Source organism: Eutrigla gurnardus (assembly GCF_963514095.1).
Source record: "Eutrigla gurnardus genome assembly, chromosome: 5".
NCBI lineage: Eukaryota > Metazoa > Chordata > Actinopteri > Perciformes > Triglidae > Eutrigla > Eutrigla gurnardus.
In genome coordinates, this window is record NC_139919.1 from 12,373,246 (window position 1) to 12,517,424 (window position 144,179).

Consider the following 144,179-nt stretch of genomic DNA (forward strand, 5'->3'; position numbering starts at 1 on the left):
CTTAGTGGGCTTTGAAAGGTTGATGATGCAGAAACACAACTGATCCATTAATACAACAGTTGAGTCCAATCCATACTGAACAAGAGAATGAGCATTTGGCTTCATGCATTCAGACACACACACACACACACACACACACACACTGTAGGCAATCCAATCCAATCTATTTTTTCAAATCAGGTGGGCCAAATAAATGCTTGAATGATACATAACAGGTCAATGATAATAAGATGTCCTGTCGAAGTACGTTTATTGAAGTAATTGCACACTTGTTCCATCTCTTCACTAAGAGGATTGTCCCTCATCGACCCTCTCGATCCGTCCTGTATCTCTCTATCTCTCCTATATGGCTCAGCAGCAATCTCCCTCTGCCCCGTGTCACCATTACATCATATGCCGTAATAACGTAAAAGTTTGTTTACTTTTGGTGAATTTTCGGTATTTGGAAAGACATCGTCACAACATGAAGCATGAAACCAAAAGCAGAAATATCCCTTAGTGCAATGGAAGTAGGCCTATAAGTAACAAATCTTCGGGAAAGTCGGTGCTACCCTGAGCCAATTTGTGTCTAACCACGTTTTCCATTTATTTTAAAAACACACACACCACCTCTATAATTCACTTTGCAGTCTGTCTGAATACTCAGTTTGAACTGTCGCTGTATTATGGCTATCAGTTAACAAGTAGCTAGCATTAGCTTTTAGCTTGCATTTAGTTTTCTCTATATTAGCTAATAACTCAGCAAACTGGCTAATGCTATTTAATGCTATTTATATTTATTATTTGGTGAGGGTGCATCATGTTCTTGTAGTATTCTGATTCTGCAACAGCATTATATGAGAACTGACTGAGTATTTCTTTATTGGCTATTCTCGATGGAAAATATGTTTTTTCTCCTGCCTCACAGATGTCGATTCCTTAAGCATTTTTTTATTTTGATTTGAAGGAAGTATATGAATGGAAAATAAATAGTTTCTTCAATAAAAAGCAAATGATAAAAAATGATAAATCATTCAAATGTATCAGTTACTAAATCAGGTATTTGTAGGCTACAGTCTCAGAGTGCATAAGGATGAAATGTGTTAAATAAGCACATGATTTGTATTTCCAATGGAACATGTCACCATTTCATGTCATAGTGAAAATGTCTGTGGACATGTTTGCCCAATTTCCCCCCAGCATCACACAAGTGCTCTTAATGTCTGAAGTATGAGACCTGGACAGCTCGTCTCGCTTCTCCCCGAAAATAAAAATCTCAAGCGTAGGAGGTCTCTTCAACCTGGAGCAGAGAAAGTATATTCTGAGAGGCTTAGGCCCTCTTAAGACACCGCATGGTGGGAGGTCTATTTTCTCTCAATCTTCTGTCTCTCCACAGGGAGTGTGTGTGTGTGTGTGTGTGTGTGTGTGTGTGTGTGTGTGTGTGTGTGTGTGTGTGTGTGTGTGTGTGTGTGTGTGTGTGTGTGTGTGTGTGTGTGTGTGTGTGTGGTGTTGTGATGTCTGGGTCAGAGGCGGGTGGTAGAGCCACTTCACATTGTCAGATCCCTCCACAGATTAAAAGAGAGAAGTCAAGCGTTTTCATTTTTTCAATAGGTGACACTCATCAGAATGATAGGAATTAAAGGAACAGACCTCCTGCATGTGATCGTGGGTCAGTGCTCACAGCGATATTGTTTGGAAGCCCCAATGCTATTTATTCAATCAATTTAATCTTTAATTCAACATGTTAGACTCTCTTGCCAGTAGCTTTTTAATTAATCTATTTAATGAAACTAGTTGGAAGTGACAGAACAACATGTAGCAGCCGAAGCCAAATACAAATAATATCAAGTTAAATAATAAATATAATGTATATAAGACAATCATGGACACTGTATAGATGCACACATACACCCACATACAGGTAGGTACACGCCTGTTATACAAACGACGGTCTAAAAATAAGGCTGTGTCACTCCTGAAAAGATGACAATGATTTCCAAGCGACAGCAGTTAAATATGTGGACACAGCATCGTTACACAACCTTGAAGTGAACATTATGGACTGTGCTCTCTGCTCTGGGTGTGTGTGTGTGTGTGTGTGTGTGTGTGTGTGTGTGTGTGTGTGTGTGTGTGTGTGTGTGTGTGTGTGTGCATCTTGCAGTGCACCAAATATAGAAGTCCCTCAGTCTCTGGAGAGGCCATCAAGTGTCTCCTTTCTCCTTTGACTCTGCCCACTCCAGTTGATGAACCAGACGCAGAGGGGAGGGTTTTGTTCCTTCACTGCCGGAGAAGAAACATGCCGTGAATCTTAAAATGACTCTGCTGTAAACACGTTGTTGATGCTGTTATTAGACAAGCTGATGCAAAAAGAACACCATTTACCCAGCCGCCACATTTTCACAACTATAGGAGATTGTTGTGGTGCACCCGGGGGCCAATTCAGTTAAAAAGTATTTATTTTTGTTTTAGATAATTCACCTCCGTTAAGACTAAAATGTGACACAGTGGAACTCCTCATAGATTGCCTTTTTTCTGCTCATCACAAAATAATGAAATGTCATGATCATGTCACACTTTTTCCACCTCTGACTGAGTAAAAGAGCTTTGTATTATTTGCCCCTGTGAATTCTGGGTTTCTGCAGGATGAGTGACTTTATGAAGTCCTATGGAGATTGTCCTCAAATGATACCACGCGTTGGTTGTTTAAGTGCTTAAATGGCCTGTGTTTACAGTTACCAGACAGCTCCACTCAGCCTTATGGAGCGCTGTCTTTGAACTAATCGGGTTTGTTTTTCCGTCCCGCGACTCTATTGTTTTCTTTCACTCTCATCAGCATCGTCCAGGCACAGCAGGCAGCTGTTTTCAGTGGAGGAGCTTAGACAGACCCATCATATTCTACCTGCTCAGCACCAAATGGCAGATGGAGATGAAGATGAAGTTGGCAACTAGATAGTGATGACAGTGGAGCATTTAGCAGCGGCAGAGCCAGATAGTTCCCTCAGGAATTCGGGGGGGTTCTCAAAACAGAGATAAAAGTAAAAGTTGGTTTGTTTTTGCCTGGTGGTCAGAAACATGACTTCAGATGAATGATAATGTTGCCTCCCCTCTGTTCTAGTACACTATGACTAACAAAAGCAACAAAACAGCCAAGCGTGTTGCTCAAATGCTCGTTGATGTTCATATGTCGTTAAATAGAACTGGGACTTGGCTTTTCTTCAGAGACCAGCAGTAGCACATCATGCCTCAACTTGAAGCTTCATCTCACCGGTTTCCATTGAAAATGAACACAGCATTTGGCCATAATAATATGTCAATGTCCAAACACTTTGTTTCTGCTAAATGGCCACTAAATAATACATTTTCATCAAATAATTGGAACAAAAGTCCCACTTAATACCTTTGTAAACACAAACCATGACCTATTTCCTAATCTTGTTCCCTAACCATAACCACTTCCTTCTTGTGACCATAGTGGTGACGGATCAGAAAAATATTCATCCAGAATGAATTAATATTGTCCATCCATCCATCCATTGTCTACCGCTTATCCTGTATTCAGGGTCGCGGGGAATTAATATTGTTCAGGAACAATTAGAACATTTAGGAAGGCAGCTCCAATCATGTCATCCTGTCGACGGGGCGTTTGGTCCGAAAATGCTAATTTACAGTCTTTTCTGCAACTGACTGACAAACAAACAATGCATGATGTCGTTCAGCTTGTTGAACTTCATTCCTTTAACCAGAAGCATGTGGAAGTTACAGTAACAGGGTATTAACTCAGTTCTCCTCACTGTATGCATGCTGTTTAGCATGACATTAGATTAGGATGATAAACAAGGGGCATAATATCACATTCATGAAGATCTTAATCTGTATCTTGACGCAATTGCATCATCAAAATAAATAAAAACTATGAATCCAGCAGAACTGCACATACTGTCAAAGCTCTGCTTCATGGACTCATGCACGGTTTAATAGACCGCACATACAAAAGATGAGCAAAACATTCTCTGCATAACTTTGATGCTCACAGCCTCTGAAGAGGTTCCTTTCTCTGTTGTGAATGTATCCTGGTGAATGATTGGCCGTAAGTTCCCAGCAGTGCATGATGGGGTGTTTGGGCATGAAGGCTGACCCTTTGTGCAGAGGGCCCGAGGGCAGAGGAGCGTGGCTCTTTTAAAGTTTGATTTATAATTGAAAGCTGTGTTTACATCAGCTCTCCAGCCTCCGCAGCACAGAGAGCAGTTCAAAGCCTGATGAAGGAGGAACCCAGAAATTGAACCCATTAAAGTAGGAATTTTTAGGAAAATTGGAGGAAGGGGCGAAAGTTCGTCTGGTCATAGAGCGTGGTGTTTACACTTGATTGTACATCATTGTGTACACTGGTGGTACTCTGAAAGGAGGGCAAGGAAATGTTAAATCACCTCTGACAGCTGAGAAATTGACCACGTCCTGGCTCTGACACTTGTGTTGTAGGAAGTTCAGAGTCTCTCGGCTGAGATGGGGGTGGAAGCTAATGAGCAATCATTGCAGTCGCTCTACTTTGAGTGATTGCGTGCACACACTTTGTGAACATGCTGTATGCTGCGTACTGCTAACATTCGTGTGGTGATGCTTATTGCTTCACACTTTGGTGAAGGCAAACACAGCCAATTATCTAAACTACCTGAAGGACATCACGTTTTCTCTAGCATGGCATCCTAGAGGGGACATCATCATGTTTTCTCCGCTGGAAGGGGCACCCTGAGCATCTTATCACGTTTTCTCCACAGGAAGGTTCCCCTGACTCAGAAAATCTAAATATTGACAAAGACAGCAAGAATCCAAAGAATTGAATCTTTGTTCATCCAGTCCTCTCGTTTCCAAAACACAAACTGCAAAACTCCCTTTTTGAGGATTAAAATAATTCCTGACAGCTGATTACGCCCACCCTGGATGCTGCTGTTTTCTAAGTGAAACGCTCCAGATTGCTAATTAGCGACAATAATATTCCGTACTTGGACTTTCATGCATGCAGGCAATCGTTTCCTCGGAGTGGGCGTCACCGTTTCCCAAATGGTTTGCGTCCTAATTTGGAATAAAACGTATATCTTGATAGAGAGTTTGAAAATGACTTTGTATATGAATCAGTTGGTTGTTTACACTTCTGCATCTCCCAATAACAGCAGTGGTATTACCAGTTGGGGAGCAGACAATAACCCGTTCCTGTGTTATTCTCCATGTTCAGCAAATGCAGTCGACGCATCTCCCGCTGTGCAAATAATGATGCATGTGTGAGATTATAAAGTATTCATGCAGCACGTCAGATTTGCGGCGCTATGACCCGCTTGGTTCTGTGGAGACGTTCACAGTGAGCCGTTTAACTGCATGGCTCAGATCTCTCATCCCTGACCATGTGTTACCTAACCTCCATGTCTAATTTATTGTCACTGATAATATACACCACTACCTCTGACTCTCCCTTTAACTGCAGTGAGTTTGTATCGTTTTACGATCACTGCACTGCTGCACAACAACAATGACCTCGAGCCGAGAGCCACACCTTGGCTCTTGGAAATATTGCATTTAATTAAAGTGTGTTTTGCACCAATATTATTTAATTAAATGCTACACTAAATTGTCTCTAAACCATGAAATGGCTTTCCTGCTGCTTTGAAAGTCTCTGCAGTGCCATTACAGGCACATTCTGAAAACTCTGTCTGAGTTCTACAGCCATTCTCCTCATTTAAGATGCAATGCGTGCTGAGTCTTATACATTATGGACACTTAGTGAACGCTGATGTAAAAACCGAGATAGAAAAACAACTGCTGGAAGCATTTCCCCCAATAATGCTTTATTTTGATTTGTAAACAATGACAATGGGGTCTGAAATAAAGAACCTGCACAAGAGGGAGTGTGTGTCAACACAAGTCCTCGCAAATGAATCAGGACCCATTAGTGTATTTATACCACACATTTAAAGGTTACGTATCCTGTTTGCAGCAAAAGAAAGCAGGTTTGGAGTATTTATTGAGGCGTCCTGGAGTGCAGGGGTAACATGTGAGTTCTTAAGATGGGTGGCATCTCCCTTTTAAAGGCTTCCTTTGTTAAACCCAGTACAATGCCCGAGTTCCTATTCTTTTTAATAAGCAGAGAGCGCCATCAAGTGGTTTCTCTGAGCTCTACATTTGGTGTTTTCCTTCTTTGTTTCTTTGTTGTGTAAGCAGCTTTGGGATTTTGTCTCCTCTGTCTTATTGTACTGTTTAATTGCAGATACCAAAACTCACAATTCACTTATGTGCAATATGAATGTTTACTACACTGTGCAATATCAATGCTTCCTATGTGCAATAATGTGAATGCAATGGTCTGTTTACTCATATTTTTATTTATACTCTTGTTTTTTACTGATGCTTCTTGTTATTGCACTATACACTTTGCTGCTGTAACGCTGCAGATTCCCTGCTGTGGAACTAATAAAGGATTATCTTACCTTGTTTGTGGTTTGGAGGCCATTTAAGATAAGGCAACCGGAATAATCAAATATAAGTAATACTTCCCTTTTGTGCTGTAAATGAATCCCAGCAACACTGTCAGATATTTAAAATTATAAGTAATTTATAGCAGGAATACTGTTCTACATCTAATATTGTAACACACAATGTAACTGCAGTTATATTTAAAGGAAAAAAAGGAAAAGGAAAAAAATGAGTTTTTTATTTCAATACATATTTTTATCCTCAAATTGTTTTGCCCATGAGTAATACTGATAAGATAAGAGATGGTGAAGTATTCAACACTGCAGGTTGATAGAGTCCACACAAACGGAAAGAGCACACCCACATCTTCACACTTGGTTCTCATCTATCCACCCTTGTGCTTTGCTTCTGGTAGAAGATCTCCGTCATAAACTGAAGCTCTGACTTGACGCAGTAGCAGTCGGACCTCGCTCTGATGTGACCCAGGATGTCTCTGTGACCTCCGGCTCTGTTGTTCCTGTAGATGAGAAGGACGGAGCAGCCAGAGGCGCTGAGGAGCTCCTCTTTCTCCAGAGCCAGCAGGTCTACAAGGTACTGCTGGGGGTCGTGGTCCATCAGCACCAGATTCAGCCCCTCGCTTGTCCCTTTATTAAGCTCAAGAAATGAGTGCACAGTCGGGATGGCCTCAGCTGAGCTCGATGTCAACACCTGGAACTGCAGGGAATCAGAGGAGCATGTGAAGTTAGAATCCCTCAGTTACATTTGGCTTTGTATGAGATAGCAGGTTAAGAGTGTACAGGAACCTGAAGATTAAATTGAGATGCATCTCGACACTGTGTTTTAGTCATGAATAAAATATATGAAGTAATTCATTAAAATAAGCTGTGAAAATGTAAAACATTATAATAATAACTCATAAGTTGTTGAAGTAATGTTGGTGATGATACCATTTATTACACAGATTTGGTGCCACATTGAACATTTCTTACCGCTTTATAGAGATGTTTTAAAAAACAGACGATGTGAAATGACTACTAGGGGGACTAACATCACAAAAGAATTCGGCTAAATGTATCCACAATATCTCCAATATCCGGTAATACCCAATTTATGGCATTCCAAGGCTGTTTAGAGACCTCAGTATGCAGGAATATTCCAGTACACTACTTTAGAATAGTTCCCTGGGCATACCTGGGAGTGTTTGAAGCCAGCCACCAGTATGATTTCCTCCCCGAGCTCTGCTGTGAGTGGGTCCAGCTCCACTGTGATCAGTCTGCCAGCAGGGGGCAGCAGACGCAGCATGCGGACAGAACTGTAGCCACAGTGCATCCCCAGCTCCAACACCCGGGAAGGACGGACATGCCTCATCACTTCATCCACTGCTTCACCTACAGTAAAAACGGAAGTGGCGTATTATTAATATTATGTGAGGAACTTGTGGCTGAAAAAAAATGCAGTTAGATGTAAAATGAAAAAAAATGATGTAGTGCAGATGAGTGAAATACTCAATTCCCAGGGTTCATTTCAAGAGTACGAGAGATTTCAACAGTTGATCTGTGAGAAATCCTTTGATAGAAATCCTCTGCACTGATTTCATAAAGGCAATACCTTTGTAATTTAAAGCACTGAAGTGATTCTGCATACTGACCAATCTGTGGGCTGATGCAGAGGGAAGGGTGTGTGTCGGTGTAAAGGTCAAAGGTCTCCAGGACGCTGTCAGCTTTGCCATGGGTGCATTTGGTGAACACAAAGGCGTGGGTGCTCCTCACACACACTCTCCCTCGCACCAGCCTCAGCGCCCAGGCCAGAGCTCGATGGCACAGCGCGGCAACTTTGACTCGATACCGACCGGATATCATGATGATGGCAGGAAGCAGCGAAGCAGAAACGACCACGAGCCACATCGCAAAAGACGACGGAACAGCGGAAAACTGTGGATAAAAGACAGAGGATCTGAAATCCTTTTGTGGAACTGAACTGATTTGAGAAAAGTGTTCCTATCACTTAGATTTGAGTTATTTCTCATTCTGATTTCTGCTTCTCCGTTTTGATTTTTATTTTGTCACAAATAACGAGGTGTTTTCTGATTCTGTTTAGGCTAAAAGATATATAAATATAAAACTTCCTTATGTTGGCATGCAACAGTTGAATGTACTTGATTCTGCTTTAGTTCAGCATGTACTACATTATAAAACACGGTGACATTACTGTGTGCAGTATAAGTGTTTTTCCAGCTATAATGGCTAGTCAGTATTACCATTATTGGTGGTGACACAGCTCAAATTTGATTTTTAGTCAGACACATCACTCAATGACAGATAGCATTAAGGATTGCATTAAGCAATATATGATTTGGATAATTTATGATTCGTTTTTTTAACTGGCAAACCAAAAACATGAGAAATACATTGAGCTCTGGCCCCCCCTGCAGACGCATTATGGTATTTCTCTTGTCTTAACCTGTGAAAAAGGTTTCAGCTTCCAATCATTAGTTAAACCTTTTAAATGTAAACTGTAGGCGATGAAATCCGGAGAGCATATTTGAATTCTAATCAAACACCACAGGAAATGCTTTCACTTAAGTGGATCAATAAGTGGATCTGGTGAATTAGCATTATCAATATGATCATGAATATCCTCTGGAGTGAATTGAAAAGCTGTTTAGAGAACTATCATGATCGTTCACTAAATTAAAAAAATAGAGCCTGTTTTGTTTTTTTTAAAATACAGAAATTATCATGTAAGAGACTCACAGAATGTTGTTATTTGTATATGTATCCTTTGTTCATGCAGACCTTATGATATATGACTAACTTAAAAAAAAAAAAATGTGTGTCTATATTTGATGGAAGAAATACATATATTTATGATGGAACATTTTCATATCGTCTCATCCTTACAATCAACTCACAATATCGTAAATACACGACACAACACAAGGTTTCTGACTGATAATTCTCCTACAAAGAGGAAAAACTTAAAGTAACGTGGTATGATGGGGGTTTTGCTTCATTTATTATCAGTAAATCAACCCTGCATTTCTCTGTACACATTAACACATTGTATATTGCAAGCTCAATGCTTATCTTAAATATGCCTAATTTTTTACTGGCCAGTACCAAAATAATAGATCCTTTCTGCCAAAATTTGGGGACATATATAATAATAATATAATATATGTATATTTTTCGGAACCCCCCTCCAGGTTTTAAAGTTTTTCATCTTTATAACAGGCAATGTTCTTGATTTATAGGCTACTGCATCTTGGAATAAATAAAAAATGACTGAATATGCAACAGTGTTACAATATATTAATGCTGTTTTCGTTTAAAATTATAAGAATGTGGATTCTGGATATTCTAGTAATTCGTTAAAAGGGAGTTTATAAAAATATTAAACTTTAGATTTCCTGAGACAGAATTAATAACATTTGCAGGGGAGGTGCTATACTTGACACTGACACTATCATGATATTTTAATTGGAAGGCTTGAGAGGTGGGTTGGTCTGTCAGGGACAGCACTGGACTGTTTTTACCATACCTTAATGGACGTGATTTTAGCTTTAACTTTGACCTCATGTGGTGTTCCGCAGGGTTCAATATTAGACCCACTATTGTTTAATTTGTGGGCCAGCTCATCAAGACACACAATGTGTGTTACCATAACTATGCTGATATACTATATATTTCCCTATTCCTAGTCTGAGCCCTATTGATACACTATCAGAATGTATCAAGAATATTGATAACTGGTTGTCTAGCAATTGTTTACAACTTAACGGTGACAAGATGGAAAGCCTGGTTATCGGGGCGAAGGCTCACAGACAAGAAATCTCTTGTCACACAAGTCAGAAACCTTGGTTTCATCATGTACGATCTTGATTATTTACATTTTTATTCCTACTTATTTATGAGTTTTAATCCACGTGCAAAATGTAAGTTTCTGTTTAATTTGGAATGAAATGTGCGATATGAATGAAGTTTGCCTGCACTTACCAAACTGCCCTGCTGCCCGTCCAGGTTAAGAGTCCTGTCAGACACAGGTGGGACTGTCACTCCTGGAAGTCAAGACGGTGAGCAGCAGAAAGAAACAGCCGGCCTCCTCATTCACAGAACATGGTTGTCTCCTAGACACGGCTGTGATGGAACAAAGATCACGCCAAAGAAACCACTGAACTGTTGTTGGTATCCAGGAAATCGAAGGCTGAGGAACAGAAGAGAGGAGTGGCGAGTGAATCATTACAAATGAACACACACACACATTATGAATGCCTGAAGCTCCTCCTCCCACTGTGTGGTGCTGCTGCGTTATTCCACAAGAGGTCAGCAGAGATGTAGGAACTGGACTGTGGACGGACGGCGCTGCTGACTGAAGGACCTGGAAACGTCGAGATTGATGTCATTGAACCTTAGACACAGTTTCATAAATAAACTACTGGCTTTTGGCAACATTAGTGAAATAGTAACGCAGCTAATGTTGGTTTGTATAGTGCTTAAAAATGTTGAAATTCTATGTGTGTGTGTGTGTGCGTGTGTGTGTGTGTGTGTGTGTGTGTGTGTGTGTGTGTGTGTGTGTGTGTGTGTGTGTGTGTGTGTGTGTGTGTGTGTGTGTTTGTTTGTTTGTGCATGTGTGGCCTTGCCCTTAGAGATCCCTGTTTCTGCTGACTTCAGTTGTTCCTTTTTTTCATTGACCACAGAAGCAGTCTTTCATGTTTCTAAAAATGTCATTAAAAAGACTTAAAACACTTCATTTTAATCCATGTAAAACCTGCTTGATAAAGCTGGGTTTTGCACTTCAGCTCACACACCTGACCGTGTCTACAGGTTGAAAGCAGGGGAGATATGAACTTTAAATTACAGATTATAAAACAATGTTCCCTGGTTTAAATGCAAGTTTACTTGTGTTTTGTTGCCAGCTGGAGTAGACCAACCCCTTATGTCCTCTAATAACAGCATAACAAGAACAAAGATTTAACTGAATGGGGAAATTTGAGTTTACCATTCAGAGAATCTCCTAACTCAACATTAAAACAACATAACAAGGGCTAAATAAAAGCTTTCCCCACCTCTACAGATTTTTATATTATCACGTGTATTGGCCCAGATTAACTTAGTTTACACAACTTTTTACATGCACCATTTAGTAATGTCTTCCTTTTTTGTGATTAGCACAAATCATGACATGAGAAATGAATAACTAACTAGACTAAATACACTTTCTAAGTAGTATAATAATTAATCGTTTCATAGTATCAATGAATAGGAATGAGATTTGTTGTGGTGGCCTTCGCTCTAGATCAGTGAACGATCTGCTCTCTCTCACTTTGGCCCATATAGTTAAAGTAGGAGTGAGATCCCCAGTGTGCTGCTGCCCTCATTGGCTGGTGGCGGAGCGGAGCTGCTCTGTGTATTTTTGGCCATTGGAGCGGGTCGTACTGCGGTGTGCAAGTCCTGTCAATCCAACACCGTCAAGCTAGCCAGGAACAGCTAGATTAGTACCGGAAGCTCGGCAGCTTTACAACCACCATAATAAAAGCCTAAACAAATGGCTGGTGGAGTGAAAACCGAAGGGCAGCATTAACACTGACAGCGCCATTGCAAATTTTAAAGAATGTTTTCGTTTTCATGAGTTAAAAAAGAATAAATTGCACTTGCCACCATTTCAATTATATTTCAAAATCCAAATTTCAAATGTCCTCATAAACCCATCAAAAGACATCCAGCAGCCAGCCGCATTTTTTTTTTTTTTTTTTTTTACTGTCAAGTTCACTTATCTTCATTAATCGAAATGTCTAGTGTGTATTTTTTCCTAATGAGTTCGCAATGAGTTTTATGCATTTCCGGTTGCACGTTTTTGTTGTAATCACTTCCGGTTGGCATTGGCCTTCGACGTTTTTCATTTCAGGTGGATAAACGGGACTTTGAAGAACCTGGACAAGTCTTCAAACTAGCGGTAGGTTACGCGTTATCTTTGAGAAACGGACACTTACCTTTAGTGTGACTCTAATGTAAAGTTCATAAATAAGCTTATAAGTTTCATTGTAAAAACAGTTTGACAACGGGCTAACGTGGGTGAATTGCTAACGTTAGGTTAGCCTCACATATGTCTGTACATTGCCTTACAACACGCCTGCTTACTAGAGTTTCTCATTATGTTGAGTTATAAATGTGTCATTTAACAAATAATTGTTGGCGTATTATCATTAACGTAGTTAAACTACCATTGCCAAATGACGTTAGCTGTTTAAGCTAATCAAGAAGCTTACATTAACATTAAGCTCGCTTTGACCGCTAATACGTTAGAAATGCTGAAATTATCCAAATCATGGTGGCATTTAAAGGGCGCATTAATTATTTTTAATATTGTTGATTTTGAATTTCCCCAATTATGCAGTATATTCGTCGGCTTTTATTTTGAGCGCTTTCACCGGAAGTCAGGCGAGTGACTGTGGCTGGCTCGACGCTGATTGTCTCCCCACAGACAAACGGGAGCGATCCTGGAGAGCAGCAGCTGGTTCGTTCGCCTCGCCGGTGCTGCTGCTGCTGCTGTTGCAACACCGACAACAGACGGAGGAGAACGGGCTGACCGACACAATTCACGCCTGATTGTGGTGGAATAAGGCGCCACAGAGTTGCTTTTTTCACAGGCTTTAATACTTGGGAGAGCAAAGCTTCCTCGCCAATGGCAAGTCCGGTTGCAGACATAGGACAGTCTCATCAGCATCACCCTGTGACTGAGGCGGCCGCGGACTCCGCGTTTCAGGAGGCGCAGAAATGGATAGAGGTGAGTCACACTAACACACTCCAAATAGAGTTTTACTGCTCAGCACCTTGATTCCCTTTAGCGCAGGTGTTTTGTTGTCATTTGTGAGGCCTCTGTTAAGGGTTGCAGCCTGTGTCTGCAGCGCCTACTCCTTTAAACTGCAGTTTGGTTTTATTGCTTAGTCACCTGTTGAAAGGTAACTCAAACTGCAATCATTTGACTGATGGTTGTGAAACCTTCCCAACTGCATTCTTGTGAAGTCCCTGTGGTGGTTTAAAGTGTGCCTCTTGCTCAGAAAGCTCCCTCCGTAAATATGTTCAATTTAGTGGTATTTTAGTCTTTTGCAATATTACATTCCTATCATAATTTGGGTCTGAAACCAAGTAGTGTCTTAATAACTACCTCCTTATCCCCAAATCACAAGCTTCCTTTCTTGATTTCTAATGCAATAGCTGAACTATAATAGGATACTGCACATAGTAGTACTAGACCCTCCTGAATGTTGCAGCAGGCTTTCACTTGTATTTGTTGAGGGCCATTGTACAGTAGCCGTGGCTGCTGTGGGGCCTGGTGCGTGTTTGGCTGAAAACAATGAATGCATCATGTGGAATGGATTTTTGCCTCATTGCGAGCCTGGTGAACAATAATCACACAAATGAGTTTTTGTTCTGGGAGAATTTCAATCACGACACTTGCCTGCCTCCATTGCATTTGACTTTGTCATCCTGCAGTGAGCTGTCGCCTTGTCAGCCTCCAAAACACTGATGACCGGCTGATTATCTGTTGCATGTTGGGAGAATGCAGTCGACGCATTCCAGGTTTACACAAAGGCTTAGAAAACTCATTTGAAGCTCACTGGGTGTGATTAGTGTAGCAGGGGCGTTGGTAAGGATCATGGAAATGTGCACCCCCCCGCCTCACACACAGTCTTACATCATTTAATGGTTGACACGTGGAGTGTTACCCTAATATGATTAGCTGTGACAATCACATGTTTATCTGTCACCCCCAATTTAAAAAAATGTAAAGTTAACAGTAGAGCTGAGACAATCAGTCCATCGATCGACAAAGATAATTATGATATTAGTTCTTTAATAAAGCCGTCAAATCTCTGGTTCCAGCGTCTTACAGGAGAATATTTACTGGTTTTCTTAATGTTTTAAATAGGGATGGTTGTTTTTATTTGTTTTTCGGGATGATGGCAGACCCTTGGGAACCGTTCCTAATTCTTAACTGATAAGATAAGTGCCACTGCCTCGTATGTAGGGGTGCTACAGTTGAAATAATAATATCCGATTTGATTGTGTTAAAAACATGTTTTTTCAGCACTGACGGCTACACAATAATAGAGTCTTGATTTGTTAAGGTCATCAGATCATTCTCTTTAAAAAGAGAAGCTACCTGAATGGAAACATGATATATTTTTAAATCTTCCACAATATCATCACATTATTGAGTTATGTAAAATTAGAATTGATTCATTATGCAATAACAATTACTTATTTCACTGCTCAAACTGGTTGACCATCTAGATGGTAGGAGGGTACTTGAGTTTCTCAGGTACGCCTGAATGCACCTTGAAGTCACTCTATCTTTATATTGCAAATAGTTGTTTAGTGCCATATTTATTCCCTGAATATTGTTTAGAGAACCTTTAACAATCTAGAGTGAATGTTGCATGTGACTGATTTGTTAGCCTTCATGACATATTTTCTGAGAAGCATCAAATATGCTTGAATGTTATCAGTTAGCAGCAAAAAGCAGCATCGTACTGGTCCAGTGTTATTCTTATTGAGGACATCAGTAGACAGTTTGATAGATGCCTTGTGTGTGTGACCTAATTTAAATATCAGAATAATGGTAGAATAAAAAACAATTAACAACCTGAAGCCAGATCTGTCTAACAAGCTGACCCTGTAGCACCTGCACTAATGACCGTGTCCATATTGATCAGCATGAATAGGGGAAGTATTACATAGTGGTTTTGGCTAAGCTAAATTGTTGAATCCCTGCATATTTTAAAGTAATCTTTACTGCCATCACCTTCCACACTGTGTTTTTGTTGGCCGACCTGTCCCACCTATCATTTTTAGTTATATATTTAGTGCCTGTCTCATTGCTGCAACTAGACTCGCTGCCTCTGTATTACCAAGAAGACCGTAACATTTGAGATACTGTAAAGAGTATAACGTTTTGTTTTTTTAATACATATCTCTATTTTGATACTCATATTTTTTGGATGTTTTCAACTCTAGATACTTGGTTTTGTATTTGTGTAGTTATTACAATGCTGTGTTCAAACTAATCCAAGCGTATAACATCTCAAAGGAGTATTGAAAATGAGAGATCCTCTTTATGATTGTTAGGTTCCGTTTCAGACCTATTTAGTAGCACTTGAACTCCCTGGAGGCCCATATCAAGTCTTTAAAAAGCCACGACTGACCTAGAATCTCTGACGCAGTCCAGGGCTAAGAGCTAAAAAGGTGGAAGGAAACTGATACCACTCCTGCATTGTTGTTCTGCTATCAACCTTCCCCCGCAGGGACTGATTTCATTACCCATACTCACCTGGTGACAGTCACCTCAGGGAACCAGAGACAGGTTACTGGATCCTGAATATGTAGAACAACACAAAGCTGCAGTCAGCATCCCACTGCCAATGTTTGGCTACCGCTACTTATATTCAACTTCTGTGTAATATATGGTGTCAGGCCTTGAGGCAATACATTATGACAACAGGTCTCCCGTTTGCCATTTATTGTCACTCGCAAAATGTGCAAAGAAATTCCAGCCAGTGTCCTCACAACCAGCCATACATCCTTAGCTGTAAGCACTTTGACTGTGTTTGTCTGTCCTTGGCAGGGTCTTTCCTGCATAGAGAATTATGAAGCGGCTGCCTCAAAATGTCATCCCGCCTCTTGACAAAACTCTTGACGGATGTCTTCATGGAAAGCACCATTTCGAACAAGCGTAGCACTTGATGGATTTGTCTCATTTGTAACAATAGCGGCATTGCTCCAATATGGTGACTGTATTGTAAGCAGCACAGTGCACTGGGAAAGGTGTGGCTAAACTGCCAAAGAGAATGAAGTGCTGTCTTTTTGGCTGGTTTAGCTGGACTACAGCAAAGCAAAGCAGGCCAGACGGTGTGTCCACTGGTAACAACTTGCTACCACAGCAAAACAACCTCTTCTTTTCTCGTTGTTTCCCTGCCGCTTGAAGTTTTAATATAGTATTATATATCCAGTACTGGTGGGACAATATATCGAATTATCGATATATTGTGATACTCCCTGCTGTATATCAATATTTAAGAAAAAAATCAATACTTTTTTTAAAGACTTTTATCAAAATATGCAGGCGCTATTTACCTATTCCATGCATTAAGCCTGTTACCATTTTGCTTCACCAGAGTCATTACTTCATGACTCCTTTTGGTCTTTTGCCAGTTTATGGCTATATTGGAATAATGGCACATGTAGATGTTCAGTCAGTGTGTGTTAAAGATGGACTAAGCTAAGATTATGCACTTTGTTTCACAAATAAATGCAAATGGAAGTTGCATTCATGAAAGCCATTCTATGCTCCTCTACATGTGTGCCTGAAAAACAGCAGGGTGCCTCTCTTTACACTGGTGGAATGTAAGGAAATTAATCGTTTTTGTTTAGCAACTTTTTTCTCCACTTTATTTAATACAAAAGTTCAAACATATCTGCAAAATGTGATATTAGTTTACAGTAGCATACATTTGACAGCATGAGTGCCACATATACTACTGATAAAAGCAAATTATTTAAAAAAAAAATGTTTAAAATACTTCACAAACGGGAGATATCTTCTAATAATTGTAACTTTAAATTATGTCAAAGAAACACAAAATGCAATATCAAATCAATTACCATGACATATCTTAATTAGAAGTGTGATTCTCAATGCATTAACATTTTCTATAGTGCAGCACATGGCTACCGTACTTTTCCATCAATAAATGCAAGCAAATCTGAACTCCTTTTATTTAGAAAGTGCTTTAAAAAATTACAGACTGCAACAGTTTTTTCAATACCAGTGTCTATGTGAGCACCCCACCCCTTTTTTTTATTTAAACTTTATTTAACCAGGAAAAAGTCTAATTGAGATTAAAAATCTCTTTTTCAAGAGTGCCCTGGCCTCTATAAGATTACATTTGAATACATGATAATGTTGTAATTAACCTTCACCCAATACTACCTTTTTACTGAGAAGTGCTTGAACGCATCACAATCAAGTCAATAAAACCTCTGGTGGTTTGATTACTCTGTAGAATAACAAGTGACTGCTTAAGTTGGTTGTTCCAAATGTTGCTATGCTGTTAGCTCCATTATTTAGCTTAGTGCGACTGTGCTGCCGACAGTCTGCAAAGAGCTAACATTAACTACCTTTTCTCTTTTTCCAAGTATTTGTTCACGATGTGGCATATCGGGGATTGGCGATGAGAAAACATTAATGCCCATCACATTTTTACTGAATATTGGCACCTATTTTCTTTGCAATTGCACGGTCAGACAACTGGATGAAACTTGTCTGTAAAACACCTTGATGAAGCATTAACACCTGCACTCATTATTACATCGTCCGCCACTTCCTCTCACCATCTCGTCGGTAACACAGTCGCTAATCATCGCGTTTGGCTCCTCTGAACTTCAGAAGAGTCTGACTGCTCCTTTGAAGAGGTTGATTGATTTGTGTCGTATAGCCACAGGGCGTTTGCAATGAGATTATCTGCCTGGTTCTTTCCCCCAACATACATCTGAGTGGTATGATGAATTGTCTTTCTTCTGAGTTGTGGTTGAGGAGTTTGCTGTTGGCAAATTCAAACCAGAGCATAACTGTGAGACAATAATTCAGAGTTCATTTCATCACTCGCCTTGTTAGGATGGAAAAACATCACACCGGTAAATTAACCTGAAGGTCTTGCATTGAAATGAATAGAAAAGCTTAAGTCACGTAACCAAAAATGTGCAAAGAAAAGCAATTCCAGTTTGGCACGTGTAGTGCAATAAGATGTCAGTTGTCAGTTTTAAACAAATTGAAATATGAGAGATTAACTCACGTAAGTATTGGTGGTTTCTGTTTTTTCTTGCAGCCAGTCATATTCAGTAAAAGCAGTGAGTCTATATCGACAGGCATTTCAGCTCTGTTGCCAGGGAGGCTGTCTTGTACAGCTTAGAACAGACTACAGACGCTGCATTGCTGTCTGTCTTTTCTGTGCCTGTGTCTGGTAAAAATCTAGTATTAAATGTGTGATGCTTTGTGTGGTTCTAACAATGTGTCAGTGTTCTTTGCATACTTTTTGCAATGACTCCATAGTTATTTGTGTTTTCTTTTCCTTCTATGTGATGTTTGAAATGGCTGTTTACTTGCCTGACAATTATAATGCTTGATATTGTCATGTTTAAGGTTTTTTTTTATAAAAGAATTGTTCTTGGCAGGATGTTTTTTTTTCCAGAGCTTGTCTCAACCGGTTCATTCAGTGTCTCTTCTCTAGTATCTGTGTTGTCTGAATGTCTCTTTCTTTATAACCTTGAAGCTCCTCCTCCTTCTTTCCAAGTCATGGCATGTTTGTGAAGAATACAAAGTTCCATTGTAACATGCCTGACAGGGGAATTATATCTACATGTCAATGGCTGATAACATTCCAGTGATATCATAGTACTCAACAACCAAATCTCCAGACTGATCCATGTTATTTGATTGTTTGTTTATTTGACGTGGATATCACTATCACTGGAAGTTTGAGCGTGTGTGTGTGTGTGTGTGTGTGTGTGTGTGTGTGTGTGTGTGTGTGTGTGTGTGTGTGTGTGTGTGTGTGTGTGTGTGTGTGTGTGTGTGTGTGTGTGTGTGTGTGTGTGTGTGTACTATATTTTTATCATGACAATAGTTGCTGAGGATAAATGGCTGCTCTTCCTAGATCTTTGGCACCTACATTAGTACATTCACTTTTGACAGGTTAGTCTTATTCATTGTAGTCAATATCAGTTGATCACATCAAATTGAGTTTGTATTTCGTACATACAAACACCGTGGCAACATGTCCACAGAAAGAAGTGGGATGGTACTGTGTGTATGGCTGATTTAATAAGATGCAAATAAGACACGTGCAAATAAACCACTTTTTTTTTTTTTTTTTTTTTTTACTTACTTAAGGGCCATGATATATGCATGTCTATTTGTGCTGCGATCCACACTGTGTCAACATGCAATTTATTTTTTCAAAACTGTTTTCTTTGCTATATTAAATAGTTTTGGTGTTTTAGTAACCATAGCACCAGAAATGTGTGCACCAGGTAACTGACATCCTTGAACCCCTGCATTAAAGTTGAGATGTGCTGATACATACTGAAGGTCTAATTTTCATTAGCATAATGTGAATGGCCTTTCTAGCTGCATTTCCAAACATAATTAGGCAGGTACTTCATCGTTCTTTTTTTAAGTACACTTTGGTTTTTACTACACTCACACTGCTGGTGGATAATCATGGTCAATCTTTGTCTGCTATCTGATTTTCCACGAACGTTATGGAAACCTGACGTTCAGTAAAACGGGTTCTTGATGAAATAGGTGATCAGGTCAATCTTACAGAAACAAATGCAAATCCATCTACAACCATTTGTGTGTCAAAATGATGCTTTCAATGAGAGGATTAGCTTCATACCGGCAGTATAACAAATTCATGTTTTGAAAAAACCCTAATAAAGATCATTTTCCTTGTTGGATTCCCTGACGAGAACAGAATATGAGAAATGCAATGCAGCACACTTCTGTATATTTGGCCCCAGGTTGTTTTGGAAAGCTGCCGTCATGTACTGAGAATGATCTGTGTTCGCCTCTGTCTGAATGAATCCATTACTCATTCCTAGTTTAGGGGCATCTCCGTTCTTTCCTGTAGAATAGACTGACGTGTTAATTGTTGAGGTTTCTTGGCGGTTATTATCAAAGTGCATGAGATGCACTGGTGTGACTACAAGCCGAGGAAGGGTGTAATTTTAGAAGAAAGTGTCTGTCAGAGAAGGGTTTAGTCCAAATTGAGGATGTCTCCTTCATCACTCACCTTTTATGCTCTGATGAACTGGAAGTCCATGGTCTACCACAACTTCCTGTTCTCGCTGTGCATATAGACTAGTTTATTAAGCTGACGTGAATATTTGATCTCTTATGTTTCCCTCTGGGAGAGTGTGGGTACATACATTTAGGAGCCCAACATGCTGCTCATCATAATCTTGAATAGACTCAAGCAAGTACAACAGTCTCCAAAGATTGGCAGCAGTTGTAGGGATCATTTATTTATGTTGCCTAAATTAAAGCATCCAAAGCAGTAATGATTGAACAAGTCATAACGTAATCATCGACACGCTGCTCAGCTGAGCTGTAGCTGATACAAATACAATAGAAAGTTGGATGCTGTCATGTTAAAATTTGATTGGAGCTCCTTACATAGAATCAGCACTCACACAAATGAGAAATCCTTGAAAGTAAGATGCTAATCACTAATCCTGTGGTTGTGGTCTTCTTAATCTCAGCAGAAGCCGTCTGTCCTCTCCTGCTGAAGCCAGGAAAAGAGCTGGTGTGTTGACACATCGGCAATAGTGGAAAACCATTAGATGTTCCAGAGAAATAGGCCTCGTCATTTACCTATATGCCTATTATTTCAACCACCAAATAATGCAACTATCTTTTCAAATTCTAGCTATACCTTTTTAAATTACGAGTGCTATGAACGATTCAAAAATGCTTTCATGTATGATTTGGACAGTTTGTAAAGACCACCATTGCATACATGCAAAGACCCACGTCGTGAGACAATGACGCACTTGTCAACAAATGCCTGCCGGTCTGGGTCCAGATGGGTCTTTATGAACACACACGCACCTTCGGGTTGAGAGGTGATCATGTGGTGGATTGCCATAGAAGTTGGGAGATTAGCCCCCCTCTCTCGCCACTATGTTTGCGCGTCTGTAATTCTGTGTTCATGCAGTCAATTAGGCAACATGAATCCATTTAAGGTTGTTCACATCGTCTGGAAATCCAGTGTCATATTGGCAGTGACGTTTTGGTAAATACTTACCACAGTTGCTTTTTTCTGAATGTGAAGGCATCACTGAGCATCACTGATCATCATGGTGTGTCTTGCCTGTAGCTGACTTGTCTAACGCCCTTCATTTCAAGGATCTTTCAAATAAAGCAGTGGATTTGTTGGCTGCTGTTCACTGCCAAAGTGGATATTTGAAGGCTAAAACTAGACACGCATAAGAATCGTGCTCTTCAGAAGCAGGGAGGAAATGAAAAGCCAAATGGCTGAACTTATCTAGTAAAATCTGCAGGCACTTCATTTCGCAATCAAATGTATTCAAATTAGGAAAGTAGGCCACTCAACAATATGAAAGCAACTTTGTCTAGTTAGGTTGATGACAATTTATCACAAACAACAGTACTCCTACAAAAATCGTTCTTACTCACTGTACCCTTTCATAGTTGACAAAAGAGGGACACTTAAAGAGGGAAGAGAGCTTTTGGGGAGGAAAGGCAGCCTGGCACTCAAACTGCAGTGCGACACACACACACACACGCAATAAGCACCACAGTGAAGGAGGTGTAGCCGGCTGTGTGCCAGGTCTGTACAGCTATTCTCTGCAGGGAAGCTGTTAACTATTGTTGTGACTTGCCACTCCAGCCATTGCACCTAATGCTCACTCTGAAGAGAAACGGAACTGACAGATGTTGACAGCATGTTATTGTGAGGAATGGGAGGTTTGGCATGTTGGAGTCCATTTCAAGCATGTATAGATTGCCTTCATCCAAATGACTTCCCTTATACCGGTAGAGTAGGCTTAAGATTGCAACTGCTGTGACTATCGCTGTCAGCAACTTTCTGTCCTTTTCCATATGTATCTGCTTTTTTGCCTGAATTTCTTTTTTTTTTTTTTTAACAGTGGTTTTATGTGGGTGCATCCAACAGGGTGATGGCAACCATGAGGTCAGGCTCTCCGCACCTCAAGTCTGAGAATTAAATCTAGTCCGAGTATAATGATGAGACATTCAAGGGGAAAATTAAAGCTAATGAGCCGGAGAAACTTCCTTTCTGTTGTTTCTGTCTCCACACTTACAGCAGCGTCTTCAATTAAGACAATGCCATTAATTTTTTTTTCAAGAAAAACAAAGCCACTCCAAGGCACTCTTGAAGTAGAATTTATGATGTACTCATCTTGCGATTTGCAGTGCTACTTTAATCATTTAAAACCACAGCATGTTGAATAGCCCTGGAGTTGTTTTCAGCTACTAATGTTCCTTTGAACTAACCATACAATTAAAGCTTTTTAAGTTTTACTTGAAGGATCTGCTCTCTTCATTTGGCAACAGTCACAAACCAAAGATGACCTTGAAACAGATGCACAAAACTCGATGTGTTCTCGTCTGTCTTCTAACTCCACAAAATATTTCACTTCTCCCAAACAGAATTTTTCTTCTCAGCCAGTCAAACTGTTCAGTCTGTAATCTTATCTTTGCCAATAATTACAGGGTGCACATCCTCTGTCCTGTGATCTGCCATTACTCTATTGATTGCCCTTATTTGCAGGCAATGGGTCAGTTTGGATGCATACCATTCAACTCAGATTTATTGATTTGTTTAGTGGGCTTTTGACAGAAAGGTTACAGGTTAAATTTGCAAATGTGCAGGACTCTTCTGAAGTGCTTACCGCAAATAACTTTCAGTAATTAGTGTGGTGTCTTCATCCCACATCTGCTAAGCATATTACGTGCCAACAGTTGTAGATGTCTTGTGAAGGTGTGACACGTAATCCTGGCTAAAAAGAGCATAAGCAATCTTGAAAAAATATTGCATCATGTGTTACTCCTTCCTGTGTCTTGACTTGCAGCATTTGGAGCTTTTCTTAGGTGGTATATGGGACTGTTTGATGGATAGGACAGATACTGATGCTACTCTGCCGTTCAGGGGATATTTCTAATTGGGTCATGCAGCCTGAGCTGGTTTCCTAGTTTTTAGAGTTGGGCCACTCGGGAGCTGGACTCTTTCTGACTATCTTGGGAGCAAGTGCAACCTGCACTGGATGGCAAGCTGACTGACATCGACTGTCATAGACCCACAGACAATGTCATGATTACATCACAGTATTAGCTGGAATTAAATGCGAATCTCCTCAAATGAGTGGACCAAAGGTGCGTTCACACCAAAGGTATAGGGTACATATAAAGTCAATAAAAAGTCATTGCAACATTTTTTAGCGCCATCATCAGGTCAAAACTTGACATGACAGCCCATCAGCTGTACTTTGTTTACTTCTGATAAGCAAATTTTAGTATAGTAACATGTTAAAGTAAGACAGTAAACACAGCAAACCTGCTAAACGTCAGCATTGCCATTGTGACCCTGTTGCCATACCCGTGGTAGAACATAGCTTCGTCATATTGTTTGCATTATACATTCAAACATTTGAATGTACAACTTCTTACTTTTGCCTTTAAATCATATTTAACAGCTGCTCAGTGTTCAGCTTGGCTCGGGATTCTGTGTCAAAACATTTGAGATTGTTCAGTTTTTATTCAGTTGGTTTCAAAATATGTTTGAGGCTGAAAATTGACAGTATCTTGAATCAGAAATCAGCTCAAGCCTTTTTTCATTGTTGTTCTTCATGTGAGATAAAAGTCCCAGTTTTCTTGCACTAGAGAACCAGATGACTCAGGTCCACCATGAATCAAGGCTTTTAGAACTGAGTGGGATGCCTTTCATTGTCACTCACACTCACACACACACACACACACACACACACACACACACACACACACACACAGTCTGACTCCTGCAGCTCCCCAGCCAGTCGCCCCCCCCCCAACAACAATGCAAGCTGTCACCACACGCTGGAAAGTGACACAATTGTCTGTCAGCTGATTTGTCTGGAGAGGGCCACTAGTGTATTTTTCTCTTATCAGAGGGGGATTTCTGTGTATACGGGATTCCATTCCCATACTATACGTTTATTTTTAAAAAACTAGTTCTTGTACACAAATCATTTTTTTTGAAAATGTTACTTCTTGTTTACTGAAGACCTTCCATTTAAGTTAAGGAGAAAACAAGTCTAAAGTATTTGGCTCTTTGGTCAGCTGCACTATTAAGACATAAGAACATAGATTAACATTTTGTGCCAGCTATTGGAAATTGTTACATTTATTTTATTCCAAAACTGTGAATTTCGATAAAATCCTTTATCATCTCATCCCTAAAGGATTGATGACATTATTTAACGTGACACTGAGAAGTAAGCTGAGCAACTTCTATTTCCTTGGAAGAATGAAAATGGCACATGAACATGTTAACCTATCAAAACCTAAATATAGATCCTCAACACTAAGTTGGTGCTTTGGCACACTATGTATACAATGTTTATAATTTATTGCTTTGTTTAAAACTTGTGGTCATCTCACCAGTTACATGTTTTGTTGATTTCAAATTATCCATCTGCCCTTGTCAAGACGTCTGATGTGAGGTAGTCTTGATGCACAGAATAAGCTTGTTTTATGATACTACAGGCAGCAATAATAAGAACATACAAAGAATTGGTTAGTCCAAAACACCATGACTGAATCCATAAATGGCTCCACCTGCTGTCGAAAAACCAAAATCTTATTGAATGAAAATCTGAAGAGATGGACACAACCATATTGACTGTACTGTCTGATTAACAATCATTCTCTTAACTATCTTCTATGCATGAGAGAGAACCAAATAAGATCAAGAGACCACTTTTAGACGTCAACAGAAGAGGATCTTTTTATGTAACTGAGCATCACTACACAGAGGTGACACATTTCTCTCCTTCATTGTAGCTTGTTTTGCTTTGCTTGGCCAATAGCTGAAACTGTCTGTGCTGCTTAACAGTACTTTTTTCTCCCCTTTTGTGTAGAGTCTCTTTCTTCTGGGCAGCTATTACAATTTACTTCATTAGTTAAAGTGAAGTAATAACCTCTTAGTCTGTTGCCACAAAAGTGGCAGAAGAACCAAAACGATGCAAGCAGAAAACTTAAAATTTGATGACTGCAGATATGAGGACACAGTAATTTGTAGCATTTTACCCACTAAGGCATTATCTAATTAAAGTAAGGAATGTCTGTCTGTCTGTCTGTCTGTCCTTCATGTATCTCAAAAACCGCTTATTCAATCTACTAAATAATTTGCGGTTGTATTGCTGTAGACCTCATGTAGTGCTTTGTCCATGTGAAAACACTACTTCAATGCTAATAAACTTAGTATTAATAATACTAATAGTGAACAGTGCTCTGTTTCACAGCTTTAGGGCCCTGCACACATGAGCATGTCATCCACAGCAGGGCTTTATAGGCTGCTGTTCATTGACTGCAGTTCACTTTTGCTGTTGGATGCTGTAATGTTACAACCAAACTCTTCTTAACATCCATGCAACACGTCCAGGAGCAGGAGCCAAGCAATCACCCTGCAATCCGAACTGCCACACGTAACAAATGGTCATGAATGGCCACGTCCCGACAACACTGTAAGCAACAATACCAGAAGCCAAGCAGTAGGGCCATTCTGAGAGGGCACACGCTCCAAATGGGAAGCTGCCAGTGGGCACTGCACCAGTTGTAATCTGAATTTTGTATGCCAATGTTTTTGTTGTATTTTTAGCTGTATGTGTGTGACAGAGATGTAGAGGGAGAGTCTGGCAACCAGTTTTAAATGTTAAGTTATCAGTTGTTTGTTGCTCAGCGGCTACAGCTTTGCCCTGCCACTGCCAGGGCGAAGGGTTCAGCTTTCCACTGGGCCCAACCATGCTGAACATACAAGCACTCACTGTAGTAAAGGGAATAAAAGCATCCGCTGAATGGCATGTGTTTTGACTTGTACAGTAGGAGTCCTGTTCTCCTGGACTGCAGCAGGTCAGCCTCTGTGTAACGCAGCAGCAGGCAGAGGTCTCCACAGGCTCCATCAAGCCTGGAGCACCGCAATACCTGCAATTCAGGGAGGCTATTTGGTAAATGTTGGAAACAATTTAATTGTGACAGGGCATTTAGCAATTCTAATTGAAGTACAAACCTAATATACACAAACTCAGAATGCATTTTATGTCATTGATGAGGAGCCTACTGGTCAGTTCTGTCTACAAAGTGGTATTTCTTTTCCCTATTTTGGGTTGTTATGTTGAATACCACCTAGCCCACTAGAGGCCTACTGCTTAACCACAGATTCATTTGGCTGTTATTCAGTATGCCTAGAGCGGTGTTTCTCTAGTTAAGAGTGTCAACTAAATACCTACAATGGAATGGCTTAGTTTACAGTACTGGTCTCTTGAGTGCTGTTATCCTCATCAGCCTGCTGGTAGCAGAGGATGAACTCTAATCCCGAATAATCTAGCCAGGTGCACCTCCCTCTTTTGAGGGGTAAGCATAACTGCCTCTCTCTTGGGTGGCCAGAGTCCAACTTTGACACCATCAGTAAAGGGATACAGGAAGCTTATCGAAGATGCTTGTTTGTCAATCAACACCAGGAGATTTACACAAGGTAATTTTACACAGGAAGTTGAAATTGATCTTCACATATCCCTCATAGACACTGATACACACACCACACACATGCCTTTTAAGAGGGGTCATAGCACGGGGTCAACCGTAGCATGGTACCCTTGTAGCAGTTTAGGGGTTGGCTGCTTTGCTCAATGCAACTCAGCAGTGCCCAGGAGGCTGGCACCTCTCCAGCTACCAGTTCACACAACATATTTGTCTGTATGGGGATATGAACTGGTGATCTTCCTGTTTCCAAGCAAAGTATCTGCATGTATTTCTATAGTCGGAACAAACACCGAACAAAAACTTTATACTCTCATCATTGTACATAAAGTGACCTTTTCTCCAGAACAGCTGCAAGGTATTCTGTTTGCAGAACTTGGCCCCAACTTTTTCACTTTTTTCCATATTTTACCTTTATGATGGTGTTGGTATCGCTTTCCCAATCTTTACATGTCATCCAGAGCCGAAAGCAAAATGTTCATGACCCCTCTTTTGAGGGTTGTTGAAGGGCTTTCTAGTAATTCAATAACCTTGAGTTGAAATTAATACGATAGGTTGAGGGATCCAAAAACAACAAAAAACACATAGAAAGCAACAGACATCAAAGATAGCAAATGTGGATGTTGCTGTGATTAAGGTTACCAGCTAAAGCAACGTTGTACCAGAACGGTAAAATCAAAGTTTTACTCTAGCTTTGTTTTTGTCTGGTTTGTCTAATCTAACTCACAGTAAGGAGCTCAGGCATTATACTTCTACTGATTTAACATTTCCTTGTTTTACGAAAATTAACAAATAAGATCATATGTGTCAACTTGATGTTCATTTTCACATTGTAAACTCACTCAGCAATAGGCCGATAATGTCAGCGATATGATCAGTTATTCAGAATGCTACTAAGCAACTTATGCAATGTGAGCAAAGCCTAAGCTTCAGGAATGAACCACATTTTTAGGTATAATTGCTGTTGTGAAAGTATTTAGACTTTGAAAGGGGAACTTTTTTTAGTTATTTTCTGAAGCTTTATTCCAACACTAATGTTTATCCTTAGAACCTGATCAGTCATCAGTCCATCTTGGATTATTCACAGCATTTGAAAGTGTAAAGTAAGTGCTACTAGGTTTACTTGAATTTATCATGAAAATGAAATTCCTTTATTCCTACACATTATGAAAACCATTATTAATAAATGAAAAAAATGTTTATAATATGAAATATCGTTATCGATAAGAGACTATAAATATCTTACTAATGTTATCAGAATGTAATTGACAAACAGTTTATTGTTTCACAGTAACATTTTATATATTATTTTAGTATACCAAAATAATTTGTAAATCTTTCTAAGAAATAATTTGTATAACATGGACCACAAACAAGTTTTTAACAATTGACAAAGTATCAAAAAACAAACATATAATATCTGTTCCATCTATCTATGTAATGTATACAAACTATTTCTTAAAGTATTACAAATAATTTGGTCATCATTAACAACTTCTTAATATAGTGTGTAGTGTGTGCGCCAATAAACTGTTAAATTAGCATCAATTTTGGCATGACTAATAATTATTAAACATTAACATGAAATCATTGTTTAAGAGTAAAATAACTAGCTTCATTTGAATTAACTATCAATTTTTCCATTTATTAATGATAGTAATTAGTGTTACCAGAAGTGCTATATTTTAATGCATTTTCCTCTGTACCAGAATGATAATATGTGGTGCCAGCCTTTTCTTTAGCGTTGACACAGCACTGTGGAAATCAGTCTGGCTATGTGAAACAACCTGTTAAGGGACACGTGGGCTTTGGTTGACATCCACCAGCTCTTTTATGGTTTAAATCAGTGATCCTGAAATTACAGTTTCACTAATTTTGCATCTACCTTTCTGCTAGTGCATTGCTTCACTGCACCTCAACAGTTTCCTAGCAGAGCAGTCTTTCTACCCTATATTCAGTTAATCCTTCTGAGATTTAGTCTATCAATCAGCCTGACAGACACTGACAGATATTTTGGGGGATTGAGAGAATGTTAGTGACATTGTGATAAACACTACCCCACTCCCTGGTCCTGGAATTCTTTCTTTCTTAAAATCCCTGAACCCCTGGAGAGAAGCACAATGGCAGGATTTCTGTGCATTTGGGTAAGGAAAGCATGGCTCCATGCTTCCTTTTCCTTATGGGAGCTCAGTGCTAACTACGACTGACAGACACCCATGTTCCCAGGGGTGACGGAGGCGCTTATCCTTGGGAAAATGTCAAGCAACAGGGATCCCTTTATCTTCTACTTATGCTTATATTTAAAAGCCATTTATGAGCTTGAAAGTCATTAAAACTTCTGTCTGACATGCTCACCTATCCTTTAGTGTCCTCTAGTGATGGCATCAATCTGAGCGAACACCTTTAGGTGGCTAAATCATCTTTATGCGTTATGGTATTAGTTCAGTAGTCCAAACACAGTACATGCATGTAGAGATACAGTTAATGAATTTGGACTGGGTTCACCTGCACAATAACGATATTAAAGTGTCATCGATCCACTAAAAGGCAGTTTGACTAATGTGATTTGATACATATAAGCTGATTCAACATGTATGATCCATTGTGGCATTTCAAGTATGTTCTTGAAAGCTTTGCACATTTGAACCTTAATTGTCTGTGGATTGACAAAAATGTTTTATTTTGTATTCATCATAAATATATCTAATTATTGAACCATAGATCACTTTCCACTGTTTGTATTTTGGGAATGCCAGTAGGCTGTTGTCTTGAAGGTGTAATGGAAACCAGTTTGTAATGGAATAGCTGTTGAGTTGTGTCTCAAGTGGGTGTTTCAGCATGATTACACCACTGGCTTGAGAGTGTCTAACACTTGTGAGAGCAGAATACATTGTAAACACGCTGATTAACTAGCATTGTGCTGTCGTGTTCACACAGTATGCCAGTGAAGCTCCTGATTAGCTCAGCCGTGCTGAGGGGTGAGAAGTGAGGAGGGCATGTCTGAACATGTAGAAGACTATGAACAGAATCTTCTCACAATGTTTAGAAGAGTTTTTGTTTGTTTTGGCTGGTATACAGGCCTCCCCCTCTTATGACAGAATGATACTTCTTATCATCCTTCTTGTATTTACTCAAATTTAACCTTTGTTGCCTGTATACTGTACCGAGCATGGCACAGTTCACAAGCATGCTGTGCCAAATCTTAAATTGCTCAGTTGTCCAGAAAATAATACTTGGGTTACACTTCTCTAATGTCAATGAGCTTGAAGCTAAAGCTCTGTTTCCATGGGATTCATATTAGCTGGGGACAGTGATTTAAATTGATTGCAGCAATTGTCATTGATGCTATTCCAGTACCTGCAGTAATTGGGTGAAGACAGTGGCCTCGTGATAATACTCATGATTGGATGGTACTTTTCCCGCAAACCTCCAGTAACAGAAGTTGTACTTTGACCTTGGTGGGATTTCATTATTCCGTAATAAAACAGGAATGTAAAGGGCAGTCAGTTGATACGCTTTTATATCCATTTCTCATAGGTTTACTTCTAGAATTGAGAAAGTTACAAATTGTTTAGCATTGATCCCAAGTGTGCATTGCCATTGATGATTTAAGCAATTTTGTCCACAACCCACCTGACCTGTCTTGAAACAGTCATGTTTATCATGGATTTTCCCCCCCATGTCTTCACCATTCACATTAATACAACCACACGAGAACCATTAATTTGCAAATAAGAACACTTCAACACTGAAAAAAATTCAAAAGAATAAGCTCAAAAATTGTCTTCAGGTATTGTAGATATGTAGTCAAAAAATAAAATCCTCTTATAAAACCTGACTGATCCAACGCTGGTGTCGAGATGTCCATCCATGCAGTTCAAGACCAGGGCGTCTGTCTGTCTGTATATCTGACTGTGGCTCCCAGTGTGACTGCTGGCTGGATGCTAGCCTCGGCCTCATGGAAACTGTAGTAGGCAGGATATTGGAGACTAGTGGAGGCCCCTGGAAAAGCCCCGCTTCTTAGGAAGCTTAGCTCACAGAGCTGGTATCAACACGGGAGCTCTTTGTTTCTGATCTTGCAGAGCTGTGGGGGGTTGTCACTAAAATCCTGATAGGTATGGGATATATGGCATTGTAAGGTATTTCTGTGGGCTACATGGGTTTGTTATTGTGTAAGATGGGAAACCAGTACAGTCTGGATCTTTTTTTTATCTAAGTAGGCATACCCAGGTCCTTAGTTGTTGAAAGGACCATCTTATAACCACAAGGCTACATGATTCATGTATGACATTAGATAACCATCAACAACCACTTGTCTTTGCATGTTTGATCAACAGCCTTACCTCTTCACGTGGCGTTTTCAATGAGCCAATCGCAATTGATCGAAAATAAAAATTCCCTTTTATATTTTTATATATATTCTTATTTCTTTTTAAACTCTTCGCAGTTCTCTTTTGTGTATTCATTCTCATTTCCACTTCCTCTGTCTAATTTGACTAAAATGAAATTATGTATTAGATAAGCTGGGTTAGTAGGGTGGGGATTTGTAATCCCACACCCAGGGTAAAGGCTAAAATTGAAAAGGTGGCATTTGTGCCACTGATGGAAGTTCAGTAGACCCTGGAGTGTGCACTGAGAGGAAGGGTTTTAAGGTTCATTCCCCCTCACACATGTCTTCAGGCCAGTGAGGAGCGAGACAATGAAAGCCTGTGTGTCCCTGTCCCACCCAACTGGTCACCTTGGTCCTCTAAAGGGACATTGTTGCCAACTGTTTTCCTTCCCCACAGTCCTTCCTACATCTATAACTCACACTCTTTAGTTATGAATAGGCATATCTGTAATGCCGGACATTAATGATTAGGCCTTGAAGGCAAAAAGGTAATATTACATAATGGTGTATATATGATTTTTTTTTTTTTTTTTTATTATTATTATTGTAAGCGCAATTTCGTAAATCGGTCACATTGAATGGCAGCAAGTGAATGTATGATATGTTTTTCCCCAGCATCTGTACAGTAGGGCTTTGACTCCGAACTTCGTTATTCGAATATAATTCGAATATCAAAAAATATATATATATTCGAACGAATATTAGGCAGCCCTTAATATTCGAACCTGTTATGGGCATTTTTCTTTGTAAATGTCTTTGCTTGAAAGTTGTTTTCAATTCGGATTCCGAGGCTTTTTCACGCCTGGTGAAGTTGTGTGAATCGCGAGCTCATTAGCAAGGCTATCATTGGTCATCTGGGCTCCTATAGGTGACGTTAGCGTCCTGGTTGGCGCCAAACAGTCGGCACTGACGGCCCCGATAATGTCTGAAAGCATCCTGGAGCCCACACCGACACCGGGCAGCGGGCGGGCCCCGCGAGCCCGCACTCGCGCTCCGTCCCGAGAACCGTAAACTCTAAGACGCGCCGCCCGGAATACTGCCCGTAAATAGGCAAACAAACACCGCCGAACAGTCGCCACTGACGGCCCAAATAATGTCCGAAAGCAGCCTGGAGCTCTCACCGACACCGGGCAGCAGACGGCTCCGCGAGCCCACAATTACGCTCCGTGAGCCCGGTTTTGTTTTTAGGCCTACCTTTATTTTGTCTTTTCAGTTTAGCCTGACTGGCTTATTTATCTTTATTTTGATGAAACCGAATGCATACACAGTTTATGTCTGACCTAAATAAATAAAGGTTCTGAAAACATCGTTGCCTGCCTATTGACGTTGACTGATACACTGCCCTCTGGTGGACAAAACATATACAACTTAAGTACCATACCATATAGGTCTTACTGAAGGCATTTAATGGTCAAAATATTATTAATAAATATTCGAATATATTTGAATATTAATAAACAAACGAACTTCGAATATGATTTTTGGGCAAAAGTCAAAGCCCTACTGTACAGTAGGAACTATTTTTTTTTAACTGCAACTGGCACACTAAAAGCTGGGGAGAACAGTCAACGTTATTTGCGTGATTGATTACAGTATAACGTCAATTTGCATAACAAGTGTCAGAGCATCGCAAGAAGTGGCTGCACCTGGTCAAAGCATGCATTACTCTGGAGAACAACTGTGGCTAGAAAACCTCATAATTGACCTCTAAATGGGGGGACAGAGACCCAATAATGTGGTGCTCTGTAATCTCTGTAAATTGGAAATGGTTGATCACAGCATTACAACTGCTATGCACTAACACTCCGAAAGTAAAAGCATCCCTGAGCACTTTGTCAAGATGGCAGCGGCAGCAAGACAATGCTGTGTCCTGTTTACTTTGCATCCCCATCAAAGCACGATGTATTAGGATTATCACACACGTAATGTGTTAGTCGTAGTCACTTAAAGTTAATTTTCTAAATGTTTCATCATTACCCCTATGTTGGCCGGTCGGTTAGCTTACATAAACCTCTACCATGTTTACCAGAATTGCTTAATTTTTTACATTGTTTGTTTATATTTTGTCCATATCCAATAAACATTACAGAATGTACCTGAACATGTTTGTCAATGTTAGTTAAAACTCACCTAGTCGTTAAAATCCTCCTTCTAGCTCAAATTCCAACTTTAAATTTTGTTCTTGGAACTATTTTTCAAGGCGTAATCACATTCAGCTCAACGGCTCTCTGGTTCTGTTGTGATTGACAGCTCAGAGGGCGGAACCAAAGTATAAAGAAGGTCAACGATTGGCTGAAAGTTACACCTCAGGCTACTGACACAGCGCAAGAGTCACCATAAATGAATGATTTTCAACTTCTCCCAGTACATCTTCCTCATATTCATACTGGGCCATGTCTTCTCTAAACTGAATTGCGGATCGTAAACCAACGTTAAACAGCATCTCATTCAAGCTTCTCGCCGCTTCCTGGTTACATAGTCCAATCAGAGGCAGCTAGAGAACTTTTGGCCAATGGGATGCAGCAAAGGGAACATGTGTTCCTTGTGCAGAGAGTGTGCTTGGTATTGAGGTCGGCATACGCCGAAATGAGACTCTCTTTAACTCGATATTACCGGCTAGCTCCACCCGGGCCACTTACGTAAACTGGAAGCAGCAGGATATTAATACCAAGTGCCCCCAGAACCTGCTTCTAGCTTCGGACGCAGAGGTGATTTGATATCAATGTGCAAATTTGCAGATTTAAAAGGCATTTTCTTTTCACCTCGACTTTTAACTCAACCCCAAAATTAACTATTGTGTTGCAGTTAAGATGTGACAATTCTCTGTTGCAGCAACAGTTGGTCATTTAGACTAACAGAAAGAATAATATGAATGGCATGTTGACAATTCTTGGTATTGTGTTGTCTTACAAATAAAATAGACTACAGCTGTTCCAACGGGCTCTCCTACTCATACACACACTCACATGCCAAGGTGGTGATGACTTGGCAGATAAGTCACAACTGTCAGCATCACCTTGCAGCTAAAAGAGGATGAAGTAATCAGCTTCAACCTGCCTCTCACCCCATTTCACATGTGACACTAGTCAGAGTTTCCTTCATCCTTTTTAGCACAGGTCCCCTTCCCTTTCCTTTATCCCAGACAACAGCCAAGCCATCCCAATGCCAAATACTCCTTCCTTTCCACTCATGTAGGCTCAAGGCCCCCGCCAAGCCTCGAAGAGAATGGGGGGAAGAAAAACATGGGAGGGAATAGGAGTGGAAGTGAGTAGTGCCAGTGGGGGCCAGGAGTGGGGTTAATCCACAACCCAAACATTGTTCCATCATCTCATCACGGTGGAAATGGGACAGACTGGCTGGAATACTAACATTTAGCTTAGGGCTAGGCCATTTTAGTCGCAGGAAATGTGGCTTGTTTAATCAGAGGGGCTTATCAAGAGTTGAGGGGAACAGGAGGCATAAAGAAGGGAACCAGGCGTCGGAATTCAGACTGTTTAAGCTCTTAGGAAAACAAGTTTGGAAGCAAGCAGTCTCTTCTGATTGAATGCCATGTGTATGGTTTGAATGCAAAGAGCACACTGTATGTTATGTGGTAAAAAATCTAGTCTGGTGTATGTTAGTGAAGTTAGAAACGACATTTTATTTTAATCTATGAGATTTTGTGCACTACCCTGATCCGATTCACAGCTCAATGTACAACAACCCTGGGTAAGCCTGAGGAGAAATGTCTCTGTCTGGCACGTGAATAGCTGCAGTGTGGGAGTGTATGGCACACTTGCTAAGCTGATTCAGCCTCTTTAAGGAATAATCACTGCCACAAAATGATCGACACAGTTGGTGAGGAAATGTATAATGCTGTAGATTAAGTTTGAATTCATTGGAATCATTTTGGTGGGATCTTATGATTATAAACCATTAATTTATATTCCTTCCTGTAGAGTTTGCCTCACTGGTAGGAAGAAACATGTAATTGCAACACACCATGATAATGAACCACCTCTAGTAAAATTATATTATTGGCAATAGAAGAAATCTGTCTGTGAACACATGGGCTGGACCAGAACAGCCCAGAGGATCAAATTTGTATTAATTGTTCAATCCTACCTTGTCAGCATTACAATATATTGATCACTTCCCTGTTGTCCTTATTATTACATGATATGTGTTCATACTTCTTACTTTTCCACCTTTTAGAGAATTGTTCTCCTTAAAATCCCAGCTCTTGCTTTTGCACTGAATACTGATCTGTATTTACTTCTAAGTGAGGATGTTCAACGGGATTGTGTAGACAGAATATACAGTTTGACATGAAACGGCTATACTTCATTCTTGAGACATTTGAAAGTTGACCTCTTTGTTTAGTTTGGAGCTTCCTCAAATGATGACTTTATGTGAACATTGGCGTGAGGCCATTCAGCTTTTCATCTTTCATGTGAAAGGAAGCAGAGAACAAGGACCAAACCTAGAAATCTAACGAGAGGTCAGAAGGATGTTCTGACTGAAACACAACAAAGAACAAAAGTTTTGCCCTTGCTGCAGTCTCAGAGGAACTCTGGTGCAGAAAATATATTATTCTGCATGTATGTTGTACATGTCACTTTACATGGTTTCTGAAATTCAGTCAGTAATAAATTACCTTAAATCTATAAAAATCATAGCTTTTTTTAACGAACTTCTTACTTGGCATTGTTTCCAGAATTATTAAATGAATCAACTAATAGATATTCTTCTGTGTTCACAATTGAATTGTAGTCAAGAGTAGAATGTAAGCTCAACATTTTGCACAATGGCCTTAAACAATAAAATTAATTAAACAATTAAAGGTATGGCGACCACAGTAGAATGTAGTAGTATAGGAAATTTTTTTCTGTTAGAAAATCTCCATCATCTTAAGGTATATCTCCCCACCCACCATCATATCATATGCAAAGGCAACACTGAAAGCTCCTCATTCCTTTTCAACCAGACGAACAGCATTTTGCCTGTTTAGCACTGATTTCCAAAGGAAACAGGCTGCCAATGTGTTTTATTACCTGTCTCAATTTGGCTTTTAAGGTGGTAGTGTTACTTACTGTACACACTAAAGAATGTAGTTGGCTGGAAATGTAAGGGGGGAAATGGATGTTAAACTCAGTCTTTCCATGGACTGTGACATTGAACAAAACTTGAATGGTTCCTCCTCATTGACATCATGTGTTTTATCTGTCCTTGACATCCACTGACACTATGTATTTAACATTAGATTGATGCTGGAGAGTAAAAATGTACCTTCATACGGTCCTTTTTAAAGGTGTTTTAGAACATGCATGACGTGTCACTAGCAAATTAGTAGTAGCTTGTTCTTTCGGGTACACTCTACCTTACTGAGAGACAAAAAATAGACAAAGGAATGAGGGATCAACATTTTCGCACTCAAAGTTCCTCACTTGTCTTTGGGAATTACTGTCATGGAGGGTTGAGTTGAATATGACAGGTTCTATGTGTGTGTAACTTTGTGCATGGTGTGTACGTTTCCTTGTAATTATGAGAAGGTGACAGACTGTTGCAAGCATGTTTGTCTGCAAGGCTTGAGAAGAAGCGCAGACACCACAGACACACGCAGCACTCGTGTTAGGGCTGCACAATTCGTGTTGGGGCGGAAAATCGGATTCCAACAATTAAATGAACATGATCGACTGTGAGATTTATGTTTTAAAATGCATGCTCTGCTCAGAGAACAGGCTGTATATCAAATCAAGTGCTTAGAGCAGGCTTATTTTGATGTATTCATTTGTACATTAGCAGGAATGTAGCACAACGTGAAAGTGAAAGCAGTGCTCTGCTGATGAAATGTAGAAGCTGTCTATTGTTATATTTGCTCTCTCTTTATGCTTAGATAGTGACTAGTTTTTCATCTATGAAGTAAAGGTCCATGATGAAATATTGAAGTTAAAGAATTCAGCCACATATGGACCAAACTTCCAGGTGGTCTCCAGATTTAGTGTGAAGACAAACAGCAGACAGACATTCATTCAGAGCTCATCAGTTGACAGACATTAGGCTCGTCTCTAGAGACAAAGGTGTGACATTGAAAACAGCCCCACTCCAATTTGTTCCTGTAGGCCGGTGCAGCTGACAGATCAGCAGTCACTGGGGTGCTGTAATTTTACAGTTGCTAATTAAGCATATAACCACACTATTACCATGTTTATGTATCATTTATATAATTTCAAAATGTTTGGGTCATTACGGTGAGTTTGCTGGTGAGTTATTTTGTAATTGTTGTACTTCTGTTGTGTGGAAGTAAATAATCGTATTGGTTAAACTAACGGTGGAGTATCCATGTAAATTTAAAGGAAAACTTTATCAATAATGATCTTTAATCAAATTCTTAATATTATATAGCTTGAATATAAATATCAGTGTTTCCCGCAGGATTTTTTTCAGCAGCGGTGGTGTGGTCCCCGAACCCTCTAGGGGGGTCTGGGGGCAATTTTCTTGTACCCTTTACATTGGAATGCATGAATCTGGTGCACTTTGAGAGGAGAATATGCACTTAAATCCTATTCAAACAGTCCTGTGTATTACTGTAGATGGGATTATTGGTGTTGTAACTTTGCCTTTTGTGTCTTCATTTACAGATTTTTATATTTTTGTATAGTAATATTTAACAAAAAATGCCACAACGCAAATATAATTTGCACAATTTATTTACAGATTTTTGCCTAATGCTTAAACACTAAACATGGTTGCTATGCCCAATATCACCTTGCATTATGCATTCAAATCGAAAATACAATTCTCATTAGCTTGAAAATTTGCTTCCCTGATTTGCTTTACTAACCTCAGCTCCTCCATTGTCCCCGTCTGCCTTTCTTTTTCTAATCACCCAGCTTTTTAGACTCATCTGCAAATGTAATATATATTATTTAACTATGTTACATATATACATTGTGCACAGTGCATCCCTTAAGAGCTTGTACCAGCCTTTTAACCTCTGAGCCCTAAGCCATTTTTGAGATGTTTTGGTTCGCCTGGATTTATTCTCTTATTAAGATTGCATTCATCACCCTTATAATGCATAGCTGTCAAGCTATCATTTATTTGGGTCACAACCTGGACTATCAGAATATGTGTGCTGCAGTGATGTCGTTTGAATGTAGGAAATTATCAATTAGACAGTAAAAAAAAAAAAAAAGCAAATAATATCTCACAATTATTTATTGATATGACAAAAAGGCAAATTGATTAAGCTTGTTATTGCTTAAAACACTTCTTCTTAGTCTTGGGAGTCAAAAAGTGATGAGAAAATTATAAAATAAATATAAGTTATACATAACAGAAACTATTCATGATCTTTTAAGAAGTCCTTAGGTTTTTTCCCTGCATTTATGCTAATGACCACATGCTTACAGGCGATTGGCATAAATCCCTAACTAAAATACGCGATGAAAACGGATTTTATATGGCAATAAAGAACAACATCGGATCTAACAGTATGGATTCATTTTTCAAAGTTCCCGAAAATACCTGGCTATAAATTCCTGACTGGATATAAGCTCCTGTAAAGGCTATGAGTGATCCCAAAAAGAGCGACAACACACACACATAGGCCTACACACACACACACAATACTAGAGGAAAAACGGCACGGAGGTTGCGGTTTATAGATACAATAAAATGATTGGGCTCAGAGGGTTTTTAACACTGGTGGTCATGTAGCGACACATTTTAGCAACTTACTTTCTCTCTCTCTCTCTCTGTCTGTCTCTCTCTCTGTCTGTCTCACTCTTTCCTTCTTTCTTCGATCTTCCGCTTCACTCGCTACTGCTAGAATCAATGTAACTTTGCAACCGTGTAGGGTAGCCTACTGCCAACAACTGCCACACTCGCTGTGTATTTTTCTTCTTTGATGTTGGTTACGTGACGATGTGCCGCGTGCTGCGCAATTGACGTTACGCGCTGTACATTTTCTAAAAGGAGCTACGTAAAAAAAAAATTATTTTTTTTTTAAAGTATTTTTATTGCAGCGGCGGAGAAACTTCAGCAGCGGCGGCGCGCCGCTGCTGTGTGAACGTGGGGGAAACACTGAATATATGATATGATATATGGTTTTTGGTATAAAGAATTGAGTTTATTTTCTGATGTCTCTTGTTTAGCCTATAGGACAGGATCCTAGTTGTTGGTGAAACTGTCCTGTAACAAGAGGGTCATGGGTTTAATCTGTCTCTGCCAACTTGGTGTTATATTGATGTACCCTTTTAGTAAAATAAACATAACTACCTGCCTTTTATGACAATTGAATGCAGTACAAACTGTTCCCATTGACAGTCAGCAGACAGTTGCACTATTATATGTAAGTATAATGTAGCTTCTGATCAGATGAAACTGTCTTGCTGAGTAGGAGCAATCCATGAGTAATCAGTGATTGTGTAAGGTTTCCCACGCCAGATGACTCTCACAGGATCCTCCGTGTGCTTGGGAACATTAATGCTTTTCAGACTAAAATAAGAGACGGTAGATAGTTTGTGTGTGTTTCTTTGTGTTTTAGATACAAGGAAAAGATCTGGAGCCAAGCTCTATCCATCCTCATATTCTTCAAAATGTGTTATTATGTAGACATCAGTACACTGTAAAGAGTTGTTAAACTTGTTTACAGTGTAATCATGGTCCTGGTTATCTGGTAGTGTTCACTTAAGATGTTGTCTCTACAAATAATTTTAGATTTTTATACTCCCATGAATTTCTGTTTAACTGATCTGGCTCAGTTTGATTGTTTTCCAATCTTGAACAGCACACTTATTTATGTCTTCCTTTCCTGCTTATTGTGCTCTCCATGACTACAAATCAACATAATGCATTGCTGCTGCCTGCAGCGTGTGGTTGGCACATGTAAATGATAAACTTGTGGTGATCCAGCACAAAGGTCTTGCATAACTTTCTTTCCCACGCATCATTTTTCTCATTTTGTCTTTCTGTTAGAATATTTTGTGATTGTTTTTGTAGCTGAATGCTTTTTGAATTAACATTTGGTCCTTTATTATGACAGACATCATTATTCTTGTTCTTCGAGGTGGTCTCTCAAGATGTTAGCCATTACATGTTTTAGTCTATGAAATATGGTCATCTATCACAACAGATTGAGCCTGAAGAGTCTGCTGTCATCCATTCAGGCTGTAAATATTCCCCTCAGAAGCCGTGGTCCGACTCTGGGATTGGACTGTCGCGGTCCAGTGCTGATTCCACTGTATAATAGCAAGCCAATTATAATCTATTAACTGTCATTACATGCGATGATCCCGGTTTCATAATACACTCTTGTTCATTGTCCGGCCTGGGCAGTGAATCTGCAGTGGCTCCAGCTCCAGTGATCTAAAATTTGAGTCCTTTCTCAGAGCAAAGTGGGGTGTTTTGTAGTAAGCCTACTGTAAACACATGCACACGGGTGAGTGAATGCTTTACATATGTCGAATACGAGACCGTGAAACTTTGTTTGTGTCCGTTAATAAAATAACACGAGTCAGAGTTCACTCACATTTGGCTTGAGACTGTGTGAATGTGGTGGTCTGATCATCCCGCTACCTCTGAATACACTTGAACGTATCGCTGACATCTGTGTATCCAGAACAGTCTGAGAGGGTGAATGTTTGGATCTGCAACTGATTTGGTGATTTAGTGATGATCTGCCATGCAGGCTTTAGAAACATCATCCAATATTAGCCCCAAACCTCCGCCCACTCATTGAAACCTCATGATGCTTTTTAATGGAGCAAGATTATTTTATCGTTATTATGTTCTACTATGACACATAAGAAATACATTAGCTTAAGCACTCTCTGAGCTTCCCTTCCCCTCTCAGTCCATCCACCAACATGCCAACACACTGAGCACAGAGCAGACAGTCCATAGTCACAATAGGGGGATCCCTGCGGTGGTGGCAGCTTATAAAAAGGCCCGGATGATTGACCGCAGGCAGATACCCCTCATGACCTTTGGCTGAACTTGTTGAATCTCCATGAGTTGAAGGGACCTCGAGCCAGAGCCTCCCCCTCATATGAAAAGTCAGATGCTACCAATTTCAATACTGGTGTTTGTCTTTTCCACTTTTTCCCCCCATTAAATCCTATTTCTCCTGAAGCCGAAGCCGAGATTTTGATCTCTTTAATGGTGACTCAGTGGCCAGACCAGTGACTTTTCTTGTCATGGGACAGTTGATTTAGGTTTGACAATACTGAAAGAAATCCAGTGCTTTGACTGTTCTGTCTATTTGGTTGAAGAAGACACTAGACTACACGAATCATGCATCAGCAGTATTGTTTCTATCCCCCCTGCTCAGGTCATAAAGTCTGTATCACTGAATGACCAGGATGTACACTGTTGTCCAGAAGCATTTACAGATTCTGCTCTGTTGCCAAATTGAATTTACAAGATTTGCCAAAGCCCAGAAGACGTGTTTACAAGTGTTGTTGAACTTGGATGCTTAGGGTTGGATTCGGTCAGGATTATGCAACACGCTTCAGAAAACATACTGTAAAGTATAATGCTTTTGACTACAAAGAAGCGTGTGACTATAAGGCAGGCGTGTGGGTTGGGAGCACATGTCTCCATTTATGTTCACCAACTCTTGAGCTAACAGCTGTCATTTCTTTAACAGACTGCTCGCCACAGGGCCTTGAAGTAAGTGGTGTTTTTCACTTCCCCAAGTCACGGAAGCCAACCTGTCTTATTAATTATTGCTTGTGAATTTGGGATAGGTAGCTGTCCGATGCAGGGCCTCTACACATTACTGCTGCAATGCAATAGATCTCTTTTCATTGGATGGCTCCCAGGGCGTAGGGACTTCATTAAGTTTGTCCAGACAGGGAGATATAAAAGTACTGATATTCAGTCCTGGACTTGATTGCTGTTGTGTTGACTTGATTATGCAGTGCATTTTTCATGTATATTCTGTCTGGCGAGATCCTTTTAGTAAATTGTCTTTTTTTTGTGTCCCACTGCTAGAATGATTTGACATAACTTTGATTTTTTTTTATCTCTCACAACATGAAAGCAGTGTCTACTGGGAGTTTTCATGCCAAAATGTAATTGGGTTTTCTATTTTATAATTCATCAAAGCAAAAGAAAGATTCCCACACTACTGCTCCCCGGGGGAAACCGTGTTTGGCAAAAGCAAAGTTTGCTTTTGTGAAGTTCATTCATGCATTTCTAAACCAACAAGCTGTACACATACATTCTTTTTGGATGTTAAAGTGATAGTGATGACCGCTTTGGATGTGTGAATCCATGACCATGTCTCGGATATGGACATGAAGGGTTGTCAAAAGGAAATAAGTGAAAAGGAGGGCAAAAGCCAGCCGCCATTGTTTGATTGTTTGTGAAACAATGCAGGCAACATTCCACTGAAAACAAAAACGGCGACACATTCCTCTTTTTAATTGAACCCCCTCATATGACCCTGCAGTGTTTGAAAACACTGGTCAGCCCCGGACCTTTCCAGCATTTTTAGGAAGCATCCTTTGGTTGACTTAATTTAAAGACCAACTGAAATCAAATGTAATTTTCTTTGCCTGTTACAGCAGACATATTTCTTCTGTCATGTCCTGTGTTCTCCTTTGATTTGAAACTCCGAAACCAAAGGGGATACATTTATGTTTTGCATAGACATCTACATAGATGGAGACATTATTATCAGTGTGGTCCTTACATAAATGCTACAGCACACATTTGTTTACTTTGTATTTTATTTAAATCCCACGGCATAACATTCATCCTATTAAGTTCATATAAGACTGTTCTTATCCTAACGTGGATATCTGCATATTAGTTTTTGTGAACAGAAAATATTAATACAATTCAGTCTGGGTGGTCCTCTTTGGGTATTTTATTAGCTCCTTTACTAGATCTTATGCCGATGGGGTTTCTGATTTAGTGTGTAATGGCCACTTTATGTTATGGTATACTATACACTATGACCTCAACCTACTAATAAACAACACGGCTGTGCGTGTGAACTTAATATGCCACCTCAACTTTTATAGCAATGTTATAGTTGAAGTTTCCTGCTGTAACTCAGTAGGTGTTTTATTAGTCAGGAAGGTAATGCGCTCTACCAAGATGTACTCAGCCTCCTGAGTCTGGTCAAATTGTGTTTTATTACAGTGTAATATGACCAAGGCATGAGTGTCGCCCTTCCAAAGGAAATGTGTTGAATCTGTATTATGTGTATTGTCTCCAACTTAGAGTTCCCTCTGGTCAAACAGAAGTTTCATGGCGCTCCAGCTCAGGATTACACTTATGGGAGCAACAGATGTACATGAATCAAGGTCCTTCACAGCTCTACAGTCAATGCCAAACTAAGCTGGAAGAAAATTAGAAAAATGCAATCCCTGCCATTTTCTTGTCATAGCTAGAAGAGTATTATGTAATTTATGATCATTTGCATGAACCCCTAAGAATATTAATTAACCTAACCTTTCAGACACCTGGAGTTTAGGCACCACTAGAGGCCCATTACATTATTTTGGGGGATTTATTGATTTATAAGGGGGGAAAAGTTTCAAATACATACAGATTTGCAGCTCATTTTTTCTTTCTTTTATTAAATCATGAGTATGAGTAGTTCTGTATTTCCAGTTGGGAACCTGTTCAACACCACATTTAGCCTCATTTATCCACTTAACTACATTTGCCAGAAGTTTTTCTTCCACTTTAATAATTATAGCAAGTTTTTGTCTGTCCTTCCCTCTTTGCTTGCACTTTTCTGCCCTCTGTCCTCAAATTGTAGTTGAATCTTTGTAACGGTGATGACACCTTAATCTCTCCGTGTGGAGGTGGTGTGAACCTGTAATCTCCCTGTGCACTGCACTCATAGTGATAGGCAAGGTTAGTCAACAGCTGACCTCGCTATTAGAGAGCCTCTTCTGTCACCTAAAGTACACAGGTTCAACCTCTTGCAGAGACCACCATTTTTCCTTTTAAGCAAGGAACCAGACCTGACCATATTTACTGTATGGTCCAGGTCTGAACACTGCATGTCAGAGCAGTAAAAAGAATACTAGTAACATTCATGTGACACATTTGTTGAGGGCTCCTAAATCAAGGTTTTTTTTAAAGCTGCAGATATAAAATGATGCATATGATACATACAAGACTACAGAATGGTCTGCTGTAGGGTCGTCATACAAGTACACAAATGACCAAACTACTTGTTTCACAAACATTTGTAGATAGCAGCTGCAGAGAAACAGTTGATCTCATTGAAGTTAAACCTCAGTGGGCAAAGTGAGTCAAAGAAGTTTTTTTGGCCAAGTACTTTAGAATGAGGCTCAGCGAAAAGGCAAGAGTAAGGAAGATAATTACCATCTCTTGCTCTTGAGAAAATGCAGCCTAGCAACATTAGGCTGTCTGTGTTAGTCTGTTAAATGTCCCAAGGTTACACCAGCTATATTAGCCCATAGATGTTCAAAAGAATAGTTTCCTTACATTCGTTACATTTTGGTAAATATACACAAATTTGCTGTCTGAAAAGATTGATTCCCATCTAGTATGAAGGCTGCAAATGGGTTAAACAAACTAGATAGAAGGTGATAATTGATGAGCTTCACAGGTGCTCGTAGGCTTTACTTTTAACAGTCTCCTCTCTGCCATTGAAGTGTGACGTTTCATTCAACAAATAATATTGTGTCTTCCTCTAGAGAAGGTCTATGAACTGTAATCATAGAACATGGGTTTTGTGGACCATATGCTGTAGAGCAGCCAACTTTCAGGCCTCACTCATCACTTTTGTGCTGTCAACACCAGGCACACAGTGCTCTGTTCAGTGCTGGCGCAGTATGGAATAGAGAACAGCCTAATGTCATCGTAGGGAAAATCTGTGCCGCTTTCTTTTCTCTGTTTGTGTTTATCTGTCTCTCTTTCTGACTAAGTCCTGAGCACCAAACTGGATGCCGCACGTTGCCCCTCCCCAGCTGCAGAAATGAGGCCTACTGTCGGCCTACTCGCTGACACACAGCAGTCCATTTCTCTTGTAACGTATCCAGGCTCCTAGATGCGCCAAGAAGCTGACAGAAACAAAACACTCAGCCGGCCCAGACGCTCCTCATCGCCACATTTTTCCACAGCTGTGCAAATAAATGTTAAAGAAACTCAGGATATTTCATCCTGTAATTGTTTTGACTTCCAAACTAGCAGTCAGAAGGGGGGACCCCCTTTTTATGGTCAAATTTCTGCCAGTGTTTGTGAGAATAAATGGATTTTAAGTAGGCCTGGTGCTAAAAGTCCTGTAATGGCATATATCCTCTAGGGGAAGTCGATTATTTCACTCTCAAGATATTTGTGTGATTTCATGTGGGACTAAAAACACATTAATGAGATGACCGGTTGAACGCCAGGAGCAGAAAACAGCAATTTGGATTTAATTAGTTTGATAAACTGAACCATATACTGTACATATATTGAACATGAACAGGTTATCTGTCCTAGCGTTTTGTACCCTTGCATGTCTTGTAACAAATAAGTATCATTTACATGTGTTGCAATATTTGTCCAAGAAAAGAAATGCATGCCTGATGATGAACAGCAGTCATGCAAATACATGCAAACAGGCAGCTTCTCCTCCTCAGAGGGGCTGAGTAACTATTCCCCGATAAATCCCCTGTCACAACATATTAGCCTGCCAGAGCCATTTGGTCAGGATGATTGCGGCTTATGTCAAGCTTGTTAGCGTTTAGCGCTGTTAACTAGAGAGGGACTTGATATACGGCCGGCAGCTCTTTGTGCACCTCTCCATACCATTCTCAGGATTTACTGTGAAGGGAAGCCGTGAAAGGAGCGTCGATAAAGGTTGTTGGGCTTGTTTCTTGGTTTCCAAGTGGAGCTTGTGTGTCTTGACTTCAAATTCAGAGACTGGCTTGATTATTTGATGTTTTTTTGTCCTTCAGCCTTGTTATTGTTGTATTTGTTCTCTCTGTAGGCCGTGACGGGACGATGCTTTGGTGAAAAGGACTTCAGAGGAGGTTTGGAGAATGGGATACTGCTATGCGAGTAAGTTGGCACTATAATTTAATTTTATGTGACTGTTTGAAGTAAATAAATTGTCCACAATCTATCCCGTCGGCTTTTATCTTTGGTTGATTTTATTTTCACCCTTTTCTTAATTATTGTTTCTTACCGCTGTCTGGGTGAAATACATGTTTTAATTTTACTATGTTTTTATTTGAAGCACTGAGATGAGACTGTGTTTCATGGTGATTTAATGGCAAAGAAACATCCAGTCCTAAGAGTAAGGGTGCAAGGGTCATGATGTTCACAAAGTTCAAGTGTGCGTTGTGCTCTGCCTTCCTCAGCATCTGTTTGATTTATGATTTTAAATTTACTTACATACTATAAGAACTTAATATGAAACTAACCAACACTATTAATGACCACATGATTCAGAATTAATAGGAAGAACATCATGTTTTTTTTTCTTAGTGTATTAAATTGTTACAACACTGTGTGGTCCAGTGATCAGAGAGACTGCCTTCCTGTAAAACTGTGCTCCAGTGCAACACTATTGAACTCTTGTCTGCCATACTTCTAATGAGGCAAGTTGCTAAAATGAGACTGAAAACACACACAGACGCTTCGTCCACATTCCTTTCTGCCAAGTTGAGTTACACAACCCCAATGTTTACGCCATCTTTATTGTGAATACAGATATCAGATCCAATTTAAAAGTGTCCCCACTGCTTTTGGAATTTCTGGAATATCATGTAGCATCTAGAGGATCTACAGGCCTTACAAATCAGGCTATTCACACACTAGGAAATAATATTAGCAAAATGTATCCCAGTCAGAGTAATTAGACGTGGAAACTCATGGAAATTAGTGTAAAGGCCATTCATAGTTCCAGTCCCCAACTATCACCGAAAGACCAAACATGTTTTGGTTCCACCTTCTCTGATGTGAAGATTTGCTACTTGTTTTGAATCTCACCACTTCCACAATTGAACCACTCTTCCTCCTTTTCCTGATACACAAGGCATCAGGAAATGTATTTGTCCTTCATAAGATTGTGTCTGTGTTTTAAAGTAAATACTTTGCAGTCATTCCCACTTCCTTTTAATGCTGTTAACAATCTGAACTGTGATAGTCTTCAGTGGATATGAATGGGCCACATATTCACATCTGGGCCACATATGTTTGAATTTTTTCCTTAACAGGTGCAGCGGTATGTCCAAAAGTATGTCAAAGTCATCCGTACTGATCCATCCTAGAAGAGATCAAACAAAGGAATCCACTGGGTTAACTGCAGTATGATTCTCATTCGAGGCAATCTTTCAAGAGTGTAAATATTGTCTTCTCTGTTGCCATCGCCCACTCTCCCCACCTACACATAGTGTATGTAGCACTGAAAAGCACTCTTCTCTTGGCCTTCTTGAAAGTTATTCTGGGAATATACAGTACAGCAGGAAGTCTAACTGAAGCTGAAGTGAGACAGGCTGAGGGAAAGAGAGTTGACTAAAAAGGTACATTTCAGCTGTCCATCGCATCCAACAACATCACAGGAGCACTGTAATCCAATAATGTAACAGTATCCAAGGGGGGGGGGGGGGGGGTTTCCTTTTTACAGAGCAGAATCATTACAGTGCTTCCTCTGATGAAAACACACACAAAAGATGAAAGTGGAGACAAATAAAGAGGAAGAGAGGGGGAACTCTGGAACTGTGGCTCGTTCATGACTGACAAGCTGTCCAAGGCTGCAGGAGTATACTGTAACTTTCTAAATAATGTCTTCCTTCTTGTGTGAGAGCAATGAGAGATGACAGCAGAAGGCCATACCTCTTCACATCTGTAGTTCACTGTGATATGAAGTGTGGATCTATTTAACGGCTCCCAGTCGGTGGAAGGAGAAGTTGCGATCCTCCACTCTGATTTAGGGTGTCGTTATAAACCTTCCAGATGCCACCGTGGGATGCTCGAGAACATTTCTGCCTCCCTTTTTGTTCCCCCTCTTTTTCTCTGAAGAGACCTGCACACCGTTTCACACACTATTTATCTCTTTTGCCTGCAGTCGTATCAGTGTGCGTGCGCTGGGTTTAAACTTACATTGTGGCGTATCATTTGAAATATTCATCACTATGTCATGAAGACAAATTTAAATGCAGGACTCTGCCTTTTTTTTTTAAATTGATTTTGGAATTTAAAATTCAGCTTGTGATGTCCTCTTCCCTGTGTGTCTTTTGTTAGGTTGCTGAGCTCTATTAAACCCAGCCTGGTGAAGAAAATTAACAGGCTTCCAACACCGATAGCTGGCTTGGTGAGTCCTTTACCCTCACTTCCACCAAACTTCCTTTGGTCCTTTGATTCTCTTGGATCTCTTCTCTCATGCTATTTCTTGCTTTTCCTTTCGTGTCGCATTTCTTTATGCCTGCGTCTCCATCTTCCATTTCTTTTGGTTAGAGCGAAACTTTCATTTCTTATCAAGGTCTGTCTGATGTTAAAAACTTATTTTAATATTTGGAAAAAGTACAAAAACGTTGTACATGACAACATTGCATAGGGGCTTTACTGTAACTTGAGATCATATACTATATATTGATAACTGTGCAGCTTTCCGAAGCAGAAAGGTTACCAACCCTGTCATACCCCAGGTGCCTCATAGACTGTGCATCACGACATAACTTCATTATTGGTCTATGTCTGTTCAGGTTATATATGTTTTGGAATGTGAAACTGTCAGTTCACCAGATTGTTCTAGTCTTTGTGATAAAGGATGTGAGAAAAAATACTCGTAATACTGTCAAACACTGACAATAATGATATGCATTTAACAGCACCAGATGTGTTATCAGGGTTTTATTACAGATACCTGCAGCTGAATTATCTCAGTATTAGTCCTCACAGCCCAGGACATCAGCAGCCATGTGTCCCTCCGAGTCCTTAACGGCTCACACAGACCAACTGTATACTCTGTAAACATATAATATCCACCGGAGGAGCATATATTCCAGTATAATTTGCTGTCTTTCCATTTTATTTCTTTGACTAAACAAACTTTGTTTATTTACTAAAGCCATCAAAACTAATTTTCCATCCTGAAGAAATGCCTTCAAGATTCTTAAAACCATAACCACATAATATGCTGTTGTCCATGGTTTCATTTAAGAATCTTAAGTTTGCTGCCTGTGAATTTCAGTAGACCTGAACACTGATACATTTCAGAGCAGAGTACAGTGCAATACAGTGGAGCCCTTTCATGACAGCCTAAGACCTTGATCTGGATGAAGTGACCTTTCAGGACCACGACCGGCACGTAAACAGAGGCCCACTGAACGTTGATCGCGTTAGAACACATGCGAAACAGTCTTCAATCTCTTTCCTGCCTAACTTGCTCTTAATTGCATTCCTAACTGTTGTCTCAAAGACTGTGTGTGACATTATGTATTTTGTTGATAATATTCTTGACAGAACAGGTTACAGTAAAAGTAATTAAAAATGAAGAATAAAGCTTTGTATTTAGTGGAAACACTGTATAGGGCTATATCCATCTGTGTATCAGCACTGATCACTACATGGTTACTTTCCACACACTGAAGACTCTTTCCACTTTATTCATTAATCATCATACAGGCCACAGCAGTGTGGTGAAAGAAATCAAAATACACTTACAGCTTGTTTTATATCCTTAATGGCACCCATAAAGTTTGACCGCAAGTTTGCGTTATGCAAGTTTAATGGGAGCTGGGTATTATTTGGATCGCAGCATGACAAAACAGACCAGGAAGTCTGAGTTGGGCTGAAATGGCCAACTTAGACTTTATTATGTCATGGCGTCACTAATAGCTGCCAGTGAGCCTTTTCTGGCTTTTTACAAGTGTTGGGTAATTACATAGCCACATTATTTACAGGCCTTTTATTCCACCATACAATCACTGCTAGAATAACATTTGATTATCCCGTTAGAGGTGTTAAACCCATGAGCTTCTGTGCTCACTACATCTTGGTAATGTTCCTGGACTGGATTGTGCTTTTTGCGTTCATTGCTTCATCCGGTTGAACTATCCTGCATTCTTCACTTCATCTAATTGTCCTCCGTTTGTAGGCTAATTGACTAATCAGTTCACCTGCCCTGGTAGACAGCCAGTTTAAAGGCTTTTTAAGGGCTGTCATATCCATCAGGTTTCAGTGCCACAGTTCTACACATTTGTACATTTGTTTTAATTTAAGACAATATCAATAAATTATAATACTTATAAATATGCCTATGAAATCAATCTTGATAAAAATAAACAAGGCATTTCATATATAAAATGAATGTAAATATGAATACACATTTATTAATTACATGGGACTTTTATTTCATAATGCCACATTTACTTCAGTTCTTTTTATTTCTATCTCTTATATTCAAATTAATGGGGTGTAGATATGTCAAAGATTCATACCGAAGTAGCAGCACCAGAATGTGTGGGCGTGCCTACCCAGTATGCCTAGCTTTAATTCTAACTGGCGCTTCAACTGAACAAACCTAGGAGGAATAACTCGGCATGGCCAAAAATGAGCTACAGTAGGGTCTTTGTTTTGTATGCTGTTTCAGCATGCTGTTTCAATCATTAAATTCACTTGTTTGTTTTTGAGGCAAGGAATCTACTGTATAGACTTTGAATATTGTGGCATAGAGTCAGGTTACTGAGGCTACATCCACACGCCGATGTTTTCGTTTTCATACCGTCTCTGTCCAGACAAACATTTTCACACTTTCTGAGAATATCTCCGTCCATACCACCATGCCTGAAAACGCATGTCACTTCTATTCACTCACATGTTGTTGGTAAGCAGCAAGCTGATTCTTTTACTCCATGGCTGGTTGCTTAGATACAGAAAATACAACAGTTTTATTCTACTTCCTATAATAAATGGTCTTGTTTGATTCTTAAGATCCTCCTCTATCTTTACCACACAGGCACTCAGAGACAAATTTACAGTTACAAATCAAAGTTTTACGATATTATGGGTCAAGAAATGGGGTCAACACATGTCTTACTCATTTCCCCTCTTTGTTATTGTCTGTTCTCACACTCGTAGCTCTGCCGAGTGACTGGAAGTCCCTGTCATACTGGAAAACAGTGTTTATGCTTTGTCCGTTGACAATGTCTGTCTGAACTTCACAATAGTTCTGCAGAACAAAATAAGCATAAATAAAAAAAAAAGGAAAGTCCTCATTTTTATTATCGCCCTCCTCAAACCCCCAAACATCGCCTATGTCTGCTCCGTAGGATTGATAATACAAATGATTGATTAAATAATAGTTTACCCATTGTGCATGCAGGCAGTAGTATAATATTATATATATATATATATAATATATATATTTATATTATGCAGAATTAAATTGCACAACGGCTGCTAGCATAGAACACAAGGTCAACAACTCCTCCAATTCATATCCATTTTGAATTAACCCCAGGTAGTGCCACGGTTATCATGGCTGCTGTCGGGGAAGGACAGGTGAGATGATGAGACCCAATAAAGAAGCAAATGTGGGTGCCTGGCTCTATCTCAAAGCCTTTAAGCACTAAGCAGCCTTGGGCAAGCCCAACTGTCATAGCAAGGCTAATGTTAGTTTAACTTTCAGCAGCCAGTTGCTAATCGGAGGCAGAGTAAGGGCAGGTCTTCTGGAAAGTTCCATAAAATAAATTAATTTGGTATTATGAAATAAAAGTACCATGGAATAAATAAACGTAGCATTATGAAATAGAGGTCCGAAATAAATATGTATTTCTGTTAACTTATCTACATGTATTTATTTGTTTCTTTGGCATATTAATTTCTGTATGTATTTATTTATTTATTTGATATTGGTTTAATTGGCATTTCAGACAATATAATCTGAAAACTTGAATTTCACAAGTTGTTTAATGAAGGGTATGTTGTCAAATTTTAATTATCAGGAAATAAATCAAAGCTGCCAAAATCTGTTGTATAAGTGCAGTAACAAATGTTGGTGAAACGTATTCATATTTCTTGTGTGAATAAGCAGTTGATTAATTTCTTGTTGTAGTTGATATTTCAAAGGTTATTTCATCATTAAACTGGGTTATCATTAGAAACTGGTGGCACAAACTAGTAAACAACTACCCTTATTGGCCCAAGGAGAGGCCAAACATTACCTGACCATCATTGACTGGCCCAAAGGGGCGGATGAATCATCCACTAAAGACAACATGTTTACAGTTTGAGGACGACATTCAAAAAGAAAAAAGAAAGATCACACCTGCTGGTTTTATGCCACTCTGAACAATATGACCCTTTATATTTTCATAATTCTGTCTTTTAGCTTCTTCCTGTGGCTTTGCAGGGATTTTTCTTCCTCGCGGCTGTGATTAAAGAGGTGAGAAACACGTAAACAAGGGGTCTGGTGTTATCTGGACTATCGTAATAAAACACAGGCGACTCCCCCTTCCTCTTCCTGTTTGGGGACTAATGGGGAAATGAGTCTCTGAGGAGGCTTGGCTGTTTTGTAATGAGAGCAGCTACCTCAGTGCTTTGGCAGCTCGGCCTGTATGGCTCAGTGTTTGTCTGAACAGGTTGGTTGTTGCGTGCTCTGTTCCCAGCCGTCTCCGGGTCGACTGGTATGCTCATGTTTTATGGTGTGTAAACAGACGCGTAGTGGAGAGCGCCTTGCAAGTTGAATAGTAGTAATACACAAGATTGGCGCAACAGTGTAAAAACATGTTAAAAAAACACTTAAACTGTTATGTAAAACTCTTGTAATTACGGCTTTGGGGATTACCGGTTTTCATATTCATTTGAGGGATTGTATGGGTCATTAGTATCTTGAGATAATTGAACTGCCCTTGGTACTGTGGGAGGTTTTTGAAGTCCTGACAGTTATGCTAAAGTTACGTTTTCTCCAGTTTAATGTCAGATATGAAGAAGATTTTACTTAAATTATGCAATAACATAGAATACATGGAAAGTGTGTACTCTAGTCTGTCACAATACTGGATATTTGAGGCTAATACAGTTTTTAGTTTGTGTGTTTTTTGTTGTCACATTTGCTGAAAGTGTATTTTAAAAATAAACACAATTCTTAATCAAACCTTTTTTGATAGGATCTTCCAATTATTTATCGTGACTGCTACATATACAGAGCATGACATTTTGCAGCTGGAAAATGAACACGTCAGGCCTCTCTGTTAAGATCAACAGTGTTTTTAAATAACTCAAACATATGTCTTATGTATTGTTACATATGACCAACATATACATACTGATAACTTCAGTTGGCTAATGTCTGATATACTAGTCTAACTCTAGCGAACGCATTGAAATCTATTTTGACACAAATATGATTTGTCTATGAATATATATTATTAAAAACTGCATTTTACTACACAATACAGCACATGGAGTACAACAGGGGAGTACATTAAGAACACACAATGCAGCATGCTGGGATTCTCCCCTCCACCTTGCTCTGATTTTATTTGTGGGTGTTATCCTTGGCAGGGAGAGAAAAAGAATTGCAACCTAGTGGCTTGTTTCCTCATGCTGGGTAGTTTTCCTCTGGACTCTGTCAAGGTCCAACATCAGGGTGTGAGCACTGATCCTCTTCCCTTGTTGGTCTAATCCTGGTAGTCAGATATTGTTTAAAATGATGGTTATGTTCCAAATACCTAGGCTCTTTTTTTCCCTCACACACACACTCGTACACATGTAGGTGCAGTAGACACATACGTATACGCATATAAACACACACACACACACAATACTAGTCAATGTCATGTGCAGCCAGTAATATTGAATATGGAATATGTGTATTTATATCAATAAATTATTGTCTCATACTTACCAAAACTCTTACTTTTAACTCTCAACTTTGACCATATATTTGTTTTGTTGAAAATGTCATTTTGACGGTCCTTAGTGATTTTATTTCTTCTTTACCCTTTTTGCTGTATTTTATTTCTTAATTGTATAATTTGTTAATTGAACCACAATCTTGTTATTTCCAAACCAGGTAACACAAATGTATTATGACATTTTATGTAATTGAGTGGATAAGAGCTCTTGTCTGAGTCAATCGCCTACCTCCCAATCCTTCCACAAACACATTCAGCTGTCAGTCATTTCTTCGCTGTAGACGCCCAGTTTCCTGTGGCAGTGACCTGTAAATCATCACAATGTAATGCTCACTTCTTAAGATACACACATGCATGCACACGCCAAAAAAACACTAAATGATACTGTTCGCCATCGCACAAGTTGCTACTAAATGTGCCTGTTTCTTTGTCAGTTGGCTTATTTATTTCAGTGTTTGTTATTTAAATTCCAGACTGTGTGACATACGGGCTGGAAAATGGAGAAAACCTGTGAGACAAAATGGTTTCGCTGCTGAAGTTAAAGTTGTTGTTGCTCTATGATAGCTGAGTGTTGTTGTCAGCACCACCAGATCCCCAACTAGACTTGGCTAAAACTTTCAAACACTCCCTTTTTGATAAAGACTTTGGTTCCCTTGGTGGTTCCTTATCAAACTGCTTCTAAGGTCCTGTCTGTGAGAAAAATCTCATTACAATGCCAAGAGTTAAAGATTGCACAACATGTAGTAGGTAGGGCTGAGGGCTGCATGATTATAGCAAATATTATTTAGTTTGTTTCATTACGTGTATGTCTTGGCTTCAGAGAAGAGGCAGTGTCTTTGATTTGATCATGATTCATGTCAGGACGCGTTAACTGTCAGGTCTGTACGCCCCGAGATCGTATCTTAACCGCATTGGGATCCGATCAGACCAAATGCTGAGGTCACCTGGCTCGTGTTGAGTTGGAGAGCATGTGTGATCAATCCGGACTATTTATCAAACGGGAGTTCTCCTCCTGAGCAGAGCAAAGGGAAGAGAGGAGGAGAACCTTGGCTGAAGCCCACTGTGACTCGTGTTTAGTTCCTACTGATGAAAACCCAACATTCCCTGGTTTTGCTGCTTCAAAATTGAAGCTTTTAGATAACAAAATTACAGGGGACTTTTATTGTGAAGAATTTATTGATTTTTAAATATTTTTATCACCAAAAAAGCAGGGTTTTGTTACAAATCAAATAAAACAAGTCTATTAATACTGCATGGAGGAAAACAAACAAGTTTTATTGTAATGCATTCATAGGAAATTAAATGTCTCCACCTTTTTAAGGCCATGCCTGTGACCACGAAATGCATCCGACCAGACAGGTCGCATTGGAGGGTCAAGTGTGTACATATGTGGACACATTTGAGTGACTCCAATTTTAGCAAGCATGTATTAGGTATACTTGGTCTGCTCAATGAAACATTATTGAGAGAGTTCAGTCTTCCACTTTACTCTTCCAGATTTTAAAACATGTCCAAGTGTTTGCACAATTGCAATCTGGAAATCGTTTAATTTCAATTGGTTCATGAGCATAGTGAGTAAGTACTTGCTGTATGTTTACAAAAAAAAAAATCCCCCCTGTTAAACTTAACTGCATAATCTGATCCAGTGGTGTTATCTGGATCATATTTGGGTCTGTTTACATGAAAACAAAAGGTTTGGCAGCCCCTGTTAAAGATTGTCCCCCCACCCTAAATTACTCCCTTGTTGTTTGTCAAGTGATTTTTGATCATTTCTGATATCTTGATAATGTTCTTCAATAAAGCCCATATCGATATTAATTAAATCCAACTAGACTTAAAACCCTTTAATTTAAAGTTGCGTGTGTGTGTGTGTGTGTCGAGTATTTGTGTGTGTGTCTTGAGTATTTATTTGTGTGTGTGTGTGTGTGTGTGTGTGTGTGTGTGTGTGTGTGTGTGTGTGTGTGTGTGTGTGTGTGTGTGTGTGTGTGTGTGTGTGTGTGTGTCTTAAGTGTGTGTCTTAAGTGTGTGTGTGTGTGTGTGTGTGTGTGTGTCTTGAGTATTTGTGTGTGTGTGTGTGTGGGTGGGGTTGCCTCAGCAGGAGAGCAGAAATGGCGTACACAGGAAGCTGATGGGTGGGTTTGGAGTGGGTGTTTTGCGACGAATGGGAAAGGATCGTGAGAACAAGTGTTTCCAAGTTTGTTTGTTTATGTGTTTGTAGCCGTGCATGTATTCTGACACCAGCTAGTGCGTACATGCCAATATCTCTCTTACTTCTGTATGAGTTCATGAAAGGATCTATATTTAAAACAGCATTTTGTCTCAATGTGTGTATATTGTATGTGGATGTAACCGCATTGTACTTGGTGTGTAAGAGAGATGGAGAGAGAAAGTGCTCAGGACAATCAGGGTGGAGAGGAAATGGTGACACCCTGAGAGAGAGAGAGAGAGAGAGAGAGAGAGAGAGGAAGGGAAGGGCTTTTGCTGTAGCCATCTGAAGGATAGAGAGACATAGAAACAAAGAGGGAGAACCTGGGAACAGGAGAGGGAGCTCGGCTCAGGTTGCATCCAACAAAGAGTTTGTCTGAGAGCAGAGGAGAGAGAGAGAGAGAGAGAGAGAGAGAGACAGAGACGGAGAGAGAGGACGACTGAGAAGATGGGGAGAGAGTAAATGTTAGGAGAGAAGAAAAAGAAGGCCTGATCGGGGGAAAGCAGGTGAAGGAGGGTGGATTAAAACGGAAGCCAATTGAAGGAAGCAAAAGGTGAAGAGTGAAAGTTGGATTAATCTGAAAGAGGAGATGTATGAAAGCCGTCCACAAAACCTGCTGGTGTCACGTTTCTGTCAAACAGGTATCCGTGTGTGTGCGTGTGCGTGCGTGGTGATTTACTTTTGCATGTTTTTATGAAGGGTAACTTTATGAATTTATCCTCTTCAAATAGGGAACTCTTTACCCATTTTAATTTTTATGAATTATTGGACTACTGGGACAATAGCTCAGTAAATGGTTGGCTTGGCTCAAGGTTAGAACTGGGTTTATGTTAAGCGTAGTGTATATATTGGAGTCATTATGTCGGTGAGAACAGACCTACTAGAAGTACTGAGTATTGCAGTGTGTTTACAGGTGTGTGTCCATGTTTAGATTAACGGTGTGTGCCATGCTTAATGAGCTGTAGCGCCATAACAGTATTTTTTATACAAACGGTATGAATCTTAGTGAATCAGCTAGATAATGTTTGTGTCATGGGTGTGTTTGGGTTAAGACCTTGTGCAGTAAATGGACCTGCCCATGCGTTGCCTTCTGTCTCTGTTTATCCTGATGAAACTGTGTCTGTGTGTGTGTGTGTGTGTGTGTGTGGGTTCTTTGCAGGACAACCTCAGTGTCTTCCTACGTGGCTGTGAGGAGTTGGGACTGAAAGGCTCCCAGCTATTTGACCCTGGAGACCTGCAGGACACGTCGACGCACCCCACTGCCAAGTAAGTCTCAATGATCACGAGGCACACACACACACACACACACACACACACACACACACACACACACACACCTGTCGAGCAGTAATGTGTGGATGTGTGTGCATTTCTTTCAGTATCCACCAAGTCTTGTGTAGAGGACATCGAGTTTAGCACTTTGAAGAAATGTTTTTGTTCTTCATCTATTTGGATGGTAACTTGAGAGATGGATTATCTTTTTTTGTTTGAAAAATACGGTCTTGACCTGACGGTGTTATGAGCATTTGTCTTGTTTTGTCTTTGAAAAGACACCTGGACAAGAAGGCAGCATAAAATTCTGTTTTGACTACAATCACCAGATGTTTTGTAGATGACATAAAGTGGACACATATGTGGTTAAATAAAGGTTGCACAAAACAGAAAGATGGTGCTGTTCTTTCAAAGCACAAATGATGTAAAGCTTTTATAATTTCTCTCAGGAACAGATGGAAGAGTTGTCTTCAGTAGAGTAAACCAAGAAAATAATGAGGTGCAGGGGATAAGACACATGTTTTACAGGGTTACAGCTGCAGTATTTGATGGAGTGTGGTGGATACTACTTATAACAGTTGATTTATATGAGCAAATGTGTAAAAAATGTCTATGATTACCAGTTTACTGGCCGGCCATAACAAACTCATCTCAAGCTGCACACACAGTAGCAGTAGTCTTCCAGTTGACCTTCCAATTTTGACCATGAAAACAGAAGTTGAACATTTAGTTGCCATCCTGGAGTTTTTGTGCACATACATATTGAAATGTTGATAGTGAGTAAAGTCTGTATTTCACTATATTGTTGATGAGGAACACTTCAGTTGTGTCTTAAATTATGTTTTGTTTGTATCACTGGTTATGTGTCTTTTACTGTCAGTCACCCTGTCTGTCATTCTGAGCATCAGACAATCACCCACTTCACTGCCAACATAAATAACTAACCGGGAGTCAATGGAAGTTTGCAGAGCCTGTGTCAGTGAACGAACAGTACCACATCTGTTTAGCACAACTCATCTCTGTCCAAATACAACACTCACTCACTGAACCATAACTCCTACTTTGTTGCTTGGTAACAAAGACAAGCACATGTTGTTTCTTAAGATATACTGTACTTCTTTGTTTGTGTGTGTGTGTGTGTGTTGGGGGGGGTAAGGTGCTGCCAGATTTGAGGGAGAGAGAGGGAGGAGTGTTAATCTTAACTGGTCTCAGCTGCTTGACTGGTTCTGTCAAGGAATTCTTTGAAAGCTCTGAGGTGTGTTTGCGTGTTTATATACACTACTGTTTATGTAGCCTTTTGTTGCGTGCAACCATCACCCGGTTGCACGCATTTAGCTCCAGTTTAAACAGGGACGCTATTGTTTTCAGTAATGGTCCATTTACTCCTCTCTGTTTCTTCAATAATAAAAAGCAATATATGAGCAATCTCTACAGTTGGCACAAACTGAAAAGGAAATATTTGAGTCATTGTTGAAGAGGCCCTGTGCTATTTCCAGTTGTTATGTAACACTCTGGTGTACAGGATGCTATTCTTGCCACTTGTACCCATGACAGGAAGCAGTTTCAGTGCTTCTCCCCTCTGAGTCTCAGGACAGGTGTTTACTCATCCAGCAAACCACTTTGGACAGGCTAGCGTAAAGACAGACAGGTTCTGATACACTGTGAGCTGAGGCCTGAAATACCTCCTGTTCCTCTGGTGAAAAAGGATCGATTTCCAAGATAAGGGACCGCTTGCCAGGCAGTCAATGAGAGTAAAGAGATGTTGTGTTTCCATACAGCTGCTTATTTCACAAAAATGTTTTGAAATGTTCTCACTTGGGTAAAAATAATGTGAAAATGAATTAATTAATACTAACTAGTATTACATTTACTACTACTCTTTACTGTCAACACAAATATTGCATGCTTTAATACAAAATAAATATATGTAGTAATATCAACAAAACCTGCTCATTTCTGAGAGGTTTCTTTTGACAGATTTTATTAATAAACATTTAAAGACTCCCGGGGCCAGATTAGTGGTTGAGTAAAGCCTGCATCATTATTTCTATAATCTTTTGTAATGGTGTGACATTTATGTTTCTGTTCATCGCTGATACTGTTTGCATTAAATCATGCTGAAACTGAGAGAAACACAAAGAGACACAGAGAGAAAAGGGTAAATATGATGCAATACCTTATGGAATCTGTCATTCAGGTTTGCTTCTACAGGGTAACGGCAAAAAACGACAACCTTTCTCTTTGTATATTTAGTTAGCTGACAGAAAGGTGGAGAGTTTACAGATCGTTCCCTCCGGCTTGCTCTTCTCCTCTTCTGCCACCCCTCTCATTCTCAGGTCACATGTCATGGAAAATCCACGCAACTGCAATTTGGTTGTCACTTATGTGTTGAGTGAATCGGGCTTTGTGACTATGGAAACCATCCCATAATGTACTCGTCACTTATCTTTTTTCCAAGAATGATCTGTGTTTACTCAGATCTCGAGCCCGACCAATTTTGGGGGCTGATGACGATATTGATATATACCTATATTCATACCTATAACTGGGAAGTATATAATCGAATTCGTTTTTTTCATGAAAGCGTACTCATTTTCTTTGTCTTAGTTAGTTAGTACATTTGTTTGTTAATTAAGTAGTGTTTTTTGCTATCATTGGCCACTGTCAGACAAACACAATCACAGCTACCTCACAACGAGCACCAGAAAGAGAAACCAAATCCCAACTATGCTGGCTGCTCTCCATTGGCTCCTTTTCAGAACAGTATCAGTTTTTTCAGACTGATTGATCTCCTTTAGGACTAGTGTGGGCTGGTTATGTTGCAGAGCATTTAACCAAATGACTCTGAGCACAGATAGCTTCTTTGGTGACCAGGCTTCTACATTAGGATAAGAATACTTAAGAATACTTTAGACTTTCAACTTTTGATTTAAATAGAGTAAGGAGAGAGAGAGAGAGAGAGAGAGAGAGAGAGAGAGAGAGAGAGAGAGAGAGCTCTTTGTTTCCCTCTCTTATCTGTAGTATCTGTTTCTACAACACAAGTGTGTTATTATTATATGATTATTGTCGATACCCAGTACTGTACGGGCGTAGCTGATGGAGGCCAAATGTGTGTTTTGATTCTGATTGAAGCAAAAGTGTGAAGTATGCTGTGTAGACGAGGCAGATTCTGATGGTCTTCTTGGCATTTATTGGTTTGACATGCCAAGAGTGCTGGGATCACAATTTTTACTCTATTAAGCATTTCATAGCCAGTGGCTCTCACTAAAGAAGTTTCATTTTTCTGCTGGCTTAATGTGCTTTGATCTGGTTTTGTGTGTGTGTGTGTGTGTGTGTGTGTGTGTGTGTGTGTGTGTGTGTGTGTGTGTGTGTGTGTGTGTGTGTGTGTGTGTGTGTGTGTGTGTGTGTGTGTGTGTGTGTGTGTTTTTATGAAGGGTAACTTTATGAATTTATCCTCTTCAAATAGGGAACTCTTTACCCATTTTAATTTATGAATTTTATGAATTTTTGGACTACTGGGACAATAGCTCAGTAAATGGTTGGCTGTGTGTGTGTGTGATTTTTAGTCTTTCTCTCATGCTGCTATGTTTCCCTCTCTTAGCCTATAAGTATCTGTTTCTACAACACAAGTGTGCATTGAGGTCAGTTTAACAACTGCTTCATTCCACTTCCTATTTATAGCGTTAAGTGGTGATCTGCAAGATCTGCATCTTTTCATTTTGGCAACATTTGAGGTGTTCAGTGGCCACTGTTGTGGTGTTTCTGCACCCCACCTCCCCAGAGATCCCTTGGCAGTCAAACTAAATGGCCAACACTGACATCTATCTCTTCTGATTTTCTGGTGAAGGATTTGTGTTCGTTGTGTGAACGATGACTGCTGATGCAAAATGGTAGATCAAGAGGCGATTTTTTATATTCCATTGTAGGCATGTCAGGATTATCCTAGCCAAAATAATTGCGATAAATGATATTATCCAAATAATCATCAAAATGTGCTTGAAATGGCACTAAAACATACTGGAATCACTTTACATTGAGTTGAGAAAACAAATATTTTTATCGCATCACAGATGAGACGGATAACTTTTCTTAGTGAACATCCTTTTTAGTGAAAACCAATCAAATAATCTCAAATAAGATGATCATGAATAATATGGTCTCATATCATAGGTTGCATAAATAAAGGATACATTCATTTAAAAAAATATGTTTGTATCCTGTATTAAATCTCTTTCTCTGCCATGTCAGTGAGCTAGACATCTTTTTCAAATCACTCGCGTGAAGATATTTACGATTATCCTGATAATTGAATTCACAACAATCTATTATTCCATTACTATTATAGAGTGATTTAATCTCAGTGTATGATCAAATCCTATATCTTCCCACCCCTATTACATTGTTTAGTCTATGTTTTATATAGCTGAAGTCACACTGCAGCCAGTGAACATAACTGGACATATTAAATAAATACATAACCAAACAACAAACTGGATCCTGAGATGTAAGTGTAGAGTCTGCTCGTTCTGCCTGCGTGGGCTACACTCACTGCAGATTCCTCTGTACTGTACAGTCAGTAGGTTTTGCTTTTGCGGCTGTTTTGCAAGGATCTGTGGGAGTGTGGTTGGTTGAAAAACTGTCTCCCTTTATTTTTTTTTGTAAGATATTTCATTCAAAAACACCAGGAATCGATGTCTCACACTGTCTCCCTCTCTTTTTCATACTTCCAGGGGAAGTGACTGCAGCCGAAAGCTCAGGAATGTAAGTGATACTTCTGGATTACAGTGGGATCATTTGTTTGGGGGCTAAATGTATGTTTGGATGCAAACTGTTATTATGGTCCAGTGTTTCTGTTCTGGTCTGCTCTTATCATGTGTGTTACAGTTTTGCCAGTTCTGTTCACTCTACATTCATCTGTTTATTCTGCTAGCTTTGTCTTTTAGCCTATTGTATGTGCTCTACCTGCTTATATAATCTATTCAATCTTTTAGCTCTGCATATTGTGTTGTGTATTTGATCCGCATCCTACAACTCCATTTTGATCTCCCTATTCTACTTGTGTTTTGTCATTTGTCTCTATCTCTTCTAACAGTGTGTTCTTACTCTCCTTACTCTATCCATGCTTTGTCAGTGACACACAGAATCCACCTGCATGGTTCATGTTCTTTTGTCCCCATGTTCTGTTCTTTTTGTTTTTGTGCTTTCTCCCTTCTCTTTAATTTGTTACAGTTATGAATATTTCAACACCAGTACCCTTTTCACGTATACCTGCTCTATCTTCTTCTCCCTATTTGGTCTATTTTAGTTTTTCCCATTCTGCTAAACAAGTGTTGTATACTGTTGTTCAAATATGCCTCAACCCCTTCACTTTTTCTATTAATTCAGCTTTAAGAAGAACACATAATGCTAGCCCTGCCCACTCTGCAGTCAGAGCAGGGTCTATCTCTCTCTCTCTCTCTCTCTCTCTGGCTCTCTCTCTCTGGCTCTCTCTCTCCCTCTCTCTCTCACTCTCTCCCTCTCTCCCTCCTCTCCTCCTGCTGATGCTGCTGTGAACTGTACAAGTCAATGTGTTGAGCTGCAGAGGGCCTGCTAGCTTATTTAGCTGACTACTCACAGGGACTCTTACATTAGCCAGCATTTGCAGCAATTGCAAACGGGCAACAAACTCCCAGCAGTTAAAAGCTTCAGGACCTGCTACCACGATATGTTATGGATTATTTATGGACAGACTGAGGACTTGGATTTGATAGCTGCTGTCTCTGCAGCACATCACATATTGAGAGGTGAAGGAACTGCATCGAAAATGTTCTGCTGATTTGGTGATAAAGGTGTTGTTTCGGAGATGGGATGTTGAAACAAAGTAGGTATTGCATGGATGGGTAGAATATTGTTGGAGATGATCATTTAGCAGCGCAGGAGTGATGTGTATGTCCCGCTACAGGTCTACGGATTGTGATGTGCTTAAATCAGTGCATTGTGCATGCATGCGCTTGTGTGTACAGTATGTGTTGACATTGGAGGTGCATTTTTCGGATGTATTCATGTCCTTGTGTAGGCATCACTTAGGTGTGTGTGCACATGAAACAAAGAGGTGATTGTTGTATTTCAGTTGTACTTTGACAGGTCTTTCCACATCTGCCAGCTGCTGAAACCGAAGAGACAAAGCAAGTGTGACGCTGTGCAGTACTTCACTGTCAGTCCTGCCATTTATATTTCTGTCAGTCAAAACACCACTGACATGTTTTCTTTGAACTACAGTAGCCTGGTGCTTGTGTCCCAAGTGTTGGTTGTGTACAGTTGTTTGATGTAGGTTTAGTGTTGCATGTCTGAATCATGCAGGGCACAGTTGTGGCATGTTTTCCCATTCAGTGTGTGCAGTTGAGATCAATATGGATCTGTTTAAAGCATACTAGTAAGCAACTGAAACACATTTGGTGCTGACCCACTTCCAATGGGAGTTGACACGGATATGAGCATTATACTGGTGACACAGAAGCAATAAACTCTGCTGCACATGCTGTTAATATTAGCCGATAATGAAGCATTATTTTAGCACTAGAAGTTGTAGATTAATGGAATTCTGTGATGAAGCAAGAGGAAACTTCTTGTGCATCTAATAGACATAAAGACGTGTGCCTAACTAAGTCTTTTAAAGTGATGGTTCGGAGTAAAATGCACCCTAGGTAATTTCCACCAAGACATCCAGCCAAACACCCCCTTAGAAGCATTTTTAGCGATGGTCAGCATTGGTCAAGATAGGGCTATCAGCCGAATGGCTTAGTAATAGCGCGATGGTACATAGTGTATATCTCGTAAATTACCCCACTAATAATGCATGGAATGTTACCAACCTTCTGCAGTAGTACACATAGGGTCTGTACTCACAAAACGATGCATTTTAAAGTTTGTAAGTACACCAGGAGTTTATTTAAAAGAACACTTGCCTGATAGCTTCTACTGCTAAAGCTACCGCTGTTGCGTAGGCAGCACTTCCATGTTTACCCAGCTTTTTCTTCTTCTTTGTTGGTGTTTAATGGCAGTCGGCGTTTACCCAGTTTCGAGTTTCACGCCAGAGTATGAAAGAGTTTCGCAGATTTTTTATAAATGCTTGTATTATCATGTCAACTCTTGTCGACCTGATAATAGAAGCATTTATTAAAAAAAATTAAGCAAATTTTTTTCATACTCTCGCGTGAAACTCGTGAACACCAACGAAGAAGAAGAAGAAGAAGCTGGGTAAACACGGAAGTGCCATCCACGCAACAGCGATAGCTTTAGCAATAGAAGCTATCAGGCTAGTGTTCTTTTAAATAAACTCCTGGTGTACGTACAAACTTTCAAATGCCTGGTTTTGTGAGTACAGACCCTATGTGTACTACTGCAGAAGTTTGGTAACATTCCATGCATTATTAGTGGGGTAATTTACGAGATATACACTATGCACCATCGCACTATTACTAAGCCATTCGGCTGATCGCCCTATCTTGACCAATGCTGACCATCGCTAAAAATGCTTCCAAGGGGGTGTTTGGCTGGATGTCATGGTGGAAATTACCTAGGGTGCATTTTACTCCGAACCATCACTTCAACAGTGGTTTTGATCTTGATTTGGAAAGAGTTGTGAGTTGATCTCTGGTGATTTGTTGTCCGCTCTTTTGAAGTGTGCTTGAGCAAAACATTAAATCCCTCCCTGCTGTAGCACTGCATCTGAGTAAGGCTAATTCTTTACTTTGGGCTTAAAAGATGAATTTCCCCTCAAAAATCAGCACAATAACACACAGAGAGGACTTTGTGCTTCTTCTGAACAGCAGGCCACTCAGTTAATTCTAGTCTTCTTCCAAGTGTGTTTGAATGGCGGCAGAGGGTGTTTACACTGACAGTATGACTGATATAAACACATTAAGCCATGCTGAGCTTTCCTATCAAAGCAATCCCTGTGGAGTTCTGGTTGACATGGACACAGTAAATATAGCTGGGAACACTTGGCTCAGAGTGCTAAAGGTACAGATCCCCTATTGGCTACAGCCAATCTGTACATTCTGCATTTTAGCTATTGAACTGACACCAAAGGGAGTTGCTCTGAATGCAGAAAGTTTCACTTCCTCGGTCGCATTCAGCATTAATAAGAACACTGGGTTACAAGCAAGACAACAGAGCTATGGCCTCCTTCAGTAACTGATTATATAGGTTTACTGTGTTGGAAGGGGATGCAGTTGACCTGCTAATGTATGCACTCAAGGCTAAGCTAGCTAACAGGAAATATAAATCACGTGACCCCCGAAGAGGTGCTGTATTTTAGCAGGAGAAGTGCCTGTGGCTGGTTTCAAGGTCAGAACAATGGCTCTTATCGTAAGTGTGCAGGAAGCATTGGCTAACATGTATCTTCTTTGGAGAAGACTTGATTGCAGTGACCAGAAAACAACAACCTTGTATTGCTTTGTTGGGACAAAGGTGAAAGGAACAGTTTCAACAACAACATAGTTTCTAGTGTTTGCTCTGTGAACTTATTTCCCTTTAATACAGCCACGAGCTGACAAAATATTATCTATACCCATGTAATCCATTTAGATGACTAGTGAAATGTTTCATATGTTGGAGCCAACTCTGGCTTCAAACTAATTGGCTCAATGTACCTTGATTGAATTTTTTGTATTGCTGGTCTAATGGATAGCATGCATGGATCAAAGGTTTCTGGACTCCAGTGAGGAACTTGAGTTTAAGATCAAGCCGGAACAGTTCACTCTCTCTGAAGCATGTGTTACCATAATTTATTCATTATAGTTTTAAATGAATCCGGGCAAGAAGATACAATCATAGTGAATATAGTGACTGGAAATGAAGCCCTACCCAGAAAAAATAATGGATATCTGTTATTGATTTCAATTGTTACGGAGTTGGACTATTGTACTTTGGGATTTTTTTTTTTTTTACAAAGTGTCATCATAATGTCTCAATGTATTATTTTTTTCTTTCCTTTTAGGTTTTAATCACCATCTACTGGTTGGGTCGTGCTGCCAACGGCTGTACCTCCTACAACGGTCCCACACTGGACCTGAAAGAGTTTGAGGGCCTGCTGTTACAGATGCGAAAGGTTTGCTAAGTCATGTTTAGCAATGTCTAGGCCTAAAAATAACATATGCATCTAAATCTAAAGTACAGGGATAATTAAGTCAGGAGCTGCTGTTGTATTACAAATCTCCTATCAAGCTGGTATAAGCACAGCTGGTATAAGAGGAAGAGAAAAGCTGCCCAAGAAATGCCCAAAATACACTGGACAACTTATTTGGGGATTCACTGCATGAGTGTGTTTGTTTAAATGTGCACAGACTTGTCAGAAGTCATCTCAGGCCTTGTGTAAGACACCTGACCCGAAGTCCAGGGATGACCTCTCAAACTGGTCTCTTGTGTCAGTCATCTTGATCTGGTTCCAACCCATTACCAACCAAAAAGGACAAAAACATTTCACATTTGTCTTCAGACGCATACAGACACACTATGACAACCACTCGTAACCATGATGTCACCCTCATGCTATTTATTCCACAACGTGACGTCCCTCTTCTGCTTTATAAAACTGAGACACCGCTGCCAAGTCAGCAGAATAACTTTCCCAGATGTTCACACGTTGACCAAAACAAAAAGCCACGTTTCTATGAGACAAAAAAGACATCAATAATAAAATGAGATTTGGAAAGCACATCGGGTGCATGTATTAAAAATGTAATTGGCAACAACAATTGACTTTTAATGCTTATGAAATGGAAACTAGACCTTTTTAAAAAAATGATGATTGTAATGCAAGAAGCAGGTAAATGTGTGAACCAGCTGCATTTTATCTGCTCGCTTACTGTTGGTGGAATGAGAGAGAGGGAGGCATTTCAGTGATCAAACCTTTTAAGCTCTAAATGCAATGTGTACATTTTAGGTCAAGGCAACAAGAACAAACTCAAACATTTGGTTTAGAAGTGTTCACACCCATCCATCTGTCCAACACTACTTGACTGTGCTATGTCACTGCTGCTTCATCAATGACTGTTGAATGTGTGTTAGATGAAGAGATGAGTAAGACAGAAATTCTGTGGCAGGAGGATTGGAAGTTACATGTTCCAGGGGTCAGGAAAAGGAAGTCTTTTAGTAGACAGGAAAGGCCTTTTCCCACCTTCCATTAGCTGCATAGATGTTTGAACTGTAGACAGACAAAGGGAAGGGTCACTGAGGTGAAGAGAGAGCAATTGGAGCAGAAGAAAGCTGAGAAAATGCAGAGAGGAAGAAGGATAAATGTCAAGAATGTTAGAAGTTGATCTAAGACTTACAGTGAGCTGTTTTAAGGAACAGGATGCAAACAAATTCTTCAGATCTTTGACGAGGTCAACATGTAATTCCCTTTGCACAAGTTTACTTGATGTACTTTGCACAAAATCCTATGCATCAATGCTTTTGTATACACACATTTTACACCAATGTGTGCATTTGATATGCATTGGGCATGTGTTGTGTATAAATGTTCAGGAGGCAGAGGAGGCAGAGAGCCCTAAACGCAGCATCCGGGACAGTGGCTACATCGACTGCTGGGATTCTGAACGCAGCGACTCTCTCTCCCCGCCACGGCACGGCCGCGAGGACTCCTTCGACAGCCTGGACTCCTTCGGCTCACGCTCACGACAGACCCCGTCGCCAGACGTCCTGGTCAACCGCGGCAGCAGTGATGGTAGGAGATAGTCTACTCTTTACACACTATAGTCATATTCACATCGAACACTTGTTTGCATTGCTGTTGTGATCCTGTGTTTTAGACTGATGACCCTTCAAATGGAAGGTTGCAGGTTTAATCTGTTCGATAGCCATTGTGTCATTTTAGCCAAACCACATACTGTGTGTGTTGCAGAAGGGAAGTAATTCAGTACTGGCTGTTTTGTTTGGGTCGGCTGTGGTGTTCTGATATACTATATAGATAAATGAGGTGCATTGTCCTCATAGTGCTACTGTTATTAAGCTTGTTGTTCTCCCTGTGTGTTTGCAGGACAACACCCAGTATTTGAAATGTATTTGAAGTGAATGATCTCACTGCGATACCTGTTTTGAAGCCAAGTAGTGGCCATTGTTTGATTTTAGTTCCTGCTATATGTCTTGTGAAAAGGGAAGACATTCAATATAGTGTCTGCTGTTTTATTTTGCATAATGCTCTATGGTTATAATTATATTAATCCAGGAAAAAGGCTACATGCACACCCATCAGTCTTCATAGTCCTTTCTGAAAAGCTGCTCATGTCCGTCCTCTGCGTGTCTGTATCAGATCTCAGATCATCTATATCTCATGTCAGTCTGCAATGTCACAAAGACTGCACGTCCATAGTTACACTAACAACTCCTGCCACATCTGTTTTTGTTTCAGACATATTTCAGCTATGTAATGTTAATACAGGATCCACCAACATGACAGTTTTGTGTCAGGTGACATAAAACAGAAGCCATATGATTTATTTGATCTTGTAGGAATGCAGACAAATGTGATTTAGTAGATAAAATAACCGTGTTGTGGAGGCATACAGGTCTGGTTTGATATAGAGAGAAAAAAGGCACTCAAGTGTTTTTAATTTGCTGTTCACACCTCAGATCTTTGTCCTTTTGAGAGGAAGGCTTTATCTGTAGTTTGAACAATGAGACACTGAACCCGTCAGATAAATGTTTAAAATTGAAATATAAATGTTTGCAGTCAGACAGTATGGAGTCTCAGGTAAGTTTGTTGAGCTTTTCAGCTGTCAGTGTTCAGAAGAGGTTCAGTATTCATATTGTTACATCCTCAGCCGTCAGTCAGACATCGGATGAAAATGCATCATGTCTCAGGAAAACCTCTGTCAAGCGAGCTAAACAGTTTGCTATGGCAGCATGGCTACTCTTTGGCTCTGTTATGGGCTCACTACATAGCGACTAAAAAGGACTGTAAAATGAGCTAATCACCTCGACACATTCTCTGTTCAGTCCAAGCAACAAACAAAGTATTTGAATAGCAAATATTCTCCAAAGCTGTTTAATTCTTTAACAGTTTTGCCTCCAAGTTTCAGTGTGTTTTCATTTGTTTGTATGTCCTTTAGGATTCAGGCTATCTGTGTTAACACGCACAAAGCTACACTAGTACGGTGAATAATCACAGATACTATAACAAAAATACAAAAGATCTGACTGGATTTATGTCATCTTTATGTATAGTTTTTTTGTTGGTATATAATGTTTTTGTTTAGATAATCATAGATTGACATTTAATTTAATGCAGCCGAAATGGTAGCATAACAATTAAACCTAATTTCAAGGTTTTCCAGGATACGCATGAACTGCAAACAGCTGTCAATTTGTTTTACATGTTGTGCTGAAGTAGTAGTAGTAGTAGCAGTAGTAGTAGTAGTAGTAGTAGTAGTAGTAATGAAGTCAAAAATAGTTTGGCTGCTTTTAAATACTTTAAAATGCCAAGCCAGCCATATGTTGTCATTGAAAGCTGTTCATTGCTCTGCTTTATTTGAATTTGACCCTTTTTCAATTGTAATGACAGCCTATAAAAGAATTCATCACAAAGTTTAATATATGTTTCATCTCTGAATCTCGTGGTAGAACACAGAGGCCAAGCATCCTGTCTGCACTTCCTTCAAAACAGAAACACAGTCAAAGGATATTGCTGTCTCCAAAGCCAAAGCTGCTGTCACCAACAGTCAAACTAACTAAAAGCCTTGCTGCATGTTGCTGTTTGCTTCTCAGAAATAAGGGGCGGATATTCCACCCTAAACAAAGCAATGACATCATAGTTTTGAGGCAAACCTAAGGTTGTGATATCCAAACCAAAGACCATTAAATAGTCTTATTTTAATGACGTTGAACAATCAGCAGACATCGCAGCAGTGAGAGCCACAGTTTTCTTCTCAATTGACCGTCATGCAAAGCTGCCCTGAGCCACCAACACACACAACCCCGTTTTCAAAGTGACTCTCCACAGACCGATGCTAATCACAACATGATCTGAAGTAGCTATTTTCTCTAGGCTTTTTAATCTATTGCTGTCAGAATGAATGGCGAAGTGGAGATAGAAAGGTTACCAAGTCAAGCACAAGGTCTGCATATCTGAAGTCATTGCTGTTATTGAGGGCAAAATGCTATCAGCATTTAGATTAGAAACAGGAGGCACAAGCTAGAGAAGTGAGAATAGGATAACAATGCAGTTATCACCCAATCACAGGGAGCTTTGAGTACGCACATCCATATGCACACAAACTTGAATCAGCCAGTTAGACCTCTTTAGACAAAGCCCTTTCACTATTCAGCTCTGTAAATGGACTTCACCCTGACAGTAATTAGGAGACAGGGGGACGTGTTTAATTCAATCTCTGGAAGAGATGCAGAACTGTAGATGCTCCTTTGTTTGAGCCGAGTTCGGTAGAGGGGTATATTGTTGAAAAATGTGACACTCCTGTAGTAAAGCCTTGCCTCCTCTTTCTATTTTTGCAGGACCACAGCATTGTTAGTCAAAGACTATTTGATAAAGTAAACCGAGAATGTAATTTGAGAATTCAGTTGCTGCTATATATAATATAGGGCATGAATAAATTCCCCCAAAAATGTCATAATTTGTTTCACTTTAATACTATTAGAAATGTTGAGGGTATCACTCTTCATTTGTAATTCTGTTCCTGCTTTCCAGTTCCTGTAATTCATATTGAACTGGACTCCATGGTTTTAACATGTCCTGTAGTATTGCTGCATGTTGTTGATTATTGATGTAAATAAGTTTCTGTGAAGCTCCGGTACATTATGGCGTTGACCCATGATAAACGTTCCCTCAAGCTTTAGTGTTACCAGATGTGCAGAGTGAGCCGATCACCCCATAAAGACATATGTTGCTCCTTATAGTTGGATCGACTTGGATGGTAGAATCGCTTATGTTTCCAATTGATGGGCAAAGAGGAGTCATAATTGAACCACTCATTGTTGAAAGTGCAGACACCTCAAGGCCTTTTTTCAACCTTGATCTGTCAATCTTTTCTATTGATAGAAAGAGAGGTTTTTCACAAGTGCAAAATGTGACATTTATTTCCACTGAGAGCTGCAGCTGAATCCACATGTATGAGTTGTGAAAGCGGGGAAGCTTTTAGATGTGGTTGAAATGATGGGTTTATACTTGGAAAGCATATGCATTGAGTCATACATTCAGAGGTCATAGATTCAGTATGCATGCATCCAAGCGGAGGGGAATTCCAGTAGCACATGTGCTGAACATCTTTGAGGGGTATTTTCAGAGACCTTGGGTAAAGCAGGGCTGCAGGTATCTATTACCTGCACTTTCCAAATGTGGAATCAGGGTTAGCATTGGCAAAATAACATCTTAATGAAGATGGATTGACGGGTGTGCTTGTAATGCTGCATCAATGAGATTTATCCTCCTTTCTCCTTTCTGTATGAATCACACATGAACATCTTGCAGAGGAATTTAACATCAAGCAGGGAAAGTCCTTGAGCGATGCACTTCTGCAGCTCCAGGTGTTGCCACCGACATTAAAGAGCTAACAACGTGTTTCAAATGGGATGCAGACGCACGCTGTGGCATCCTAAGTGAATTCTTCCGAACTGTAGGCTAGAATTTTAGGAAGAAGGAGCTGCACAATACAGATTTCATGATGATTTATGTTACTTGCTTTGTTTTCATAATTACAGACTGTCAATCTGGTTTATTTATGCTCAGCCACTGGAATGCACGGCATGTAATAACACTGGAACCGCACTTTAAGGTTATGTAACCCTGTATGATGTCATGGCTTTGGGGGAAATTTCAGTGATATTTTTATTCAAAAATTAGAAGTCTGCAATAGGATTCCTCATTCAATTTTTTTAATTTGATCTCTCTCCCATTCTCCCTCATTTTCCCCCACATATCGTCATTCATAAGGAAAATATCAGAGAGCAATTCAACCTGTTCTCAAATGGATCTGTGAACCTGCACCTGTGAACAAATTAGCTGCAGAATGATCTCTCTGTGATACTATTGATAGATTACTTCATTTCTATTCACAACAGGCCGCGGGAGTGACTCAGAGTCTGACGGTACCCCCCATAGGAAGATCCCAGACGTGCGTAAGGATGACATGTCGGCACGGCGGACGTCCGTCAGCGAGCCACGAACCGCCATGCCCTTCAACCAATACCTGCCCAACAAGAGCAACCAGAGTGGATACGTTCCCACGCCACTCCGCAAGAAGAAGAACGATAAAGAGGAGGGAGCCCGCAAGAGTTGGAGTACCGCTACTTCCCCTATAGGGGGAGAAAGACCATTCAGGTGAGTCTGACTGTCTGTAATACAGAGGAAACACTAGCATGTCATTTATTTTAGGTAGTTCAGATACATAAATGCAAGTTTATATTTAAGTATACACTGTATTGTTTTTCTTAAGATTCACTAATCTAATGAAATGCTGAACTCAATACTATGATTTCATGATGTTGAAATTCTATGAATGCAACATTGAGCCACTTAATATGATAAACTAATTCTGCTATAAGATAACATTTTACATAGAAGCATAGAATATTCAAGGTTTATTTATGTAGTTGTGACTGCAAATATTATCTTGAACTTGATTGGCTGCGGACACAATTGTTATTATTATTATTATTATTATTATTATTATTATTATTATTATTATATGATTATTGTCGATGCCGAGTACTGTACATATGGGCGTAGCTGATGGAGGCCAAATCTGCGTTATGATTCTGATGGAAGCAGGAGTGTGAAGTATGCTGTGTAGACGAGGCAGATTAAAGTCTGATGGTCTTCTTGGCATTTATTGGTTTGGCATGCCAAGAGTGCTGGGATCACAGTTTTTACTCTATTAAGCATTTCATTGTCAGCGGCTCTCACTAAAGAAGTTTTATTTTTCTGCTGGCTTAGTGGATTCCTTAATGTGCTTTGATCTGTTTTTAGTAGTTTTTAGAGTGTGTGTGTGTGTGTGTCTGGTTAATCTGTCTTTCATCCCCACGTCATCCATCGTGTTCCATCAAAACACATGTATTAATTGATTTTGCATTACTGTTGTTTTTTCCCCTCACTCTCCTTCCTTTGTATCCGTCATGGTGTTTCCCCTCGCCTCCCTTTACATCTTGTGTGTGAACCTAAATTCCCATTTGTTCGTTCCATGTCTCATGTCCATTATGTTGTGGTCATCCTTGTGTCATTGTTGCTAATTTTGCTCCAATGTCATTATGTCATCCTTTCCTGTGTATGAATGGTTGATGTAACAGTCAAAATGAGGCCCCTAGCTTAGACGACCCACCTGGAGAATCCCCCACCCCGCCCCTCGAACCCCAGGTACAGATTCAGAGGGAGATCCAGACCAAAAAGGCGGAGGAGGAAGGGGAGCAGACTGCTTCCTCACCTTGCATTAAGATGCATACAGCGGGCCTGAGGAGGAGCAGTGAGCCTCTGCCCCGTAGCCCCTCCCAGCCCCACGCAGAGCCCCCCAAGGAGACTGTAACTCACCTGATGGTCACCACTGAGCAAAGGTCTTCTCCTTGATTCATTTATTTATTAATACCCCAAATCAGCAGCCCAATTCCTTTTGTATTGACACGCTTCTGATTCATTGTTCTGATTCATAGTGCTAAATCAAACAAATCTAAAAGTTAATAGATTCCCTTATATAATTGAAATTTGATTTCTCTAATGATAAATTGTTGATATTATTTTGTTATTTTTTTAACATGTTTCCCTTAAAGGAGCGCTCCACTGATTTTTACAAATGAAAGCAGGTCTTGGGGATTCATACTTTATGTGTGGAGTTGTATCAAGCATTTTGTGTCTCCAGAGTGAGATGCATGAAGACTCATGTATGACTCTGTCATTCACAAGTTTGACTTCAAACATAGACAGGGGGAAAATGACACTGCTTGTTTATATTTCTTTGTACCAATCACAATCGACTTGGGCAGCACTAAGCTAAGAATACAGCAGCAGTGCCCTTGCAGTATAGATAGAACAGATAGCATAAGGGGAGGAGTGTGTGAGATTCATGGCTAATGGCAGGTCAATCCAGTGAGTCTAACTACTTCCAGCATAATACAACAGAATCACCAACCGCGTTGTAGTTAGCCGGCATAAGAAAATACAATGTGTCATTCCTGCTGCATCAATGTTTGGGCAATCCTGATCTATCTGTGGAGAATTATTTTAACGACCTCACTATGACTTGAGTCAGTAGCGTAGGTTCTGATTGTAGAAGAAAGGGTCAGTACCCCCAAATCAGAACTCAATTTAGTCATCCAGCTATAAAGAGAATATATGTTGTTCAAATATTCCCATTTTGACTCCTGCTTGCACCACACTAGGTGGATGGCATTGTATTTTGTGCCAATCAAAATGCTGAAGAGTTACAAAAATCTCAGCAGCAGCACATGACAAAAACAATGTCAACAAAGTTTTCATCAGGACCGTTTCTTTGGCATCCAATAGTTTTCACAGCTGGTATTTTCATCCAGCCCTGTTCCTGTTTGGCCCTGCCATTACCGGATTATTGTGTCTAGTGCTGTTTTTGTCCAGATTGACATAAAAGTGACTCAGCGAGACGTTCAGTGCTCAATGAAACGTGTAGAACACACTGTTGTAATGTCGGGGGTCGCAAATTATAAACCAGTGCTGTATATTTCACGGTACAAGGGTCCTCTGTGATATGTGATTACTGTGTTTCTCCGATGAAAAATATCAGTTTTGGTCTCAGTTGTTATTTCGAAATCCAGCCCTATCCGCTGTTATTTCCTGTTCCAGCAGACGTTTCATTCACAGTCCTGTTAGAGAGTTATTAGAGTCACACCCCCAGTTTCCAGCTTTTTCTGGCACAGATGTTATGGCATTGATTGGATTGTCAGTGTTTCAAGGGAGTGAAAAGAATGCTCAGTAGAAATCTGAGTTGTGTATGACTGCGCTCCAAGGAAAAAGGGGGATTTCTAGGATGCTTTGATATGGGCTTCTTTAGTTGGTAACAGCTTGCATTTTTTCAAAAAGAAAGTCGAGGCTGGAATTTGTGTGTTTTAGTGTTAGGATTGCCAGGAGATAATTATTTTAAAAACAGTGGTAGAACGCCAAGATATCGCTGTTTGCAGTTGGCTTTCAATGTTGTGTTGACCATCTTTTTCGAGATAACGTGACTTTCCCCATTAAAGTCTTGGAATAAAACTGCACACACCTTCAAAAACAAACCCGTACATACCACCAGCAGGTACACACAAAAATGTACTGTGTGGTGTTCACACACAAACACACTTGCAGGGAACATGAACATGCGACCCACCCTCAGGATGTAAGGAAATGAGGCTTTCTTCCTTCCCAGACCCTGAGCAGGCTGGGACTGGAGCCTGGCCTTTTCACAGCCCTGCTCTCCCTGGGAATTTATAGTCCAATAATAAGCCTCTCAGAAAATAGCTGTTCATCACAGGATGACAGAAAACAGAGCGTGCAGCGAATTCTGCTTTGGCTTTTTGACTCCTATTTCTTTTCACATCCCGTCTGCTCCGAGGGCCTTTGTGACCGTGCTTTTCTATATTCTTAGATTTATGTGTTAAAAATCTCCATTCAAGCTCCTCCAGAGGAATGCTGTCTGATGACATGGGATGATAACCAGACAGCAATACGTTTTAGTTTGCTTTGCTTTCCGCAGTACTCCAGCTCGCTCGTGCTCAGAGGAACTCTTCCACCATTCGACGACTCGAGCATCAAACGCCGCGGCAACCCCCGCGGTTGCAACAGGCCGTCCACCTGTGACGGAGCAGGAGGAGGCGGCTGTGAGGAAGGGAGCCGCTGATGTCCCGTTAGTCGTAGATGCAGAGCGAGATGAAAGACGGGTCCGCCAAACGCTGACCTCTCCCAAACACACCCCCAGCCGGAGTCCCCCCCACTTCCTTCCTGTCCCCACTGCCATGGCAACCGCAACAGCAACAACTGATACAGGCCGACGGAAGGGAAGGGCACTGAGTGAAAGTGATGACCAAGGAGGGAGCTCCTGGTTGGACAGCAGTCTTCCAGCAACGTGAGCCCCGTCCAGCAACTACACTACATTTAATGAGTATCCACTGCGTTGAACTAAATCTACTAAATCTACAAACTCAACTTTAAAATCAAGAGATCTACTATTCCATTTATTTCCAGTCAGCATGTGACCTCGAACTCAGACAGCAATGCTCCTATATGGACTTATGTACCGAAAGATTGCATGACCTTTTTTACATGAATGCAAACCGATATTGTTTTCTAAAAAAAATAGTTGCGTTGTATAGAGAATGCATGGAAACTTAAAAACATGTATTTTCTTTGTTTTTTTTTCTTGAGAAGAAGAAATGCTTGAGAATGTGTTTTTTGATTAACTATGCATGACCTGAGTGTGCAGCCTTTGATCTCTTTAGTAGTTGAAATTAGGGAATAACTGCAGTGGACACTGAATTAAACTTGATCCAATTTGAATACAAAATATTGGCAATTCTTGAATGCATAAATTAGTCCAACCATTACAAATCAATCAAGCATCGACCATTCCAATGTTTGCCAATAAAACACTGGCTTTAATGTAAGTCCCACTGTAGAACAGCCTGACATCTTCCAACAAACAACATATGGCAAGTAGTTATTTTACTACAACAAACCATGTGGCAGATAGCCATCTTAGAAAACAATGTATCTGGTCCTGATTTAGCAAGGCTTCTCTTAATTCCATCTCCTTGTTCTCTTGTGGCGACAAACCACAGGCGACACTTTCCCCTCCAACATCACAGAGGCAGCTCCATAAAACAAAAAACTGTGAAGACGCAGGTTGAGGTTGAGGCCAGACCTACATGTGGTGGTCACAGACAGAAAGAAAGCTACATCCTTGATGTTGCTCTTGTGCAGTCTAATAAAACATGCATGTGCTTTTTTTTTAATGGTGTCAGCTGCATTCTTAGATCATTGCCATATGCATCTGTCATATGCTAGCAGTTTTGTTTTGCAGTGATGCAGTAAATGTGTCTTCTGCTCTGGCTGTGTTATGGATAAGAGTGCCCCCTTGTGCTTGGTTTGAGGATCAGTAAACCCAGAAACGAATACATCTCTGCATAGACACAAAAGCAGTGGGTCCACGTGTTTCAAACATTATGAATGAACCATTCTGTGTTAACTCATCGTCAGCTGTGATCACAACTGTGTTTTGATATTCACACGAGTGAATGACGTGTTCCTCTGTTGTACTGCTGTACTTGTTTTCATGTGTGATTGTGATCTCTCTCCATGCTCTCTGCCTCCTGTAGATTCAGCCGTGCACATAGTGTGTCAGATGACCCACAGTAAGTTGTCTATTTACTGCTCAGCTGTCTGGCCCATCACTGCTCTGCACTGCAAAGCTTGCTCAATAAGGCGTTCAACCCTTCTTTGAGTGTTTGAATTGAAATAGGTCTATATGCAAGCAGGAAAATCTGCTAAAGGTTGAATTAATTTCAAAAACTTTGTTTATTGATGGTGTTGTATTTGTTTGAACGAAGGTCACATGATCAAATGTGTTGTGCCAGTTTTTGATAAACGTAAGCAACGACCAAGGCTATTGTTACTCACAGCAGTCAAGCTATAGCTTGTGGAAGAGGGACAGGTAGAGTGTGTTCAGGTAGGCAGGCAGATAGACCTGGACAGGCTTAATGCCGTCCTGACAGCCACAATGGGGTTTCACAGCATTTGATTTATTGATTGCTTCTGGGATGTCGAGAGAATTTCATACCTTGTGTTTAAAGTGCATGGAGAAATTAAAACTCACACCTGGAAGAAAGAAATTAAATGTTTTTTGCTCTCTTTAGAACACTGATTGCACATCAGACATTGTGGCTGAAATGAGTATTACAACAAACTCTTAGAACATTGGCCTTGACCAAAAAAGAAATTCACCTGGCTTTTTTTCACCTCTTTCACACATGGAAGAAAATAATGAACTTTTATTATCCTATTTTTCACCTTTTTATAAATCATAAACACTGGAGAGCAAACAATTTCGATCAGGCTTAGATGTATCACTACATTTGTTAAAAGATGATTCTGTGATTTACTCTTTGCAAAAGTTTTCTTTCCATGGAAATCCAACCTGCTTTCCTAATTAAGCAGATTTTTTCTACTTATTAAATAAATAGTGCAAAAATAATGCACTCAATGACTTCAAGGTAGACTGTGCTTTTAAAAGTGTCAAACAATGACTTTACACATAATCTGAAATATCATAAAAATATGTTTTAATAAACCTTACTGTACCGTGCTGCTTAGACATCATATTAATGCTTCTTGTTTGTATGTTTAATATAATGAAACCATTTCATCCATCCTCCCACCTTCCCATCTCTGACAAACACTATCATGGTAATCTCCTTCGCTGATGTAAAAAGTCCAGCGTTTCATGAATCGGGTTGAAAAGTTTTGGTTTAGATGAGCAGTTCGTTTTGGTCCCTTTGTATGTTGACGATCTGTTTATTATTCCATTCTTGACTTTAAAGAGCAGGAATATCATTTAAGCGAGAACATAATGTTTTACCCATTCTAAGCCTGTGATGAGCTGCATGCTCCTAACAAAATGGCCGTCCTGTCTGTAATCTAAACATCGCTGCTTTAATCATGAATGTAAACTCGCTGTAACAAGGCTTTGACTGTGTGAAGACCATACTGGTTGTTGCATCTCATACACTCACATCAGAACGTTACTTACAGCCACAGGCACCTGAAGCTGAAGCTAATGTTCGCAAAGCTCCATTAAACAGCATCTTAACAACCTTCAAGCACTTCCTGTTGAAACAAATGTTTGAATGCATGAGGTTACCTTTAAGGGTGGAGAGTTTTCCATCCATGTGACCGATCTTATTTGTGTATCTGCACTGAGCCATGGCTTATAGGTTATTCTCTTTTTCTGGTGACAGATTGCCACGAAATCATGATGATTGTTTAAATAAATCTAGACTTTGGGTGAAATATTTACATTGTATCCATTGCTGAGCTTGTAAAAGTGTTTGTGTGTTCCATAACTGTATGAAATCAATAGACATCAACATACTTACAATACAATGAGGTAAATCTATCACTAGCAGACTAACGAAACCAGGTCCTGCTCGTTTACACACCTTTTTCATGATCCATGTTCTCTTTCTCCTCTCTCCCCTCAGAAGTGTGAGTATGATCGACATGCGTGGTGACGAGGAGGAGGCCATGTTGCAGCCCCACAGTCAGGTGCGTCATGAACTGATGCACAACCAGTACAACAGGATGAAGGAAGAGGACGATCACTGGCAGGATGTGAGTGCCTTAGTGTTACTTTATGTTCCTATTCATGTTTCTCTTATGTCTGCATATTTGTTTATATTTGAGGATTTCTTTTTTTCTGGACTGAGATAACCTTTGTCTCATCTGCACAGTTTGTATTTCTTGTCTCTATTGTGTCAGAGATTTTAATGCCTGCAGGCTGAAGCACAGAGGCAGATCTTCAGCTCTCCCAATGCTGCCGAGCCAAGCCCTCTTGCCTTGTTTCACTTGGAACTGAAACACTTTTTATCTGTTTGTGTGTCAGGACCTAGCCCGATGGAAACATCGGAGGAGGAGTATTTCCCAGGACCTGATCAAGAAGGAGGAGGAGAGGAAGATGATGGAAAACCTGATGACAGGAGACACCCCTACCTCCATCAGGAGGAGAAGCATCAAAACCTACAGAGAGATAGTGGAGGACAAGTACGTGAAACAGACAAAACAGACTGAATTTTTCATTTGAATTTAAACCATATGAGTGTAATGGGTCTTTCTCAGAGGAGAGAATTTAATCTGTAATTCCTGTTAGTGGGCACACTCCTTCTGGGTTCATTTAAGAAGGTCTCCTACAGAGCAAACGATTGATAGATGAGGAGCAGACCAGCTCAGTTGATTGTGTAGTACAAGGAAAACATTTGTGATTTGTACAGCCATAGTTTTCATCTTGTCAGATCTTGTTATCAAATATAATATGTAGTGTGTACAAGGTAAATGAGCTGCCATATAAACTGCTAATATATCAGTATCAAAGTTTATTTAGTGTAAACCAAAGGGGTCATATCAGTTGCTTCACATTTTACACACCTGTTGTGCTTTTTATCTCCTCTGTACGTCCTTTCCTCTTCGTCAGGGAGCGTCGTGAGGATGAGCTGCGGGATGCGTACCGGAGAGCCAGAAACCCAGAGGAGGCATCGGTCATCCTGCAACGTTATGCCCAGCGTTTCTCCATCAGTGATGCAGTCCTGGAACGCCTACAGCTGCCAAAGCTCCTGGACCGCAGCATATCTGCTGACCCCTCCTTTCCCAGTTCACCCTTCCCTCTCTCCCTGTCCCTCTCCCCTACAACCCCAGACCCCTTCGACATGGACCCCAACGGACCCATGAGGTATCTGCGCCAGCAGTCGGCCCCAGCTCCCAAGTTCACGTCGACTCTGGAGGCACGAATCGAGGAGTTTCCCAAAGACTCCTCACACCAGCGGCCTCAGATTCGCTCACGCTCGACTGAGCCACCATCCTCGCGAACCCTTTCACCCAAACCGGTGCCTTTACTGACACCCAAGCCTTACTTCCAGCCCCGACCCACTGCAGGTGAACCACGGAATAGCAAGGTGAGACTGACTCTGAATATCTCAACCTCCTAAAAATAAAAAAATGTGGGTGTTTCACTGGAAAATCTCCACACGGTGTTATCTCTATTTATATTCCTTGCTCCTGATGTAATATTCCCTACATACGTGACATGATTGAGATTTGGTAAATGTTACTGCCCAGTATTGCTGCCCTTCTCACAGGCTGCTGGGTAAATTCCCCTCCAGCTCTCTTGGCACTTCCATTAGGATGCCACAGAACCACCATGGTGATGAGCCGGCTGGTTTCTAGGAAAACACAAGACTTCCCTCCCAGAAGAAGCATGTAATGTTTCAATTTAGCTCAAAGTGCTCTCAAAAGGATCCATTTCCTTTTCTTCTGGAAAAAAATTCAAATGGGAATATTCAAAATGAGATCTTGTGTTTCGGTGAGTTGGGGAAGGAGGGGCAGATTATTACCAGACCAAATGGAGCACAGCGCTTTTCTGGAATGTCTTGTCAGGAGTCTGAGCAGGGCCCAGCTTTGAATGGAGCCCTCTGTTCGCTATTGACTTAAGAAGTTGACAAGTAGGGCCCTCTCAATGTGAAGTGGGCTCCCTGAGGACAAAGAGGGCCCACACAGGCTGCTCGGAGAAGGATGAGAAGGTGGAGGAAGAGGGGGACAGACTGAGGGCCTGCATTCACCCAACTCCACCACTGTGTCTTAAAGGAGTCATCACCTGGAAATCGCAATTTCTCTTGTTAAAACATGCATATCTGTGTTTGACCTCAGTTGAAACTTGCCTGAAAGGCTGGAGTTTGAAAGTGGCGCCGTTTTTTCGCTTCTGCTCTTTTTCCGAACAGGAATAGCACACAAGGGTGTGCATTCCTAAAGCACGAGATTTTGATTCTGCGCCTTCGGTGACGTCACCGTGGCGGCTACTTGCATAAGCCCACCCCTCTTTCACCACCCAACCCCGCCCCGTCCGCTACCTGAAATCGCCGAAGCGCCGCCATTATGTTTTGGAGTCTGCATGCAGGCAAGCCCCCCCGGCTCTGTCCTTCCTGCGGCGAATCAACGCGCGCCTCATTACATATTATACAATGCACATCCGGACCAGTCAAAACCTCGCGCGTAATCTCGCGTGATAAAATCGCGGTACGAAAAAGGGTCAGAACAAGCTCAATGTTTGATTAAATTTTTTTTTTTTTTTTCTAATAAGTTTTACGAATTGATCCAAAGCGATCCAAGGGGGGCTGGATACGTATAAAACCAGGTGATGACTCCTTTAAGTTACCGCTCACTGCGAGCTCCTCACACACACATCAGTGCCTCTTTGTCTGTTGTGAGTTAGTTGAATAGCTAATAACGAACAGAGATGAGAGGCTGGTAATGATCACAAATGAGGGCACTGGGTTTGTAGGCATGGGGCTTATTTCAATTTCTTTGTTTGTCATGGATTCATTTGTTTACCGTTGAAAATATTTGAGCTAGAACCGCCTGATTGGAGCGGAAATTTAGGCAATGATCCTGCAGATGTTTCATACCCAAGTCATATTTCAACTTAAACTAATAATAGACATAACAGATCTCATACAGAAGCAAATTTACTCAAGCATTTGATTTTAACTAAATTAATAATCTACATCCCTTGGAATTAAACCGTAGTGTATATCCATTTAAAGAGAATATTTAACCAGTCAGCCAAATCTTCAACTGTTCATATTGTATCTGTTCACCTTTGATATGTTTGTCCTGATTAATTACAACATCTGCATAGCCTGAATCATTAATAAATGTACTGTCTATACATTAGGCTACTTTTAATGATTTTAAAACATCTCATGAACTCTGCAGTTCATGTAAAGAACCAATATTAAACCTGTTGTCTTCCTATTTAGATGGATGGTTTGCTTAGAGTCAATGGCGACACAGGAAGTGATGACGTTCCCACCACGCCTGAGAGTCAAGGAAGGGAATCTCCTCCTCGTTTCCAGGCGTCCCCTTCCAAAACCAGCCACGGCACTGGTGATGCTTGCACGTCTGCAGCCTCACCAACATGCAGTCCAGTCGCCTCACCCGGAGGAGAACGCCCCGGGTCAATAAAGGCCAAGGAGGCACAAAGTGGAACAGAACCGGCTTCTAAGGACGTCCGAGAAGAAGTCACTCAGCATTCGACACCACCCAGCCGGCCCACCTCACTCCCATCGGTCAGGATTAGGCTCTTTTTAGTTCATTACTATATTATGAGAAAACAAAATATATTTTAAAAAACAAATGATTAGTGTGCTAAAAATTATGTATTGTTTTAATATTTATACCTCATGCACTCTATAGGCCTTTTTATGTCAAGCTTGTTTAGCTTATTATTCAACTTTGAAACCATCTGTGACCATCAGGAGCTGCAGAAGCCAGAAGAAAGCTTTGGGAAGACTGGAAGCCAGTTAGTCACCTCCCCAGAGGAGAAGAAATCAAATGCTGCAGCTCAACAAACACCTCTTGCAGGTCTGCTCAGCATGTTGCTATACTGACCCCTTGTGGTTGCACATAGGCTTGCATCATGAGAGGTTATGACAGTTGGAATATTACAATTTAACTTTTCGAAAGAACTTAGAGGAAAATATGTAAAATAAAAGTGTCTTTTTTTATGTTTTTAATTGTGTTGTTTGTATTTTCAGAAGCCAAACGAGAAAAACCTAAACCATCTGGTCAGAACGTCTCCCACATTGTCCAATCAGGAATCAGCACACAGCAAAGTCAGCCAGTGACTTTACAAGTGAGGCGGCTAACCAAACCGATATTAAATTTAAACTATAAAGAAAGAATCACCCAGCCATCCAACGGATAATCTTTGAACCTCCCCGCAGGCAAGTGTTCCCAGTTCCCAGGAGTCGTCAAAGAGAAGAGAGAATGTACCAAGCTTAGCTACACCAGGATCATTTGAATATCACCCACCAAGAGAAACAACAGCAGGTTAGTGAACTCTTTACATCCAAACACAAAGCCAGCAGCTTCTTCTCCATGCATAACCTTGGTTTCTGAGATGGATTAGCACGTCCTCCTTGCTTGCTTTTTCCTCCTTTGCCTTTCAGCCTGACTTTTCTGTTTTGTTGTATTGCAAAATGTTTGAATCGCAGGTAAAGGGGTGTTCAATAATTTGTGACCAATATCAACCTGCATTAACTTCTGCTTCAACTTTTTTTAATCTGTTCAACCGATAAATATCTTTAATTTGAACTAACTCTAAAGTTCCCTATTTACTTTTCTCAATGTAGATAATTAGATCTGAGATCCAACAAAAACGTGTATAAAAATGGTTTTCTATTACCTTTCCACATAGTGTACTAAGAGCATTGCATTATGTTGTGTCCTTTCTTTATTCTTGTTGGCCATCAAGTTTCGCCTGGAATTGTAGTGGGTTAGAAAATACTTGACTTTTTGATAAATCTGAATCACAACCTCTTTAAAGAAGGATTGTTTTTCCATTTACAATTCATCTACTGTATTACAGGAGAAGAACAGTAATTCCCCAATTTGACTTTTCCAATTGTCTGATATCCATGCCAACTCCGGGTTTTGACATCTGTCTATCCCATATCACTCCCCTTCCTCCCTTCTCTCCTTTCCTTCCACCTACATACTTTTTTATTTCGCTATAGAGCTTGCAAACAGTGTCAGGTCTCCACTGGCAACCAGCAACCCTAAGTTACGTTGGGAGTTCTTCGTTCCACCAGGTAAACCCCTTCATTCATCGGTGGAGCTCATGCTTCTGTCCCCGGATGCTGAACGTACAGGGTTTCCCTGCTGTCTCTTCAAGGACCACACAGCAGCCCTTCAGTCCCATCTGTTGTTTAATACTCATTTCTAGAGTGTTGTGGATGATCAGTGATGTGCTTCCTCTCTGTTGTAAATGTGTTTAGAAGTACAGTGGTGTACAAATGCTCCAGGTCCAACTCATCAGTGTGTTGTCATTGTTAAAGAGTGTTCTTATATTGAGCCATATTGGTGTCATCGTTTTGAGCGATGCGATGCTTTACATTACTATCTTTTCTACCAAAACTACAACATTAGGTCTCCCTCTAAGGGTGCTCTGATTGGCCAACATTCCTTCAAAATAGTTTGATCGGTGGTCTCTATGAAGGTAGAAGAGCTGATCAGATGACTCATCAATTCTGATTTTAAACATTTTCACTTCTCATTTGCCTGCTTTCTCGCCTGCTCTTAAGTTCACTCTGAGAGAGACACAGTGGCTGAGGCGGGCTTGTAATCTGCTAGGATCGCTTTTTATAATTGTGTTTATATATATATATTTATATTTCTCGGTTGTGTCTAAAGAGAGAGCGAGAGTGAGAGAGACGAGCGACGAACAGTCATACGCATGATGTAATGGCTTCAAATAGACCCCATGTTTGTGATCTAATCGGCCAATACTACTTCCAGCAAGATGTAGTATGTTGATCTTGGTGGACCGGTCTCTCTCTTAGTTGTTGTTTTCATCAGCATCTTTTCCTTAAGTTGTCAAACTAACACTTGGTGTGTTGTCATTTTCCTAAAATGTCCCATCAAAAGGAATTTAGTTTGCTGGCCTCTATCCAAAATGTTTTAATTGTATTTCCCTGTCACGTTTCCTTTTCAGAAGAGATGGAGAAGGATCAGCGTGGAAACGTGAGTAAAAAGCATCATCTATACATCACATAATATTTTGTGTTTGGACTCTGAAAACCCCTTTTACTGCTTCCCATCTGGCTTATCTCCTGGGTAATAGTAGTGTAGCGTAACATACTGCATATACACTGAGATGAAAGCAAATGAAAATGCTGAAAACGTCATTACATCATACAACATTGCATTAGTCTGAAGGTAAGGCCAAGGAAAAATCCCCAGGTACCTTAAAAAGACTTTCATCTACATAAACCAATAGATGTATGAAAAGACTGCCTGCGTCTAAACCTTTCATCATTTTCTGAGATGAGGCAGAGTCGTTAGTGCAGGTTTGTGAACTCACTGTGTCAATCTGCCAGGCTCTACCACATAGCGTAGGACACACAGAGCTGTTCATGTAGCATGCCAGATGAAGATGCTGTAGAAAATGGCCGAGACTGCTTTCCTTTTCATTTGTGCTCAACTCTCTCTTTCTCTGTCTTCTCTCTCCTTAGTAGGATGCCTTTGGCTAGCAATGGACTAGTGCTGTTGTGGTAGACCAACTATATCTGTCTCCTCCCTTCTCTTCTTCTTTTCCCGTGGTGGATGTGTGTGCACATTGGTGTTGATTCGTGTGTGTGTGTGTGTGTGTTTTGAATGTGTGTGCGTGTTGGGGCCACATCAATCTATTGGTCTCTCTCCGGCTTCACGGTGGGCTGAGATGGTGTGTGTTTGTGTGAGTGGTGGTGGTGTTTGTGGTTGGGTGTGAATGTGTGCATGAATATCCGTGTGTGTTTGTGCATGCTGTTGGTGTATGTGTGGGTGTTGGAATCTATCAGGTGTCAATCCCGGTGTTGCCCCAGGCCAAGCGGGGCGACCGCTGGTCTTGGGACCCGGATGAGGAGCGAAAGCGTCAGGAAAGGTGGCAGCAAGAGCAGGAGCGCATGCTGCAGGTACACAGTATACCTCGAATAGTAAAGCATGGCGCATGAGTCTGCAAGTCTTCAGGGGAAATATCATTGGTTGAGGTGTGAAGCTAATTAATTATGAGGCCTCACACTCTCACTACAGACATTGTTTTTAAGGGTAGTTCAGTGACGACGTTTAGCAATCAGCATAGCTTTGTTAGCCCATTTACACAATGTAGGTATAAGATTATAATTTGGGATGACAAATATTGGACAATGCAAAAGCCAGGCATTATGTCTCAGCAGTAAGTACTGATTAGATGAATAACTGGGATAGGTTTGCTTATTAGAGGTGAAAGCTTGAGTAAACATCTAAGTAATCCAAACCGTTAAACCCACAAGCTGAGAAACTGGACTGTCTACCATTCTGTGAATCATGCAGCGGCACAGTAAGCTGCTGTGTGACAGTCTGTGCTCAGCTCAGAATGAGTTGGATTAACCACATTTCATTGCTCCTTGCAAAGCTTGCCTCCATGTTTCTTTTATATTGAGCACATCCTCCCCCCAAAGGCACACCCGAACCGCTCCAATGCACACTTTGACCACTGGAGGGCGATTTTGTGCAGTGGAAGAACCTCCTGTGTGGTTTTATCTGCTCACTGTCTCCATCTCACGCACATGCACAGACGAGGACTCTGTCCAAGGTTGCTGCTGTTGCTGCTGCCCAAATCACCCTCTCACTCCTCCACCAGTCAGAGGTGCATCTCAGGCCCTCATATATTTACAAATGTAAAGGATGCATTGGTATCCATGACAAAACGTACTCATCTGCAGTGTAATATTGATAAGAACATCTGGAAAACAACAGTGATAAGTACAGATTTCTCATCTTTCTGGTTGACTGTTTGAGATGAGATGCACTGAAATGGATGAATGTCTGGTGCATCAATGTGCTTGTTACTCCCTGGTTGTTTCGGCGTTGTCTCTGTGCCTTGATCTATCATCTTTCTTGCCTAAGTTGCTTTCTCTCTCAGTCTTGGATGTATGAATTTGGCTTTCTTTTTGTGGCTCCTACACACGTCTGAAAAGATTAAACAACTAGTCTCATGACTGGCCTGTGCTCATATGGAATAATCCGAAGAGCCGTTGGCCAAGTTGCCCAGCTGCTTTCATATCAGCATACAGTACACGAAGGAAAAGCTTCAATTAAATTATGAAAAATGTAAGGCGGCTTTTGAAATGAAAACTGTGTAGGAACCTCTGCATGTTCTACTATTGCCTTTTGTCTGCAGTGCCTGCTTTTGTTTGCTTTTTTATCTCTAACATGCAAATATCAGATCTAAGTGTTTAACCACCAACAGAGAACAAGCATTAATTTATGTCTTTATGTCCAGGCTTATATTTAAAGTTCATACTGAGAGAATCACACAGGACATTAGTCTCACCAAGTATTACAGCAGGATGAACATGAGTCACTTCCTTCTTGGATTAAATGAAGCATGACGCACAAGGAGGGAGATGTATGATTCAGACTGAAGCCTTTTGGAAAACCTCTTGATGCCAGTTATGTCTGTGCATCATCTCTGTTTTCCTGCCAAAATAGCACCTGCAGACAGTTTAGTCTTTGGTGAGGCTCTATGCTGTATGTCATGTGTCTGTTTCCATGGTGATAGGAGAAGTACCGGCGTGAGCAGGAGAAGCTGAAGGAGGAGTGGGAGAAAGCACAGAGGGAGGTGGCAGAGGAGGAGCGGAAGTACCATGAGGAGGTGCGTGCATGTTTACACTTTAGGGCACGTGTTACACCTGCGATGGTGTTTTTGGTTCAACTCACTCAGAATATCTGAGATCAGGATCATTTTGGACACCGTGTTCTGGATGAGAGCAGCAGTTACATGTATGATATGTGCAGTGACGTTAGGCCTATTTTAGGGCGGCTGGAGCTACCCTAAATTGTTCCCATGATATATATTTTTTTTTCAGATTGTATGAAATATATATATATATAGTTTTAGTATTATAGCATCATAGTCTGTGGAAATAATTTACTTTAGAAAGAAGCATTTCTGTAAAGCCTATTTGTCTTTGCTTTTTAATTTATTTATTTTTACAGACACTGTATCCTCATTTTGCTGGAATAAATACAGAATAAATATATATAAAATACAAGTTCAGGTTGTCAGATTTCACTGTGACCTTTAAAATCAGTCTAGGTTTATTCTACTGTATACTTTATGACAGGAAAATTACAAAATCACACTCTGATTGAACCAATCTACAGGACAGTAACTGGTGTAATTAAATCACATTCTTTATTTAGAGCTTATCTAACGGAGAGAGGAATTAGATATGGTCTCACTTTAAGACACATTTACATAATCAGGGCCTGTTCTAAGCATGCAGAACATGTCTGTTGCTTTTAACTTGTGACTAGCTTGACTTCTTCACTGGTTGTTGTTCTAATACTGCAAAAAGTTGCAAGCGCTAAGGTTTTGTGTGCTTCTCCTGGGGGCGAAGCCCTGGATATGAGTGTTTTTATTTGTGCTAATCTTAACCCATGATGGTTCTTAAGTTATCTTAAAACTCACCTAGCTCTCCCATCACAACAGGAGCGTAGGATACTGGAGGAAACTGTGGCACCTCTGACTCCCCGCTCCTCAGCCCTGCCCTCCCCCAGCCGAGGCGAGGTCTCCTTCACCTCGGAGCCCCAGGACACCATTGTGCGTTCGCTGGCCGACTGGGAACGCAAGCAGGAGCTGCTGGAGAAGCAGTCGGTGAATAGCTGATTGACTGATTATAGATAGTTAGTTAGTTAAACACATGTGTAGTGTCTCGCTTCTTGTTTTTCCACAACAAATGCACAAATTGTATCAATTCAGTTATGGACTCTGAGTGACAATGGGATAGAATTAGGCACAGTGTCCTTTTTTCGATTGGTTGTCCAGCTAACTGTTCCCTGTTTGTGATTGGACGGCACAGAGGGGGAGCACAGAGAGTGTCGAATGGAAACGGAGAGAAAATGACAGGACCAGTGACATCAGCACCGCTGACGACAGCATGAAAACCGGCAGAAGGTTAGCGAACTTTCTTAAGTGGTCCATTTAGAATATTACACATTTAAGCTCCCATTCTGAGCAACCGTGGCTTAAGATGAGGTCATATGTGGTCTTAGTTTAAAAAGGTTATTTCCAAATCTGTAGGAACCGAGTAGGCAACTTAGAAAAAGATTGTTGTCATGTTTTAGTTTAATGTTAACCTGCAGATGCATCAAATGTCAAATTTGATTCATGTGATAAGTGGGATCAGTCAGAAATGAAGTTAAATATAATGACATGCACAGATATGATGATCAGCGTGGCTCGTTTCTGATCCTCAGCTCGGTAAGTCAGAGCAGCAGCCATGCAGAGACACTTGGCCACAGTCTGCAGAATGGCCAAAAACTTCCTGCGATGCCGACCAAATGCTCGACTCCAGTGAAGAAACCAGAAGAGCCTTCAGCGGACAGCAACAAGCCCAGTCGGCCTGCAGGAGACAGAAGGTGTGTGAGAGTAGATAACTACATATTTGTGACCAGCAGGGTTCTGGTAAGAGTGGGTCTTTTTTCTAATGCCTTCAGTTCAACTGTTTGACCAGCAGGTGGCATCGTGTACCTGTATTTTCCCTCCATACTACATACAGAAACAAAGGCCTGTGACAACAGCATTGTATTAAACATGTATTAGAATTAGTAACAAATATCACTGTATTTTAAAGTATAAAGCAATTATTACATTATTAACATTACTGAAAAGATGAATTTGTTCAGCTTGTTCTGGCTTGGATTGGTTCGTGTGTGACTCTGGCAGCCAATAGAGTCACTGCAGCTGTGAGTCATCATCTTGCATGTTGCTGTCCATTTCCAGGAGTGGTCCCATTGATAATAACATGAGCCGCAGCTCATCAAAACCCCCCGCAGCATGTCCACCACCTCCAGACACACTGCCTCCAGCACCCAACAGGTACTGCGTCACGAACATCCCACATGGAGGGAAGGGAGACGGGATGGGGAGGGACGGATACTTCATTTCTGCAGTGTCATTTTCTGCTTTGCTGCCTACATTTCTCCACCCGTCTCATGTTCCACTGCAGCAAGAACCCTTGAATGCAGCCTGAATTTTAAGTACTAGTTGTCTAGGAATCCACGTGCTCACCTGCAGTCCGGGATCATAAGTTCACTATCAGTTTCATGTAAAGTTCTAAGGAGTCGTTTTTGCTGCAGTTCAGTTTTTTTGTATAATTTTAACAATACACTGACAAATGAACAGCTTATTATTAACTCTTATTTTTCCATATTCACTGCCAAAGGAACTTAACTGATACAACAGAAAATGAATCCGTATTTTATGTAATTTGAATTTACTTCTAGTATCATAGGCGGTTTGTCTCGTCCCCTCTCCTGTAGATCTGTCAGTGGGAAGAAGCTGTGCTCCAGCTGTGGGCAGCCGTTGGGGAAGGGGGCCGCCATGATCATAGAGACCCTCAGTCTGTACTTCCACATTCAGTGCTTTAAGGTTGGTGTCATTCCTTTATTTATTTTGTTTTCTATTCATTTACTGATCCATTAGAAGCATGGATGCCAGTGTACCTTAACAGGGGGGATGGGCAGTAATTATTGCATGTGTATTCAAGGCCTGGTGTTTCTTCTTCCTCTGTTGTTGTTCAAAACTATTAGAAACACATCACTCTTTCACTGGCTGACATGTATTCATTACAATGAGCACGGCCACTGGTTTGAGTCCGTCCCACATACACTGTCCCGCTGCCAGAACTACAGACTAGAGTCTATTAATCCACCACTGAAATAGTCCCCAGCAAATATACTATTGAATCCTGTTTGAATATAGTTAAATGCTAAAGCAAAGGCTTGTTTTATTGATTATAGAAAACTATAGAATAACAACAGTCTGATGCTGAAGTTTCACAGCTAATTCATGACTCATTGCTTTGACCTAAAATGCCCCCTGCTGTCTCTCTCCAGTGTGGGGTGTGTAAGGGACAGTTAGGAGACACGACGACGGGAACGGACGTCCGGATCAGAAACGGCCTCCTCAACTGCCACCCGTGCTACATCCGCTCCCGCTGTAAGTCCCTCCTCCCTCCATTCTCTCACCCAAGGGGGCTTTTTGTCTCACGACCATTTCATGTCTGCCGTCTCTATAACGATGTTTCCATCCTTCCGAAACATAAATGAATTATGAATGTCAGATTCTGTCGGCTGGTTCCAAGCATCAACATCAACAACCATCCTGAATATCAAAAAAAACAATCACCGGAAATAAACAGAAACCCTCCCCGATCCATAATGCTCATAGAGAGAGGGTTTAATCATTCTCTAATATTATAATATGGGTATGGTGTTGTTGTTCCTTATTGTTTGGTAATGTCGGCCATATTTCATATTTTCACAGATGAGTATTTTCAATAAGGTACGGTGTTGAAGCACCAACAGTAAATATGGTGCTCATAAACCAGGGTGAACAACAGACAAAGCTTTGCTTGATTTATTGTTTTCAAAGTAAACCTGACACATTATACATAATAAAGTTGTATTTCAAAGAATTCATTCTTTATTGCAGCCCCACTGCTGACGAGACGAGTGTATTTTAATATAAAAGTCCGACCGCGTGCAGCTTTAGTAAAGAGTGTCGGACACGGTGACGCGTGGCTGAATGGAGCGCTGGTTCTGAAGCTGCATCAGGAGGACAAACTGGTGATGAAGCAGCTGGGAGAGGATGACTGTAACTCCATCCCTCTCACCTTGTCTGCCCAATGCAAAAGTTCATGTTTTCTGAGAGACACGGCTCACGCTTATACAACCTCTCTGCAGCTGTTGTCATTTGGTGATCAGAAAACCACAAAATCAAATCAGAGCCTCAATCAAAAGACTCGGACGCCATTATTAATAGGTTTTCCTTCATTGGAGCTGCATGTCATTGACCTCAAAACCCACCAAAACAATTGTGGCTTGTAAAAATTGTGGGTTTCCTTCTCTTTCTTTTTCCTTTCAAGCGGCCGGACAGCCAACCACGTTGTGACACTCGACAGAAAAGCACAAGGTTCATGGAAGAAACCCCATCCCTCCCCGTGTTAACCCGATTATCTGCAAATCATGTCCTTCACAGCGCGTCGGGGTCTTTGCATCCTCTGCAGCTCAGTAACCAATGAAGATTCATCATGGGGGCCAAACAGGGGGTCTGTTATAGATATATAGATATACTGTATATTCTCCGTGTTTATGTCATCTGATGTGAGTGGAATCTGGATATGATTGGTCCACGTACCACCACAGACTATGTTGCATCATGCAGAGAGAGAGAGAGAGAGAGAGAGAGAGAGACTGTTCTGGGGTGGCGGCCATGTTGAAAAGAAAAGACAATAACAGATGCTTCAAACACAGGTAGGCTGTGTTAACATCCTACACCGTCAGAGTGAACACACAGACGCAAAATGGTGTTCAAGTCTTTAGTTAAATTGAATCGGATTCTATTTTCCTGGTTGGAACAAAATAGAAGTTTTACCATCTAATTCCATATGATGGAAATGCAGTAAATCACTTTGCTACTCAGTCATTTTATCATTTAAGAAAGAGTTATTACTTTGATAAAAATCCGAAGACGGTCAGGCAGCTCAGATTGTTTTTGTTTTTTTATTTGTCTATACAGATGGGATCTGAAATATATGAATCATGATATGCCCCTGTAATTGAATATGAGATTAAGACATAAATAATATACAGAAAGGTCTTTTAGAAAAGGGCAGTAAAGGTCACTATAAACCCACCGGTTTGCTCCCTGGCCCTCACAGTGACCCCTAATGTCTCTAGTTCTGTGTTCCTGATTACAATTAGCTAAATACACACACACATTATAGATGTAGTTTCATCTTTAGGGCAATAACACGACTTGTGAGCTGTTTTTGTGCTTCTGTGTCACAGCAGGTTGCTCCTCGGCCAACCTGTCTGCTCGGAAAGTCAGGACTTTAATGTGCCTTAGGAAAAGCAAGGTGATGCAGGAAAAACACACCAGCTGTATGGTGTTTTATTTTTCATTTTTGTGTTCATTTTTATGGCTGTAGGGAGGGATTTGGCCAAATTTGAACCCTGAAACTGCAGACAGGCTGCGGCCCTCCCTTTACATGGCGCTTTACTTCGCTTGACAAGTACTGCTTATTTTACATAAACAACACCCTTAATTTCATATTTCTCCCCTGTGATTCCTCTGTGATTTGCAGTGATAAAACATCAACACAAGGAATACATTTGTTGTCTATTTGGAAAAATATATACTGGGGAGACCATTGATTTAATTTTGAATGTTTTATTCTAGAGAGATATAGACTGTATGCTATTAATTGAGGTAATTTTGATAATTGCTCAGTGGTAGGATTCATTTATAAAATTTAAAAAATATATAAAAAACACAAAAATCACCAGTACATGTTGCATCTAGTTAAACAGCAGAGGTTATACACTCATACCAGCAGCAGTTGCAATATTTGGTTGGATATACTAAAGATCTGTGCCGCCGGCTGGATATTTTAAGTCACTTGCTTCTTTTTTGGACTTGTATGAGAAGAGCTCGGTTATGTAATGCAGATGTTTAAAAAAAATGCACGTTTAAGCCTAAAACCAAATGATTTGCTGTATGAAAGCAAACTAGCAGCCTCCTCCTACTCCTGACCTGCGTCCTATAGCCAAGCTTCTCCTCCGGGTTCATCTCTCTGATCTGCAGTATTTTTAAGCTTCTGTTCCGGTTGTGTATTATTTTTTTATGAGTCTCTTCCAGCGGGATCTTTGAGATGGAGCTCTATATTCAGACGGTCTTCTTCACAGGATGGTTGGGGAGTGGAACCTTTGCGTCTGTTCTGTATTTATTGTAATATTCACCTGAACACTATTCGGAATATAGATTAATTTGATGTTTAAATGCAATGGCATTTATAGCATACTGTATGTTTATAAATAAAATGTTATACATTTAAACTGTGATTTTTGTCTCTTATTTATTCCATTACTCACCAAAACAAACCTTTTTATCAAGCAGCCCCTTAAAAAACGGAAGTAAATACAACGAAACCATCTGAAATCAGGCGATGGATTAAACATTAAGGCAAAATCTCAGATTCTGATGTCAGATACAGAATCAGGTCTTAATTTAGGTTAAAGTCACAATATAGTTAAACTTGGTAGAAATGGTTGGTTTTAAGTTATGAGGCACCTGAACAGGTTTTACATCGAATTACCTGAACGGGAATTTCAGCTGTTATCGAGTTGCCAAAAAGATGCATCTCTAATATTTTAACCGTCAGCATACATATAAATTGGCACGTTTGAATAGCTCTGATAGCCAGTTTTAGTAGCTACAGTGTTGCTTATTATTTGGTTAACCTGTCACAGAATCCCACGGGTGACTGTTTTTTGTTTGACACCTTCAAAAGTAAGCAATTTAAAGAACGTCCATCACTTCAATGTTGAGCTTAAAATGAAAAATAAATTGTGTCCCTTTTCATTTTTTTCTCAGCATCACTGAAGCAATTATTCGAATTCTGTCGACTATCAGAAGACCCACATTTTATTCTGGCTATCTGCGTCGCATCTAGGTGAAATTAAAGTCAAATATTTCACTGGTTTTATTGAGGGAAAGTAGATCCTGAGACTTAAATGTGCTGTGAAGCGACGCGGAGCTGTCCGTGGTGCTGAAATCTCCGGCCTTTTCAAACGATCATGATCGAAAACCTTCGTTTCATTCTGATTAATTAAATACTTTAGTTTTAGCATTGTATAATTTAAGAATATGCGAACATGTAATAAAATAACTAATCATGTCAACGCATCCAAAGAAAACATGACAAAAGCAACTTGGACTATTTTTTTTTTATTTTTTTTTTATCATCAACAACCATTTCAATGGTACACCTGGAAAACTATGTGCACATGTAGAAATATTTCCTTCTTAAATATAAGCATTCATTACCTACATATAAATAACTTTCAGATCCTGGACAAAACATGTTACGTAATGCTCACAAAATGGAAGAGAAATCATCGTAAAATCAGACAAAAAGACAACATGCAAATTATATAGAAATAAATACAATGTTTGCATCCATTCCCTTTTTCTTTTCTTTTTTACCCAAAATAAATTCTTCCAAGGGAATTTTAGTAAAACATCAAAAGGACTTGTATGACCGATCTACGAGGGAGTATGGCCTATGGTTCAACTATAGGAGACAATAATACGTATTAACACTATACAGTTTGAGCCACAAAAACACTGCCGTAGAAAGACACACAAAACACAGATTTCCCGTCGGAGGTGAACATTGCAGTAGTTTGTGCCTTTTTTTTCTCGAGGAAATAATTGTGTTTATATCGATAATTTAAAGAAACTAAACTCTCAGCAGCCCCGAGGCGGCTTGTCCGAACAGCGCGTTGCGTCTGCGGAGGTGAGAAAAGCGCATTGAGCGTCTCGTTGTGTTTGTTGTCAGACTGGGTTTGTGTGAGAGAGAGAGAGAGAGAGAGAGAGAGAGAGAGAGAGAGAGAGAGAGAGAGAATGAGAGAGCGCCATCAGTGGACATTACACGTCTCTACCGAACAAAGCAGCTGTTGAACTCTGACTTACAATGTGACTTAACGAGGCTCCTTTTGCTCGCTGGCGGCACGACGCGTCTCCAGCGCGCGCGCTCTGCTCGTGAACTGGAAAAAAAAATAAAAATGTTCATCTCAACAAGTCTCTTCCTCCGGTATTCAGTCTGAAATGCGTCGTTACTTTCTCAAAACGGGAGGAAGGTGAGAGATGTTCGTCTTCTTCTGACTGGACGCGTGAAGAATCTCAACACACGTGACGTTTGGTTGATATCAATACAGTAATATGCCTTTTTTTTAGGATATCAGTCTTTAGACATAACCGGAAACGGTGTTATTATCAGACAATATGACTTGTCAAGATGGATATTTTCACAGCAAATGTGTCAACTGACCACAAGAAACGGCGCAAGGCATGAAAACAAAATAACAAGAGTGGTCATCTTCTTTTTAACTGCTTTTTTATTGTCCTTAAGTCTGTCGTGGGTCATTGCTTTTCGGTCTCCGGAGGACGAGGGAGCATCTGTTTCCTTCCCCTCGCTGAAGCTTCATTAGAACATGCTGGTCTTTACTAATGTAGCTTTGGCTCCGTTCTGTCTTTGCAAAGACGACAGTACGCTGGCGAACGGCCCCCCCAAAGAGTCCGGGATCGAGGTGATGGTCCCCGGGGCGGTGGCCCAGCCTTGGCTCGCTGCTGTCACCCCCATGCCGGAGGACACGGAGGTCTTCACTTGGTCCACCTGTCCGTTCACGCTGGTGTTGATGCCCTGGCCCCCGGTGGGACTCGGTCCGCCGCAGGAGTTCGGGATGGGGTTCGGGCCCGGTCCTCCCGTGCTGTCGGGGTCGGTCGATTTGTTGTCCTTGCTGTCTTCGTCTCTGGAGTCGGGCTTCTTCCCGGAGTTGTTCTTGGCAGCCGCCGCGGCCGCTGCAGCAGCCCGCTCCTGCTTGCGAAACTTGGCGCGCCGGTTTTGGAACCAAACCTGGAAATTTGAGAAAGGGGTGCAAATACAAAAGTTAACTCACCTTGAAGGTTTGGTTTCTCCCCAAAACAAATGCATTCATTATGATTCGCTCTCGGTTTTCAAATGGCATGATCAGCAAGGCTCTAAAGCCCAGCTCAGGGGAATTCACTCTAAATGCCTTTTGACGGTTAAAGTGTCTCTAAAGACAAACCCCATCTTCATGTGCGCATTAATTCACGAGTGTGTTAGAAGTGGATGCCAGTTAATCACGTCAAATGTTTTATGGCATTAAAATATATGAAAAGTAAGCGAATAGATGGAATCTGTTAAAATGTTTCCTGAATATAATCGCGCGTAATGAGAGCATGTTGGATCTGCTGGGGATCTCGTGGTTCTGTACCTGAACTCTGGCTTCAGTCAGATCGATTTTCAGTGCCAGCTCCTCTCGGGTGTAGATGTCCGGGTAGTGCGTTTCAGCAAAAACCCGCTCCAGCTCCTTCAGCTGCGCGCTGGTGAACGTGGTCCGGATGCGCCTCTGCTTCCTCTTCTCGTTCAGTCCGCCGTGATCCGTGAACAGTTTGTAGGGAACTGCAAGCGGAATAAAAAAGGGAAAAGCCACCGTTAGACGTGCGGTGGTCTTATGTAGTGTGTGAAACTGGGATGTTGTCAAATGGAAGTAAATTCAAATTCGATATTTTGTATAAAATCCGGTTACGGGTGCCGGGCGAACGCTTTCAATTGTATTAAGCCTTTGATTACCTGTGGATTAGTTGTGAATTGATAACGTTGCTGACCCGTGATGCGGTTAATTGTGATGTTAAACTAATTGTTGCTCCTCAGATTGAGGCTCAAGTTTGAAAACTTGTCATAAATGTTCCCGTCCGCCCCGCTTGTTGCTACTGTAACTCCAATTCCGTGTCAATAATGAGCTTAAGTCTTTGGTTATCTAATTATTTTCGAAGCTTTATGTCTCATCGCAAAGTAAATAAATTATGCCTATCATTTTGGCAGCTTAAGATAATTCTGTTGGCGGTTTTGGGTGTGACTGGGATAGTATAACCCCGTAACCGAATTACCTCTTGCCTGCAATCGCTTCTAACGTGATAAATTCTTTCATTTGTGTAAGCAAATTTCGTTTGGTAAATACTAAACACATTTCCATTTTCAAATGCAATCAAGGCGTCCTATAATACGGCGGGTTGAGGCTCCGGAGCCGCTGCTTACCTGCGGCGTACGGGCTGCTCTGGTGGTCCCGTAGGGTCCCCAGGCTGCAGGACCCCGGCGTGAGGGACGGACAGCCGGAGGTGGCCCCGAAAGTGGTCCTGATGGGATTGTACTGAAACCCACTGGCTTGACTGCACGAGCTGAAGTCCGCATAGGCCGATGCCAAGCTCGTCGTGTCCATCCCGGCCATACATGACTCGTAGGCAGAGGAATTTAGGTAAGAATACTCCATTTTATACATTTGAGAAGGCTCGGTGGAGTTAGAAAGCTGCACTTCCCGGTGAAAAAAAAAGATGTCAAACAAAAACTACCCAAAAAAATGGGTAAGAAAGTAAAAAACAACCCGAAATGCAAACTGAGTAGTACGCGCGGTCTGAGTTGGGGGGGAAAGAGGACTTGTTTGGTTTGAACTGGTTGGAAGGAGGCTGGACGGTGGGTAGATGTTCACTGCTCAGCGCCTGCTCCAAAACTGGCCTCCTTTATAGGAACCTAGCCCTGTTTTATGAAAAGCCCCCTAAGAGCCGCCTAGCCCGAGGTCTCTAGAGCATATAGTCCTCATAATAAACTTGGCTCTTTCCGCTTGGACAATAGCAAAGCGTTTGGTCTTATTGCTAGCGCTTTTTTACATGACAATAACTCATCAGTCTATTGGGCTGGCACTGGGGGCCCGGGCTGTCCAACCTCCCTATCATTGATCCCCTGCATCTCTAATTAGAATTTAATACCACGCCATTACGCACCCCTCCGCCGCCGCCCCTCCACCCCTCTACCCCTCCACCCCTCCACCCCACTCCTCTCCAACCACCATCTTGCCCTTTAATTCAATCACACCACTTGGAAATAATGAAAGTTGGGTGACGATTCTCCCTGATCCAATTTTCTCCAAGCTTTTAAGCCTTTTAAGCGACCGTATACCTTGGGCAGGATTTCACATAGTATTCCCCCTCTGCCTCTTGCCTCTGCCCGTCTGCTGCTCTGTCTGACTCTCCCGCACCGATGCTGCTCATCTCCACAGGTACAACCAGCGCCCTGGTTGCTTTGGAGGTTTTAAAATCTATTTATTTGACGAATAGAAATGTTGAGGTGAAGTCACCGGCTTCGACTGGCTTTAGTCATGTTTTTGCAGTCCGAGTTATTCTGCTTTGTTTCAGGAAACAAGAAACGCACTGAAACAAGCAGATGTGCTCTAAAACAAAGCATCCCTTTTATAAGATGTAATAATGCTGCAGTGGATATAAAAGGCTTGTCCAGGTGATTTCCTCCCACCGTGTGCGCACCAGCCACCTCCATAATAAGAAACCAGTCCCCTTTGTTTAGGTTTAATGTTTCTTTGATTTATAATGAGTAATTCAGGCTCTTAAATGTGGTCTGAAGTCAATAAAAGAAAGTTAGAAATGATCAACCTATTAAAACGGAGGCACAGTAATAAACGACTTCACCAGCTTTGCTTTAATAACGCCCTTTTTTTGCCAAATAAACACAACGTCCTAATTCTCTCCTCCGCTCCGCTGCGCTATAATCTCTGCGAAACTTCCGGGTGTGTTTTTTTATGATTCAAACGAGTTTGTAATTGTCTTTATTACTTTCATTATTCCGTTTATTTGGCAAATAACATCTTTCTAATCTTTCTAATGAAAGTAACGAACTGGCGAGGCAGTCATCGGACCTCTTAGGCTCACAATATTGGCTGAGTGGTTAATTCGGTTTGTGTAATAAGGTGAACCGTTTTGTATGGAGCTTCCACACACTCGCGTGTTTTCATTGGACCGAGTTCAAGTCCTCGTTTGAAGCTGCGGGTTTGTGTGCGTGTGTGCGCGCGCCTGTGTGTGTGTGTGTTTTTCTCCTTCCAATTTATCGAAATACAAAAAGGCGTAACAGGAATTATGGAGCAACAATTACATTTAACAGTTAGGATGTGTTCACCAGCGGTGTGGCAGTGATGGATGTGACTCACACTGAAACATCACTATAATATTCCTATAATAATCTATGATGGGTCTATATCAGTAGTTTTTCTTGGCTGTAGCATCATTTTGGACATTGGATGTAATAAACCTTTGTCTCACAACTTATTGAATTGTATTGTAGAATTAATAAATATATTTTTTTCAATATATATTAGATTTTATTCTTCACAATATTGATCATATTTCTTCATATCCATTGAAGAAGGCTAAATATAAACATGTATTTGTTGAAATCGGGAGGACAAGTAGAAAAATAAATAAATAAATAAATAAATAAGCAGCCTTCTAGCCACATGCAGGTCATCGTCTGAGGTCACTGGTCTGCGATTCAGAAATGGTGACTCTAATAAAATTAAATTCGTCTCCACACATTAAGTCCGTGCAGGCTTCTGGCTGCAAGGTGCAGCTCCAGTATTATACCGCTCGCATTTGCCATCAATTATTTTTCTGCACAATTGCTGACGTGTTGCAGTGTGTTTCTGCCTTTTCTTCCGTGTGTACATTGTCTTTTCAGAGATCAACGAGAGCCCAAAAGAAGAAGAAGAAAAAAAGTTAATTCTTTCTTGACACAGCCCGGTGCCTATTATGTAAATGTTTTCTTTTTTTATTTTCTCTTCTCCACACACGAGCTGGGACCCAAAAGTTGTACCAAATGGTTAATTTGATTATTGAAACCAAAGAGCCAAATGGTTCACCGTCCTCCCTCCACGCGTCTGGCAGCGAGAAAAGAAACCATCTCTGGGAATTAATCTAATAACGCTCAAAGAAACGAGAAGTCCTTTCTGATATTTCGCCGAGGCAAATACAATTATAGCTTTTAGCCATCGGTTTCTTTCACTGAAGCCGCTCTTTATTCTTGTGCTCTATAGTCCTTACACCATAGTCCACCAGCTATTGAAACGCCTCCTCTTTTATAGTTTCAAAATCTTTTAATTCCTTCAGCTGGTCCGGGCGGGACGAGAAGCCAAGGTTTCATTTCATGTTGATGGGAGAATATTCAACTCTGCAGTCTGAGCTGATTTAATGTTTTTAATTATTTTTATTGTTGTTGTTGTTTTGTTATTTATTTATTCATTTATTTGTGCATTTATTTTATTTTTTGTCGATAGATGCAAGGTGCTGGCGGTTTCTGGTGGCTGCAGGTTGTATTCAGCAGCGCTGCGTGCAAACGGTGATTTACAGTAACATAATGATCCTTTAATTCCAATAAAACGGCAGTTAATTCGTAATTATGTGGCAAATAAAGGGCTTCGACCACAAGCCTTCACTTAAATAAATCAGGGAAATGCGATGTGTGCAAGACCCTAAATCCCCCTGGCAAGTGCCGGACAATAGCCGGGATATGGGAGCAACTCCTCTCCATTTAGTGCGCACTATCGTTGCTCAGCAATATAGGAATGCGGGTCGACAGGAGGGACAAAAAGAGGAACAAAATGCCATTGTCTCTGGATGGATTGGATGGATCCACTCCCCCGAAAAGGCACAGAAACAGAGGAGGATAAAGAGAGCGAGGGCGCGATGGGAGGGTCCCGCTGTCACATTTCACCTACAATGTCTCACTCCGCCGCCCGAGGAAATCCTACGCTTATCAAAGCGGTTATTAATAAGGCCGCGTGTTGCAGGGGAGGGGCTCGGGAGCAGATACAAAAAAAAATCTTTTTGGGGATGCTCTCGCGGCAATTTAGTCTGATGTCTCAATTTGACAGGATGGATAAAGGCAAGCTTTCACCTGCACATGGTAAACATATCTCCCACCTACCACCTCACTGTTCAGCTCCACACTATTCATCCAGCTATTATCCAAAACAACCATATTCTGTAATAAATCACATTCTGTTATTATATTTGTATCTTTCACTGAGCAGTTTTAAAACTCCAAACTGCACACGATAAAAACAAGATGACACGAAAGAGGAGAGAGAGAAAAAAAGTCAAACACATGAGTGAAAGCCGTGCCAGGCTGCTGCGTAAAACGCGCGTCGCGTTTCCGAGCGCGCAGATGGAAAGTGACATCTGGAGAAGAGGCAGATTCGATTAGAAGCTGGTCTGCTGGTGTCTTCTCTCTGTGTCTCCAAGAAAGAAAGACAAGAAACGTGCTCCACAGAAGACGTCTCGGCAACGGCTCCTTGTTGTTATTGTTGTTGCTTTTTGACGCCATGTTCACCTGATGCTTCTTCGTTCTGTTCACAGATCTGAGGTCAGTGATGGTTACAGGCAAGGATGAAGAGGAGGATCAGCCACCTGATCTCATTTATCCAGATTTATGAGCAGGAAATGGAGTTTATGCAGCTTATAAATTCTCAAGCATCATATGAAAATGAGGTGGAGGGAAATCAGATGTGCAGCCCTGATCGACCTGTTATTTACATGGCAACACGATGATTAATCTGCAGATTCCACACGAGGAGAAGCTGGTCTGTGTGTGATGTTCCCCTCTTATCTCCCATTAACTCGTCTTGTTGTTCTCCCAGATGCTGCAGATCACTGCTGGCCTCTCCGGCCCCTCGGAGCCCTTATCTGTGCCTCCCAAGTGACCAAGAGACCAAGCCAGTGGATTAACATAAAAATCTTATTCCGGGGGATAAGATTAGGAAGCATATTACCCTCAAACGCGGCCTTGGCACGAGCGAGAGCCAGGCAAGGAATCAATTACTAAATTACTCCAACCTCTAAGTCGACATTAACGCAGAGAAATGCCATCGACCGGCTCCGAAATAAGATTTCGCAAAGATGTGATCATTAAATCTCTTGCCAGCGTTCAAGAATTTGATTCATAAAATCGCCCGAAATGAGATGGAATTAAATTCTTATCGGAGCTCTTGTCATCGTTTCATCCCGCGCTGTTTAACGTTGGTCAATGGCCTTCATGAGATTTCCCCTGTAAATAAACTTCGTAATTGAATCCGCCTCTCCACGACACATTGTTCGGTTGTTATTCATTTATTGCAGCCATGCGGGCACGCGGACGGAAGGATGGGGCACGCGGGCCCGAGTCTAGCCCCGGATGTTGCTGCTCTACCGGCTTAAATCCACAAACATCTAAACATCGTTGTGGTTTTAGACGCAGTTAGAAACCGCGACATGGCTTTTTGGGGAGGGGGGTTCTATCCCAAACATCATCTGTCCATTTTTTTTTTTTTTTTTTTTTTCCTCCTGCATTTCTGCCCCGGTGGGGTCAAGGCATATTTTATTTAGCATAGACTACTGGCATTGCTCCCCCTTCCCCACCGCCACATTAGCAATTGACAATTATTAGCCCCAGTCTCATAAATCAGCTGCGTGACCCGTTATTATTGTTGAATTGAATAGCTGTTGGGGAAGTGAGGGTCAGTGTCATTAACTCCCCCCCCACACACACACACACACACCCTACTCTACCCCACACCACCCTCGGGCCCCCTGAAGGCATTTGGCCCTCTATACAAGGACCTGCTGGCTAATAATGCCGTGTGGTCGGCCTAAAAGCTTAATCACACATGCATTAAGCGGCAGACAGCGGCCCTTTGTGCGCACGTAGGTTTACTGGAATTAAGCGATTAATGGTCATCTGAGCGGCAGGCGACAAGGCGGCGCATCGAGAATGATGGAGCGGTTTTTAATGTCAAAGAGAGAGAGGGGGAGAGACTGGCTTGTAGGAGCGGAGGCGTCGGGGTGAGAGGAAGGAAGCCGGGAGGGAGCAGCGGGCAGCAATTACAGTAGGCCGTGTCTCCCAATCCATCATAAAACGTCAAGGTCATTGTGAATTATATTGATTACTATGAACGCATTGTAATGTTTATTACACCCCCCTGCTTCGACATTACAATATGCAAAAGATACCACATGTAAACACCTGCTATCAATTTCTAAAGCTGCTAATTTGCCTCGCCTCGTGCCCCCCCCCCCCTCATCTCATATTCTTTTGATGTTATGACTTAACTCTTGGCCTCCGTTGTACATTAGACTGTGTTTTGCCCCCCAGCCTCCATCTGCATAAACCATCAGCCAGCTCATATGAATTATTTCCATATAGTCAAAAGAGTCCAAACAAGGGCCTCCAACATTCATAACATGCACACAACAGGATACTCAGCCCAATATTGTTTCAAAACAAAGTCATTAATCAACACTTGCCTCGTTAATTGAGACATTGGGGTTTTTTCATGAATACATTTATGATGCAACATAACTCGTATCAGAGGAGGACAAACAAAGACCTTAAATCTTCTCTTAACTCCCCCTCACACTTTCTGTACAGGTGTTTCGGCTGATTAGTCTGTGTGGGCGTGTACAGGCTCTCTCACTGCTGTGTTGCACTTTATAGAGGGACACCAGTCAACACACTGGGATTAACAGTCCTGTTGGTGCAGACTCATGCTTTCTCACTTCCTGTTAGTTTGTTGAAACTGCTCCGTCGTTATGGCACATTCATATCATTCTTGTTTGGGGATTTTTATGGCTATTTCAATGCACATGTTAAACTCAAATTACTAGAAATATTCCAATAAAATATTGACCATTGTTTACATTGATGGTGGATATTCGGACTTACTTATAGATGTTTGAAAATCTATTTGGTTTGTAAAAGTATTACATTCAGTGTTATCTTTCTAGGACAAATTGAAATACCAGGTTTGTTCCTCTTTTGCTTGTAGCCTATCTTTGGATAGAAGGTAAGTGAGTATCACTGTTAAGACTTAAAGGACCATAGTGTTACATGTCATTGTCCATCAACAACATTGGCCAACTAGTTCACATTTATCTCTACCGTGTTTACCAAAATTGCTTTATTTATTCAATAAAGGTTACAAAATGTACCTGAACATGTTTGTCAAGGTTCGTTAAAACTCACCTCGTCATTAAAATCATCCTTCTAGCTCAAATTACAGTTTGAAATTCTGTTTTTCAAGGAAACTTTAACATTATATAATACATAATAACATTCAGCTCAATCTTCTCTGGCTCGGTTGTGATTGACAGCTCAGAGTGCGGAACCAACATATAAAGAAGGTCAACGATTGGCTGAAAGTTACATCTCAGGCCTGTGTGAATTTTACTCATATTCAATTACAAAGGTATGGTCCTTTAATCTCTTGTTGTTATGACCAATGTATATAAATCAAAATATAAATTTCAAGTTGATTTAATATTTAGAGGTAATATAATTGTATTAATATAAAATACTCAACAATAGTCAATTATGCCAGTAAAAAATTTCATAGGAGCAGGTGGAAGATTTTTGATACTAACCCTCACCCACAAAGGTCTTTATTTCCTGTGTGTTTATCCAGAGTTTAAGGTGAACCACATCCATCTTTCATCATCTCTCTCCTCACTAACAGAGAATTTAAATTAGTAAACTGTATATTGGCCACAAGGTAGTCAGCTTCCTTGAATTTCATGTACACTTTGTCATTTTTGCTCTTCCTCAGGAAAGCCATCCATATTGATGGCACTGGATGATTTATACTGCCAGCACCACCATCCAATGGCCGCGCCTGTTGATCAATCAAACCTAATTTGATTGGATGGAATCCTTAAAGAACAGCCAGATGGGAGCCATCAGAGTCAGCCTGTCCACTGCAGGCTCTGATTCACTTCCTGTTCCCAGAAGGCCGCTCTCCGGGCTCTGAAGGATGATGCTGCACCACAGAGCTGGACAAGATAGATTCGGTATTTCAGCTGGAATCAATATATGTGGATGGGGAATTGGCTGCTACACAAAATGGGTGTCTTAGAGTGTTTTATAATGCTGTCAGAAAAAACATGTTGGTGGGCTGCAGCACACGCAGTTCGGAGGAGTGAAATGTTGCTTGTTAGAGGACATGAAGCAATGATGACAAGTCTGGGATATTCTATGTTTTTCTTATTGTCAACAAATTACAAGCAAAGACCAAAACCGGCCGTGACTTCACGCCAACAAGTATTTTCTCTGTAGTGAACACACTGCTTCTGAAAATAGTCCCCAACAAATGCATTGTTTACTTCTGTTTGATCACCATTCCCTAGATTCCCAATGGTGCGATTAAAAAAAGGAGCTAAAAATGCATATTTGTGATTTGTTTTTCAAGCTTAATGTTTTCAGTAGCAGCCAGTAGACTGAGAGAAGAGACAAGCTTGGGGAGTTGGAAAGTACGGAGACTATTGTTGGCTTTGGTGTTTTCATGGGATTCGCTAGTTTGAAAAACCTTTAAACATGACTTCCTTAAGGGCTGAATTTTCCACATTTCTGAGAATAAAACACTGTGCAAATCAATAATTTCCACATTGTCATACAAGAATAACAACCAAAAGAACCAAAGAAACGGGTCAGTTGCTATGTGAAGTCATTGTCGATGTTTATTTGTAGTTTTGGGAGTGTTCTGAAATGTCAGTCGCGCCCTTCATGAGTCTACAGCTAGCAGCTCTGTGAGGCACACAGCAGTGCTTTGTGCTAAATGCTAACATTAGCATGCTCACAATGACAACGTTTACATGCTGATGTTTAGCAGGTTTAATGTTTAGCATGTTTGTATGCTAATATTTGCTTATTAGCATTAGCTTGTATGCAAAGTACACCTGGATGTTGCAGGTATGTGGTCATAACTCAACCTACTCTCATGGGAAGTCATTTGTAAGCATGACATTTTAAGGACACTCCACATGTCATGATGGATCACGCATTTTAGGCTTTTTGTGTCATTTTCACCAGATTGTTTTGAAACGGTCGCAGTGAGTGAGCATCAAAACTATACAGACTGCATGGCATATAAGGACATGCAAGAATGGAGCTGTTATTGCACGCTCAATGACCACCTTGTTGTCATTTATAAGCCATTCTTTATTGGACAAATTTACCTGATGATGGAAATTGATGAAAAGTCAGTTATTAGGATTCCTTTTTGGAAGAAACAATGGACATGTTTTTCTTGATAATCTCTTGTTGGTGAGGCATTTCACTGGAAACAACATCTGCCATCTTTATGATCACACGAGAGAAGAAGTCAGCAGAAGGATTCATGAATATCGACATAACATTTCATGGCAATCCATCCAGTAGTTCAGATAGCTAGCATGGCCACAAATCTGTGGTAGCCCTCTAAGTGTTTCCAAGAACAGCTGCTCTTCTATCCCGTCTATTTCTATGCTGTGTGTCTTTCCTCCTCTGCCTCCCCTGTTGAAGCTTGACGTGACAAATAGCTGGATCTGCACTTTTCTGTAGCAAAACCAACATGCCCCTCATCATCGCTGGGTGCAAATTTGATCAGAACACACCCAGAATCCCCCGGCTGCCTGATGATGAATTGGCATATTAGGAGCGATGTTTATGCATCAGGCCAGCACTCTCCAGCAAATGACAGTAAATTGCTTCTCAGATAAATCTGGTCTGGGATTCCACCGGCTGAGGATGAATTGAACCTTCCTCGCGGGTTCCAGGAAAACTTGTCGAAGAGAGCCGATGACTTGTCCTTAATTGACCCGGATTTGTGGGTATCTTCTGTGAAATGAATCCTTCACAGCTCAAGTATTTGATAAAAACGACTACAACGTCAAACAAACCGTAATACACAGAAGTACTTCAGGAAGAATATTGATTTGTTCCTAATTGGTTTAAAGAATTTGAGAAAACCTAAGTTCATCCCTTAAATGACTTTTTAAGGTATATTTATATTTGAATACGCTGTCAAACGTAATGCCCCATTGATGGAGTGAGCTTGTGAAGTCAGCAGTTCAACTTCACTGTTCATATAGCTTTTATATGAATTAACGTCAGTGTAAGCTGGTCTAGCTGAGCCTGGTCCAGGTCCAGATTGAAGCCACAGAATGAAAACCAATAGCCCTGGGCTGATATAGAGTAGCAGTGAGAAGACGGAGGGAACCATGAGAGGAGCAATAAAGCTAATTTGATCAAAGAAAATGGCTCTCTGAATAGAGGTGGGATGAAAGCCATACCCCTGAAATCCGGGTTTGCAGGCCCTGGCTGAGGTGACAGCATGATGAAGTTTCTACTGGATTTCCTGAGAGTAGAGGCAAAGTGGCCCTAAACCACCACCACTCATGTGAAATTGATAGGCAATATGTGTTCATCGTAGGTGGGCCCCTTTATGAATAACATCCCACAGTCGAGAAAATGTGACACAACAGGAGTAGAATGCCATTAGTAGTAATTGAACTTTAAGCACATTAGCAGTAGTAGCTAATGTTACCTGTAACACTGAGCTACTATTATTGTCTGTAGTATATTCAAGATATGTGCATTATGTGGTCAAAACAACTACAGAAAGGTACATCTGAGGGAAACACATTTAGTTATGGATTACATTTGTTCTTAATATCACAAGTTAATTTATATTAATTTATATTTCAAATGAGTCTGTAGAAGTCCAGGTCCAGGTCCAGGTCCGAGGGTTGGACAGGCTAAAACACACAGCTTTCACCCACAAGACTTTGTGTTCCGTGTGAACCAACTATTTGTTATATTTTTGTTTTATTTCAAATTCGTAGTCATTTTAAGCTAAACAATATGTTTTATAATTTTGTAGGAGACGTGGTTGCCTGAGAATTAGGAGAATTTTCTCAAACCATCATAACATTTAGCTTCTCGGCATGGTAGCATGCTAATGGTAGCATGCTATGTACAATTACCACAAACTACAGCTGATGAGTCCAGTGGGTTTTCTGCCTCTTCCTGCGCTGAATGTTATTTGTTATCTCTGTTATGTTTGTGCATTTTCATGAATTGTGCAAAATAAACTTAAATGGTATTCAATCATTAGATGAAGAGGTATTTTGTTATTAAAGGAATACGTTGTTTTTGAGAGCTCAGTTGTACTTATGCATTACATACAGAGCAGGGAGACGAGATTAACTTAAAAACTGGAGGCAGTGGAAACTCTTCAAAGGTTAAAAATCAGCCAGTCAGCATGTCTAAATCTGACTTATTAATGTGCTGTATCTTGTTTGTTCACCATCCACAAGCAGTAATGGCAATTTGTGTTTTTATGGTGAGTTATGTAAGAAATTGTTCCTTATGTAACAACCTCATAAACAACAAATTGTCACTTTTACATACTTTAGATACACTGTGTTATTTGGTTTAGAATGAGGCTTCTGGTCTTTATGCTAAGCTAAGATAATTGCTTCCGAGCTCCAGCTCCATACCTGAGCTCTAACACAGACGACAGCTGTTATTAATCCTCTCACCTGACTCTCGGGGAAGGAAGTGATGAAGCCTTAATTCCACAATGTGGAGGTATCCCTTTAAATGTGATTTAAAGTGTTCAGCTGTCACACAGGAGGAACATACAGACAATCCATCCGACAGTAGACCGACAGAGCCTCCATAGAGACATTTACTAATGTGGCTCTAATTTACTGCAGGCTCCGTTTGAGGACAATTAATCCAAGTGGTTGATGCACGTTGTGACTTGGAGTAACTTCATATTCTGATCTACAGTATTTCTTACCGTAGCATGGAATCACCTTTTATTTGCATGGATCATCATAGATTGACTTTGATAATATAACATGCCCAAATATATTTATATAATACACATATCTTTTTGTTATTTCCGTTAAAATTGGATGCTCAGTTCTTTCAGAATTTTATTTTCTGTATATATCTTCTGGAATAACATCAAAGATAGCAGGGGTATTATTATTCTGTCATGTGGTTTCAAATATGAAGGTATGTAAACAGCCTAATATCACTGAATATTTGCATTATTCTCTACATAAGACACAGCTATTAAGCTAAACTGACGAAAACTATTTATGGTGTTTATTGGCCATTGCAGCATGTAACACCCGAAGTAAACCACCTGTGTGTGTCAAGGTCTTGTTGAGCTTCTATTCAAAAGCAATCACAAAATACCACCAGTTTGCAACCAGCATTTGTCCGCCCTCTCCTTCCCCTGGCTGTGTTTGCAGGTTTGCATCTGAATCAGGAGGCTGGCGGGGGCCCTAGCCGCTCGGCCACGTGGACCAGATTGATGTCATTGTCTCGGCACACTGACCTTTGCTGTAATACCCACGGCAGACATCACAAACTCTCACATCAATTTAGTCCAATTGGATGTGGCATGTCTTGGCTAACTCAATTTGTGGAGAAATGCACCTGTCTCTGCTTTCCCTCCCTATAGATTTACTCAAGGGGAGAGGGGGGGAGGGGCTGGTATTGCAGGGAAGAGAAAGTGGGAGTGAGGGGATGGTTTTGGAGTGGAGTTGGCTGCTGATCCACTACCCCCCCCCCCCCCCCCCCCCCCAAAAAATACACACACCCATATGCATATAAACACCATACAGCAACTTCACCCTCTTTCTCTTTTTTCTCAGCTCTTTTCCCTCTGCCGTACTTTGCAGATGTAGCTATTCTGCAGCAGCACACACCCTAACATCACTGTGTGTGTGTGTGTGTGTGTGTGTGTGTGTGTGTGTGTGTGTGTGTGTGTGTGTGTGTGTGTGTGTGTGTGTGTGTGTGTGTGTGTGTGTGTGTGTGTGTGTTTCCAAGGTCTGGGCAGAGCGTCTGGGAGGAGCAGAAGGAGAGCCATTAGCCCGGCAGTAATCCGATTAGAGCGACGTTAAAGGGGGATGTGAATTTAAACAGCCAACAGAGAGAAGAGGAGGAAAAGTTGGAGGTGTTATTAAGGTTGTTCATTACTCATATGCCCCCCCCCCCTCATTCTCTCTCTGAGTGTGTGTGTGTGTGTGTGTGTGTGTGTGTGTGTGTCTATGTCTATGCCTATGAAGCATGCTGAAGTATGGTGTGCAAGGTCACTATTATGTGTGTCCATATAGTACATTTATGTAGCTTTACAGGATGTATTGCATTTATGACAGCATGTTAGTTTAGGTGTCTTCTTAAGTGTGTGTGTGTGTGTGTGTGTGTGTGTGTGTGTGTGTGTGTGTGTGTGTGTGTGTGTGTGTGTGTGTGTGTGTGTGTGTTTCATGCAAAGCGGGTGAGCTGTCAGAGATGAATAATATGTGTTGGATCTGAGCATTAGGTAATGAGCAGCATGCTGCGAGGTGAGGCATAAGCCCTCCATCTGCACTGATACTGTTTACTATAAACACACACTTTCACAAACACATTTGTGCTGCTATCTTTCTGAGGACCTCCGTTCATTCTTCAATAAACGCTCCTCAACCAACACTGAGACCCAATTTAAAGCTGCACATTAATATTAAATCAAGTTAAGTTGCCTGAAAATGAAAAATCCATTATCACACACCTGTGTAGTTCAGTGGAGCTTTATGGCCTTCTCTAGCTAATTGTTTTGGTTGTATGGCACATTTTCTGTCCAGTTTAGCCACATTTCTCTAATCAATCCTGCAGCATAAACCCAAAGTACGCAACCCGCCCAGCACCACATGGTGGACATGCAAAGTTGGCAGCTAGCTAGTGAACATACAGGAGCTTTCAGCAGCTTAACAGCCAGATATTTTTCTCAGGAGTTGGGGAGTTGACTAGTATCTCTAAGACTTACGTCCATATTGGAGGATTCATGTGTCCTTTAGAAAGCAGATCATAGTGCTTTTCCATCACTGATCGGCCTTTAACATTCACCTAACCTTAACCACAATATTTCCCTTAACCATGACCCTACATTGTTTTAGTTGCCTAACCATATTGTAGTCTTATTAGCTTATTTGCCTTAATCTCAATATTTCTCTAACCTCAACCATTACAGGTATCGTTGAAAACAAAAACATTTTTGAATTTGTTGTTTGGCACTGGAGTTGGATTACGAAAGTTTACCCATAACACCTTTATATGGCAAAAATGTTGCAAGGCAAATTTTCTGTCAGCTTCACCTGCTAGAGGCCAAAAAATGACTAAAAATAAAACTAAATGTAAGTTATTTAAGCGAAGTTGCATCCGTTTGTTGACCATTTTCATCTTTCTTTTTTTTAAGAGACAGAAAAACACAATCATATACACCTAAGATATTTTCCTATAGGAGAATTGCATAAAGATGTACACAATGTACATTCTGGATAAATGTTGTGCAAGACCTTTAAAGCCTCACACACATACCCATTAAAACGGATATCGAGATAACATTTGCAGGCTTTATGGATTTTCCCTGCAACTGTATTGACAGGCGAGTCAATAAGCCAGCAGGGTAAAGACAAACCTAACCTTACTATTCACTTAACATTGACTTTAGAGGAATCTCCTGGACAACACATTGAAAAGAGCACTGCACGTCAAAACACCAAAGTGCCCCACATGTCACTTCTGTTCTTGTGAGTGTCGAGACACTTAGCTTTTCAACATGGCTAGCTGTGTCACTATTTCACTCAACAAAAATCATTATCCGCTTTTTGTTTGTATAGAATATAACTTAAGTCTTAGTAGCTTGAGCTATACAGAATAAAACTGAGATAGAAAAGGCACTTGTCACATTCTGACAATCATGGCCACTTTACACTGTGATTGGTAGCAGAGAGCCTATTTGAATTTCTCTCCCGACTTTCATTATTTCATTCTTCACACAACTACTTCTGCCACGTTTTGTGGAAACAAGAGAGTCCCTCCCTGAGCAGAGAATGAACTCCCTCTGTGTGTGTTGTTTCCAAGCTTCTCCTTGCTTTGTTGTCATGACCACCATGTGAGTGCATGTTAGCGTGCCCGCTGGCTAGCTCATGGCTAAAGCTATACATCAGTTAGAGCTGATTACGTTGTCCTGACCTCCAATCTGGCCTTTCTTTCAATTCATCGGTCGGTCATCGCCGCTCTGCATGAGCCGACAAACACAGCAGTTTCCTTCAGGAGACCGCTGTTCATGTCCAGTGAAAAGAAAAGTCACTTTGTCGATTCTCTATTCACATGCAGTCTCTCTCCCACTCTCTCGCAAGGGAGACATAATGCTGACGTTTACAAACAGCAAAACTGTGACTACATATTATATCTTTAAAGTAATAATTTAGAAGATTTCCATTGAAATACATGTCTGTTAAGTCCCAATCTATCACTAAATTAGGTGACATATTGTTGGATCTCTGGGAGGTGAAGTCCAAGAACTCACCTGCAATCACCACTTATCACCATAGATGGCGCCAAAGAGAACGAACCAGAGCTCTTCAAGATTGTAACTTTAACTTGGACTGTAGCCAAAATCATACCTGATCTGCTACATAATGCACTTTATTTAGTTTCCACCATTTTATCTAAGTGTCTGAATTTTCACACCTCAGTGAAACAAAAGGTATAATATCCATATGCAGACACATGCAGCTCACTTTACTGTCTGAGTGTTTGTTATGTGGGGACTAATTGACTGAATGAGGAAGAGAGATTTTGAACACAAAAATAAGCAAAAAAAAAAATCTTTACAGTTTTATGAGACAACTTCCAGCCAATCAGAAACAGTTTTTTTTTTTTTTTTTTTTTTTTTGTGGCCTTGGTATAAAATCCAACAAATACACTGAAGCAATCGGTTTCACCTTGATAACAGTTTGGAGATTTTTTACTTCCCAGACTTCAACTCACCTGTGACATTGTAAGTTCATGTTGAAGGGTGGATGTTCCTCCGGCCCCAGAGCAGCAGGAGAAAATTGACCTTGGTACCACATTGCAGTTTGTTTAGTTTCACCCATTTTCACTATACATACATATAGTATGTATTGTGTGTGTGTGTGACACAATACAATGACAACACTACAATCTGAATGTGACAGATTTATAACGTGATAGAGAATCTGAGGGCAGCGTTTGAAACACACCTGACCAGGTTACACACACACACACACACACACACACACACACACACCCGTACAAAGATGTCTTTCCCCTCTTGTTCCCAGCCAAAGGTCCAGTTAGTGACCTATTACAGCCAGGCTGCACAGAGTGACCCCCACTGCCCCCTCACACCACCCGTCCCGTCCCTTTGCCCTGCTCCCCACCCGAATGCTGAGGCATCACTGCTCCTGAGCACACAGTCCTGTAGCCCCCCCTGACCCCGCGCTGTCCCCCATTATAGAGCAGTCAGAAAGCTTTTAGGGGCTCCGGTAACGCTGAAAGATTGATGGCGTAAAATGGGGTGGAGGAGGGGGGAAGAGCAGGTGGTTAAGAAGAGAATGTCCTGCTTAATGGGTTGCCAGGAATGTAATTCAATAATTATGAAAAGTGACTCAGGAGAGCTGGCTGGATGGATGGATGGCTGGATGGCTGCTGAGGGAAGCAGAGAGGCTGCCGGCCTTCTGCACATGCCGGAGCATCCTCTTCCTCCAGCCGGGCAGAGACAGGTAAACACATTTCTCTGTCCTTCCTCGGCCTTCATTTGAAAAAAATAAAACACACAAATAGCAACGATTGTAGAAGGACCTTTATTCCAACACAGGCGCACCCTCACCTCCAACATATTTCAGATGACACACATTTATTCATAGAGCTGGGAGATGGGTGAAGGTGTTTTAAGAGCCACTGGTTCCAGAGCTAAACGTCCTACTTTTTTCCCCCAAAGGCGACAGGTGCCTTTCCATCCATCTGTTCACAGGCCCATTTTAAATTTGGTGAATTAAAAAACACAGGACATTTGGGGAAAACTGTAAAAAATATTAAAAACTCTTGGCTGAGTTGGAAAATTGGTGAATTGATGAAAACAAAATGCAAGAATCTGCTACACATATTTGGTGAATGAATTGCGATGTACACGAAGCATGTGACTTCAAGATAACAAAAAATGGCGGCGGACGAAAACACATGACACAAACACAAATAAATATTTACATCATGTTTTCGACTTTCCCCCACCAATTGAGGTTTGCTCATTTAATAAGTCACCTGACTGCCTCCTCTTCACCTACTGCTTATCTCAATGAACTAACTCCTAATAGTCACGCAACAGTAGTGGATGGAAATTTAGTTAAACTTTGCTTGATATTCGCATGGAGACCTGACTCGCATCTTGGAAAAGTGTTATTTCTTCTGGTTGAATCCTTGTATTGTTTGATTTACAAAATAATCCTGGTAGCCTATGTATACTCATAAGATATTTTTAGAAACAAAGGTCTTATGAAGAATTTGAAAACCCACCAGTTGTAATTTGTTTTTATAAAACACTAACACCTCATCCAGTTGCTAAAACCGTCAAGTCCGTCAAATTAAAAAACAAATAGACACATTTTATGAGCTTTGTTATTCCATCTCAAAGAGATTGGTCAGAATATTAAGATGGTGTTCTTAACAACTAAAATGATCCACAATCATCTTAAGCACTATAATTTAGTTTAGTTTCATCTCATTAAGTGTCAGGCTTTGGCAAAGGTGGCAAATTGCTGTTTCCTTAAATAAGCTGCCACCAGTTTTAGTTCAAATGTCAGATGTGGAAACAGCCACCCTAACAAAAGTTTTCAGCCTTGAAGTTTGATCACAGTCACATGAAAACAAGCAGCTCAGCTCATTGTCACGCAGCCTCAGGTTATTGTGTATACATTTATGTATATTTCTAGTATTATTGTCCGTTTGTTAAGTCCCTGGCTGCTCTGCTGCTTTTTGAAAATCCCATTTCAAGATGGATTTCTTTAGCACTTCATGTTTACTGTATGAGATTACTGATTGAATTAAAGCTATTGCTTTGCCTCCAACTCTGTGTGTCATCAATATTTTGCAGGCCAGATGCAAAACACTGCAGACCTGCTGCATCGCTATAAAGTCTGTAAGTATGATTTTAGTTGTTCTTGATGTTGTCAGAATCATTTACATAGCAAAAGAAAATGGAAAACTACGTTCAGAACTGACAAATGTGTTTGTGCGGCGGATTGTTCAAGAGAATACGAACCGCTGATGATTGCAATATTGTTCTTTTGTTGTCGTTTAAAAGTTAACGTGGTAATTTATGTGATGAATGAGCTCCTAAAGTTCACCCAGAAAATGTATTTTCTCTGCTCCAAAAATGTCATTTTTCTGCTCACTGCTTCAACATTTCAATATACCCAGTTTTACTTACTGGATTTAACAGGTGCACAATAACGGATCTGCTGTGCAGGAGCGATATTCAGCAGTTCTGATATGATTTACAAACTATAGCACATCTGACCCAATGTCAATAAATTAATTTGACATTTGGTGAAAGTCTTCCCATCAACGCTTCCTCATCTTTCATCCGTCCTCCCCCTCTCCCCCTCTACCCAGGGTCTACTTTTGCTCTGTGTCTTCTTACTTTTGCTCTCCAAGATGTATTGATAATTTCCAGCAAAAATAGGATTTCAGTTTATTCTACAGAGCAAAAAATCTAATAGCTGAGTCCTCAATTCAATTGTGTTTTACCGGAGTGGAGAACAATAAACAGGGAGGAGGACTCCGTTCCAGACGTTCGCCATGAGATTATTGTTCAAAAGAGATCTGATACGATTACAGGAAGCAATAGATGATAATTACATCAGTACATGACTTTTCCTCAGCAAACACTTATATTCATCTGGGTTATGCATCGGCCCAAAGCTGAAATGTGGCAATGCATGAGACGGCATGGCCTGCTAGTGGCAGAGGCTGTCGGGGGCGTATGCAGTCATCACGAGGTCATGACTTCCGTTATAATGTTTGTCCTTCTGAAATCCATGGCATCACGTGTCACAGTTTTTCTTTGATTGTAAACTTAATATAATGGTTCGTCAAGGCATATCTGAATATGTCAGCTTATGCTCTGGGATTTGATTTCACCATTTTTAGAATTTTTTGAGAAAAAAACAATGAATAAGTGAATCAAGAAAATAATCATCAATCAATAATAAATCAATGCTTGTAAGTTGCTGTTGTGTGTATTTAGTATACTAATTGTTCTTCAGTGATGGAACAAGATAAAGGTAGATATAATCTTGTCAGTTAGAACATCATACTGATCCCGGTAAAGTGGACCAGTACGGTGTGGCTCTCTGGCTCGGCCACTGTTGAACTGGTCCCTTAGTTGGCTGAGAAAAAGCCAAACAAACAGAAAAACAAACTTGGAGTAATGACACTCGCAGTTTGCCAGGTCGGCTGTTTGGTAAAGAGCGAGCCGTGGTGATGGCCAGGCGGTGAAAGATGGCCACTTTTACAAGGCAAGACAATGCAAAAGAAAAATAACAAAACTGGCCAACTTTGATGGCCCCTGAATATATTGGGCACTCTGCCTTTTGTGTGTGTGTGTGTGTGTGTGTGTGTGTGTGTGTGTGTGTGTGTGTGTGTGTGTGTGTGTGTGTGTGTGTGTGTGTGTGTGTGTGTGTGTGTGTGTGTGTGTGTGTGTGTGTGTGTGCGCCTGCAGCAGCGGGTGGGGGGCAGAAGGGTTAAGTAGGATAGAAGGCACCCATACTTCAGATTGGCAGCAAGCTGCCGCAAGGATAATCTAATCAGGGGATGCAATTCAATTAGCCAAGGGTCTCTGGGGCCGCCGAGCCAGGCAGCCGGTGGCAGCGCTGCTACCGAGGGCTCTGCTGCCTCCACACCCGACAACCCGACGCTAGCCTCCGCCGGGGCCTTGGCCGCTCCGCATGAATGCAGATGAAATTTGAAATATGAAAATCTCCAATAATTTATGGAAGTTGTCAGGAACACAGAGCCAAGCTGCTGCTGCTGCAGAGAGGGGGGGGGGGGGGGGGGGGGGTGTTACTCATGGAGTTTAAATTGTCTCACAGCTGCTGCTGACATTATAACACATATTACTGGGTGCTGTATCAGTGCTGTAATGAGAAAAACTTCCATGTTATTGCCATTTTAGTGTTTTTCATGTTCATTGTTGATGTACTTCTGAACCTTTCTAGATGTTTAAAATCCAAGTGTATAAAACACTCTGGTATTATTTAGAGAAGGACCATTTAATTCCTGGTACATTTTTTTTGTCTTGCTATTGTTGGATATCTAATATGATGCATGAGAGCATACAGGGCATCTCATCTTGTTCATTTCTCAAACAACAGCAAGGTGCTCGATCGTGTTGATCTCCACCAGGTGTGTCTTCATAAAAACACTTCTGTATCGAATACAACTCCAATTGGCTAACCCCGCATCCAGTAGCTGTCTCCTACAAAAATGTGTTCCTATACAACTGAACTGCAGTCTCAATTACATTTCCAGGGAAAGATATTTTTTTCTTGTCCAACAGATTTAAAGTGTTTGAAACGCAAGTTTAACGAACAAAACAAAACAGAAATATCACGAATCTACATAGTTTGAGGCAACAAACCTACTTGGTTAGTGAGGTAATTTGGAAAAACCACAGGTAATTTGACTTTGAACGCATCCACAAACCAAAAAAGTCCCAGACCCCTTCGTTCAGACCTCTGTTCAAAGCCGCTCGCCCAGAATGAGTGCTCGAGATCTGCAGAGTGCAAGCAATCAAGACATTTAGTTTTTTCAGAGCATATAATGTATTCATTGCTATTGGCATGTTAGGAGGATTTCAAGTTATATAACATAAAGTGTTTCTGAACAGAATCACTTACTCAACCTTTAATGTGACAAAACAACAAAACAAAAACACAATAAAAGTACTCAGTAGTACCTGATCCACATGAACAACAGCCTCCTGGGTGAAAGCTCCTGTGTTTCCTGTCCAACACCCGACCTCGTCCCGACACACACTTCAGCAAGTTTGAAACTCATTTGTGATACTGAAGAGCCGACGTTATACATTACAAAATGTAAACTCACAATGTAGCTTTGTTGTGTGGGAATGTAATGTTTAGGAGAGCAGGCTGCGTCCAGACACCAATGGGCTGTAATGTGTTATAAAACACACTTCATTCAAACAACAACAAAAAGTGATATATGCTTGCAATCAGGTCAAAGGTGTCATGTGACAAACGTCATACAGTCTTGCCAAAATCCAAATTAAACTCACCAAGCTGTCTGTATTCAGCAGTGTCTGTATGGATACCTCTATTTGAGTTAGCCATCAGCTGCTAGCCATCAATATGTATACAAATATAACTAAGTGAGCAAGAAGCTGCATCATTTTCATCTTCCATCTTTTTTTTAATTCGTTTTTTTTAAGGCATAAATTGGATAATATATTTTAACGTATTTTAATAGAATCTTTTCATCACATGATGATAAAAGTCCTTGAGCATTCTTGAAATACCTCCAGGGCTGCGATAAGTGTTGTTAAAGGTACCCATGTATTATTTTTATCAATAAAAAGGAGGGTGCATATCCTCAAGTTCTAATTAACACGCTGAATGTATTTCCTTCTTCATATAATATTTGAAAAGCCAAATATTTAAAATGATCCATGATGACGTGCTTGTGATCTTCGTTGTTGCCTTTGTTAGCTTATTGCTACACTAATTTGCTCATTACCGCCACCAACGGTTGATCAGTGGAAGAGCATGCAACTCACAGCACGATAGAAGCAAAACAAAGCGTAAAAATGGCAATAAAGTAGGTGTTACTAATGAACTGGTAACTGGGTGTTAAAAATCTTGTTTTCTTTAAACATCAGAATATTTCATCCTTCAAGATGTAATTCATTTATTTTAATTAGTGTCAATATCTTAAATCAAGATGGAATAAGACACCATGCTGCACTAAAAACAAGGAGAATTGTCATTCTAAACTGTGGAATTTCAAATAACCCTTTATATTGGAAACAGGTTATGTTTTTCTCGTTGCTTTGTGCTTCTGCACATTTTTCAGACTTTTGAGTGTTAAATAAAGGACTAAAGTGACATACCGTTTTTGCAGTGTACATTATCTATCCGGTGGTCTTCCTTAAATGTATCAACCCTCAGACAGGTCTGAAATAATAGTGCACACACCTCTACTGTGCAGAGTTTCCTCCCCCTCTCTCCCACCATATCTGTGTCACATAGCTGTGACATGCACCTCCTCAGGAGAGGAGAAGGAGCTGATGAGAGCTGGAGAGCAGTGGGGGAAGGTGGGAGGAAGTGGTTGAGATAGAAGATGGAGGGAGAAACCAAAGCAGAGAGAGAGAGAAGCTCTTAGACAGATTATTGCTCATTAGAGGCTGCCTTGCACCGTACCATTATGTCAAGAGGAATCCTTTTTCATTTGCACAAATTTGCCTGGATTTTTTCTTACTTAGCCTGGCCTCCATTATCAGAGCTGGAAATCAGATTAGCCTATGATTATTCTCTGGCTCGCTTGCCAACATTTCCCCATGCGGCCAACGCCGGTGGCTTGGATTAGTCTTGGCCTCTTGCTAACCTCTGCCCACCAACAATGCACACAACAACAGCCGCAATATGAAATTATTCAGTGCTGGATAATGTGCTCGGCCTGAAGGTCCACTCAGGATTGGATTTGTTCATGCTGCACATAAACACGTGTCTTCCATGTCAGAAAGGAGACATCGGACATACAGTATATCCCTTTTGGAAGTTTGTATATATATATATATATATATATATATATATATATATATACACTTGCGATTAAGATTTTACATTAAATAAAACAGATGATAAAATCATAAAATACAATTCAGGAACCCAAAATAACAGAAGAATTTACCTATAAAAATGTATAAACTTTTAGTAATAATCATTCAGAATATTATTTTAGAAGAGGTCTAGGTTGTAATTACTATTTATGCAGCAGAAACATAAGAAGTCTGAAATAAAACTCATAGTTTTGTCTCTATTAGTAAAACACATTAAGTGTTTGCCCGACCCCTATGTTGGGAATCACTGTACTGCATCAGTACTAACAATGTACATATATATTATAATAAGAAGAACTCAGTCACAGGGGACATTTTACTAAAAGTGTACTTTTGCTTTTGATACTTTAAGTACAGTGTGTTGATAATAAATCTGCACACATTTTGAATGCATGAATTTGACTTGTACTGGAGTATTTTTACATTGCTGTACTGGTACTGTTTCTGAGTACTTCTCTCACCACTGGAGAGGATAACTGTACATGTCAACGAGACTATCAAACACCGTTGACTCTTCCAGAATTACAGAGGGGGAACAGGTGGAATGGTTTCCCATTGCTAAATAATCACTCCAATTAGGCAATTAAAATCCGAGGCAGAATCAAGTTATGGATACCCCATGAATCAGCCCCCCGGCACTAATCACAAATCAATAAAGACACGGTTGACTGTTACGCTTTCATTAACCTATTGCTTTTGAACCGCTTACACAGATTTTGTGTGGCTTTAATTGGCTGTAAAGCAATAAGGTGCAATGTGTTGTTAGTTAGGCAGGTTTAGATGCATTAGTAAATAGTGTGAGCTGTTGATTACAATCATGAAACGGGTGTTAAACTCAACTGTGAGCGGGGACGAGCGTGAACACCATTCAGCTTCGGAATGCACCTGAACAGGTGTGTTGATCAGTGTTACGGCCATCATTTTAAATTGGTTTCAATTCGTTTTTGGTTTGTTATTTACTATGAGAATTACTGGCTAGCATGTCCAATAACCAGAAGAAAGTGTCTGTTTATTGACCAGAATCTGTTGTGTCTGCAGCCTCGTTGCAGGTCTTTAGTTGATCTAAACACCCTGATGCTCATCATTTGAGTGAGAGGATTCCTTCCCGATGTCAGAGACACATGTAGGTACGGATCCTGAATCAAATCTTGTCTTGAGAACTTGAGGTTTCATCGTAGCAAAGTGTTCAACAATATCCTCCTACCAAAGCTGAGCCTGCAGGTTTATTTTCCTTCAGTGGACATGCTACTATTTACTATTAAAACATGTTGGTTTTTTTATGCACTTTTAGTAAATAATGTTGTATAATTGTGTCATTCTGGCTGACTTTATGATTGAGTACTAGTGAGCCATATCCTGTCTAAGACCTGTCTTTGCTCGTCATCCCAGAGATGATTAAATGTTCTGCCATTAAAAAATGATGAACTCCTCTAGTCCTAAAGAAGACAATATCAAGTCACATTTATAATAAAAACGTTTTATTATAAGTTTACAGATCTGGACAACTTGCCATTTGCTTTGACTTAGAATAAAAAACACTTGTGACATAAATCATCATTTATGATTCGATGCAAGAGCAGACAAAGAACAAACAGCAGTTACTTTGTAGAACCTTTGGCATATTTATTTTTAATCATCAGACATTAAAATGCTAATTGTTTTGATTGATTATACAAGACATTGAACAAAGGACACAAGCAAATTATATTTCAAATTGCAACAATTTTAAAAGACCATTTTAATTTTATTAAGCAACAATAATTCAACATTTACGTGCATTTGAATCTCAATTCAGTTTGTTGTTTAAACATATTTGAATCACTAAGTGCAACATTTGCAGAGTCTTGAACTGTAGACACTACTCCTCCTTGATCTCTCTCAGGCCATCAGTCTCAGACCTCCATCCTGCCAACTCCAGCCAGGAGGGTCTGCAGGACATCGTGTAGCCATGCTGGAGTCACTGAAAGCTGGCTTGGTAGGAGCAGATTACTGCCTAATTGTGCTTTTCAGAGCTGCTGTGCGCTGGGGGTTACAACAGGGCTGCATGCGGTCTCGGGCCACAGCAGTGGACGCTGCACCGACGGAATCCGACCTAGCAGGGTCTCATTGATCTGCTGAAGCAAAGGTCACCACAGTTATGCATCTGTAGGCTGAATGATGGCCACCAGAGTAGCAGCAGAGAGGCTTCAGACAGATCATTCAGCTTAATGACTTTCTTGTGGTCGACTTCTTTTGGCCCGTGATCATTTCTAGCATGTGTGAAAAGCATTCTGCAGATCTCATTTGTAGTTTTGTTCATCTGCTTCCCCTTCCCCCCCCCCCCCCCCCCCCCCCCCATTATGAATCCTGAGACTGGATGATCTATCTCTCTTTCTCTCCTTCCACATCCTTCGTCCCTGCATCCCCCCCCCCCTCCAGCACTCCACCAGCCAACCCCTGCTATTTTCACCCCACACACATCCGTCGCTGCACTTATCCAGCCTCAGACGGCTGCTGGCTCGATAGCTAAACTGATTATCCAACAACAGAGCACCTCTCCTTCTCCCTCTCTCCCTCTCCCCCTCTCCCTCTCTCTCCATGCACTCCTCTGGCTGTGGTCCTCGGAGGCGGAGGGGCCCTATTGAGCGGGGCCCAGGCTCTCCACTAGCCAGGCTCTTTATTGAGGCGTCTATGGGGCTTTATGCTGCCAGTGCTCGGCCTTGCCCTCGCCATCATCAATCATCCTGGGCTCCAGGGCTGCTATCACAGCTCAGACAGCCGGCCAATCGCAGCCTTCCAGGAAGCTCTATAGGAGATGGAGAGAGAAGCAGAGGAGAGAGGAAAAATAGAGGATCACTGTTTCTGCTGCTGCCAGTCTCGAGTCTGATTTGATCGACATCTCCTGCACCTTCTGGGTGCAAAACACTGGTATGAACCAAGATTGGCTTGGAATTTGATTAGATCATGAAGTGAGAGTCTGAGTCATGAAAACACATATAACCATGTTGAAATCATCATCATAGAAGGCATTCGGTAGCAATAACAGAGGCTTTTATTGAAGATCTATAGTAATCCAATAAGTTTGAATTTTAGATGAGGGGTTCAATATATAAACATTGCAGCTGAACTATGAATCCCCAAAGAAATACAGCTGACAGATTAAACCTGATAAGGTCAGTGTAAACTCACCAACGAGTGCCACGGCCACAATAGATGATTCTATGATAATAATGTTGGTTTATTTTAGGGCAAGTCAAAGTAGAAAGAGAATCATTTCAATGTTGAAGCTCACTTCTCTCTTTTTCATCAAGCTTCGACAGTATGTCGAATTTCTACTCAAGTCTTAACTTGATTTTTCTTTTCTCTTTTTTTTTTTGCCCCATCTCTCTCGGCAGCCCTGAGCTCTCATCCTGCTCCAGGAGGAATAGGCACAATCTGATTACAGACCTATTTTACAGCAGACGCCGGGGCGCAATAAAGGGAGAGAGAGCACGGAAACGGGACTCGGCCCATCAATTAGATCTCTATTAGCAGCCAATGCAGACCTCACCTCAGGAAACGCCGGGGCCCTGAAATTAAACAATTCTTCAAGCTCGACAAGCCAGTCAACTGTGCTATATGTATGAGAGAGAAGGAGGGAGGGGATGGCATCTTTACCAGAGCCTCTATCTTACAATACCTGTTATAAAATCATGAATCATAAACATTATGGACCAAACACATATTTGGCCAAAACAGAAGCATTTGCTATTACACAATATAAGTCAAACAGCTGACTTTAAAACCTACGTTCATAGAAAATATGTTAGTGCAATACAAGCACTAACAAAGACAAAATATAATGAAATATTTTAGTAGTTTTACAGTGGATTTTCTATGGTTGCTTGTCTTCTTTCCTCTGCCATTAATCTCCAACTGTTGACCTGCTGACCTGAGGCGGGACAAAATGTCAATACTGGATAATCAGCTGCAGCATTAAGGCCATTTAGGGAGGACACCTTGAGAGGCGTCTGCAGGGGCCCTTAATTGATAATTGCTTTTCCAGGAAATTAAAAGTTTTACTTTGCAGTTTTCTAATTTCATCCCAGGCCTGCTCCAACGAGAGCTGCTGTGAGATGCCAGATAATTGGGTTTTAGTCAATGGGACGTGGCATTTCCATGTTAACAGGGGTTTATTGGTGGGAAAAGGTGCAGTGCAGGGATACGGGAACAGCTTCCTGTGGTTGCAACCACAACCAATGTATTTATGGATGCTTCTGTGGTTTGTTACACCCAGTAACCTGGTAAGAGAGAGCAACATTACTGGGATGACATCTAACACAGGTCTTATATGTGGCAGTCGGTCAGAGGGATCCTTCATCATGTTGCTGTTAGTTTTCATATATAAAGCAGATTAAAGATGTATTCTGCTAATAACAGCCAAGCAATATCAGGTTGTTGTTCTTCATACTTCTAGACATGACAAGTCCACTTAAGGTTTATCCTGTCTGAGGTTTGGGAAAATGCAGTCCCCCCCTAATGTTCCTGCTTGATTCATTTCTGGCATGATCTGACGCAAGTCCTCTCTTAACAATCTGGTTTCTCAGTACTGCGGCACGTATTTCTCTATTTGCTCAATCAAAGGATGGCCATTTATCATCGAGGAGGACAGCTTCGTATTTTCTACCTTGCCCGCTCGGTTCCAGCACCAAATTCAGCATTTTTATGGAAAACTGCAGTCATTTTGATTGATGAAATCCAAAGATGTCCAAAACAATCCGGGGGATCCCCAACTGTGGCGCACCGGCGGGGTGCTCCAGTGTTGTCATTGTTCCGCAGAAAGAAAGGAGCTCGTCCGGAGAACACCAGGGGAAAAAAATCACGATTTTCAGTTCAAAAGGGCCAGAAAAGGCAGCGTTTCTTTACAGGCAGTGGGAAAGTGAAGGAAAAGCCTTTTCCACTTGCACACGAAAACAATACTTGCTCGGCCTTTTCCCCCTCTTGATGCATTCAGCTATAAAGACACGGGCGGAGAGAAACAGGCCAGAATAGTGAATTGATTATTTTACTGTGAGGCTTGATGTTATTTGTGAGCCGGCTGAATGGCTGCTGCAACACATCCCCCTGCATTCAACCGCGTTTGCGCATATAGCCTCATTGTGCGTCATGTAGCATGCGAGAAGTGAAATAGCTGTTCCTTAAAGCCGATTTCAGACCAGCGCTGCTCCTAGCCTTTATTTACCCGCGCTTGTCTTGTTTGCGGTGATTCATAATGTCACAAGAAATGTCACCCGGCTGGGCTTAATTGGCACCTTCTGTTATTAATACCAGGAGAGTGGCTCCCTTTTGCACCCGCGGAAATAAGCCTATATTGCGTACTTAATACTGCGTCACCCAAAGGGGAGATTCAATAAATCTCCCTTTAACGGCGTTTCCCCTCAAAACTCCTTCAGGCGAGTGGAGGCCGTGTCAAGATTGCGATTGTGCGCCAGTGCTTAGCACCAGCTGCTCCCAGGACAGACAAGCCCTTGTCAATTAGGCGGTGACAAGCAGGTCCTCCAACTGCCTGCAGGCGCTCCACCAGCCAGCAGTGTACAGTCCCCGCAATTAGTATCAATTTCTGTCGAGACCTCCTCGGAGCGCGCAGACACAGGCCGGGTAAATGGCCAAACATTGTCCAAATAACACCAAGAGCCACCAATGACAACGTGTAATGGGCCAGTGTTAACCGCGAGGCGCTGTGGGGAAAGAAAAACGTTTAGAGTTTCGGAGGAACGGGACATAAACGGAGGGTAGCTCCTAAAGTAAACCCTGCATACATGTCAACAACACCATGTGCACCCATGTTTTTATTTAACTGGCCACAGTTTTACCTAAAGCATTGAGAAAATATATATATTTTTTTATTAATCGTCTTGCTGTGAATTAACACGAAATAAAGGTATTTTATTACCACTTATAAAGGGCTTATAAATTGTAACTAATGGCTTAATTAACGATTAATAAAGGATTTCTTAATGAGATCAGTTAAAACCCAGGACAAGAACAAATTTGGGGTTGGCAACTTCTCAAACCTCTTTTAACCATTTATTTCTAGACAACTGCTGTAGATGATCTGGACCAACAATCCAATTATTAGCTTCTTATTTACACCAACAACCCTTATGATTAAGATTTAAATTATGTATTATTATCTCTGACTATCCATCCAATACGTGAGCAATAATTCATGGATGACAAGCATTTATACACAAAACATGAAGATACTATCATTGTTACAATATGTGGTACCAAATTAGGGCATTCTTTATAAAATAATTTTATTAGTTAACAGTTAATTTATTAAACAGTGACAAAGCCACATTTTGGGTTGCCAGGTTGTTAACAATCCCTTTGGCTGTTGTTTCTGGTCCTTTATGCATTTATTCTCAGTGCACATATTCTAAGTCATCAAGTCTGCTGTAAATGTTAATAAATCATGCATGTTTCTAATCATCAGGTTTTGAAGCTGTAAGTGTTGATAAGAGATTCATGTTTTTTCTTTTGGTCCAGATCATCTTCACCTGATGCTTTAGAGATCAGTTAAGCCGTAACACATTTGGAGTTGCCAGGTTTGTTTATACTTAAAGCAAGTGAAGTTAATAACTGGATATTGGTCCAGATCTTCTGCAGCCTTTTTATAAGTTATCAGAGGGGGTTTCCAAAACCTGCCACCCCACACTTTATCCTTATAATGGTTTATAACTGATCTACAACACATTAATAAACAATTCCATGACAGATAATAAAGCCATTGCCGTTTTTAGACCCTGACATATAAGCTCTTATAAGGGTGCCTACTGGAAATAAGCACCCTCTTTATATGTAACATACAGTTACAGCAGCTCAGAGACAATGGAAGCAAACTCAAAGGCTCACAACTAAAACCAAACTGGCTGTTTTGGTCGTATGAGAGAGTAAATAAATGTCACGCCAGCTCTGTCACAACACTGACAACACATAGAAGGATTGCTCACCAAGCCCCCTTTGTAAATGGTGTCACCGCTAGCAGCTGGTGGTGGCATTCCCGGGCCTCGGACGCTGCCCTTTGGCCCCTGGGGGGTTGGACTCCGGACAGGGCGGCCCAGCCGTCTCCACAGCGCCGTGATAGCTCGGGTCAGCGGGGCCAAGTTTCCAGCAGGAATAGCTGGCGCAAAGTCTGCGAACAAAAACCCCAGAGCTCACCAGGCCAGTGGGATCATTAGTATGAGCGTTTGTTTAACTAATTAGCAAGCTGGGCAGCAGAGGGAGGCTTGTATAGGCGACATGGACGTCATATACGGCAAAAGGTATATGGACATCCGTCAGCATGCGTCAACACTGGGTGAATGCAGTTTGCATTTTGTGACTGAAGGGCAGAAATCAAGTGAAGGTTGTGTTGATGTGAAAGCTTAGGGGACATTAAGGGCCAGCTAGCAATTCATCACATTGACCAAAATATGATCCTCATGACAGCTATAAGCAAACAGTGGCCCAGAATGATATCAAAACTGGAGATACAGGGAGTTACTATCTGATGAATTGAAGCCACAGGGTTTGACAACAATAAGGCCTTATTTTCAGTAGGGATATTGTTCCGCAGGGTTCAAAGTACAGAACGGGGACAGGGCAGCACACTGAAGTTCAAGAACAGTGCAAACAGCACATGCCAACAGAAGGAGCCAGCAGCATTCAGCTGTAGAGCAGAAGTTGGGGGGCGAGGGTGCGGTCCCGCGTTAAATATGGGAAAGTTTGGGGAACGAGGTCGATGGGTCAAGAAAAGTAAACAAGAGAGCAGTCTTGATGACAGAAGGAATTTAATATCAAAAAAACATAAATCTTCAAGTGAGGGCAGGCGCACAATGGGCACAAAGGAGGCGAGTGTTAGAGTCAACATAGATTTTTTGTTTGCGATTAAATGGATCGGGCCAAGTTGTTAACATTTAACACAAAACCTTGGCACTAGAATAGAGGTTCAGCAGAAAGAGAAAGGGGTTTCCCGGGTGGAGCATGGCAGCGGTGACACGCAGAAACGCGGCTCATGTGCGGGGAGATGTCTGGCGTTCGCAGGTGCACCAACGCACTTTTTAATTGTTTTAAAAAACGAGCCGCGTTTAAGTTGGATTTGTTCTTCAGGCCCGTTGATGTTTTGCTCTTATCGCGAGTCTTCCCTGTGACGGAAATGTCGCGCTCTTGACGTTGTTGCGCATTTACGCACGGATTTTTTAAATTATATTTTACGTGAATTCTCGCTGATGCGCTGACAAATGATCCCATGTCAGCTTGTTGAACCACAGTGTCACTGCGTGGATATCCTTCATGTGAAACAATGCTGAGATTAATCTTTCCAGCTTGTAGGAAATAGGGCCGACATTTGTCTCCGCGTCCCTCTGACTGCTGCCACACTGGCCGCAGCGCTGAGAACTCTGGCTGACCTTCGCCCTCGCCCCTGCGAAGCCCTGCAAGTTCCCCGCAGTCGCAAACAACTCTGAATTCCATAATTCTTCGCGAAAAGGCACTATTAGGGGAAAATCCTTCCTTTTTGACAATTTAATAGCGCAAACTAATCATCTGGTTGACACGGGCCATTCATCTCCGTACAAGCAGACAAAGACGAGGCCTTTTCCATAGGTTCGTCTGGACCCTGCAGTCAGACCAGCCTCTATTTTGAGATCAAGTGCACAATAAAAGCATTGTGACTGCTTAATGGCTATGTTTGTGAAGCCACCCAAAACCCAGTGTATTAAATGCATTTTTTTGGACTAACGGCCGCAGAACTGAGAATAAACCGGTTTCAACGAGAAGTAAAATGATCTAAAACTTGGTGTTGCTGCTTCAAGCAATCAAACGCGAAATAAAGGAAAAGATAGGGGTGAAAAAAATAGGTGCCACAAAATTGCTTAAACCCCCCAAGTTATGAATTCGTTTCTGAATCAATTTAGCGGTGCAGGCATTTTCCAAACATCCTCTTGCGGGAGTAACAAGACAGGGAAATTGATCCGGGGAGACCTCACCTCTCGGTGCGCCTCAATAAAAGAGACATCAGCCTCTCTCGACGACTGCGTAATTTTTAATATATATGCAATAAATGTTCAATATGTTTCCAGAAATGACGGGAAATAATAACGTGAGATTTTAAAGCCATCCATTACAGCCAAACAATGCTCGCGCATACGTGCTGTGACGCAGCGAGTGCTTTGATTAATTCACATTTCGATTGCGCTTGATGAAGCAATAACCTTACAGCGCTCGACTTTGGACCAGTTGGACCATTTTCCCTCCTGAAAAGCAAATGTGACGATGGCTGTGCTTTGATGTAATATATATATTTATATGTGTGTGTGTGTGTGTGTGTGTGTATGAATATGTATTCTGTAAAGCACATAGATCATTTCAAAGGAGGCTTTTCAGTTTGTCTGCTGAACTCCAAAAGTCCTCATGGTGAATTTTCCACACAATTTATCCAAATTATGAGTGACATCCAATTATAGGTGTCACAGTATTTCCCTTGGCCGCACTCATTAAAAGAACTGTAAATCCCCAGACATACAGATATTTAATTTCATCTAATGGGCTCCTATTGGTTGGAAATTCATCAATTGTTTGGGATAAATTAAATCAGCTAATTGCATGATTATAATTACACCTTTTTAACAGTAAATGTAGGTTGATAATAAATTCTCAGACAGAGAATAAAAACGATATGTTGTTGGTCATCTGCCGATCATCACAAATGCACCCAAAGAAAAATACACTGTTAAAGTATCAGTATCTCTTTGGCAATCCCTCCTTGGTCGTGACTCTTATTTCAATGTAAACTCAATGTTGAAACACCACAAGTCCTTGTAGGATTGTTTAAGTGATCTTGACATTTTTGAAGGTCCATTGAATCAATCTGTTCTGTTTTCAGTGCCACATTGAATGTTTGTGTTTACAGTCCAGTTGCAGCTCAACCGTGGATGTGATCAGATGCAGGTAGAGGGGAGGCCGGGGGTTTCGGATCGCTGTAGACCTTGACACAAAGTGCATTAAGTTGGCTGATCACTCTCAAACGGTTTGATTAATTCACTCCCATTCAAGCCCAAGCGAGCAAGGAGTGGAGGGACGTGACCAATGACATAATAGGCTCTGTCAAGCAGCCTTGCAAAACGCCCAGACCATTTGTGATGACAATCCTGATGCCATCAGCTCCATTATAGACCCCCATTCAACCCAGAAACAAACATAGCTTTACTCCCAAAAAGGGAAAAGTCAGCTTTCTGGTGGATACCCGTTGGCTTTCTATGGCAATCGTTTCTGGCTCGAGGCTCATTGTGGGCATCAGATTCCCTCCAGCCTTCATAAGGAAGAGCTGCTCACTTCAAAGACAACATGAATCCAGTCCCCTCTAGGTATCTTGATTACTTTTGTCATTTATAAAATATTGTAGCAATTTTATTTTGAAAATATACATAATTTTTATTTTTATAGAAACAAAGCTCTGTCCTGACACTGCAGTTAAAATATTATAAACACATAGTTTGGGCACAATTTAATTGTATTAAGATTGAACTCTTTAGTCTCCAAAACCTTTGTTTTTCCTGAAATCCCTTGGTAATTGCATCGAACAGCAACAGGATCTCAGTGAAGGTTCCATCTTTGCACCTGTGCACAGATGTGAGTGTGGAGGTATAAATAAAAAGCGTTCTGAGTCTAAATATATATACAATAGCATACAGCGAAGACCTTTATAAATGTGTAGCAGCATCAGACGCTTTACAAGTCACAGCCCTCTCTATGAAATGGATGCCTTGCGTGATGAAAGCTGAGAGGAGAGCCTGCTGAATCTGATCACATGCATAGAACAGTTGTGTTCAAGCAGCAAAATACTGCAAGGAAGTAGGCCTATCTATTGATTTTGCTCAAATTAAGGTAGAACAAGTCAAATTGGCCAAATACCAAGATTCAACATGTTGAATTTACAGCAGTGTTTAATCTAGAGGAGCTTTTTGGAAAATGTTGCATGATCTGATAAAAACAAAAGAGCCTTTTTTTTATTCAGCTTGAACCTCAAAAGCTTCACGTGTTCTTCCAGAAGCAACACACACTTTTCTTTTTCCTGGACATACTGAAGGCAGATGTACATATTGTTCATCAAACTTGTATTATCTGCTAAAAAATCTAAATAATAAAGAGGCCAAATAACAACCAAATTCTGACCTTCATTCTGTAGAAAATATTACACTCGAGAGGAGAGTTCATGTCAGAGATGATCTTATCATTTTAGTGATTTTGATCTGTTTTGCAAATAGTCGCCTTTTCCCTTTTCAGTAAATCACAAAAATGCAAAACAAAGCGAAAGGTGAGCGTCTATTGAGCACTGATTTGACGTGTTCGTTTATTGATCTATTGGTCACTTTACATGTTCCTTCTTTTTTAATTCCAAACATAGTGACGCAATTAAAACACAACTCCGTGTGTAGTTTGGTGAATTCTGAAATAATGGTGAACGCTCTTGTGACTTGTGTGAAACGCCTCCAGGAGTCGCGCAACAAAGAGATAAAAGGCGGAGAAGCCTGTTGATAACTGGCTTTATTGTTTCTTTAACCAGTCTGAAGGAAATGCACCGTGTCCTTCTTTTCCTCTCTATCAAACCGGCTCTTTCTCCCCGTCCTCTTCCTCGCTTGTCCCGATTTTCATCCCTTTACCACACCCTGTTTGTTTTGGGCCGAAGAGATCCAGAGACGGAGACAGAGCGATTACAAGCGCATTCCTTTCAGTATACACCACGGTTTATTTCTCTTAGAAAGCTTTCACTTTGGTCTGTCACTCACGCTCTAGTCTTTTCTTTCTTTCTGCTGAGAGCTTTAAAGGAAATCACCAAATAAAATGTGGGAGTGAAGAGAGCGCAGGTTGAAAATCGAGGGTCGCTTATATAAAATATATTGTTGTTGTTATTAGGTATATGATTATAGTAATAGTGGATTTTGTTTGCTGTATAAATAGTAGCCTAGTAGCATTCCTCAATGTAGCCATTAAAATATTATAATGATACAAATGATAATATAACAACAACGATAGCCTAATAATAATAATAATAATAATAATAATAATAATAATAATAATAATAATAATAATAATAATCATATCAAACGTAAAACCAACGTAAACTGCAGAAACCTACATTATTCATGCAATATCATCATCCAGCTGTAATTACCTTTCTATTTTTTGCATGGTATTATTCTTCTAAAATAATCCCTGATTGTGCTTTTAATTTCATCTTCGATTATGATCTTTATTTATCCTTTTAAAATGGGAAGTGATTTATTATATAACATATAGGAACCTGTCTTTGTTGAAGAACTTGGCCGATGCACAGGAAAAGATAGGGAATCGAACTGCTTGAAATCGTCTGAAGAAAAACCTGAAAACGATTTACCTCAAGCAGGCTACACTTTCATCTTAATTGGAAGAAAACATTTCGTTTACTTTAAATAAGACCAAATCATTTCCTTATTTGTGTATGCGTCGTGTTCCTGTCAACCCTCAACCCAGGTCGGGACTACTTTGCTGTAACGACTGTAACATCCCTTTCATATTCCGTCCGCTACAATATTCATAATTTAGTATTTCGGGACATTTCTCTCTCTGGAAACTTGTCTCTGAATCAGTTCTTCCTCAGAAGCCTGGTCAAATTAAAATTGCGGCAGAACATGTTGTCTCATTTAAATTCTCACCTTGAGCTCTCTGGTGACTGGTAATGGTCCGAGAGGAGCTGACGCTTAAAAAAATCCTCAAGCTCTATTTTCACTGAACGCTACCTATTCAGCGAGTTCTGCAATGCCCGACAGATTAGACGACATGATAAAGGAACGTATACAAAAACAAACAGAAAATAGAGACAGTGCTTCAATGCAGCAGACAGAAACGTCAATTAAACATAGAAAATGCATGCAAGGCAGGACCTACTTACTCTGTGTGCTGAGTTGAGTCTCCGCAGTTTAATTATAAGTCTAATTCCCAGTCGCAGATAGTGTCAAAAAAATCTGCGACTATTTCTCAGAGATTCCCTTTAACAAGTGGAAACTTAGTGTCCTCCTGCACCATTTTATACATGATGAGCCGTCAGTAATGGGATTATTAAACAAAAACGTTTCAGGCGCTGGCGTTAACCTTTTTTAATGCCTAATTAGGTTTTGCAAAGAAATAATTAGATTCTACAGTGCTTACACTGCCTATATTTTCAAATGGCATCTGCAGCAAACACATCATCCTGCGACACTGGTGCCAATAATCTGCGGATATATGCGCTACAGTAGCAGTCAGATGTAAGATTTTAAAACATGTTGAGACCAAATAAGGTGCACTTAAAACTAAAATAATCATCCAACAGAGGCTATAGGCCAACCTGCAGGAACATAGTAGTCTGGTCGAGTGCGCCCTCTTGTGGCGGTCTGCAATACGACATTTAAACTGACCAATGAAGCGGAAGATCATTTGGATAAAAACGAAGGTTCGACTATTCTGTAATTTCTTAAATTCTAATTAGAATACCCGACACTCTAATGATAATGATCCAACCAGTAGGCTATAGCAATCAGTCTCAACCCTAAAAAAGAGGAGTCCGCTTGTGCTCTAAAATGTGGGCGTTGACCACTGCGCAGACGCACTCCGAAGCCTTTTTCTTTGTGAAGTGCGTTTTTAGATGTGATACTCAACACACTAACTTAATTGTAGCTTTGTAGACTTATAACAAAATGTTCCCATTTTTACAATAACCAAAAATAAGCATGCCAATGCATTATACTTTATCTCTCTATTTTAATGATTGCACAATTTGATTGAAATCAGAAAACGTGTTTGCACATACAAGAAATATATCTTGGTGTTTGGGTATTTCACGATAAATGCATGCAAAAGTCAAAAGACATAACATATATTTTTAATAATAAAACAACATTTTTTTAAGTGGAAGTGCTGTCCAATTTAGAACAGGAATGAACAAAAATATTGACCGTAGGGTGTAAGCCTACAACGGTTCATTGCTGAATAGGGCAGCTGCTTTATGTCTTAGATTCTCTCTTTTTTTTTTACTTGTGTAATTTTATTTTCATAAATATTTAATGAGCATGGTTATTCTCAGTAATTCTGCACATGACAATAAATAACTTCATAGGGATGAGCTCTTAATGCAGTTCAGTCGTTTTACCCATAGAGGGAAATGATGCAAGGAAACTAGCCGGGAACGCTCTTTCTCAAATCTCGCGAGAAGCACGTTCCTTGTCGCTCCGGAAGGTCAGCTGATCATTTACTTCATTCAGTGTGATGACCAGCAGTCTGTCATTTTAAGCTAGCAAGCAACGTAACTGTTCGACGCTGTAACATTGGTAAGCTATGTTCTCTGTAACTGCTGAATGTATATCCAATCAGGTTTATTCATTCTTTCCATGCTCCTTTAAACATCTAATGTTTGTCAGCGTAACCAGGGCGAGCGAGGAAGCTAACTTTAGCGGAGGGTTTAGCTCAAATGCTAGTAACGATGGTAACGGTGAGAATATTCTAGAGCCACCTGCTAACATTAACTAGCGTCACGTTAGCATCAATAAACCACCGACGTTATAACTGATAATTTACAGACTTGGTACATACTGATCCATGCGTTAGTCGTTTTCCATTTGTATCGGTCCACCATTTAATAAACTAATTTAACGTTAGGCTTTAGCGTTACGTAACGTTACCCGAACTAGTGAAGGCTAGGTGGGTATCCGAGCTAGCATTGTAGCATTGTTCATTTAAGAAGTTAAATAGTTCTTATTTTGCTTCTCGCATGAAGGTTACTCTAAGAGTTAAACGCATTCACTTTTAAAGGCCAGTGTCTTCGTATTTTCCTCAGCTGAATTAGCTATAGTACTTCTTCACACCAGTAACAAGTAAACGTCTTGCATTGTACATTTAATTGACGTATACCAGTGTAAAAATAATGCCTTACAATGCAAAGTTTTCTAAAAGAAAATCACCTGAAAAATGTGATAAATGCCACCAGAATTAGCCAGACTGCAAACTGACACCTCCCTAATGTTATCAAAATATTTCCTTGTAATTAATTTTCTGTCACTCAACAATTGGTAAAGGTGGGGAGTGAATAGAAATTAATGTTATTTGACGGAATAGAATGAAAGAAAAGACATACAAAGTAAAGTAGGTACTGTAAATGAGTCTCTGTTGTAGCGGTTAGATGTAACTAAGTACAAACATAGCGATTCATCTCTAGAATCAGTTACAAGCCAATGTTACATAAATACTATAAAGCAACACCAGCAATACAAATCTGGCAAGTGAGATTTGCCTGCAACCTTGAGCTTATTGGATAGAATGGACATGACTATCAGTCTATTAGTTTAACAGGAAATTAATTGGCAACTATTTTGAAGATTGTCAAACTGTTATTCCAGCTTCAACGGTGAGGAGTTGGTGCTGCTCTTTGTCATGTGTGTTAATCTCATAAATCTTTGGGATTTGGACTGTTTGTCAGGCAAACAATCATTTGGAATACACAGCTGTGGGAAATTATGTTTTTTAATATTTCCCGATAGAAAATATTTGGCAGGCACATGGATTAAGAAAACAATGCTTAGTTGCAGCCCTGAGAAATGTTTACAAGTATTTACTTGTGACTCCTGTTGGTGTGACAACTCCATATTGCTTCATGATGTTTTTTTCCTTTCCACTAGAGAAACCTACACTCCCAAAGATGGCTGACACAAACCAACAAAGTCCTCCTCCCCAGCTAGGGCCTGCGGTAAGTTGGCTGTTTGATCCACACACTTGCATCTTCCAACCATTTCTCACCTTCAAAGATGCACTCTACTTATATTACATAGAAAATTCTTGTCTCAAGGAGTGTTTATCAGTCTACAGAAGCAATCATGTAATGTTTTCTACAGTTTGGATATGGCTAGCCCCTTTACGGAGTCATCCAAACTTTGTGGAAATCTCAGTTTTCCGAGATTATTAAAAATGGATTCCTCATAAATTAAACCTCATGTGTTTCTAAAAGGTGATATTTATTTCAGAGCCGTGCTTTATTTTTCCAACCATGTATTTTGGGCATGTGTTCCTTGTGTTCATCTCTACAATTAACAACTAACCTAAGAAATTGTTGGATAGAATTTAGTTGTTTTTATCTTAGGTCTCGTTTGTTTATGCTTACTGATGAGACTGGCTGAGAAAAGGTCTGAGCCTTAGCAGCTTGGTTGTCAGCATACATGAGAAAACGAAAGATTCTGTCATGATAGTGTTCCAGCACTTTTACCTCTTTCCCTAGCAGAGTTAACAATTTACACCTTTCACTCATGATGTGAAATCATAAGTGACGCCGAAGGTTCACCACTTAGCATCGCATTTCCTTCTGTTATTATGTGCCCAGAACTTCTGAATGTATTTTTTTTCTTTCTTTTTTTCTTCCACAGCAATTTTTAATGAGTAACAAGCTGGAAACTGCAATGTGGCTTTCAAGACTCTTCACCGTCTACTGCTCTGTAATGTTTATTCTACCAATTTTGGGGTGAGTACAATCTGCACATCCTCAACACACTTCACTCACCCAATCTCCTTTCTCCAAGCCTGAATAGATGTCAGATTCTTTGACTGCTTGTGTATTTCAGACCCTATGCAGCAGCTAACTTCTATCAGCGAGCCTTGTTGGCGAATGCCCTCACCAGTGCTCTTCGCTTGCATCAAAGACTTCCACGCTTTCAGCTGAGCAGAGCTTTCCTGGCCCAAGCTCTTCAGGAGGATAGCTGCCATTACCTACTCTACTCACTCATCCTGGTCAACTCCTACCCCATCACAAGTATCCTTTCACCTACAAATACTGGGAAAAGACAAATGTATGTGCTGGGTATCTAGTTGAAATCTGTCTCATAACTTCGGTGCACAGGGCTGTTGCCTCACAGGGAGAAGGTCCCGGTTCGATTCCCCGGTTCCTTCTGTGTGGAATTTGCATGTTCTCCCCATTTTAGCGTGGGTTCTCTCCGGGTTCTCCTGCTTCCTCCCGAAGTCCAAAGACATGCAGGATGGGGATAGGTTCATTGTAAACACCTACCTGCACCTACACATATGGGACATAAAATGTCCCGTAGGTGTGAGTGTGACTTGTTTTGTGTGTCTACATGTCAGCCCTGTGTTGGACTGGCGACCTGTCCACAGTGTACCACACTGCATGTTCAGGGGTTCAGATTTGTCCCATAATGATACCATGATTTTAATCATTAAAACATAATACACAACTCTTTATATCTCAGGGGTTTAATGTCTTTTTATGTTGATCCTTAATACTTGTGTCCAGTGAGTATCTTCCCAGTTTTCCTCTTCTCCTTGCTTCATGCAACTACCTACACAAAAAAAGTCCTTGATGTGAGTATAATAATGTTTTTTTCACTGTACGCGGAAGCACTGCGCTATGCCAATTGTATGTCTGTGGGTGTGATTGTCATGCTCACTCTGTTTTAGACACATCTGAGGAATATGTTGTATTAATATGTAATTTTTCACAAGCAGCAGTGACAGTAGCCTATTCCTCATAAATATAGTGGATGAATTTGGAAATTTGGTCATGTGGGAGGGATATGTCCTGCGTGAACAGCCCAATTGGTTTTCATGGGCACCAAAAGGAGCCAATCGTAGCGCTTCCAGTGTGAACGGTGAAAACAGTGTAAGGCGGCAGCCACCAGCTGTAACTTCTAATGCTGTTAGTGAAACATGTATGACAGTATTTCTTGTAAACTCTGCCTCACTTAAGCCTCACGAACTGCAGCTTTGTTGTCACTCGTCAGTTTATGATGTTCTGCTTTGCAGTCTGTGGGCCCCAGCAGCCTGATGTTCATCAGAAACCTCCTGGACAAACTTACATCCAATCAGCAGAACATCCTCAAGTTTATCGCCTGCAATGAGATCTTCTTAATGCCAGCTACTGTTTTTATGCTTTTCAGGTAAGTGCTCATGTTTTGTGTTTCTCCAAAAAAAAAAAAAAAAAAAAAAAACGTTGAATCGGCAGGTCAGACTTTTTAGAAATCTGAAACAGCCATGAAAATTACGGTGCATCTGCAGGTGTTCCATTTGCTTGGGTTGCTGCAGTTTTATTAATGTTTTTAAAAGTTCTGAAAAAATAACAATTATTATTGTTATTTTTGTATTCTTAAAACATTTAACAATCTATACTTAAAGTCATTTTTCACTTTTTGACAGTGGACAGGGGAGCTTGCTGCTGCCTTTCATTTACTACCGATTCCTCACACTCCGCTATACATCCAGAAGAAATCCCTACTGCCGGTAAGATGTTGAAAAATACAATGATTTGTTACAAAGCACAGGTATTGATGTAAATGATAAAATGCAAAAAACTTGTCCTAGTGAACAATCGCTACTGCTTACCTGAGACATTAATAATTTGACACTTAGGATTAATTTTAAATACAGTTTATTACAAACCCCAATGAAATGCTCGCAGCCATGGAAAGTCTGATATTTCAGCTACACTGATATTATGCAATACAGTGGCATTCTATTTAGAAATGTAATATGGATTGACCTTACTGGGCTGTCGGAGTTGAGTATTAAACAAATGTGTTTCCACCCCAGCACTTTGTTCACAGAGCTGCGAATTCTTCTGGAGCACTTTATCATGAAGCCCGCCTGCCCCGCCTTCTTCAGGAAGATGTGCCTCAGCAGTATCGCCTTTATCAGCCGCCTCGCCCCCACGGGGGTCTGATTATTAAACATAAAGATAGTTTTCTTAGTTTTTGTTTTTCCACCATTTAAGATGTGACTTACACTTTGATGAGGACAGACATTGCCATCAACAGAAGGAACTGTTTTTTGAATGTCAACGTTACAGCCTGTGCTCCAACCTCTCTGTATATTTACGTACAGTTGAAGAGCAGCCAGTAATGCACTGAAGTCTCATCATGATATTTCTTTTCCCATCTTCTTAATGTGACCTCATTCAAGCGGTGGGACCCCTCACTGCACAGTAGACATCAATTGTGATCCGTATGTACTGGCTGTTTTTGTTTCCTTTTATGTCCTTATTTATTCATGAAAATCGCTTATTCTATGATGAAACATTAGCATTCTGAGATTCGTAACTTAAATGAAAATGTGCTTATACATAATTCAAAATATTATTTTTCATGATTATGTTGTCCTTGGATGGACTGAGGACGGGGTTTGTTTAGAGTTTCTACGTGGTCCAGTTTCCTTTTTTTTATGTACAACGCATCCAATGTTCTGATTTGTTTATATGCCTAACTTAAAATGTATTCTATCAATGCCATCAACTCACTCTTTTAACAATTTCTAAATTCTATGTAGGTATAATGTCAAAATGGCTATTTAATTGACAAACAAGATATCTGCTGTATTTTATAGAATATTTTAAGGTACCAGACATTTTGCTGTCGGATTCAGATTTCAAGAGTTGCACAATGCCTGTCCTGTTTTGTATGCATACTCACCTTGTTTATCATTTTGAAAGCTGTTTTGAATTTGCTTCATTTATTTGTTCTATGTAGTTTTTCATGCCTAAAGCATGCTCTGATTTTTTTTCTGCCATGTTAAATGTGTTTATTTGCCTACGGAAAAACCACATTTTTATGACGAGAATAAAACAATCTCTTAATTTAACCAATAAAATATTAAAGAATAGGAAGGTGTTTTGAGCTTATAATTTCGTTTAGTAGGCACAACATACACTTAGTGTGACTTCTGTATTCACTACACCTGCATAATCTAATGCAACACATAAATGGTAAATGGCCTCATTTATATAATGCTTTTCTCCAAAGCGCTTTACAGGAATGACTGACATTCACCCATTCACTCACACATGAATGAACTCATATTTCACATGAGTTTCACACGAGTGTGAGTGAATGTCTACTGTCTACTGTGAAAGTCTACTTTCCTGATGCCCATACTGGTTCAGGATATTATATTGTCATGAAGGTGATGTTTTAACATTGAGATCATAGTTGGTGGCAGTGAGACCTACATTATTTACAGAGGTGTTTCTACTATGCTGTCCACTCAATGTAAGTGAATAGGGAGGATAAGGATTTGAAAATAAGTTGAGAGTTGATCAGAGAGTTGTTGTATTGAGTTGCATTAGAGTGCACGGGTGCCTAACAAAGTAGCCACTGCACAGCCTCAGCTTTGCTAACCAACCAATCAGGACACAGCTTCAATCTCTGCCCTCTCTTCCAATGGCATTACGGCTCGTTACGGCGAAGCGTTGCCAGTGACAACAGGCGCTGCGTTTATCTGGTCCTGAAGTGTTTCAGAAGACTGCCTAGCTAGCTGTTAATATTCAGTTTGACAACAAATACGAAAGTTAACCTGCTCCGGGTGTTTTGGTGTCGCTCGGTAGATTTAGTTAAAGACCACACCCTTTCACCAAAGTGGATAGTTGGCGTGTGATTAAAGCCTGTTAGCCAATTAGCTTGCTAGCTAACGTTAGCGTGTTGAGCTAATCTGGATAATCTCAGTCATCTCTTCGCCAATGCTATTGTCTTCAGCGCGTTGTGAATGGCATTAGGTGGACTGCAGCTGATGGTCCTGGTCGTTTTATGACTGGATAACCTAACGTTACCTTGGACGTTACAGTTTTCCCTCTTAAGATAAGACAACCGGTGGAGAAAAGATGGAGATCCACCTCAATCGTGTCGATTATATTCAGGTAACACTAAAGTGCAGCCGGTGGTTTGTTTGTCTTATTTAACGTTAGCACCTTTTAGAAGTATTTCATGCTGACGAGGCAAGTTTATTTCTATAGTACCATTCAGTCACACGGCAATACAAAGTTCTTTCCAGTGGCATAGACTAATGCCTCAGATCCACTGCTGTCACCAGATCTGCTGATCTTCTACATCTATTAATGCTTCCTCATTTCTGTTTTTTTCTTTTCTTCAAAGTATAGTATTATTCCGACGCACTATGGGAGCAGTGCAAATATTTGCTCTATTCCTTGTTGTTTATTTTTCTTAGTTGGTCTTTGTTGTATTCCATGTCTGGAAATTGTAATATTTTTGTTCTTTTAGATATTATAAAAAAGTTGTCATGTCTGTCTGTGAATTGCTGGCAGTTGTCTTATATTTTAATATTGGGTAGCTTCCTTTAACAAGACCTCAGGGGAATTTTCATCACACCCGTGCATTGTCTCATGTTATTTTATATATTTCTCCTCTTGTTTTATCTTATCATAAAGCAACAAATAAATATCTAACAAGCAAATAAATTGTTATATCTTTACTCGAAAGCCATGGTAACCAATTATATTTTTCGCCCTAATTGATATGAGTTAACAGTTTTAGTTGATCTCAGGTGGTTTTGATCCTGGCAACACTGAATAAACCCATGTCAATTTTTGTTACACAATTGCCTTTGCTATGTCCGCTCACAGGTTGGTGTGACTTCCCAGAAAACTATGAGGCTGCTTCCAGCATTGGGGAAAAAGGCAACCCAAAAGGTATTAAATCTGTCAGAACAATGTAATGATTGTTAGAATGTTAGTTAATATGATATACAAACGTAGACGTATTAGAGTTTATAGTCGTGTATTATGTTTTTTAGCATTAGCATCATCGTTCTTGGCTGTTGTCTCTTTGTGTCAGGTTGCTGTTGCTGATCATGATGGTATACTAACGTGTTTTGGGATGAAGAAGGGAGAAGCAGTGGTGAGTATGTCTTTATCTTACAGGATCTTAAATTGTTGAATTTCATTTTTCTAATGCAAAGGAATGTGACTATTCTATTCCAGCCCGTGTTTAAAACACTTCCAGGGCCAAAAATAGCCAGAATGGACCTTGGAGGAGCTGTGGGAACTCCACAGGAGAAGATCTTTGTTTGTTCTGGTTCTCAGGTCCGAGGATTCACCAAGAAAGGCAAACAGTTTCTCACCTTTGACGCCAACCTCACTGAGAGCATTAACGCCATGTATGAACTACTTCTACCCTTTTCTTTTGACCTGCACCGATTGATTGACACATGCAGGACTGTGATTTTCTCTGTACTGAGCGTTGTTGGTGATCTCTTTTTCAGGCATGTCTCAGGCGCTGACCTTTTTGTGTGTGCGAGTTACATCTACAACCACTACTGTGACTGCAAGGACCAAGACTACTACCTCTCTGGAGACAAAATCAATGATATCACATGTTTGTCCTCAGCAAACCTGACTCGCATCATCCCAGTCCTGGCGTGCCAAGATCGGATACTCAGAGTCTTACAGGTAGACCAGGATTATATTTGCTGTTCTGTTATTGATACACTTTGTTGCTCCACTTTAAACAATTAGATGAGAGTTATTATTCTTTGTGGGTTTTTTTTTATTCTGTAGGGATCTGATCTTGCCTATGACATTGAAGTCCCTGGCCCTCCTTCTGTCTTGGAACTGTACAACAAAGACGGAGGCAAGTAGACCTCCTTTTTTGCTGTGTACTAAAACAATAAAACAAGACTGCTTAATACGGAGCAGTTGTAACATAACATCAATGATTTCTCGACAGGAGAGGAAATCCTCTATGGAACTACAGATGGCAAAATAGGATTGGTCCAGATCAGTGAGGGCTCAGCTGCAAACAAATGGGACATCAACAACGAGAAAAAGAAAGGAGGTATGTTGTTTACATGACAACACCAGGGTTGAGCATGTTTTAACCAATTAAATACAAAGCACTAATATGTTTAATACCAACTATTTCCCTTCTCCCATCAGGAATCCTTTGCATCGACACTTTTGACATTATGGGAGACGGAGTGAATGACATCCTGGTGGGCAGGGATGATGGGACGGTTGAGGTGTATGGTTTTGACAGTGCCAGTGAGCCCACATTACGCTTTGAGCATGTGAGTTTATACCTAGCATTACTCATCTTTTATCAATTTCCTTACTCCAATTTCTATCCCAATTTACTGTAGTTTATAGTTTTAAAATTACAATATAGTATAGTCTAACACATAAGGATTTTTATTTTGCCAGTATCATGCAGTCATACTATGTCAAATAAATGTTTATATAGCCGTATCTATTCAAGTCAGTGTCCCTTTTCTTTAAATTATAAGGAAGAAATAACTTACATTATAAAGTTGAGGTCAAATGAAAAATTCCTCGTTAACCCTTTTAGATCACAGCCCCGGTCATATTTTGCACCTATTTAACAATATAAACCAACAAAATTACAAAAAAACTATTTCTTCGTATTTTTGCATCAAAGTGCAATATCTTTTTTCTTTTAGGAAAACAAAATATGACACGTGCTTACATCAGCTACTACCAAGCAATAATATCATCTGATTATTTCATTCATCAATCACTCTACAAACTTTAACAGCACAGAGCTAGAGAACGTTGTGGGCTAATCTTTTCCACAATCACATAAAATTCCTCCCAACGTTATGTCCCGCCTGCCACTTCACCTGTAAATACGCCACGAT

At 40.6% G+C, this 144,179-nt stretch overlaps 5 protein-coding genes across 13 annotated transcripts in view; 3 read left to right on the top strand and 2 right to left on the bottom strand.

The window, feature by feature from the left end:
- Positions 1 to 6,695: 6,695 nt before the first annotated feature.
- LOC311013224 (catechol O-methyltransferase-like) lies at positions 6,696 to 8,359 on the bottom strand. Its single transcript, XM_084009207.1, has 3 exons — positions 8,087 to 8,359; positions 7,630 to 7,826; positions 6,696 to 7,152 (listed from the first exon to the last, which is right to left on the bottom strand). The coding sequence occupies exons 1-3, from the start codon at positions 8,340 to 8,342 to the stop codon at positions 6,820 to 6,822; spliced, it is 786 nt and encodes a 261-aa protein (XP_083865333.1). The 5' UTR covers positions 8,343 to 8,359; the 3' UTR covers positions 6,696 to 6,819.
- Positions 8,360 to 12,953: 4,594 nt separating this feature from the next.
- On the top strand, positions 12,954 to 94,640 carry LOC311013223 (LIM and calponin homology domains-containing protein 1-like). Of its 8 annotated transcripts, XM_084009199.1 has the most exons (29): positions 12,954 to 13,221; positions 46,113 to 46,183; positions 48,371 to 48,440; positions 57,354 to 57,460; positions 62,197 to 62,227; positions 66,447 to 66,557; positions 67,976 to 68,174; positions 72,521 to 72,779; positions 73,745 to 74,005; positions 76,153 to 76,521; positions 77,771 to 77,806; positions 79,652 to 79,781; positions 80,053 to 80,210; positions 80,638 to 81,115; positions 82,976 to 83,284; positions 83,474 to 83,579; positions 83,753 to 83,850; positions 83,942 to 84,047; positions 84,734 to 84,808; positions 85,711 to 85,739; positions 86,555 to 86,668; positions 88,297 to 88,389; positions 89,230 to 89,394; positions 89,600 to 89,694; positions 89,997 to 90,158; positions 90,523 to 90,618; positions 91,062 to 91,170; positions 91,638 to 91,740; positions 92,669 to 94,640. In XM_084009199.1, the coding sequence occupies exons 1-29, from the start codon at positions 13,120 to 13,122 to the stop codon at positions 92,692 to 92,694; spliced, it is 4,068 nt and encodes a 1,355-aa protein (XP_083865325.1). In that variant the 5' UTR covers positions 12,954 to 13,119; the 3' UTR covers positions 92,695 to 94,640. The 8 variants fall into 8 exon arrangements, with proteins under 8 accessions (XP_083865325.1, XP_083865327.1, XP_083865326.1 ...); XM_084009201.1 differs by lacking the exon at positions 84,734 to 84,808; XM_084009200.1 differs by lacking the exon at positions 77,771 to 77,806.
- Positions 94,641 to 96,200: 1,560 nt separating this feature from the next.
- Positions 96,201 to 99,177, bottom strand: phox2bb (paired like homeobox 2Bb). The gene is made up of 3 exons (XM_084009692.1): positions 98,429 to 99,177; positions 97,605 to 97,792; positions 96,201 to 97,222 (listed from the first exon to the last, which is right to left on the bottom strand). The coding sequence occupies exons 1-3, from the start codon at positions 98,667 to 98,669 to the stop codon at positions 96,794 to 96,796; spliced, it is 858 nt and encodes a 285-aa protein (XP_083865818.1). The 5' UTR covers positions 98,670 to 99,177; the 3' UTR covers positions 96,201 to 96,793.
- A 35,817-nt stretch (positions 99,178 to 134,994) lies between these two features.
- Positions 134,995 to 140,396, top strand: tmem33 (transmembrane protein 33). The gene is made up of 8 exons (XM_084009691.1): positions 134,995 to 135,079; positions 136,424 to 136,491; positions 137,162 to 137,256; positions 137,357 to 137,544; positions 138,040 to 138,107; positions 138,549 to 138,682; positions 138,939 to 139,022; positions 139,332 to 140,396. Exons 2-8 carry the CDS (start codon positions 136,444 to 136,446, stop codon positions 139,459 to 139,461), a joined length of 747 nt encoding a protein of 248 aa, XP_083865817.1. The 5' UTR covers positions 134,995 to 135,079; positions 136,424 to 136,443; the 3' UTR covers positions 139,462 to 140,396.
- Positions 140,397 to 140,996: 600 nt separating this feature from the next.
- Positions 140,997 to 144,179, top strand: part of bbs7 (Bardet-Biedl syndrome 7) — a 7,707-nt gene continuing 4,524 nt past the window's right edge. Inside the window, exons 1-8 of one of the 2 annotated variants that reach the window (XM_084009402.1) lie at positions 140,997 to 141,426; positions 142,150 to 142,215; positions 142,361 to 142,423; positions 142,507 to 142,682; positions 142,788 to 142,974; positions 143,083 to 143,155; positions 143,252 to 143,359; positions 143,461 to 143,591. In XM_084009402.1, coding sequence (XP_083865528.1) covers positions 141,391 to 141,426; positions 142,150 to 142,215; positions 142,361 to 142,423; positions 142,507 to 142,682; positions 142,788 to 142,974; positions 143,083 to 143,155; positions 143,252 to 143,359; positions 143,461 to 143,591 — 840 coding nt within the window. In that variant the 5' untranslated portion in view covers positions 140,997 to 141,390. The remainder of the gene's footprint in view (positions 141,427 to 142,149; positions 142,216 to 142,360; positions 142,424 to 142,506; positions 142,683 to 142,787; positions 142,975 to 143,082; positions 143,156 to 143,251; positions 143,360 to 143,460; positions 143,592 to 144,179) is intronic. The other variant, XM_084009401.1, reaches the window with a different exon arrangement.

Bases quoted from the DNA above. Each gene is read 5' to 3' on its own strand.
- LOC311013224 (XM_084009207.1), bottom strand. From the start codon at position 8,342: ATGTGGCTCGTGGTCGTTTCTGCTTCGCTGCTTCCTGCCATCATCATG. The intron at 7,827-8,086 runs GTCAGTATGCAG...TTTTTACTGTAG, and splicing joins CTGCATCAGCCCACAGATTG to GTGAAGCAGTGGATGAAGTG. The intron at 7,153-7,629 runs GTATGCCCAGGG...GATTCCCTGCAG, and splicing joins CTGGCTTCAAACACTCCCAG to TTCCAGGTGTTGACATCGAG.
- LOC311013223 (XM_084009199.1), top strand. From the start codon at position 13,120: ATGGCAAGTCCGGTTGCAGACATAGGACAGTCTCATCAGCATCACCCT. The intron at 48,441-57,353 runs GTGAGTCCTTTA...GGTTCTTTGCAG, and splicing joins CAACACCGATAGCTGGCTTG to GACAACCTCAGTGTCTTCCT. The intron at 89,395-89,599 runs GTGAATAGCTGA...TGGACGGCACAG, and splicing joins AGCTGCTGGAGAAGCAGTCG to AGGGGGAGCACAGAGAGTGT.
- phox2bb (XM_084009692.1), bottom strand. From the start codon at position 98,669: ATGTATAAAATGGAGTATTCTTACCTAAATTCCTCTGCCTACGAGTCA. The intron at 97,793-98,428 runs GTAAGCAGCGGC...TTCCGCTTGCAG, and splicing joins GAGCAGCCCGTACGCCGCAG to TTCCCTACAAACTGTTCACG. The intron at 97,223-97,604 runs GTACAGAACCAC...TCAAATTTCCAG, and splicing joins TGACTGAAGCCAGAGTTCAG to GTTTGGTTCCAAAACCGGCG.
- tmem33 (XM_084009691.1), top strand. From the start codon at position 136,444: ATGGCTGACACAAACCAACAAAGTCCTCCTCCCCAGCTAGGGCCTGCG. The intron at 137,545-138,039 runs GTATCCTTTCAC...ACTTGTGTCCAG, and splicing joins CAACTCCTACCCCATCACAA to TGAGTATCTTCCCAGTTTTC. The intron at 138,108-138,548 runs GTGAGTATAATA...TCTGCTTTGCAG, and splicing joins ACACAAAAAAAGTCCTTGAT to TCTGTGGGCCCCAGCAGCCT.